This window comes from Xenia sp. Carnegie-2017, unplaced genomic scaffold (assembly GCF_021976095.1).
Source record: "Xenia sp. Carnegie-2017 unplaced genomic scaffold, XeniaSp_v1 HiC_scaffold_6, whole genome shotgun sequence".
In the NCBI taxonomy this organism is placed as follows: domain Eukaryota; kingdom Metazoa; phylum Cnidaria; class Anthozoa; order Malacalcyonacea; family Xeniidae; genus Xenia; species Xenia sp. Carnegie-2017.
In genome coordinates this window covers 20,846,596-20,990,774 of record NW_025813526.1, presented here as the reverse complement: position 1 = coordinate 20,990,774, position 144,179 = coordinate 20,846,596, and the positions used below count along the sequence as shown (strand labels likewise).

Below are 144,179 nucleotides of genomic sequence, written 5' to 3'. Positions count from 1 at the left end.
TTTTTCGAATTTCATCGCAAGTTGCGTAATCATTGGCGTCGTGTATCACTTCAAGCAACTTGCGATTTTTCGAATTTTATCGCAATTTGCTTAATCATTGGCGTCGTGTATCACTTCAAGCAACTTGCGATTTTTCGAATTTTATCGCAATTTGCTTAATCATTGGCGTCGTGTATCACTTCAAGCAACTTGCGATTTTTCGAATTTTATCGCAATTTGCTTAATCATTGGCGTCGTCACTTCAAGCAACTTGCGATTTTCGAATTTTATCGCAATTTGCTTAATCATTGGCGTCGTGTATCACTTCAAGCAACTTGCGATTTTTCGAATTTTATCGCAATTTGCTTAATCATTGGCGTCGTGTATCACTTCAAGCAACTTGCGATTTTTCGAATTTTATCGCAATTTGCTTAATCATTGGCGTCGTGTATCACTTCAAGCAACTTGCGATTTTTCGAATTTCATCGCAAGTTGCGTAATCATTGGTGTCGTGTATCACCTTCAAGCAACTTGCGATTTTTCGAATTTTATCGCAAGTTGCGTAATCATTGGCGTCGTGTATCACCTTCAAGCAACTTGCGATTTTTCGAATTTTATTGCAAGTTGCGTAATCATTGGCGTCGTGTATCACCTTCAAGCAACTTGCGATTTTTCGAATTTTATCGCAAGTTGCGTAATCATTGGCGTCGTGTATCACCTTCAAGCAACTTGCGATTTTTCGAATTTTATCACAAGTTGCGTAATCATTGGTGTCGTGTATCACCTTCAAGCAACTTGCGATTTTTCGAATTTTATCGCAAGTTGCGTAATCATTGGCGTCGTGTATCACCTTCAAGCAACTTGCGATTTTTCGAATTTTATCGCAAGTTGCGTAATCATTGGCGTCGTGTATCACCTTCAAGCAACTTGCAATTTTTGAAATTTTTTCATGTTTTTAGTCGTACGTTCCCAAAAAAAATCACATCGTGTTACAGCACCTTAATAGTACATCCAGTTTTTCGTTGCCTTTACGATGAACTTGGAGAGTACGCATGCTCAGATCAATTCTCAATTAAATTTGTGACAGAGCGAGCTCTGAATTTGATGCTTGTAGATGCGCTGAGCAAATTTTCAATCATATATTTTTGGCATAATTTTTGTTTTCTTAAAGTGTATATATTACGAATTTTAGCCCCCCTTTTTTATTAGCTAAGTTGAAAGACCTTGTTTCAGTGATTTTAAATCTGCAATTATAATTGAAATTGGATTGGTGAAAGTGATTTTACGGACGTTCAAAGTCACGATTTTCAGCATTTTTTTGCGAACTTTTTGATCGGTATGCTAATGACTTGTGACGTAGAAAGGTCAACACATATATCAACATGGCGTATTCTACTAGTAATCTTAATAAGGAACGCGGAGGAAAACGCTGTATTGCTGGCGGACGTAATCAAATTAGTTGCGCCAATGATTCAAAAATCGAAGGAATGTCGATGCATCTGTTTCCTAAAAAAGAAGCAGAGCCACAAAGACATAGAAAATGGGTAAATTTTGTGCGTAAACATAGACCGGGTTTTGAGGCTTCCTCTACCTCGTGTCTGTGTTCTGCACATTTTGAAGATTCTTGTTTTGACCTTAATTTGAGCGTGCAAGTCAAGTTCAACAAAAGGTTGAAGAAAGATGCTATCCCAACCATTGACGTGGCTGGGATTCCTGAACCATTAAGGCTGAAACACACTGGGCAGTCGCTTCAGCCGCGCGTCCAAAGCGAATTGATGCGCACGCGTCAGTCGCTTGAACGCTAGAAACACACATGCAGCGACCATCTCACTGCTTTTACCGTGGCGTCTATTGCACATGACGGTGATTTTAGTTTGTTACAGACACAGATATCACTTAAACTTTTTATTCTGGCCTTTATTATAGCTACTAATATATGAATATTTACTCAGTACAAACTACTATGAGGAGAAAAGAGAACAAGCCAGTTAAAACACGCCAATATGATCATAGTCCATACGCCATTACGCGTATATTGTGGATAATCTTATTCTGCGCACTTAGGTTGTGCATTAGGGTTCCAGTTTGTAGCTCCTATTGTCCCTATTTGATAAGTCATATAAAAACTGAAAGATTCCAGTGTGAATTCACTATATATTGCCTTCGTTTTCCAAGGTATAATCCATAAATTTCGTATGATGCTTATGACAAGAAATATGATATGCATTTAGGAAGTTAAAATGTATCTATTGGCCAATCAGTGTAAAGCGACTGAAGCGACCAAAGTCAAAAAATCAACATGTTGAACTTTCAAAGCGACTAGCTGACGCGACTACGCTACTAGCTTAGTAACCACGCAAAGCGGTAGTTTTAGACGCGCGACTAAAGCGACTGCCTAGTGTGTTTCAGCCTTTACAGGACAAAATAACCGATCGAAAGCCAAGACAAGTAAGTTTACGATTGTTTATGTTAATTTTCTTTTGTCATATGTAAAATCGATATAAGTTTTGTAGATTATTCGACATACTGTCCATAAGCCATCGCTGAAGGAAACATGTTCTCTCGATCAGGGGCGGATCTAGAGTATGTCAAATCCGTCGCGCGACTGATGTTTGAAACTCAAACATTATCTATTGATATTAGTTAAAAATTCATTAATTATTCTTATTTTATTATCACATTTACTTCGTGATAAAAATCCAGCTTTATTTATTATTGAAAACTAATGACTAATCCAATGAATATCTCCTTGGTAACCAGATCAGTTGAATTTTAATTGACCTGAAATAACCGACTGATAAGCGGGGTGGCTTGACTGGTTCAACGGATAAAGGAGTCTATGAACGCCAAAAACGCTTATTTCATTGGTCAATAGCCAGATCAGTGGACGATCTGGAATAATCTCGACCGATAAGCGGGGTGGCCGGACCTATAAGGGAGTCCACTTGCTATCGTGTAATTGGTTCGTTTAAATTTTTGTCTTACTGTGATTGGTTTGACCGATTTCGACTGATAGCCAACTGAACTAACATAGTCAAGCTCACTGTCTGAATTGAATGTTTGATCGTTTCATAATAATTTTCGAAAGCATGATAGAAACTAAACTACAATCAGATGGAATTTATAGAAATCTTTTACAAATTCATATATTGACATGAATGCTGCTTTCCAAACTGGGAATTTTTTCAAGAGGGCGAAAATTTTATGGATGAATTATAAATGCTTGGCAAAGACGATCTCGGGAGCGACATTTCAGTCATTGATGTTCAAAAGCAAGCCAACATTGTTTTGAGTTTTATCAGCAGAAATTTACATCCAAAATCGTAAGTAAAGGACAACTGAAGTGTATGCATGAATGTAATATATCAAAGTCAATTTGTGCGAGTGTGTGATGCGAGTGTGTGAATATGGCGTATGGTAAGCAGATTGATGCTTCTAAGGCTGCGTTTACACGGTACCGGATAAGTTTTAATCCGGATTAAATTTGTGACGGATTCGTTCTGTTTACACGGAACTGGTACATTTATGAGAGAAATAAAAGTTTCGAGTAACGCGCATGTGCAATGATAGCATGAAAGAAAAATGGCTACCGTTGCTAAAAGGAAAAAATCGTCCGAGTGAGAAGAAACGAATTTTACTTGGTCGGACGAGGAGATGGCTCTTCTTCTTGATGTGATTGCTGCGTATAAGGTGGATAAAGAAAATGAAGGTGTAGACTGGGAGTCTGTTAAATCGAAATACGATGAAATTCGCAAAAGATACCTCGAGCGTTATCCCATAGAAAATTCAGAAGGATTTCCACATGTGAATGATACGATATCAAGCGTTTTTACCAAAAGTCGAATAGTAGCTAAAACCAAAAGAATTAAACTTTGTTTTCGAAAAGCAGTTGATTCTGGAAGACGCAGCGGAGGCGGTAGAGTTGTAGCTGTTTTATACGATGAATGTGCTAGTATTTGGTGTGGGAGCCCAGCAGTAGAAGCAATATCGAATGCTCGAGAAAGCATACCAAGCACATCCGAAACTGTCAGTGATTCCGAAGACTCTCTTTCTGAGTATCAAATAAATCGTGTGTTCAGCTTTCTGATGCAGTGAAACACTCGACAATTCTGCTCAACAAGAGATTTTAAATACTGATGCAATAAGTAGGGTAAGTGAAGCTAGAAGGAATCTCATCTCAAAAGTACAACAAAAGAAAAATTCAAAGTTAAATAAGAAAATACCTGCTGAGAAACAGATGATAGCCATGGCGAAGGAAGATTTAAGTCTTAAGAACAGGATTGTGGAACAAATGGAAAAAGCTGAACAGAAGCACCAAGAAAACATGACTGCGTTCGCCAAAGGAATTTCATCACTTTATGATACACTAAGTCATGGGTTTGCATTGCTTGCATCACTTCAACAGCAACCAAATCAATTTAACTTTCCAAATCTTCAACAACCATGGAGATACCAACAAGCGGCTATGTCAACTAATAACAATGGCGAGTCTAGCCATAGTAATGCCAATGATAATTTTATACCGTTTTCAAAGTCATAGAACCAGGATTTCTATTCTTTTAATAGGTATACTTCAACATACATTTGTTAGTGTTTGGGTTGCCATTGTTTAATCTAGTGTAATACATTGCTTAAATATTGCACAAAAACTATTGTTATGAATATACTTTTTAGACAAAGTACTTATATAATTGTAAACAGTTTTAAATTGCCTTTTTTTGTCATGTTTTATTCCAATAATTTTATTACTTGAAATGCAACTAATGGATGTACATACAATAATCATTAAATCATCTTTGTACAAGTATATTATTATCAGTAAAGTCTGTTCAATAAGGTGTTTGTAGATATAATCTCTAATCAAAATACTGCACAAAAATGTCTCTTACTGCCTTTGCTGAAGCCTCACATCGTTGATTCCGTACACTTGAAGATGCAGGTTGAACTTCTCTGTCATAAGTTATTGCATTATCTACTCTTTCATTAGCTATTATCTCACCATTCATTTCACAATAATTGTGCAATACAAAACAGCTGTAAATAACATTTGGCAAATCAGCAAGGTTTATGTCCATTTCACGCTTCAGACACCCAAATCTACTCTTCAGGCGTCCAAAGGCACATTCAATAATCATTCTGGCTTAACAAAGTCACCACCCAAAAAATTGTTCCTGTGCAGTCTTGCCCCCACCAGGAAATTCCTTCATCAAGTAAAGGAGTAAAGGATATGCTGGATCTCCAAGAATGCAAATTCCAACAGGTTCAGTGCCTGGCAATAAGACTCTTGGCAAACTGGGAATTGAACCTTCTTTTAACATCTCATTTACTTTTGAGTTACAAAATATCCTTGAATCATGCACACTCCCCGGCCATTTGACCACAACATCTAGAAAACAATACTTGTAGTCTGCAATAGCTTGCACATTCAGTGAATATCTATGCTTCCTATTGATAAAATCACTTGCATTGTTGGCTGGTTGTTTAATGAAAATATGAGTGCCATCTACAGCACTAATACATTGTGGAAAGCCATGTTTTTCATAAAAATTTGAGACAGCTTCATATACATCATGTTCTGTTTGAGGTAATCTGATGTACTCAGGACCTAATACGGTGGAAGTTACAAAACATACTCTTCTAATAGCCAACGATACAGTTGATCTGGAAACGCCAAATGCATTCGCAACTTTTCGTAATCTTCCTTCCTCAGCAAGATAGTATAAAGTCATAGCAACTTGCTTCTCAACAGATGTAGGAACACGCATATTCGTGACTTTCTTTTGAAGTGGGATTCTGATTTTGTTGCACAGTTTCATGAAATTGTCTTGTGACATCCTAAAGTTCTCTCTCCATTCATGACCTACTACAGCACCGGATAAGAAATTTTCCCACAACAGAGATATTCTCCCAGGCCTCACCCAACATCCTTTTGCTTTTCTTTTACTTTTTATTTTCTTCCCTCTAACGATGGACGACTGTGTCAGCAATGTAGCATACCTTAAAAAGACAATTGAACGTCATTTTGAAAATAAATGAAGCAAATTTTTGAGTGAATAAGCCAGTAAGTTTTGTCATAATATGTGTGGATTACAATGCTGTGTTATTTATTTTCTGCCGTAAATCCAAAACTTATGCTGCATTTTAGATGCAAAGAACGACATATTTCCGTTTGTCATCAAGCGTTTACCTTTGTCGTTGCCTTCGATAATTTACCAAATTTACCAACGCCAGTTCATAAACAACGTTCAACGTCGCCACAGCACCAAAAATAAATGCAAAAATGCTCATAAGAATCTGTCTCATGTTGGAAAATGCAGTATTAAAAAAATATTGATTGAGCACTGACTCACTGTTTTGTCGAATACCAGTGAAAACGATTAAAAACTTACCTGGTTAAACCGTTTACACGGTAACTGATATAGAATGGAACAGTACCGGCACAGAATTGTACCTCGATTTTTCAGGTACAAAATTGTACCGCTTAGTCGACACAAAACTTGCACGGATCAGAGCGGATCCGTGTAAACGCGGAGCCTATCCGTCACAAATTTAATCCGGATTAAAACTTATCCGGTACCGTGTAAACGCAGCCTAAAATTGTTGTTGCCGAAGGACTTTTAGCTATGATTTCTTTAGTGCTTGGGGAATCGTGACCGTTATATGGCAGCGAAATCCTGCATTCCTGCAAATATATTTCAATGGACAAAAAATCTGTAGCCAAAAGGCGCCATACTATTATTTACTTTATCATAAACAAATGTTTGGGGCTTTTCAGGTTATGATCATTGATCATTCAATCATTAGATAGTTATACTACATATTGTTTAAGATTTGAGAAAACTAACATTGATTACATGAGAAGCTGTTTACTATAACCTGTGATTTTGAGTCTTCTGATCCATGAAGCCTTTTATTTTGACAATTTGACTGGAATGGTATTAAACCTTAGTATTTCACATACATGAAATGTTGTCCCATGTCACATATTGTCCCCTTCTCTAACTGAACACCTCATGTAGAGATGTAAAGGTGTGTTAATCTACGGCTCATACCAGATTGTTAGCCATAATTTCCAAAGGGCTATTAATGTATGAAAAGCATTTTTTATAAAGTAAAAATTTCTTCCTATGTATGCAGATAAACCTTGAAATTTGGCAAAACAGCAAAGTATTTTTTATGATCACTAGGTAATATTTCTGATGATCATTATAATTTCTAAACTAAATTATTTCAGATTTACATTTAAACGAGCTTTGATCATATGAAAAGATATTTATCATAACCAGTAAGCATGACACATGAACCAATTTTAACATTCATGTAATTATATAAATAAAGACATGTTGGTTACATTCTGTTTGTATTTGTTAATACAATGCTACTAGAGTAGTATAGTACTTGGGGGTTCTAGCGCACTAAAAGTGCGCTATATCCCCCCAAGTACTATACTACGTATAACCGTGGGTAAAAACTATTTTTATAACAGCGCAAAATAATACCATGTTCAAAAGGCGTCCCTCATTAAAAAGGTCATGTAAAAAAGCTGTGTAAAAAATTGTTTGTTTCAATATAGTAGTAAAAACTATCTTTATAACACCTTAAAATAAGACCATGGTTCAAAGACGTCCCTCTGGCAAAAAGGTCATGTAAAAAAGGATGCTTAAAAATAGTCATTATTTCAAAGAGGGGTAAAAATCTAGAGGTTACAATCTATCGTTTAAAAATATGGAATCTATATGTTTTGAAATATATAGCGTTTAAATTTTACAAACAGTCTTTACAAACAAATGTTAACAAGCATCGTTTCGAGAGGGCTCAGCGCAGATTTTAGCGTAGCTAAAATTGAGCAGGGAATGGAGCCCTCGAGAATTCTAAGCGATGGGGAAAATTTTCACGAAGTGAATTCGAGCGCATTCGATGAATATTCGAAGAATATTCGAGAATAACAGAGGCTTAAGATATGCTCTTTAAAAAACCGTCTTTAATAATCAAGTGTTAATAATCAAGTGTTATTAAAATATCAGTAGCAGCGCGTGTCTTATGCATGTTCTTAACAATGGTTGTTTAATGTAGATAGCACATTTCATCAGCGCATGTATAATAATACAATGTTTTACAAACTATGGAATCTATATGTTTTTTAATCTGTCTGTCAGGCGCGTGTCTTAGTGCATGTTCTTAACAATGGTTGTTTAATGTAATAGCACATTTCATCAGCGCATGTATAATAATACAATGTTTTACAAACTATGGAATCTATATGTTTTTTAATCTGTCTGTCAGGCGCGTGTCTTAGTGCATGTTCTTAACAATGGTTGTTTAATGTAGATAGCACATTTCATCAGCGCATGTATAATAATACAATGTTTTACAAACTATGGAATCTATATGTTTTTTAATCTGTCTGTCAGGCGCGTGTCTTAGTGCATGTTCTTAACAATGGTTGTTTAATGTAATAGCACATTTCATCAGCGCATGTATAATAATACAATGTTTTACAAACTATGGAATCTATATGTTTTTTAATCTGTCTGTCAGGCGCGTGTCTTAGTGCATGTTCTTAACAATGGTTGTTTAATGTAATAGCACATTTCATCAGCGCATGTATAATAATACAATGTTGTACAAAATATGGAATCTATATGTTTTTTTAATTTGTCTGTCAAGCGAGTGTTATATAATTTTTGTTAAAAGTGTTTTTACTAATTGTTTCAGGATTTTGAATCTTTTTGTATATCGCTTTTGTATTAATTACTTATTACAAACAGTTATGTGATATGTAGTCAAACATGAGGATTATTCTTCATCTTAAGTTTTAGCTTGATAGTTATTTTTAATAAATTTTTTTAATTTTTCGATTTCATCATTTACAAATTTTTAGTTGATAGAATATTATCTTCTATAGTAGCCCTAAAATTTTGTGAAAACCATTAAATGACATAGATAATGTAGATTGATGTTGTGAATAAACTTGAATTTTGGTTAATCCATTAAATGCTGCCAGCCATTTTCTTTTCCATTCGTCATAACCTAGTGAAACTGAAGATTTTGTTGGTTCAATAAATAATAAAATATTATTATCTTTATCATCAACACAGTATACGTGATATAAATCTAGTAATGCATTAACTATCTTTTTTTCATTATCATTTGTTACTTTAATGATAAATTTTTTTTTAATCTTATCTACCATCATATCTAATTTAATTGTTTTAGTGTTATCAGATGGATTTATTAATAAAAGTGTAAATTCAATAAATTTAACATTTTTAAAATAAATTCTGATAATATCTTGTCGGGTATTAAAATTTTTATAATTTAATTGATTGCTATGGTGTACTACTTTACCATTTACTCTGCTATCAATTTCATTCTTTGTATAATAGTTAGTTAAATTAGAAGTCAAAGCATTGCTTGTGTTTTAGTATAAGTTATTTAAATTAGAAGTCAAAGCATACTTACCATCAGCTTGTGTTTTAGTATAATAGTTAGTTAAATTAGAATTTAAAGCATACTTACCATCTGTTTCAGTCTTTGTATAATATTTACCATCAGCTTGTGTTTTAGTATAGTAGTCATTTAAATTAGAAGTCAAAGCATACTTACCATCAGCTTGTGTTTTAGTATAATAGTTAGTTAAATTAGAATTTAAAGCATACTTACCATCTGTTTCAGTCTTTGTATAATATTTACCATCAGCTTGTGTTTTAGTATAATAGTTAGTTAAATTAGAATTTAAAGCATACTTACCATCTGTTTCAGTCTTTGTATAATATTTACCATCAGCTTGTGTTTTAGTATAATAGTTAGTTAAATTAGAATTTAAAGCATACTTACCATCTGTTTCAGTCTTTGTATAATATTTAGATAAATTAGAACTTAAAACATACTTACCATTTGTTTCATTCTTTGTATAATAGTTGGCTAATCTTGAAACAAAAACATATTTATTATCAGCTTGTGTTTTAGTATAATATTTTAGTAAATTAGAAATTAAAGCATACTTACCATCAGCTTGTGTTTTAGTATAGTAATCATTAAATTTACCATCAGCTTGAGTTTTAGTATAGTAGTGATCTGATAGATGTGTTTTATCTACAGGTCCTTGTATATTTAAATTAATATCTGTTTTATCATACCCATAAAATAAGCTCATTTATATTATTCCTCAGATTTTATATCCGGTTTATTATTTTTATGTTTGTAAACATGATTACCTATTATTATACAGCCAGTTAGGACTCCTAGGAAAGGTAATAGGGGTGATATTTTTTCTACTAAACTGTACACATCTCGTTTTAAAAGGTCGTCTGATTTAAGCTGTTTTGTTAATTCTTTGGGATCTTCAATAACATCAAACCCTTTTAATATATCTGAAAATTTTGATATAACTAAATCAGTTAAAAACTCAGCTTTTTAATCGTTTTTCTCGTATTCAATGTATAATTTATCAATAATTTTTTGACTAGCTTTTTTAATGTAAGCAACTGACTTGTCTAAATCACCATCTTCAGCTAGTTTAAGTAGTTGATCTCTTTTATTAAAACCCTCTTGCGGTTTATCTTGTATATTATCATCACATACAGCATCTTTGATAGTATCATTTGCGGAATCAATCTCATTAATTATATCATCAATTGTTTCAGGCTCTTTACGCTTTGGCATATATATAACACATGTTTTATTGCGGAATAACAATTTTCCATTGGTATGGGTATACAAGTTGTATTTCTAAATGTGCATACTTATTATTTTTCAATTTTTTGGTTATTTCTTCTATATCATCTTTCTCAACACCATAAAGATAATCATCAAATATGGCTTTCATATCATTGCGGTTTGTATTATAAAATGTAACTAAATAACTTATATTTTCGCGATAAGGTTTGGTAATACTTGTTAATTGCTGTGTAATCACAATAGTAGAAAGCCCATAATGACGAGCACTGAATGCTAAACGAACTAATTCAGATGTCCTACTTTTAACATCTAAGCAGCTAGCGCAATCATCAAGTATAATAAGACTATTTGTACCTTTATATACATCACTAACATATTTTAAAATAATATCTACCTGATCTTGGTCACATTCTACTTTAATTAAATCAGAATCATTTATATATTTCCATTCTTGATAGGTTTTATTATATGATAGCGTTGGACATAATAAAATAATATAATCAAAATGTCTATTAAAGTTTTCTTCTAACATTCTTAAAAGAAAGAAAGTTTTACCGCAAGCAGTCATACCTAAAATAATCATATTAAAAGGTGTATTCATATATATATTACTGGTTATTCTAGTATTGAATACTTTGTAAATCATTATTAACAAATTGAACAAGAGCATCACTAATGACATAGATGTAACAGTTTAAATCTTTTGTATATGCTCTCTTTTTAATTTCGAGCAGAATGCCGTTTTGAGTATTAACAATTCGTTTTCCGTTACCAGCAATATATTTTTCTTGAAAGGTGCGTAGATCGATAACTAATGCAAATTTATCCTTATAAAATTTTTCAATTGTCATGAAGCAATCTATCGGAATAGTTCTATCAAAAAATTTTCTTGCTTCTTCATAAAATAGTCTTTTATTCATACCTTGGGCGAAAACCATATTAGGCACCCCCTCAATAGTTAATTTGACCGAATCAATCAAAGGAAATATAAATTCCTCGCTATCACTAATTGAATTGTCTGTGAATAGTAGTACAATACCTTTCATGCTTTTACGAGGCACATTGACGTTAACATTCTGTAATGTACTTGACTTATCCCATTTTTCCTTTTTTAAGAGGGTTATATGCTGATAAAATATACTTCTTCCTACAGAATATAAATTTGTCACCTCATCTGCAATTTCTTGATTCTCAATAGTTTCATATTCTAATTGGATATTTTCTAATTCATAATCACCGATACTTTGACCACTTTGAGGAATAAGTACTTGATCACTTGGTGGTAATGTTATTATGTATTGAAAGTTATTATTCATATTGAAAGGACAATAAAGACCATGATCTTTAAGAATATTATCAATATTAATTTTCTGTCTTGTACTATAAATATCATACATTAATTTGTCTGCTACTTTTTCTAAACTTCCACTTGTTACAGCACTATCATCTTTCGAAATAAGTTTTCGTAAATTTTCGCTACAAATACCGTATTCAATAAGGCCTTGTCGATCACTTTTCGGTAACCACAAGTCTTTGTATACACTTATAATATTATGTTCACTACAATCGTAAAGGGTTTCACCAGCCACTTTAATTTGAAGTCTATGTTGTAAAATCTGACTGAGATTATTTATAAAGTGACTTTTTGTATTACTTATTTTAAGATCAAACGATAGATTAAGTGAACCAGGCACTAAGCAACTATTTGCTTTCAATTTCGGAATATTAATATAAACTTGTTCATTCGGTTTAAGACTATTAGGGTTAAAGGTTATACTATAAAAAGTACGGTTACCTTTAATTTTTGTCATACTAATTCTTTTATAACCAGGTATAAGTTCTTCTTGTAACAATCTATTCATATATATATTAAAACATATTTTATTTTCTTCTTTGTTTATACTGATCGTATATTAATAAAGCAGCAGCAATAACTAAAACCCATAGATTAGAAGCGATCCATGATAAACCTTTTGCTCCCCAAGATATAGCCTGAGTGATAATATTTAATAATGGTCCTAACACTGGCAATAATTTTTTACCTATATTTGCTAAAGCCTTAGAAAATTTACTAGTAGCTTGAGCACCTTGTATGATTGCTTTTCTTGCAGCAATAATAATGGTTGTAATTATACTAGCTACAGATATAGCTAAAGCTGATAATCCTGGTATGTTTTCTTTAACCCATTCTTTAAACTGTTGTAATCTAGTAATGTCTTCTTCCTGTTTATCTCGTACATCCTCTTTTTCTAATTGATCTTCTTCTTCTTTAATTATAATTTCTAATTCAGAAGCTCTTTCATGTAAATTAGTTAATTTAACAATTTTATCAATATTGTTGTCAATACTATTTTCATTTTCTATTTCATCTATTCTAGCTATAGTTTTGTTTAGCTCTTCAGAAAAGTGATTTATTTGTGCTTTTATGAATTGTGGACGTGTTCTTTTATCAATAGTTCCAGAGGGGGTCATTACACCTATATGTTCTCTAATCTCTTGATTAGTTATTTGATTGAAATTTTCTGTATATTGATTATTTAAATCAACCATAGGCATACTCTCTTCAGTTTTTATAAATTCATTTTGCAAATCAATAATTCTATTAATTTCTTTTTTAAATTGTTCAACAGCTTCTTTAGCACTTTTTGCTTCATTGTATTTTAATATACCAGTAATATTACGTTTTAAAACAATTCTTTCAACACCTCGCTCATTATTTTTATTTAATGGTTTGTATGTAATATTATTTGTTGAATCAGTTTTACCTAAATTTAATCTAAACTTAATAGATTCATCATATGCAATACCTTTTAGTTGATTAAATCTAAACACTTTTTTATATTTTTTTCTAAATTTTTTTGTAATAAAATCTTCAACAGCAAAATAAACTTCATTTTCAGGTTTATTATTTGTATAAACAGGAGTTGAAGTAGGAACATCAGGAAGAGTATCATTTTTATTTGTCTTTTTTCTTATTGTTACACCATCATTATCGTTAGTAAATGATGTTTCATAAATAAATTTAAAATCTTGCCAATCTTCATTATCATCGTTATCATCTTCATTATCATAGTTATTATTTTCTTGCTTCTTATCTTTTAATTCAATAGAATCAAAACCTCCTTCAGCCATTATATAGATTACTCTATATTTTGTATTTCACTTTCAGGAATCCAACTGTTATGTTTATTATCATAACCTAACCATTTAACTAAAACCATCTTTTTACCTTTAACCTTCTTAAGTTTTAATGTCTTTTCAACTCTATAAACATCATCTTTCTTATTCACAATTGATAGTTCCTCTTCATAAAATTTACCTATTATAGGCTCTCCTTCTACATCTTCTATCTCATATAAATTCGGATCTCCTCTAATAACTTTAGTCACTTTAAAAAGCTCTTCTGTAAAATTTGCTTGATAGCCTTTCATAAATATAGATTTATACTTTGAAATTCTAACCATATCACCAATTTTAATCTTAGGTAATGGTAAATAAGCAACTTCATGACCGTATAATGTATTCCATACTTCATCTTCATTATTTTTATTAACATCTTTAGGTTTCATCAAGATTGTACTGTGTTTTGTATTGTTATAATTATATACTAAATCATCTAATATATCAATCCATTTATATGTTCCTTTACTGTAAAAATATTTCCACATAGATGTTTTAAGAGTTCTATTAAATCGTTCGACAATTGCAGCCTTTTTATCATTTTTAGTAGAAAAGTACTTAATTCCATGTTTCTCTAATAATGATTTGACACCTATATTATAAAATTCTTTACCATCATCAAATTGAGCTAGTAATGGGTAGTCATTAAATCTATCTTTAAATTGACTTAATAGTTTTGCAACAGCTTTTGTCATATTATTTGTGTCTTTTCTATAAACAGGGATAGCAAATGCATATCTACTTAATATTTCAATAGCTGTTAATATCCAATAATAACCATTGTTTTTATACTTATAAGAACCCATATCAACTAAATCCATTTGTATTTGTTCACCAAGATAGTGTACCCTTGTTTGTCTGAATTTATGTCTCCTAATAATAGGTTTATATCTAGTGTATGTATCTTGAGATATTAACCATTCTTTAACCTGTTTCCTACTAACATCTATACCTTCTTCTAATGCTTTCTGATACAACCGTTCTGCTGATTGATACCCTGTTTTAGGATCATAATAAATATCTCTTAAACTTTGCTCAATTTCAATGTCTTCATCCATTTAACTTACTCAAGATAACATTCCAATAGAATACTACCTACATTCAAATGGTTACCATCTTGATCTAATATATTAAATAGTAGCTCGTTAAAGGCTCCTTTTACAATTGTAACTTTAGATTCAATATCATTATATTCGTAAACAGTACCATATAACGAATCAATTGTTATTACTGGTAAAGTTAAAGCTATATTACTTTTTTTCCCTTCAGGGTTATAATTATAACTTGAATTTACAATATTAGAAGAAATTTGAATATAGTTTAATCCTCTGTTTATATCCACTTTAGAAACACCATTTTGTACGATACCTTTTTTCATAGTTTTTATGGTATCATTGAAACCTAACATTTTAATAAGAGTATCAGATAATACTAATATTTCATCATTATTATTAGTTATTTTACAAGTTCCGTTGTTTTCTACCATCTCAAGCTTTACGTTAACAGACTCAAGAAACGTTTTAAGCATTTTGAAAGTCCAGTAACCAGCATCTATATTATATTTTGTTGCGCCTATTGTAAAAGCTAAAGTATTATTTAATTTCACATTTTTATATTCCCAATACATATAAGCTTTCTTGATATATAAATATGAATAGTTAGATGTTACTATACTTTCTTGTAAGTCAATTTTTTTACTATCTCCGTCTATAAAAATAGTGAACTTCATATATAATATAGCTTATATTATATGTCAGACAAGCAAATCAAAGAAAATGCTATAAAATTAGGTGATGATTTAAAAAATGTACCAACATGGCCAAAAATATATTTAGAAACAACTAAAACGCCTTCATTTTCAAATCTCATAGCAGCTGTTAATGGTGATGAAGGTCATTCTGAGGACTATTTTGATCATATGTTGCATAGGTGGTCATCAAAGTTTATTGTAAAACCTACATTTCAAAGACCGGTAAATGTTGATATCTGTAACTTCAGATTGTATGTCACAGAGAATGATTATTTTATGAGTAATTTACCACCTATAACAGCCACGTGGTCAAGTGAAATTAAAAGTAAAAAAGAACAACCTACTGGTATAAGATACAATATTAAAAATCATTTAAATTATAAACAAGAAGCGTATTACGCTATGATTTGTGGGGCTTATGTTTCCAGTTTTTTATGTGGTATTGCGCTTAATCATTTAAATTTTGATAAAAGCAGAATTATACAAAGCCTTGTTAAATACCATTTATATTATCAGATTAAAAAATTTATGAAGCACCCATCGTTATTAGATAAATATGACTTTACGGAATTGAAAAAGCATATACCTTATAAAGGTATTTTAAAATTTGATAAAAAATGATGGTTATTATGTTAATTTTCAATATTCGACTACTGATTATCGTAGCTTCATTGCATATCATTCGAAGGTATTACATTAATCGGAAAAATTCTTTTGCAAGAGTCTATTGAAAGCTTTGTTTATACAATTCTCGGATCTCAAGCAAATACAAGATGGTCAATAGTTAATCATGGAGCTAAAAGCCTGCAAACTCAAAACGTTTTTAGAAAATTATTAAAAGATACTATAGTACAGAATGATACGACTGTATTTATATCTAACATGAGAAAGAGTATAAAAGACACGAATGTTATTTTAAATATGGCAATCAGCCCTGGTATGATTTTAATACCCAGCCGTATGATAATATTAATAAAAGATTGATGGGTATAATAATATTTTAACATTAGCTAATAAAACTATGAAATTCGGTATTAATTCTAAAATAAATTATTATGGAGTTAAAAAGGAAGAACCTAAAAAAGTACATCAAGATAATACACCATCACAACACCTAGATACTCTAGATGAAGTTCATAAAAAACCATTAGTACATAAACTTACAAAAATGATAGTAAATAATCCCCATCAAACAGATATGACTGCTTTACTCAGTATATCAACGCTATTATCATTCATATTAGTTAAATATGTTTTATAATATAATATGAAAGAAGTTCTAGATTTTAATCATATTTCGAGTGAGTTGAGTCAAGATGAATTTCAAAACCTGAAAAAGTTGTATTTGTACTACCACAAAATGTATACCTGTTATAAATGGAAGTATAATAAATTAAAGAAAATTAAACTATCATTAAACATGGGAAGTATTTTTCTAGTCTCGACTGGTGGTATTGTAGGTAGTATACCAACCCGATAGTTATAGCCACCCTGAGTGGTTTAGGTTTAATTCAAGGTTATATGGTTAAGAGTAAGATTAATAATAACTTAGAAATGTGTAAATTTGCATATACATCATATGAAAAATACTTATGATATAAGATCTTATTTAAGAGGATTACCTTATGATGAAGTGATATTTCTATCAGACGTAAAAGTTATCGATGATATTATAATTGACTTTTGTACTACTATAGATGGTATGGTGAGTAAATATAACAAAAAATATAAAGATCTGTGAGTTATCTGTAAGTTATCTATAAGATTATCTATGAGTTATCTGTGAACAAAATCTACAGTATTATATAACATGTCTGAAGAAAATCTAAAAATTACTACAGTTAAGAAAGAGAAAGACCCTATTAGAGTTGAAGCTGGTAAACGCTTAGCTGCTATATCGAAAGTTGCTAAAGAAAAAAAGATGCGAGATAGGATTGAATTAGAAAATAAAAAGAAAATTGAGGATAATAGCTGGAATATTAATTATGGATTTTTATTTGGAGCAGTTGGAGTAATAACCGCTATTGTTAGTCTCTATTATACAAGGAAAAATGATAAAAGGCAGGAAAAATTAACAAACGATAAAGCAAGAGAAGAAACAACTAGTGAAAAACATGTTTTGATACAAAAAAATAAACAATATAATTTAGACTCATTTGAATAAAATATTTCCTATTATATATGAGTAATACTATGAATAAGAAACAATTTATGAATGAAGCTTTTGATGCAGTGCTTGTGACAACAACTTCTGTAGGTATTTCTATGGCGTCTAAAAAACTTCTAGGTCAAAAATTAACAGACACAAACAGTATCAAAGATTTTGCAAAATTAGCTATTGCTATTACAACATCAACAATGCTAGTTAAATATGCTCAAAACAAAAAATGGGTCCCTGAAAATCCATTTAAATCTGCATAAATATATATGACAAGTGTTATTACTAGTGGGGTTGGAACAGCTTTTGGAGCTGTTGTTAATGGTTTAGGATTTTCATTAGCCGGATGGCTATTTCATAAACTTGATAAAAACGGTTATGTTGATGAAATGAAAAGATACCACGATTCTCTAATAAAACTACAAAAAGCTAAAGAGATTTTCTATGAAAATGAAGTCAAGCAGATGATAAAATTCAACAGCTAAGACAAGAACTTCAATATGCTGATAATGATATAGAACTTACAAACAAAGCTTTAGATGCGCTTAGAAAAGTAAAAACGATACATTACAACGGTTAACATTTCATAGAGAACCACAATTAAATGACTTTTACAAACCATCTAATAATATGAAAAATTATCAATCTGGTACAATGGTTGTGATTGGTATTATATCTGGATATTTATTATATAAAATTACTTAAAAAATAAAATATATAGTATTAGTATATGTATTGTAATAAATTGATTCATAAAGAGTTAGAAGAGTTTTTTGGTTACGTAAATTGTTGCTTTTGTAATAAAAAGATATGTGATAGTTATATTAATAGATCTGCTAAGACATACTTATGTTGTGAAAATCAAGAAATTATTTCAGATAATAAAATGAATGTTTGTATACACTGCGGTATTGTTCACATGTACATAAATCATTTTGTTAATGAATGGATACCAGAAATTTGGAAATGTCAAAAATCAGTTCATTCAAGAAAAAAATGGTTTTATAATAAAATTAGATTGTGTGTAACTTTTGAAAATGTTGAGGTTATTACAAATGATTTTATAAAGGTTATAAATACTATGTTTAAATATAAGTTGATTCATAAAAAAAATATTAGTATGTATAACTATTATATAATACGCTTAGCCAGCCGTAGGGGTATATCATTAAAACACCATATTAAAGATATGAAAAATAGTAAAACAAAAAGAGTTTTTGATAATAGATTATTTGGTGAAGTATATAAAATCCTTAAGTGGGATAAAGACATTAACTGTACTTATTATAACAACTGGGCCCAGTCAAATAAATAAAACATTTACGATTATATATGAATCTTAAAGTTATATTAAAAAAGATTAGAAATTTTATTCTATGTTGTAAAAAAACTAGTTCTAATATAGAAGGTGTTTTGAAGGATTTTGAAAAAACATTGTATAAATCAAAAGATAATTTAAACGCACCTTAAAAAATAAAATATATAGTATTAGTATATATATGTGTTCAAATAAACTAATAAGAGGAAGACCAAAAATTTATACTAAAGAACAAATCAAACAACATAGGACATTATATATGCTCTCAAAACCATGGCATTGTGATTTATGTAATAAAACATATAGTTTAGCATATAAAACTTTACATCTTAAAACTAGAAAACATTTAAGAAATTCAAAAAATTAGTGCGTTTAAAAAAAATAAAAATAAAATATATAGTATATATATGAATAGAGATTATTTAAATCGAAAGGTACTTAAAGACAAACCTATATTATATAATATGCATAAGATGAATAAAGATAAAACAAAACATAAAGTACTTAAAGACATGAGTATTTTATATAGTATGCCTAATATGAAAAAAGATGAACTTCAAAAGTTGACTAAAGACGATTTAATTAATTTAATATTAAATCAAAAGCCGTGGGTTGAAGGTAATAATACTTCAATTTCCAAACCAGTACAAAAAGTACTATCACAATCCAATATCAAACAAATGACTGTACCTCAGTTAAAAGCTATTGCTAAAGAAAAAAAGGTTAAAGGTTATTATAAACTTAGAAAAAACGAATTAATCAAAGTATTAACACCAGTCCCCAAACCAAGAAAGAGTGTTAAAGAAATGGTTAAAGAGTATGAGAATAAAAATAAGAAACCAGTACCAACACCTAGAGTTAAAATAAGAGAAACAAACAATGCGCTTAAAGGATTTACTAAATCATATGAAATAAGTATTATGAGCAATAAAGATCCATTAAAACAATTGCAGAACACTAGAAAGTATCTTACATATTATATTAAAGAAGTATTAACATCAATGGTAGGCCTTAAATATACTGAAACTCTTAAAATAACATTTGAAAAATTTGAAATAAAAGATGGTGGAACGGCTGGTTATTTAACAAAAGTTGCTTATTTCAATAGTCCAGCTTTAACAATTACAAATAATGAAAATATTACTGAATCATTACAAATTTCAGAACAAAATATATTAAATAAGATTAGTAAATTTACACAAGAAGGTTCTGGATGGGTTATTCGCTCTATAGATAATCATTATCGTAATGTTGTTAAATACAAACCATTGCAAGGGTCTTCATACATTAATTTACCTCAAGAACTTAAAAACCCTAATAAAGGTTTGATAAATATCAAAAACCATGATAATGAATGTTTTAGGTGGTGCCATATTAGACATATTAACCCACAAAATAAAGACGCACATAGAATTAAAAATCTGATAAAGAATATATTGAAAAGCTTAATTATGAAGGGTTGATTTTCCAGTGACTGTTAAACATTATAATAAAATCGAAAAGCAAAACAAAATTAACATTAATGTCTTCGGTTATGAAGATAAACAACCATATCCATTATTCGTATCAAAAGAACAATTTGAAGACCATATGGAACTACTATTGATAACAGAGAATGAAAACAAACATTATGTATTAATAAAAGATTTTAATAAATTTATGTACAATCAAACAAAGCATAAAGAAAGAAAACATTTTTGTATGCGCTGTCTTCAATGTTTTAGTTCTGAAAAATATTAAATAACCATATAGAAAACTGTATATTAATAAATGGTATACAATCAATAAAATGCCTGATAAAAATAACAACTTAAATTCAACAACTTTCATAAACAACAAGCTGTTCCGTTTGTTATATACGCTGATTTTGAAGCTATTACAGAAAAGATATCTAGTTGTCAACAAGATAATAGTAACTCATATACTGAAGCCTATCAAAAGCATAAAGACTGTAGTTATGGATACAAAGTTGTTTGTTGTTATGATGATAAATATACAAAAATTCAATATATAGAGGTGAAAAGGCTGTTTACAAATTTATGGAAGCTATGTTAGAAGAAGTTAAATATTGTAAAAATATTATGAAAACCCACTTTAATAAACCATTAAAAATGACCTCTGATAATGAAAAAGAATTTAAAAAAGCTGATGAATGTCACATATGTAACAAAAAATATACTAACAAAGATATTCGAGTTAGAGACCATTGTCATATAACTGGAAAATATAGAGGGTCAGCTCATCAAGATTGTAATTTAAAACTTAGAATAGACTCTGATAAATTAAAGATCCCAGTAATATTTCACAATCTACGTGGGTATGACAGTCACTTCATAATGCAAGAGATCGGAGCTATTGTTAATAAGCATACATACAAAAACAAAAAAGGTGATGAAAAGTATATGAATATAAATGCTATACCTAATAATATGGAAAAATATATGGCTTTCATGCTAGGTAACCATTTAACATTTCTTGATAGTTTTCAATTTATGAGTTCTAGTCTTGAAAAGCTTGTTAGTAATTTACCTAAAGATTCATTTAAATATACCTCTAAGCAGTTTGAAGGTGAAAAACTTAATTTAATGACTAAAAAAGGTATATACCCATATGATTATATGGATAGCTTTGAAAAGTTTGATGAGGGGTTGCCTTCAAAAGAAGACTTTTATAGTATTCTTACTAATGAGAATATATCAGATGATTCTTATAAGCATGCTCAAAATGTTTGGAATACATTCAATCTTAAAAACATGGGTGATTACCACGATTTGTATTTAAAATCAGACGTTTTGTTATTAGCTGATGTATTCGAAAACTTTCGAAAAACATGTCTTGAATACTATAATTTAGACCCATGTTATTATTTTTCTAGTCCTGGCCTTTCATGGGATTCTATGCTTAAAATGACAGATATTAAATTAGAATTAATGACAGATATTGATATGTTTCAATTTATTGAAAAGGGTATGAGAGGAGGTGTTTCTTATATTTCTAATCGATATGGTAAAGCTAATAACAAGTATATGGAAACATTTGATAAGAATAAACCCTCAAAATATATAATGTATTTTGACGCAAATAATTTATATGGATGGGCTATGTCACAAAATTTACCTACTGGTAATTTCAAATGGTTAACTGATAAACAGATTAACAACATAAACCTTGCTAAATATCAAGAAGATAGTAAAAAAGGTTTAATTTTAGAAGTTGATTTAGAATACCCTGAAGAACTACATAATTTACATAACGATTATCCACTAGGACCTGAAAAAATTAAGGTAACTAGCAACATGCTGTCAAAATATTGTAAGACAATTGCTTCTAATTACAATATATCAACAGGTTTAGTTTCAAAATTAATACCTACATTACAAAATAAATACAAATACGTTTTACATTATAGAAATCTTCAACTATATTTAGATCTTGGGTTAAAATTAAAAAAAGTACATAGAGTACTTGAATTCAATCAATCTCCATGGTTGAAAAAATACATAGACTTTAATACTCAAAAAAGAACTAATGCAAAAAATTCTTTTGAAAAAGACTTCTTCAAACTCATGAATAACAGTGTTTTTGGTAAGACGATGGAAAACTTACGAAAAAGAGTAGATGTTAGACTAGTAACTAATAAAAATAAATTATTAAAATTAGCTTCAAAACCTACTTATGTAAGTAGTAAAATTTTCAATGAGAACCTTGTGGCTGTGCATAAGATCAAAGAACAATTGGTGCTCAACAGACCTGCATATGTGGGTATGTGTATCTTAGATTTAAGTAAAACTTTGATGTATGATTTTCATTACAACTATATCAAAAATCGGTATGGTGATAAAGCTAAATTATTATTCACAGATACAGATAGTTTAACATATGAAATTGAAACTAAGATGTCTATCAAGATTTTGGAGTGATAAAGATAAATTTGATAACAGTGATTATGATAAACCATAAATATTATGATAATACTAATAAAAAGTTATTGGTAAAATGAAAGATGAAGCTGCTGGAAATATAATTAAAGAATTTGTTGGTTTAAGAAGCAAGATGTATAGTTATATTAAAGATAATAATAAAGGAGATAAAAAGCTAAAGGAATTAAGAAAAATATTATTAAAAACAAAATAAAACATGAAGACTATAAACAAACACTATTTGAAAATAAACAAATACATCATACAATGAAAACTATTAGAAGTGTAAACCATCAACTTAGTAGTTATGAAATTAATAAAGTATCACTTAGCTGTTTTGATGATAAACGGTACATATTAGATGATGGTATAAATACTAGAGCTTATGGTCATTATTTAAATGATAATTAAAACTTATTTTAATATACAGTTATAATGTGTAGTAAGCATGTAGCGTGGGCCTCTGTTAGAGTAAAATCATACATACCTGCTCCTCATGTTTGACTACATATCACATAACTGTTTGTAATAAGTAATTAATACAAAAGCGATATACAAAAAGATTCAAAATCCTGAAACAATTAGTAAAAACACTTTTAACAAAAATTATATAACACTCGCTTGACAGACAAATTAAAAAAACATATAGATTCCATATTTTGTACAACATTGTATTATTATACATGCGCTGATGAAATGTGCTATTACATTAAACAACCATTGTTAAGAACATGCACTAAGACACGCGCCTGACAGACAGATTAAAAAACATATAGATTCCATAGTTTGTAAAACATTGTATTATTATACATGCGCTGATGAAATGTGCTATTACATTAAACAACCATTGTTAAGAACATGCACTAAGACACGCGCCTGACAGACAGATTAAAAACATATAGATTCCATAGTTTGTAAAACATTGTATTATTATACATGCGCTGATGAAATGTGCTATCTACATTAAACAACCATTGTTAAGAACATGCACTAAGACACGCGCCTGACAGACAGATTAAAACATATAGATTCCATAGTTTGTAAAACATTGTATTATTATACATGCGCTGATGAAATGTGCTATTACATTAAACAACCATTGTTAAGAACATGCACTAAGACACGCGCCTGACAGACAGATTAAAAAACATATAGATTCCATAGTTTGTAAAACATTGTATTATTATACATGCGCTGATGAAATGTGCTATCTACATTAAACAACCATTGTTAAGAACATGCACTAAGACACGCGCGCTGCTACTGATATTTTAATAACACTTGATTATTAACACTTGATTATTAAAGACGGTTTTTTAAAGAGCATATCTTAAGCCTCTGTTATTCTCGAATATTCTTCGAATATTCATCGAATGTAAGGGGGCGCTCCGAATTTTCACTTCGTGAAAATTTTCCCCACCGTCGCTTAGAATTCTCGAGGGCTCCATTCCCCTGCTCAATTTTAGCTACGCTAAAATCTGCGCTGCCGAGCCCTCTCCGAAACGATGCTTGTTAACATTTGTTTGTAAAGACTGTTTGTAAAATTTAAACGCACCTATATATTTCAAAAACATATAGATTCCATATTTTTAAACGATAGATTGTAACCTCTAGATTTTTACCCCTCTTTGAAATAATGACTATTTTTAAGCATCCTTTTTTACATGACCTTTTTGCCAGAGGGACGTCTTTGAACCATGGTCTTATTTTAAGGTGTTATAAAGATAGTTTTTACTACTATATTGAAACAAACAATTTTTTACACAGCTTTTTTACATGACCTTTTTAATGAGGGACGCCTTTTGAACATGGTATTATTTTGCGCTGTTATAAAAATAGTTTTAATTACGAAAGTTATAGTAGTATAATTTGGGGGATATAGCGCACTTTTAGTGCGCTAGAACCCCCAAGTACTATACTACTTACTAGTGATTGCTATATAGCACACCTTGAAGAAGATAATAGTCAAGTGAAATGCCTAATAAACATTTATGGCATTAAGCTGTCCTTAACTGCAAATTTTCTCTCTGATAATTTTTGCTTAATCTTTGGCAGAAAAAAGTTTTGAGTTTTTTCTCAAAAGGTGAATTTGCTAATACTGATGTGGAGATGGGTAAAGGGTTACAATAAACTTGCATGGTTTGAAGTCTGAGCTTTTCTATATCTATGAACTGTCACTTGTAGTACCAAATTTCTAGCTTAACTCATTACATAGAGGTTTGAATGGGGGTCTCTAGGGGGGTCTATGCCTGACAACTTGGTAGAAATTTTTAAAGGCTATATCTGTTTTTGAATATAGCATTATTGTAAAATAAATTTATCGTTCCTAGACATGCTAATGAGCCATATATTTGGCATGATAATGAGCCTAAATATTTGGCAAAACATTCAAGTATTGTTCACTTCATATTTTTTTTTGAAAAAAACGTAACCAAAATGTGTTGTTTTTACGCGAAAACGATGCCCACAAAATACATTTTGTAATGCTCTAAAACGCTGAAAATGGCCTTTTTAAGTCTCTGAAATTCAAAATTTCTCAGGAGAGATAGCCTCAGACCCCCCCCCCATGTGCGGAGCGCCTCCGACGTTTTATGACTGATGTTAGGAAAATCTTAGATCCGCCCCTGCTCTCGATGAGGAAGTACCATCTACTAGTGATGGAGCTGATCATGTTGAAGTATGCACTGGGGAAGCAAATGTTTCGCCATTTGAAGAAGAACTGCATGCAGTTGGTGAAGATATTTGTAAATCCCAGTCTCCATGTAAATCGTGCCATCGTCTTTAGAAAAAACTTACATCTTTACAAAAGACTTTAAGCTGGTATAAAAAGACAAAAGCATCTTTGAAGAAAAAGGCGCAGAAGTTGCAAAATGAATATCGAAGCGAAATCAGGGAAAATCGTAATACATCCGTGGTGACCAGCATTAATATAGACGATGGAATGCAGGGGAGTGCTGTAGAGCTTTTCGAAGGAGAATCATACATGGACTACTCCTCTTTCGAAGAGTCTAGTTAGAGTGAATATTTAGATGAAGATACCACAAGTAAAACAGTCAGATATTTTATCTTTTAAAGAATTAGATCTCTGTTGTATTTCATAATAATGAATTTTCCGAGTGTTCTCCCATCCCATAGACCCACAAAACCATCGCATCAACCATCTGTATGCCACAGCTCTCAAATACCTGAAGTAAATAAAAAGGTTGGACTAATTATTGTTGATGAAACCAATGTTGATGATAATATTGTTTCCCATACAATTTACAGTCTTACATATTTAATGATTGTGATGCTTGGCGGCGATAAGCACGTCCATTCCTATCTCTCAATAGTGGCCCAACGTTTTCAAGGACAGCCTCATGAGCTAAAGGCCCAAATTTGGCATGCTGTGTTATGCAGGATATTTTCTCAATGCTACCATCGAATGTCATTTTCTGCAAAGCTGGTCCTATTTCCTAACAGCATCTGTACTCTAATGCGCCTTCTAACAAATCGGTATGACAGCATTGACAATTACACCTGAAACGTGGGAGCATTGTGGTTTATAAAGTAACTTTATGTATATTACAAACAGGAGAAAACAACAACTTACCATTCACCAAGTGGAGTTACGCCATCACTTCGTTGTTCTAATGTCGCAGGGAGAATTCCATCGGGATGATCTGGAGTATGCACTTCATCACCATCTCCTGCGAGCGGCTCATCGTCATATGCGAAGTCGTTTAAATGCTCGACATAACCCACGGATTCCGAGCTCGAATCAGATACGCATTCAGACATCGAATTCGAATTATCTGAGCACTGATTTGAGGCCATACTTTCCGGAAAACTTGTTTTTTAATATTTTATTGGAAATACTGTCATTATTTGTTTTTAAGAAAAGAAAAACGACAACAAAATCACCTCATATAATATAATATCATATTGACGGAAATAGACGTGTTCAACTATCTACGTCACAAGTATCAATATGGCGTCGTAAAAAATTCGCAAATAGTATTCGACTTTGGAGGCAAAATTAAGGAACTTATATTTGTCTGTTTAAGTCCAGCGACATGTCATAGTTCGTCAAATAATCCAAATTTTCAATTAAGCTCATAAAAAAGGGGGGCTAAAATTCGTAATATAAGCACTTTAAACAGGCATGTCACAGATATCACCATTTTAAAATGGAGTGTGTTTGGTCAGCTATTACGCTTATGAAATCAAATTGTTTCATGGCATCTATCGATCTCAAAGGTGCTTACTATTCCGTACCTATTCACCCAGCATATCAGAAATTTCTCAAATTTTGGTGGAGAGGACAACTATATAAATTTGCCTGTTTTCCTAACGGCCTAGCCATCTGCCCACGAAAATTTACGAAACTCCTCAAACCTGTTTTTTCAAGTTTACGTCAAGAAAGACATATTTCGGTTGGATTTATTAATGATACTTGGCTGACATCCGACACATATGCTTCCTGTGTTCGGAATATTGGAGATACCATCTTTTTATTTAGTGATGTGTGGTTTTACGTACATCCGAATAAGTCAGTTTTAGTTCCCTCATAAGTAATTACTTTTTTGGGTTTCCGACTCAACTCAGTTCTTATGCGAATATCTGTGACGACGGAACGATATGAGAAGATAAAACGCATGTGCCATGAGCTGCTACAAGCTTCTCACCCAAAAATAAGGGATGTTTCTCGGGTTTTGGGCACTCTAACTTCTTGTTTCCCGGGCGTAATGTACGGTCAGTTGCATTATCGCTGGCTGGAAATAAATAAAAGCAATGCCCTTAACTTAAACCGGGGTAATTTTGACAAGACATTGACCCTGTCTTCAGAGGCAATACATAATTTACGATGGTGGCAGTCATCAATATGCACGACTTACAGACAAATTACTCACCATTAACCTAGCATATGCCTAACAACAGATGCGTCGTTGTCAGGGTGTGGCTGCTCCTAAATGGTGTATGTGCTGGGGGTAACTGGACGCCCTTGGAGGCTTCAAATCACATAAATTATTTGGAAATTCTTGCGATATTGTTACCCCTTGAGTCGTTTTCTTCAGAACTAAAAGGTCAGCAGGTTAAAGTATTAATTGATAATAGTACCGCTGTAGCTTGCATTAATCAAATGGGCACATGCCACTCAAGTTCTATTCACAAGTTGACACGCAATGTCTGGTCCAAAGTAAAAAAAACAAACATTGTCACAAGAATTAAGGTTTTAGTCTCCAAGTCAAGTATGATTGAATCAAATAACAATAACTGCATGTCCATTTCAAACAACTACAATTCTTATAAATAGAAATTATATTTTGTAAATTATATGAATTAACAGAAACAAATATAGAAAAGATTGTATTCATACTTATATAGCAAAGCAAATCTTGTGGGTTTTTCAGCATTTCAAAAAGGGGTGTTAAATGATCATAGTTTGCTGTAAGATCAATATTTACTCTCATTATACAAGAAAATGACCTAACAACATTCATTTTAAAGAACTTCACTACTTCTGAAAAGCTAGATATTGCAAACTAAACTCATAAATATACTTTGATAGTTCCATACAAGTTTCTTAATAAAAACTGTTCCAGTAAGTAAATGAGATTTGAAAACATGAAAATACAAATGTTTGAATATTGTCAATAATATATTTATACCTTTTATAAATATACAACTGTTGTTGTTTGAACCGTTGTTAAAAGAAATCTACAATACAACTGTTTCTAATCAGCTTTAGTATAAAGAAGACATACCTAAAATGAAAAGAGAAATCGAATTTCTTCTTCATTGAAAATGAGCTACAAATTTATTTCCTCTTCTATCTCCTCGTACGTTTTCTCAAAAACAGGAGTATTTTAGCTTCTAGCAAATAGAAGACAAATAGAAGTCCAAATGCTTCAGTTTCAATATTTATAAATTATTTATAACCAAATGAAGGTCCAAATCCTTTCTTTCAATTTCTATCGCTCGAAACTGAAAATACAACTGTCTTTCGTCCTTTTTTTCTTCCTTTATCTCGTGAAGCGTTTCTCAAATACGGAAGACATCTAGCTGTTGGCAAATAAACGATAAATATATAGGCCGAATGCTTCACTTTAACGTTCTATCGCTCGTTATAAACTTTATTATGTTGGTTTTTCGTGTTTTCCCTATCACAGTAAATTACAGCGTGATTGCTTTCTCGTAATATTAACATGGTCAGGTCCAAATGTTTTTGTTTTAAGTTTCATCGCTCGTTCATAAAAATCTTTTGCTTTTTCGTACTCTCCCATATCTTTGTAAACCAAACCCAGATTGTTGTACGTTGTCGCAATATTAACATGGTCAGGTCCAAATGTTTTTGTTTTAACTTCTATCGCATGTTCATAAAAATCTTTTGCTTTTTCGTACTCTCCCATTTTACTGTAAACCAAACCCAGATTGTTGTACGTTGTCGCAATATTAACATGGTCAGGTCCAAATGTTTTTGTTTGAATTTTTATCGCTCGTTCATAAAAATCTTTTGCTTTTTCGTACTCTCCCATTTTACTGTAAACCGAACCCAGATTGTTGTACGTTGACGCATAATTAACATGGTCAGGTCCAAATTCTTTTGTTTCAATTTCTATCGTTAGTCCATAAAAATTTTTTGCTTTTTCGTACTCTCCCATTTTACTGTAAACCGAACCCAGATTGTTGTACGTTGTCGCAATATTAACATTGTCAGGTCCAAATGTTTTCGTTTCAATTTTTATCGCTCGTTCATAAAAATCTTTTGCTTTTTCGTACACTCCCATATTATCGTAAACCGAACCCAGATTGTTGTAGGTTGTCGCAATATTAACATGTTCAGGTCCAAATGTTTTTGTTTCAATCTTCATCGCTCGTTCATAAAAAGTTTTTGCTTTTTCGTACTGTCCCATTTTACTGTAAACCGAACCCAGATTGCTGTACGTTGCCGCAATATTAACATGGTCAGGTCCAAATGCTTTTTCTTGAATTCTCATTGCTCGCTCAAAAAACTCTTTGGCATTTTCATATTCTCCATTCTTCCAAAGCAACTCACCCAGCTCGTTGTACGAATATGAAACGTCAATATGATCAACACCTAATACTTTAGTTTGAATTTCTGCTATTTCATAAAGTACTTTAGATGCAAGTTTATAGTTGCAAAATCTTTTCAAAACATCTACAAAATATTTGGCATAGTTCCAATTTCTTTCATCAAGTTTTTGTTTTGATGATTTTACATCGATCAACTTATTTAGGAAATGTTGAAATGATGAATTTGTTATGAATTTAATTAGATGTGGAATTATTTTGATTTCATCTTTTCTCTCTTCAAAATAATTTAGTGTCCAAGCAACTTGACAGGCAAGATCAGCTGCAGACTTTTTAGAATTATTTTCGTTTTGTTTACAGCCAAAGGTCTGCGATGAATAATTTACGATGGCTTCGTGTACAACGCTGTGCAGGCGGATGTCGTTGTTTTCCGTTTGAAGGAATAAAGAACAATGCTTTAATTGAAGACAGACATCTTCTGCAGATGTTTGTGGATCAATGCTTTTAATGAATTGTATTATAACATCTTGTGGTAAGGGATCGAAAGATATTATTGAGAAAAGTTTAAAAACATGATCCAACAAGATGGATTCTTCGGCATTTTTTTGTACTGCTAACATAACAGTTTTCATTCCTAAGTAAGATGTGTTTATTTTTTGAAAATAGCCATCCATGTTCTGTCGCTCTCCTTCATTCAACTTATCAAAATATTTCTCCCACGTGAATGTCGGATTTACACTTTTTACATTACCTACGTAGGAAGCAGCATTTGACAGGAACAACGGTTGACGATCTAATTTGTCTGATACATTCTTTAAAAATTTTTCATCTTCATTATGAATATCAGAAAAGACAGATAGAAGTTCTCGACATTCTTCAATGTTCATACCATGACTAACTGAAATGTGTTTATTTAGATTTCCATTTGGTGGTATAGCATCTGTATTTTGGACAGTTACTATAATTTGTCCATTTTTCCAATTATGATCACCAACTTGAGGTAATAATGGATAAATTTCATCAAGTTGAACCGCGTTATCTACAACAATCCACCATGTTTGCCAAGTTTTCAGTTGTTGTGTCAGCAAAAATTGAAAATCTTTAATTAGGTCTTCGCTGCTTTTTGCTTCTTTGAGAATATTTTCAATGACAGTTTTATCATTGCTTAATCGTTTACAAAGTTCTTCATAAGTTTTCAAAAGAGAGTCGATATCTTTTCCTTCGAGTGTCATCACAAATGTCGTATTCTTTTCCCAGTCAAACGAGTTATACATTTCTTCACAAATTTGTCTAGCTAATTGAGATTTACCACTGCCAGGATTACCAGAAATATAGTAATATGTTAGTTCATTATTGTTAGTACTGCGCAATTTATTGAGATCTGCTGTGATTTGATTAAGTAACTCTGTACGTTTAACCACATCGTGATTTGGTTTGCAAGGAAGTACTTGAAAAGAATTAAATTTGTTTCGTTCACTTTTTATTTTGATAATTTCAGTGTATGAAAATGCTAGATCTTTAAATGACTTTTCAATATCACAAACCATTGTGTGATAATCAGTATCAGATACTTTTCCATCTTCATTATGAGCGATTTTGTTTCTTACTGTACGAATTTCATTTACAGCATCTCTAACTTTTGGATCAATTTTTGTTCCAATTGATTTGGAATACAATATCGCTGCAAATAGCGTCGTACAATCCCACTTACTAGTGTCACCATTTTGAAAATTTGACAGAATATGTTTTTCAGGAGGTCTCCTTTTTGAAGTTTCAATGTTGAACAACATCTGACCACTAAAGCTTGTATTTTCCCATTCTCCGTGAGATTCTTTGTAATGAGTGTTCCATTCTTTGATGAAAAGATCAACAAGTTTCTTTGTAACATCTGTAAGTATTTCTTGCAGGTAGAATTTATTAATTTTTTCTCTTGACTGCATCTATGTTTCATAAAATTATTAATATCAACATAAATTGGTTCTTTAGTTATAGTTTATAGACAACTAAAATATTATAGATCAAACATAGCTATGTAATATTACAGTTTTACTTGTACGTGTAAATGAATATCGAGGATGGCAGCTGAAAACAACGCAAGTGGACATTTTATTTTTCCTTCCTTTATGCATTTGGGTACATTTTGGTGGTGACGTTGCCAGGATTTTGCGAGTGGGGGGGAGCACAAAAATTGTACCACGTCCGTTGCTAGCGAAATAAATGTGGAAGAAAGGGACACAAAAGCTCACAATGCCAAGTGAAGGGGAAAAAATGGTGCTCCATTTGCAAGACCAAGACCCACGACACGAAAGTTTGCCGAAAGACGAAAGAAACGTCCAAGTTAGCTAAAGACGGGCAGCGCTTTGACAGTGAACGGCAACACTTCTTTTTATTCGTGTCAAAGGATGAAGAAGAGAACGCTGAAGCAGACGTGAAGGATAGGGATCAAGCGAATTTAACTCTAATGGTGGACACAGGAGGAGCTACAAGCCACATTATTAACGATAAATGAAAATTTATAGATTTTGATAGTAAATTTGATAGTGAAGCGCATGCTATTGAATTAGCAGATGGCAGTAAATAAAAGGAGTTGTCGGTGAAGGTACTGCTACTCAAAACCAGACTTGAGCAAAATGCACGTTTTTGGTTGTGTTTGTTATGGTTACTCAGAAAATTCCAAAATTTAGACCCTAGAAGTAAACAAGGTATTTTCGTAGGGTATGATAAAAATAGTCCAGCATATCTACTATACTACACTGACATTAACAAGGTAGAGCGTGTAAGATGCGTTAAGTTCTTCAGGGAGGGGAGCAGGGAACTTCCAGAACTAGATGATGAAGAGCTTGCACCTCAGATAGCAAAATTGCATGAAAGAAAACCCAAAACAACTAACAAAGACATTAGTACTCCAGAGACATCTAGAGAATCAAGATACCACACTAGGATAAGAAGTAAGGCTAAATATCTTGACAAGTATGTGACAGAAAAAGTTTTACGGGAGGATACTGTCTCATATACCATAGACTATTGCTATAGAGTATCCAACATCCCAACGACCTATTCCCAAGCAATAACTCCAATGAAAAAGTAAAATGGCAAAAAGCCATGAATGATGAAATGAAAGCGTTAATTGACAATGATACGTTTGAACTTGTTCCACCCCAAACAAATAGAGACATAGTGGGGGGAAGATGGGTATACACCGTAAAAGTAGGTAACATGAAGAAGAGACCCATAAAGCCCGTTATGTAGCAAAATGATACTCGCAGACTCCCGGTATTGACTACAACGAAACCTTTTCGCCAACTGCACGGATGAGTTCTGTCCGTGTATTGCTTCAACACGCTGTTCAAAACAACATGTTATTGCATCAGATGGATGTAAAAACAGCTTATGTTAACGCCCCAATAGACTGCGAAATTTATATGCATCAACCCGAAGGATATGAGGAAGTAGATAAAAATGGTGAAAAATTAGTGTACAGGTTGAAAAAGTCTTTGTATGGATTAAAACAAAGTGGTAGGAATTGGAATGACGTATTGCATGAACACTTAATCGGGAAAACTTTCAAACAATCATTAGTCGACCCGTTTACACGCGACTTGAAAGAAAAGATGTTACTATTCTAATAGTATGGGTAGATGATATTATCATAGTTGCTAACAATAACACATTAATGCATAGTGTCAAGAAAATCTTAAGCGACCGTTTTAAGATGAAAGATTTAGAAATGTTGTCCTGGTTCTTAGGTACTGAATTCAAATGCTCAGTAGGGGAAATAACAATGAGTCAAAGGCAATATATTATTAAGTTAGTAACAAACTTTGGCATGTCGGAGTGTAAACCCAAACCCACTCCATCATCTTCCGATACAAATAAAATGTCGCATGATCAATTGCCTCAGTTAGAAGATCCAAGTCTTTAAAGACAAATTGTCGGTGGTCTTATATATGTTTTGACAGGAACTAGACCTGATCTGTGCTTTATTGTGAGAAAGCTGTCTCAAAAGATGGCAAAACCGACACAAGCAAACTTAATAGAGGCAAAACATGTTCTTAGATACTTAAGGGATACAATAGATCACACAATTAGATTTAGAAAATGTAAAAGTGTTTTAAAATTGGTTGGTTTTACTGATTCTGATTGGGCTGGCGATGCGGATGACAGGGGTAGTATTTCAGGTTACGGTTTCAGGTTGTGTGAGAACGGTGGTTTGGTTTATTGGAGGAGTAAGAAGCAATCTACAGTTGCTTTGTCAACTTGTGAAGCTGAGTATATGGCATTAACTGAAGCTATTCAGAAAGCAAAATTTTTGAAACAGTTGTGTGTTGATTTGCGTATTTGTAAGGAAGGCGAGTGTGTTTTGTTGAATGTTGACAATCAGGGCGCAATTAACTTAGCAAGGAACCCCAATGTACCACGAAAGCTCTAAACACATAGATATTAGATATCATTTTATCAGAAGTGAAATAAGGGTTGGTAAAACAGAATTTATGTATGTAGCAACACATGAAAATGTGGCTGATATATTTACGAAAGCTCTAACTAAGATTAAATTAAGTAGATTCAAAACATTTATAACTGGTAAATAGGTATTAATTTGTTAATTTAGTTGATGAGCAAGTGGTGGTGTTAAGTCATGCTCATAAACCACAAAAACATGTTAAGGAAATAGTATGTGCGTAGTTTGGTTTACCAATGTATCCGTTCCCACACGGCTAACAGCCAAGGAACATTTATTGACGTTAGTTAAATTTCCTTATGTACCATATATAGCTTAAATAGAGGAACTACTACGACAAATAATAATATTTGTTATTTGTAATAAAGAGTATAAATACTGCTCTGTAAAATAATAAAAATCAGTTTGATCATTAAGTTCACTCGTGGTTGTTACTGAAGGTATAGAGTATATTACGAAAAGAGATATGGCGAGTAACTCGAACTCAACAGGTTTACACCAACAAAATAGTACCACGTGTCTGTTTCTTAAAATTATATTGGGTGTGGCATAAGCTTATTGGAGAGGATGCAAAGGACCCCCAGAAGTCTTAGTGACCGTCGGGCATTTGAGCTTAACGCCATGGGGTCGTTTGCATAGGCAATTAATTAAAAGCTAAAAAGACGTCTACTGAATTAGGTTGCATGGAAGAGATGAAGCATGAGAGAAAACACTTAAGTAAAGGGCCTTAGATCACCTGCAATTTAAGTACTACACGAACGAGGAAAAATTCTTGATAAAAGCCATGTTAGATAAAATTAAAATTATTGCACATAATGATATGCATAACTGAAATTCTGTGACTTGTCGTAATTTTGATTCATTTTGTTCATTTTCTAGCCTTGCCGTACCAATGATATTTGAAAAGACTAGTGAAATTGTTGGTAATAATGCAAGAAAGGTCAGTATTTTGAAATCATAAATTAACCAATGTGTAAATTTGGAAAATTCCACCAAAATCAACAGATGTATCAATGTAACACATATCAAGTGTGAATTCCACCACGATATTGAAAATTCAGGTTTTTTATGACAAATATAACAAAATTCTAGACATAAGAACAAACAATGACACTATGATAGGTGAACTTTAAAATCAACTTACCTTAAAAAATTCAGAAAGATTAAAGATTACGCAACCATCTACATGATGTCTTTGCTTCTGCTTGATAATAAAGAAATTGGAATGTTCACTAAATTTTAAATTTCAATCACCTGCTGTTTTTATTGCAAAAATAATGAATTCTGTTAATAACAGCGACACGATAAAAATTTGCGATTGTTTAAAAAACCCCATGAAAGTCAAGAAATGTTAGTCTTTTAAAAAATGCCTTTCAACAAAGACAAAGAAAGAACACAAAAATAGTGATCTTACAAATCTGAAGCAACTAATTGTTTCATAGATATCTAACGCAAAATTTGCGAAATGTAAATATCTAGATAATAAACTTCATACTTTCTTTCGATGTGAATATTCCGGTCTTATAATGTATAAAATGTTGTACACGTTATGATAAAAGCCATGTTAGAAAAAGTAAAATTATTGCACATCATGACATGCATATCTAACATTCTTTGACGTGTCATTATTTTGACTAAACACGTTAATTTAATAACTTTGCTGTATTAATATAATTTGAAATAAACGATTGGAGTAAATTGGTATTGATGTGAGAAAAGTCGTATTTCCACGTGTAATGTATCCAAAATTTATCTGTGTTTGAAAATCCCACCAAAATGAAGAAAACTTATCCATATAAAACAAACGTGGCACTAATTTATAAGGTATATTTAACTACAATGCTCGTGACATCAAAACAAAACAATTGATACATGGACACAAAACATTAAATCAGAAGGTTAGAATACACCATTACATAAAGGCGAGTAAACTTTAAAATCAACATACCTGCACAAATTCTGAAAGATTAAAAACGACGCACCCAACTACATGATGTGTTTGCTTCTGCTTGATAATAAAGAAATCGGAATGTTAAATAAATGCTTGATTTTAATCACCTGCTGTTTTTATTGTAAAATATTGAATTCTGGTCATACCCAATTGAATATGAAATGCAAATTTCTTATTTTAGCTACGACTGAAGTAAACACAAAGAAGCTTTATGTCAATAAGCCTTTCACAGTTTACTATTATTTGTTTCAATTATTGAACATCCTGACTTACATGCAAACTAACTGAAATGATCATAAAGGAAGACGGGGCAGCAATATTTTACAAAAAAGAAAGCTCAAAAATTAAGCTCAAAGATTTAAAATTCAAGAAGTCAATAAAATCAATAAGCCGAGCTTTTCTAAAATTGTCAGCGTTCCAACTTTGAAACGTTGTCAATGAAGTTTTGTCATTTTGTAAACTTTTGATACGGATAAACGAATAATTTGATCAGAGGCGTGAGAAGCAAGTAAAAAGTGGGGTCTCAAGATTTTAGGGGCAATCTTTATTTAAAAATTGAATTTAAGAGTAATTAATCTCGAAGTCTCTAGATTTGATTAATTTTGTCACATCTCAGTAATCAGAGGTACTTCAAAGTTGATAGCGTTTGGACTTAACAGTTCATCATGCAAAGTTTAGTCATTTTGTGAACTTTTGACGCAAACAAATATTTTAAATAGTCTATCTTACAACAAATTTAAAAATTATAGACCAGAAAAAAATCACGTGTACTATCACGTGAAGGTGTGCGCTTTTCACTCCAAGTAGGCGCAATTTCTAAAGACATACCTAGCAAAACGTTTTTATGTCATCATTTGTGTTAGGAAAACGATAAATAGATAGATGACTATATAAATGATGAAGAAATTCTTCTTGATAAAAGTCATGTTAGATAAAATTAAAATTATTGTAAGTCATTTTCCTTGTTTTCTCCTCCTGTTGACAAAACTTACTATTATTAAATCTTTTTTACTCTCTTCTTTACATCACAATACAAAATCTTCCATTTTCGACCCAATAACGTTTCAATATTATCCACCCAAAATGATTTTATCTTTTAGACCATTTTATGGTTATCATGAGAATGAAGAAGAGTTTATTAAGATGGAGTTGTACAATCCAAGAATAATTCCCAAGTAAGATATATTTTTTATGTTGTTCTAACATAAAACGACAACAAAATTTTTCATTTTTTTCAGACTTGTTGATCTTCTTGAGAATGGAGCTATATTGAACAAGTCATTTCAACCACACGAAGCTCATGTTCCTTATATTCTACAGGTAATTATAGTTTTTTATTATTAATGAGGAAAAAACACATCTTTGATTGTTATAACCCAGACTGGAGTGCTTAGTTTGTAAACTGTTCACCAGACAGGGGGCAAGGCCTGCAAAGTTTGTTGTTTATTTCTTTAGAAATAAATCTAATTCATTGTTTTTCAAAGTAATTGATCAAAGCAATATTTGTATTGTACATAGGAGTAAAAATGGGCTGACATTTCTACCGACATCAGAGATTCAACATTTGCATGTATAGGTGCCCACTTTGCTATAATTATACATCAGATCTCAGGTGCCCAATAAAAACATTCCATTATGGATTATAGCTGTAAATTTCATGTGCAAAACATTTTGTCAATAAAGTGAATGGTTTGAACACATTGTGGAAGTATAGCTGCATGTTTGTTGATGTTGATCATAAAGGATACTACAGTATTGAGAAGGACTGTTGGGGGTAGTCTTGATTGATGTTTTCACATCTAGATGAGATGATTACTGGTAACAATGTTAAAATGTCATTCAACACTAATGCCACTGACCTTCTTTATTCTTTTCCTACCTGGATGGTCAACTTCTACAGATTTTCACTAAGTTACAATGTAAGAATTATATTTAAATATTGTTTATTTTAGTTTCTAATTGATTACAATCTTTATGGTATGAACTTACTTCATGTAAGAAAAGTTCATTTTAGAGGAATTTCTTCAAAAACAGGAAAGTTTCATTATTGATTACTTCAGCATTCTATAAAAATCTAACAACACAAATGGTTATTTACCATCAAATTGAATTTTATAGATAAAAATCTTTCATATAATAATAAATCAATTCCACTTCATGGTTCATCTCCCAATTAATTTCTCAATTTTCCTTCATCTCAACACAGGAATGAAGACACCATTCCTAGGTTTGTCTGATTTATATATTTTGTACTTAAAGATTAATTGAAACCCAAAGGATTTGTGTAAATCCTTAATCCTAAATTTGACACAAGTGCTTATGATTTATCCCAAGATTTAGAGTCAATGCTCAATCCAGATTAAAAAATTTACATTTAAAAAATTAGTTTAACTTTGGAATGATTCTTTATGATAACTATCTTTACAGTTGATATTCATCATTTTAATTTATGTTATTTGTCATTATTGAGAAATTTATGCCTGGATCCTACTGTGAAAAAAGTCAGTCGTTGTGAACTTGAAGTTGATGTAATTGCTGAAGACATCTTGAATCAAATAAATGTTGAAAGTAAAATTTACTTATCTTTATGTCTTCATTTTACTGTTTATACATCTTTAATGAGTTTATTATGTTTATGAAGGTTGTATTGGTCATAATCCTGGTATAACTGCTATGTGAGAAGATGAAAGACAACGAAGACGAGATATTGGACTATCTTCACAAGTTGCTCTTCCTGTTTCACAAGGTAAGGTACCAAAAAATACTGTCACATCGTATAACTCACAATACATTTCATGTATTTTATATTGTCATGGTATTTATGATTTATGAGGCTCTGACTTATATATCCCACAATGCAGCTGTTTTCTAGTGCATAAAATTTCATGTTTTCTTAAGTTTAAACATTGTCATCGTTACATGAAGATGTGTACAACTGCTCCTTTATTAATTTTCTTTTACTTAACAGTTAACAATACGTGTGTAAAAATTTAGCTTTTTGTCGTTGGATCGTGTTGAAACACCTGTATTGAGTCTTGAGAAAGAATTTAAACAAAGAATCAAAGAAATTATCAATAAACGAAACAAAGTGATGTAAGATTTAATCTTGTGATGTTTAATAATTTAACTTTATATTTTTATAAATTTCAAATAAACTTGCAGTCAAAGCAAGTTGGAGACAATGGAAAAATCTCTTTCACCTGAAGACTTTAAAGAATTTTCTCAAAGTACTTTGTCACAAGGCAAGCAACTGCAGTGTGAAGCAACAATAAACCAAGGTTTTGATGAGTTTTGTCAACTTATTTCAAGTTATAATCATACAATAAAATATTTCTATTTTTTCTATTTTAGGGGTGGATGTGGATAGTCCAGTTGTTGATCAGTCAGTTATAGATGTACTACAAGCCAGCCAGGCTAGCAATTCATGTATTATTCACCAAAAATAATTCTTTCTCTCTCCAGGGCTCAAATTTTTGTTGATCTAAAACATTTATTTATTTGTAGAGTTGGATAAAGAATAGGTGGAGATTTTAATGAGTTTGGATAAAGATGACAATGAAACACTGCTTCATGAATGTTCTCATATTGCAGGCTCACAAAGTAAGGATGAACACTCCATTAAATGAATATTGTATTGAGATCAAAACTACCATAATTAGACATAGATATCAATGGTGATTGTGTACAGTTCTATTTGTGTTTAGTAAAATTTGTCTTATATGAAGTTTTTCAATCAATCTTTTTTATTTTATTGTTTATTGAGAAGGTAGTGATGATGAACATGATGAAGATATCGATGAAGATAAAGAATCAATATTAATGTCACAGCCATTTTGGAAAGATGATGAAGAGGAACATGATTCCCCAAGGTAAAAGTATCCATTTTTCTTTATAAAATAAAGACAGAAAAATGCGTGCGTTGATTTGTCTATAGTTGAGTTAACATTAGCTAACTTGGCATGAACGAACCTATCTGAGCTCAATCAATTAAAATCAATCAAAGAGAATTTTCAAATCAATCATGAATACATGTTACAGGAAAAATCAAACCATTTGTTTTAAATTTGTCTCTTTTGTATTATCGTTGTTTTATAGATAAAGTAAATGATGTTTTTCGTGTTTACACAGGCTTATGCAAATCTTGGAGACGTTTGTGAGAACTTTGGAGCAGGTGCAAGCCTTTGACTCTGGTCATCACTGATCAAGTTCTCCCAAAGGTCTCCTTGCTTTTCATAATCCTGTGCAAACACTGTAAACATCTTAAATGAAAAACAATCTTCTCTAAAGTTTTGAGTAGCTGTCTTCTTCACTTGCAGTTCTGAGGATGAAGAGGAAATGTTTTGGAAACCACCTTTACGTATGCCTCCAGTGGATGGTCTTGGTGGTGACGAGGACTCCGGGGACATGTGTAGCAATCAATTTTCACTCCGCGAGAGAATCTCGAAACACTTAACACGCGTGTCTGCGTGTAATCTCGCGTGTCTGGATGTAAGATTTTACTTTAATTATTTGCTTCAGGCAACGTTCCGTGTTCAATGGTAACAACATACATAATCTTAATGCAATTTTATTTTAATTCCCACGCAGGCAGAAAGTTTTCTCTAACCCTAAATGTACAGCAGCCGTTCGACTAACATCATTTAGTAAAGATGGAAGGTAACATTTCAAAAATATTTCTCAAACTCGTCCATTTTAATAGTCGAATTATTATTTGCGATTTTTTATACACGTGAGTCCAATTTTGTTTTAATCAACAAGCGGAAAGTTAAAGAAAACATTTGTTTTCTTTGAACAACTTGACCGTCGTTTGAGCGATGTTCTTGAGTTCGCAAATGTGCGGAACTCATTAGCCAAGTCAAACGAACTAAACCCTAAACTAGCCGAGTAGCCGTGAGCAGTCATAGCCGAAATGGTAAAAAATGCGCGTTGTGCAGTTGGATATTGCGATAATGATAAACGCTATCCTGATTATCAAGTTAAGAGGTCTCACGTAGAAAAGTTAGTTTTTCATTAGTGGCCCAAAGATCAAGCACTTGATGAAATTTGGCGAAAACAAATTGCAAACAGCAGAGCCGATGACTTTAACCTAAAGCCCTTTCATTTGCACGAGGTACTTTCGTTTGCTCAAATCATTTTCCCTTGGGAAGAAGAACCCCAAATAACTGCGGAACGGATTATCCTTCGGTTTTTATTACGCTATCAGAGTACGAGCAATCGAGGACTCCGCTTAAACGTAAAGGAAGAGATACATGGACGACATCAAAGCGTCCTCATCAAGCCTATGACACCGAGGATTCTGATTCAAGTTTTGATGGAAATCCAGCAAAATCTGAGGCATCTTTACTCCCTGTCCCTTAGGAATTTGAACAGTTGACGAGAGAGTATAATGTAAGGTTTCACACAGGCCTGCCATCGACTAACAGTTTTAAGTGTGTATTTGAATACTTGGCTGTTTCTTCTTCTGGCTGTTTAGTCGCCATACGTAATAATAAAAATAGCAATGTCACTTTACAAATAATTGGAAATACTAATAAGAGTTTGCTGTAGAATAGTTCTTCGTGATACTTGCTGACTGCTGTAGACATGTGCGTGTGTTGCGAACTCAAGAACACCGCTCAGACGACGGTCAAGTTGTTCAAAGAAAACAAATGTTTTTTTTAACATTCCGCTTTTTGATTGCCACAAAATTGGACTCACGTGTATAAAATAATAATAATAATTCGACTATTAAAATGGACAAGTTTGAGAAATATATTTGAAAGAAATGGTCAATATGTATAAGGGTAATTTTTGCGCATTTATTAGTAATTTATATGGACGCCATGCGTGACCGCTCGCTCGACCCAATGTTTTTGCACCCTCTGCAATATGACTGCGATAACCTTGAAAAGGTCTATTGTCAATTTTCTTAGAGCAAAGTCCACTATGACTGGACGGTAAATAATTTGCACAGCGAATATTTAACTTTTGACAACCTTATCGGTCGTCATTTGACTTTGAATTTTCTGTTGAAGTAAAGCACACGAATTTAAACATGTTAACGTTTCTTTAATTGACGTCATAACTAAAGTTATTATTAGATTGTTCTTACATGTCACCTTTCAGGTAATCGTAAATGCGCATAAGTTCGTTTCAAACATTGTGATTTTACATGCCCATGCATGTAAAACAAAAGATAATGAGATAAAATTCCTTATTATCTTTTGTCTTACATACATTAGGCGCATGTAAAATGCGATGTTTGAACCAGGCCTTAAAAACGCATTGAAGGATTACTTGTTGTCTTTGTGAAAGGTGACATGCTCCTAAGGAGCCAATAACAATAATAATTTTAGTCATGACGTCAATTAAAGAAAGGTTAACATGTTTAAATTCGTGTGTTTTACTTCAACAGAAAATTACTCACTTTAACGTTGTAGGAAGAATGGTAAATTCTGTCTTTTTACTGACGAATTCTGAAGTATGAGTTACATGGAATAATGAATTGATCTTAGTGTAGGCCTCGTAATCTGAAAGCTTTCACTGTAAAATGCTTTCATCACGATTATAAGTCTTTGATCGTGTGAAACTTGTTACATCGTTCAAACTCAACTCACTAAAGCTATTCGTGCAATGAAGGTAAATGTTCTACCGTTTAAATAGTCAAACAGAAAACATATAACAATTTGCTCATTCTCAATATATCTGATTAAGAATTTATAACGCAAACTAACGTCATATGCAGAGTTATTAATCATGAAATTTCATACAAGTGTTTCATATTTTCTTATATTTTAGATCCCACAAGAATGGAGTTGTGAAAGTCCCTTTACCACCTGCGTCATTCACTTCAATTACTCTTACTAGTTTGTCATTACTCATGTGTCATGGTGATTCATGTCCAAGAATGTTCATTTGTAGTTTGGATTCTTTGTTGATGTCAGTTGTTTGTTCATATAATGATGATGGGCCCCATTGTTATATGAACCCACCTAAAGGGGTCAGCTGATACTCACAGAAGATCAACTCTGCACTAAGCATTCTTTGAGTAATGATAAAACTGGGGTATTGAATGGCGGTCCCTTTTCCTTCGCTTGAAGTTACCATAACAGTGCATTGTGAATTGTAGTCTATGGAAATGGCGATTCATAATATCAGTGGCTTCTTTATTGGTTGATGATGCTCCTTACTTCGTGTATGGAATGGTATCAACATGTTGAATGGACATCACATAACGGCATATGTACGTATGAACATTTACATTGAAGTGATCGCACTATATAAATGGACTACATTCTACGAAGATGGAAAACAAGCGAGTTGAAACAGGATCTATATCTTGTGGTTTGTAAGTTGAGTAGATATAAGTGTTAAAATTAACTTGTATGAGTAACTGCATGAGATAGTTAAAAAGGATCCTGATGGTCTATCTTTATAATTTGAAACTTAACCATGAAAAACACCCAACTTAAAAAAAGTGTCAATAAAAGATGTCACTTGCTGTGAGAAAATAGCTGGCTTTCACTCGCTACTTTTTAGTAATTTTATTTAACGTTTATTAAGAAAATTGCAATGATGCAAGTAGGGTTCATTGAATTACTAAGATAAAAATTTTACAATTAATTTCAACGATACAACGTAAAAACTACGCTGTTAAAAACAAGGAAGAGACCGACCAAGTTGCCTTCTTTAAAGTGACTAGGACAACCCTTGGAAATCAGGTATTAAAGTTTTCTTCTTTTCAATATAATTAATTTCTGTTTTTGATCATTCATTGTGCTGACATTTATAACGTGTTTTTTATAGAGTAGCTATGTCTGTAGGCCTTCTAACTGGACAATGAATAAACGACGAAGTCGGGCAGAAACACCAAGAAACAAACGTCGTTATTATAAGATGCACACTTGCTAATTTATTTATCCATAATGTCTATCAATATAACGCATTTTCAAATTCGACCGTTAAAAATTTTCCGTATAACTAAATGTTCACAATTGTTAAATTTTCTGACAAAACACACGAGTGAAAGCCAGCTATTAATTAATGAGGCAACATAGAAAATTTCAATGGAATAAAGTCTAGCTGACATCAACAGTTGTTTTTATGCAAGTCATAACGTCTCTTTAGTCATTTCATTTTTAATTGTTATGGGCAGGTGAATGGTCAGGTACCTACGTACTGAATAATTTTTATACATGATTTATATATGGCTGATATTAGTTTTCGTTTTTCGTCTATTGATTACAATTTTTGTTAACACTCTGCACTATTTCATTTTTTGTGCTCTAAAAAAGTTTGCGTTTCTTTTGTACGAACAAAAAATATTTGCTGTGTCAATAGGGTAGTCAGCCCACATTTTTATTGCTCCGTAAATTTAAATTTTTTATACGACTGTATAAGACGCACGATCTGACTACGCTGCATGTTAAAGTAGATCATCGGGATCATTGAAAACAACAAAAATATAAAACATCATAAAACACTACAAAAATTTGAGGCAATTCTTGTAAATTTTTTAGTTTTCTTTTTATTGGAGGGTTTTTTACCGGATCCGCCAGTTTTCCCTCCCATTTCGTTTTGATTTGGAAAAAAAACAGTGTCCACATTTGGGGCCAAGTGAAGACATTTGTCATAACATTATTTATCGTAGTTATCATGAATATTCACGTTTCTTTTCATTTCTTGGCTTTTGGGTACATCTCCCAAAACACTGCGTTTATTAAATACAATGTCATACATATAAAAAAATTGGCACGCAATTCATACATGTTGGTAGCCTGCAATTATTTAGCTACTGAGTGAAGTAGATTTAATCAACATAGTCAAAATAAAATTATATATGTAATATTATTTTACGTCAAACTTTTTCAAGATTTGAAAATGCCATTTAGTTTTATGATCAAGTAATTTTCTAACCCTGGAATCCAAAGTTCTACACAGTAAAAATAGATTGGTCAAAATGACCAAAAAAATGGCCATTTGAATGCACCTGAGAAGAATAATTTTTATAGGTCAAAACAACCAATTCCTAAATTGGTCAAAAATACCAAAAACAAAAATGGTTAAATTTACCAATTTATTTGACCAATTTTATTTGGTTGTTTTTACCATTAAATAAGCATTTTTTTCAGGTGCATATCCATGACCATTTGACCAATATAAAGGATCTTTTTAACTAAGCTAAAGAAAATCAATCGCACAATTATAAATAGCACATTTTTTGCAAACACAGAATACTTAAAATCTCTACTACATGCCATTAATTAACACTACAAAAGTTTTCTACTTCATAGAAGAAATAAAATGATCGACAAAAGTTGGCAATTGAGCCTTACAATTGCCAATTGAATTTAAAAGCAAATGTTCTAAAAGAATAAATACATTTTTGCAATGTCCAATAATGCCTTTAGGATACTCAGCATTAAAAGTATAAAAAGAACTAAGTAAAATAATAACTGCATTGACAATATTTTCCGTTTTCAGCTTTGCCACAATCATCCCCTCAGCCACCAACATTATTGAATGAATGTTTCTTAATGTTCCTGTTGATAAGAGTCCTAGAGACGAATTTTTGTTAATGATCTCTTGAACTTCCCCCAAGATTTTGCCCTTCAACAGAGATAAAATTATTTATCAATTTTTTCACATAATTATGTAGAAAATATTCTTTGTGACAATATCAACTCTTACATCAACAATGTCCCAAAATAGCTTTTTGTTCATATCTCGATGGGTGCATTGGTCATCTAACACATAAGGCAAACATGCCATTATACACCGGTTCTTGACCTCTAAAATAATCAACATAGCATAGAATGAATATATTACCATTATCACTCTCTAAAGCATTAACACTTCAGTATAAATAGGGATTTTAACTTATTGATTTTTACACCAACCTTTCTCATCTTCAACTGGACAATCCTCCAGCTCTTCAAGGATACTGCTGACATTCTTTTGCTTTGTCTTTTTAATAGCAGACAGCATTTTATATTTGTGCAAATTCCCATCGTTCCTTCATAAACTTCTTGTGAAGTTTTATTAGAGGAATCGTCTGATAAATATCATGTGGTTCTAAATTGAAAAATCCTCCGCGTCGACTTGATTAGCTTTAAAAATATAAGAAGCAAAACGTCAATGAAATTACGTTATTGCTGTTGGTATTCTCTAAAAGCGCTCGACCAAATCTGTATGCTAGTAAAACGTAAACAAGGCAAGTCATCTATAAATCTAATTTTGAATTATTTTCTACACTATATTTATGCACGAGACAACAACCCTCACACATGCGACCTCAGGGATGGCATTTATTCTTTAATCATTTTTTCTTTAATCTTCTTTAATGATTAAAGAAGATTTGAATCAAAACTTAAAATTGTCTTTAATGTTCCTTATTTATGCTCTTACGTTTAAAATAGTGTTTATCCAATGTCACATTAAAATAAATAACAGCATATTTTCTCCGTGGTTCACTTGTACATTCACTATGTAATATGTGGTTGTCTTGATGAGAATACAGAGCCTGGTGACTTGTTAAAGTCTCAAGATGGCGGCACAACAAAGTGAAAAAATTTATATTTCATATTTGCATTTTAGCACTATTGAATATTTAGCTGAGGAATAAATATTTCCTTCTTGACAATTTGTATGAAATTTTGTTAAAGTTTTAATGGTTTTCTCGAAAAGTTTTCTTTAATTGTCTTTAATTGTCTTTAATTGTCTTTAATTGAATTAAAGAATAAAGAAAAAAAATTTTTCAAAAAAACCTTCTTTAATCCATCCCTGTGCGACCTACATTTCAGGATGAGACAATACCTTTAAAATCTTCGACAATTTCATCCAATTTGTTGTTTTTCAAAAAAAGAATAATGTCAGCGACAGATGATTGTTTGTGATTTCCATTTTGCACACAATAGAAGAGTTTAAACACTTAAATGCACTTCAGCAAAGCACAAGAAGTTTAGAAACACCCCACGCGACTACATACATCGGCAAGTATATAGGAGTTATTGTTCCAGTTTATATTACAGTTCAATGGTGTCCCCACAGTACCCATGAGCCCACGCGGCCAACTCAATAGAAATCCTCACTTCTTGACTTCTTCACTCGTTATTGTGTTCTTATTTCGTTGGAACTGGCAGAGTTGGCGAATATTTTCATTTTATAGTCGAAATGACCGCGTTTTTACCGTCAAATCTTTTGGCATTATTTGCTGCTAGACCTCCCATACCATATCTTCCGCCTCTGGATAAACTAGGTCATCAGAAAAAGCCTTGGCCGTACAGTGGAATTGCGAGTATCGTTGCTGACTTCGAGGTATTAAATACGTCGATGATTTAATGTTGCAATACATTTTAACACCTCTGTGGGTGTTGTTGTTGTGTTTTGAACACTAGAGGAATGAAAAATCAGATATCTCGATTTTGTTCACATGTGTTGAAGTATAGTCCATAGGATGCAAACCGCCTTATTTGACTATAAAATATTGGGTAGTTATCGCGTATTCTATACCGAAACAAACAATTCAGTAGTTTTGGCAATCGACCTGATATACAAAGATTTTGAAAAACTTTGATGTTCACAGTTCAAGGGAAATATACGTATTAAAATTTTCCCTGCCTTGTTTGTTCTTGTGAAAACCACGTGATTGAAATGAAAAATATTTAGGTTTATCAACATAATTTTTCAATAAAGTTGCATGTGAAGCTTCTCAAGAATTTGATGTACTAGAAATTAAATATGATGCAATATATTTTTCTTATTCCAAAATTTTATATCACCAAGTTGACAGCAAGTACATATCTCATATGATTGGGTTTTCTGATTTTTTAAAGTCATATAATAGCTATTGTTTATTGTACCTCATTGTTTTAAATCAGTCATAAATCCAGATGATATAAGTAGACAGCTACATTAAGTTGAACTTAACAAGTTATTCTTATTCCCTATCTGTTTGAGTACACAGAATGTGAATTTTGATTTCATTTGTAAAGTAATTGAATGGAAAGGTCTAATTTAATCAATTGATGAACTTTCTTTTTCTATTGTGTTTAATTGGATTTGCTCGCTTTTTGATTTTAATAAGATTTTTTATACAAAGAAATGCTAACATATTAATGCTTTTAATTATACATATATTATTTTTCTAATGATTTTTGGGAATTTTGGTTTTTCATAATTTCGAGAATTCAAGTAGAACTTTTACTTTATTTAGAATAAAGTCAATAACATTTTGAAATTTCAAGGTTATATGCACACACATTTCTTGCATTGAAAACTGCCCAAGCTCAGCAATTCTAGTGCTTAGCTCAAGTGATAGATATATTTAGTTAAACCTTGTAGTTTTTTCTAATTTTCAAGTGTTGAATGAATGTGCAAAACTTTTGAGCAACATTAATCCCCAACTAAGAGACATTGATTTTCATATTCCTCAGCAACTGACATGTGATTGTGTGTATAAGGTACATTGCCAATGTGGTATCTATAAAAAACTGAATCACTTCAAAAAGTTTGCAGGTGCTATCAGTAAAATTGACTCTACTTATTTTTCATAGGATCCTGAAGATACACCTCCAACTCGTGCAGAAACTAGAGGTGTAAAAATAGAAAGAAAGGTATGTTTTTGGTTTCAGGGTGGTAAATTTTAAGTTGGTACATCAAACCAGTCAAGTGAAATAGGTGAAAATTTGTGAAATTGCTAAGTTCCATATTTCAAAATCAAAGCAAACATAGATTATCACTACCTACGTTCAAAAAACATTTTCATACAAAATCTGATAATATTATGCATTACTGCAAGACTAATAGAGCAAGCATTACTTTGGTGTATTCAGCAGCGAGGTCAGTAGTTTCTGTATGAATGTATGACCTGTCGGCAATCTTCAAAGCTCGAAAATATGTTTTCAATTGGCCAGTTATTGATTTTGACCAGTCTGCAGGCAGGCAACTTTAAGTGTGCTTTGACTGATCTGTAGGTTAGCTTGCAAACTTTCCTTTAATACAATTGGTCAACAAAGAGCAAAGAAAACCGTCATTGGTCAATTTCTATTGACTGGTCTGTCAGGTCAAAAGTTGAAAATAAACACATCGCACTCAATACAAATCATTGTTCCAACTCAAAGTCTGTATTATAAGGATATTTTAGTGCACTAAATGAAAAATGGTTGTAACAGCTTGAAAACCTTATTCGGATTTCAAAATATTCCTGCTTTTGGCCTATATGTTTGAGGCACACTATCCCTAAAGAGCTGAATTCTAAATTGAGAATGTTAAAGCGGGTGCTGAGCTGATCACATTGTTGAATAGGAAATTATAAAAATGTAAATTCATTTCACTGCAATTTTAGAGCTGAAGTTTATATCCCTCTGGATTAAAACAAAGATCAAATACACAGCTTTAATAGTACTCATTACATTTTAATTTGTCATGAAAGCACAACGTTTTCTTTATAAAGTTTACTTTTCTCTGTAATATGTCTCTGCTAGTAATTAGACCTATTTGCATTTTATTTCAAGTGCTTAAAAAGTCTTGAAGATGCAAAGTTTATCTTAAAAATACATTTTCATTTTGAGTTATTTAACAATATTATGACTTATGATTTTGAGATAGGGCAAAAGTTGTATTGAGCTTTGCTTACATTTCAGAAAAATTTGAACTTTAATTAGTATTAATATATTCATGTCAGTATCAAAATGGTATGAAGGGGGTAAGATAAAAGGCTGGATCCACCACTGTTCTCATCGTACAACTTTTTAAAGAAGTTCAAGAAACTTGTGAGAGGATCAGTTGTCATTTTATAACATAATATATATATATATCTAGTATACAATACATGATGGTGGTGGCTGATGGTAAAATATTTAACTAGAGCTGCAGCTTACATGTTGTATTTTTTGAAAATAGAAATGTGAAAGAATTGACAAAAACAAAGAGGATTTGGAGAAAGCTGCAGAAGAATGTAAGTTGATCCTAAATTGTTATAAATGTTCTAAATTGTTTTATTTTATGTTGCAGGCTGTTGGTGAAGAGTAGTGATTAAATAAATCTTATGTGATGTTTACTTTGCACTAGAACTTAGCACAGAACCTTTAACATTGACAAAATGAAGTGTGTTGTGAACATACCTGTATTTTTGTACCAATATAATTTAAAAAAAAGCCTAACTATATTGCCTTTAAGTCAACTAAAACAGGAATAAGCTGTATTAATACCAAAATTTGTCAGGCAATGCAACAAAATCATTTGCCACTGACTCTTAACACTCCACGAAAGGTGGACACAGTCACTAGTGTTTTAGTGGTTTGTACTCCACTAAGAGGGGACAAAACTCAACATCATAAAAACTGTGAAATTTACGCACTGTATGATATTTATTTTAATTATTTTAGGGGATCCTCACACTGATCCAAATGCTGTCACAGAGGCATTTAAAACTTTATTTATTGCCAGACTGGTAAGCAATATTTTTTAGGAATATGAGTTGAGCATTGCTTCGGGGCTGTTCATACGAGCCCAGCTAACTGGGATTCAGTGAGGCGTTAATTGATTTTGGCAAATGGAAACAATTCTATTCTTACATATCATTAGATAAATCTTCTAGAGCAATTTCACTATATTTTGATTTAATAAGTATGCAAAACATTTAAAAATGAAACAACCAGTTTGGCCCAATTTGAGAATTTCAACAGGAATGGCTTGTGGCACTTAGCAAACAGCTGTAATCTTTAAGCTTGAAGTTTTGCCCCCTTTCAATGCCTCAAAATCAATTAACGCCTCGATGAATCCCGTGTAGCCAGGCTCATATGAACAGCCCCTTAATTAGATGAGTACATTGTTAATTGTTTTAATTATTCGTTATATGAATACCGTATGTAACCAGGTTTTTTTAGTTATTTACACCCACCATTACATGTATGTATAGTTAAGGTTATTATCGAGAGCTCACTATAACGGTCGATCAACGGCAATGACCGCCCCAAAAAGCTTGTTGACCGGTTTGTTTACGTTACCGGTCATTTTGACCTACCTTATTTTTACGTCTTTCCAAGTACTCCAGTCGTGCGATGCATGGTAACAACTTTACAGCTTTAAACATCAACAGGAGAGTTTGTTTTCTCAAAAAATTATCTTTTCACCTTCTATGGTGCAAGTTGTGCCTAAAGTGAATGTTCGAACCAGGGAGTTATTTTACAAGGATATTTATAGACTGTTGGTATTCCGATAAATTTGGCGGCGTTCTTCTTCATAGCCAAACGTTGATTACTTCTAAAAGTTACTCCTTGCTTAACTCAGGAAATGACTACTCACAGCTTGTCGGAATGTTAGCCTATTCAGACACCAACAATCGTTTTAAGGACTTTGCCAACTTGAACTTTGTCCTTCTCGTCTACAAACATGTTTACATAATTGCGTAAAAGCACCTTCGTTAATACTTGTTTAATGTAAAAGAAGAGTTTTTCCCAAATAGACATGTTTAGATATCTCATTCATTTGCGGCTGTGGACGTTTCTGTCGTTGTTTTGAGACCTGGTATGTTTATGAATGTATCTGAAAGGTTTTATCTTTTTTAGAATTACGATACATCTGAAAGGAAAATACGGAGAGAGATGGAAGTTTATGGTCCTGTAAAATCGGTCAGTGTACTTAAAGTGCCTATATCGTGTTTTTGCATTTCTGCCATTTAAATAGTTCAGAGTACTTTAAAAATTTTTGTAATATATTTTATAGTTGGAAAATATGATTTTGCTGGATATTTTCGCACTCCAAGTTGAAAAATTGACCATTTTCATTATTTGACCGCCAGAATAGAAAAACTGGCAACTAATGTTATTTTTGACGTCACATCGGGAATTCATCTGATGTGTTTTGTTTAAAATTGGATGTATTTGAACATCCACGACACAAGATGTCATACACGTAGCAAATGCAACAATATAGCTATGCTTTTGAGGAAATTATGTGTAAAATACAGTGTTTTCTTAAAACGGGTTCCCGATATGACGTCAGATCTAGACATTCGCCCTAGTTTTTTTGATGTTAAGGTCAGGCAAATCATCACCGACTTTGAGCTCTAAAAAATGCACGAAGATGAAATTTTCGATTTATAAAATATGGTCAACTTGTTTTTAGGACATGACGTTTTATAAGGAAGTATTTTTCGCTTATTGAAAGCAATAAGTTGTCTTCAAAGATAAGAACTTTGAGTGATTTTTATGATTGTCTGTATCTTCTCCGCATGTAGATTCAAATGGTGACCAATTCTACAACAGGAACACCTCGTGGTTATTGTTTTGTCGAGTTTGAACATGAAAAGGACATGCATAGTAAGTTCTACCATTACAAGCTCTACCATTTGTTTTGTAATTAACAATTTTAGTTCTTTAATGAGCGCAAAGTTTCGAAATCGTTTATTTTTCTAAATGACCGTGTTGTGGTAAGTTGTCTGTAATGGTATGTCGTTGAACACAGCCTGGTTAGTACGATGTTGTTGTTGGAACAAAATCCCATTTTTTATCACGTTTTTAATAATTTTCTCACTGCATTGCCATCGATATCTACCACCATTTTTTTCCGGTGGTGTTTCCAACACTTTCAATTCCACTGCAATCAAAGTAATATGCTGCTATTATTAAATCATTTCAGTGCAAATACTGTCGATATTGCCAAGTGAATGGCAACAGACGATTGCTCGCTCCTATGCCATGGCTAACACTACTTGATCATTTAAAATGTTTCATTTTAACTGGTGCGTATTTTGGTGGGTATAGGTTCGTATTACATTCGAATGCTTTTAAAACAAAGAAAATATTGTTTACTCAAAAAGAGGCAAATAGTTTTGCACAAATTCAAATTTCTGATCACGAAAAATACGTTTTAATAGCTCTTGCAATGCTAACTGATAAATTTCAATTCCACTCACCAAAACTGCTGTTTTACAAACCTACAATGCCCTATTTTTGGCACTGCGTACAATGTGTTTAAAATGCACAAAGTGTAGCTTCACTTGACTTAAGTCCAAATCTAAGTAATGTTAAATCTCTCGTACTATAGCACTGTGTTGCGAAATAGAAAGTGATGTGATCAATTTCGATTAAATTTTGAAAGCTAAGCTTGTCTACTACAGTATAAGATTATGAAAAATTATACATTCGAATATACATAGGCGATTCTAGCTTTGACTTCAAAACTTCCTCCAAGTATTGAAATATCCCCTTGGAAAAGTCGTCCCCATTTTCACTCAATTCGAAGTGAATAATTGTTTTGAATGAATTAATGAAAAGTTTGGACAAGTTAATAAGAACTCTGAATCATGTTTGCGTAAGTATATGTGTTTTGTAAGTATGGAGTATTTGCCATTTTAAAGTTGAGGTATTCCCCTTGTCTTCAGAAGCAATTTTTATTTTACCTATATCGGAATAATTACGACGGTGTTTTCGATAGGCGGCTCTTACATATTCTCCGTTTACCTGTGATTCGAAATAGTGTGAAATGACTTACAGGTTATGATATAAGTCAAGTAACGGCGCCATTTTATACAAATTTTATAAGCTTTGGTTTTGATCCCAAACAAATTATATTTTATACCATAAAAGTCAAACATGTCAGCAACGATCCAGCGTTCTTCAAAATAAATTGAGCCCGGTCACGTGGCATTCAAGCAAAGCTACAGTCTCGAAAAAGTTAAATAAGAAAGAGTTAAATAAATATATGGGTCGTGTAACTATAAAACATTTCCAAATCGTGAACAAGTTTTATTTAAATAGTATTAAATATGCAATCTTATTTGAACTATATTCATTAAATCTACTTCATTTACTAGCCATGCACTTGATAGGCTACCCACATGTACGCATTTTGTACCTATTTTTACCGTCCAGCCTACGTGATGCAAACCTCGACTGAAATAAATCATACAAAGCTGTTTCTCGATGTTTGCTACCAATATTTTTCGCTACAGTAAGCAAATATGGGGTAAGGTTGATTGGTCGGTTTATCTTCAAGTGTTGTCGATTTCTGATCTCGGTGTATCCACCTGCCTACCTTATAAGCTATGTACTAGGCAGTTGTTTGGTTTTTTTGGTGTTTGTTTGAGTTAGTCCTTAGTTGTTTCGTACCATTGTAGCCGCTTATAAACATGCTGACGGTAAGAAGAATAACAGTGAAGAACTGGAAACGTCGACGTTTAGGTAAATAAGATGGTGATTTTTGAAAAAAATTTATTTATCAACGAGTGGAAGGAAACTGTCACTGCGAAAAAAATGCAAAATAATTGGGGTATCAATCTAAGTTTTAGGAAATAATCAATCAATGTCAATCCTAAATTTTAGGAAGGATTTCAAGCCATAAGTAGGAACGTGTATTTTTAGTATCCTAAATTTTTATCTGTCAGCCCTGGGATCATATAAGTTCGTGAGTTCTTTTTTATGGGCTAAAAAGGGAGGACTGCTGCTACACACTTGGTATATTTCATTTTCATATTTTTTGTACTATGAGTTACGTCTTTCTGACTTTCTATCAAGGTGGAGGGCAAGGTGGCACACGAAATGGTGCTCCTGAAGCAAACATAAAGCATTCTGGCCGCGTCGAAAATTTTGACAGGTATGATGAATGTTCGTTAGCTGTAAATGATTTGCCATAATCGTAATTCAGTTACTTGTTTTAGTGCTATTTTTATTGTGGTTTGAAAATTATTGTTCAGCAAAAGATTAATCCCATAGTTAACCATGATGTAACGTGATCAAGTGATCCGTTTTTCTCCGCATTAAGGCCCGTTCACACTATCCGATTAGACGGATCACAAAAAATGGATCGTGTGAGCACATACAAAGCGAGCTTTCGACAGTCGGATCCGTCAGTCTTAAAATTCGCCGATGTTACGGATGTTCTGTTTGTTTAAATTAATGTTCCAATTGTGTCGCAGAGAGTACTTAAAAATTTCTTTTGTTCATGCGGGGCGACAAATGTAATAACTGTCATTTAGATTTAAGATCTTAACTGTCGTTTAGACCTTAATTGCAAATTGCATCAATTTTGAAGAATATTACCAAACCTTTACAATATACGAACAAGGGGGAGTTTTGTTCTGAGCCAATCATAGGTTAGTTTACGTTTTAAAAATTAGCCAATCAGAACTCGCAAAACGCGAAAATGTAAACAAAAGGATTGAGAAATTTGCACTTTGTTTGAAGCCTTTGGGAGCTACGTTTTTGAGTAAATAAATATAAAAAGCAAAGATTCATATAAAGCAACACTTTTTCTTCAAATTCCTCTTGGGCATTTTAAAATTGCGATTTAGAACGGAATTTATCGGCTGTTTAATAGCCACCATTTTACACTCGCGAAGTAGCATTGATTATCTGCTTGGTTTACAAGGGGTTCACCAGTCAGAGCGTATGTGGGACTTTTATTCTGGCGCAATTAGATTGCTCCAACTTTCCATTGCTGTATGGATTTTGCAGTCTTTACTTCAGGCTGGTTTTTAAAGTTACTGGTCGGTTAATGAGGTTTTCTAAAGGAAAGAATTTTTTTAATCGTTAAAATTTTCACTTGACCCTTTTCAATGTTTGTACTATGCAATTATTATAAAAACCACGTGTTTCATTTCATTAAAATTTTAAGTAGACAAGTTTTGACATTTGCATTTCAACATGTGCAACTTGTACGGAACCTTAGGAAAACTAAAAACTAGCAGTCCCGAATATTTTAAATTCAAGTTATATTATTGTCAAATTTCCAGGTTTTGTCTGAGCAATCACAGTTTGTAGCATTTTTATTGGTGTTGAAAAACATTTGCACGAATGCTCGGGTTGGTATAAAGCGAAGTTCATTTTAATGACAATAAACATTTCATATGTCTCAAGACTTCACTTTTTACTCTGAAGCAATCTTCTGGAATTGAAAGACCCTGCCTACTCATGCCTGCATGTTGGATGAGACAGCGCCTAAAATTGACCTGAAAATGGATTTTACTATTTTTTTTAGGGATCGCGAGCGAGATGAACGTGATCGTGGTGGTGAATATCGTGACCGTTCAAGGCGTTAACGAGACCGTGGCCGTGATAGAGATCGCGATAGACATGATCGTCGCCGAGAAAGGGATTGTGATGGTCGGGATCGCGGGGGTCGGATGACGTCGAATCTTTATTTACCAACGTGCCTTTGAACAGAGCAATAAAAATAATTTTGGAAAGAAATTTTTGAGAAAATCAAATTTTAACTAAACTTGAGAAAAGAACTCTTAAAAAAGTTATTATTGACTGTTGCATTAAAAGCGCTTTTTCTTTCGACAATGAAATTTTTTAAACAAACCGATGGGGGTTTCAATGTACTCCTCCTTAGGCCCCATACTCCCTAATATAATTCTACAACACACTGAAACACACTGTGCAGTCGCTTTGGTCGCGGGACTAAAGCGAATTGATGCTCGCGTTAGTCGCTTGAACGTCAGAAACACACATGCAAAAACGAGCATGGCGATCATACAGTGAACTCCTTATATATATATATCTGGAATGATAACGACAATACATTTTATAGATAAAAAGTTGAAGCCAAAGTCCTAGTCTCTTGCGCGGTTTGTACGTCAGTTCCAGTCCTTCAAAGTCGAATATTCACGCGGTTTGTACGTCAGTATCATTCCCCTGAGTGCCAAACATACACGGCCAACATAAATTTTGAATACAAATTGCAAAAGCATAAACATATAAACAACATCACGACAAACAACACACGAGGCCAACTCTTCGTAAAAGGTTATTTTTTACGGTTGAGACTTTACTACAGTGAGCTCGTTGTAACTTGTAACGAGGAAAAGCCAACTGAAAATTGACTAAAAAGACAATACATTGCTAAAAAGACAATACAATAGAAAATATGACGAGAAAATATTCAAGCATAAATTTTTCTTTCGTCGGAAGGTAAATTTTCAAACGGTGTCTGACAGTGTTTGTCTTTTTTTGTCATTTCAGTGGGTTTAAAGATCTTTTTTTCCGAAGAAAAAAGAAATCTTGAATATCCAGTTTCATAAAAAATATTGAGTCTATAACTCGCATTTTTACTTTTTACAGAGCGATTGTATTTTTAGTCGACTTTGATAGTGCTTGAAATACTAAATGGTTGTCATCTCGATATCAAAAATTGAATATCCTTAAAGACTTTGAATGTCATTTTTTTGACTCTGAAGATGACTACTGCTAAGGTTGTCGAAAAGTCAGTCAACAACAACAAAAAACAGTCCTTCTCAGGACTATACCAACCTGGACGATCTACATTTACAAACATGTAACGATACTCCCGGGTTCAAACCATTTACCTTAAAGACTTTGATATGTTTTAAAGGAAAACCGCAGCGTAAGAGCTGATCGATCAAGTTCACCTCATCTTGCTTCTCTATTTATCACTTTGATTCACTTTCCGTGAACCTTTTCATTCCAAAAATTTCGTTATTTTTACGCTCTGATCAAGATCCGAACTCTGCCATTACCAAGGGACAAATTATTAAAAAAAATTAAAATGAACACGCGAGAGAATAGAGCCTGACGTGTGATGGCGAATGATGACGACAAATATTTTTTTGGCTTCAATTTTTGGCTTCGGTTATCATTCCAGTTATTCAAATGTCGAGTTCACTGCGACCAAATTGCGACTATCAACATGGCGTCTAGTCATCAGGCTAAGTTACTAGCATCTGTTTGCATATTGCACGTGCTGGAAGAGGTTGAAAACGGGAAAAATAATAAAATGAAAAGATGATCGGCTCGTCAATAAACAGGCAAAGGAGCGTACAAGGAGATTTTCTGCACTTGGTTCAAGAACTAAGAACCGATGAGGAGCAGTTTAATCTGTATTTTCGCATGAGCCCTCAAATATTTGATGAGCTGCTGGCTTTGGTTGGTCCATCTCTTCGTAGGCAAGATACTCAAATGAGGCAAGCAGTTGGACATGCTGAAAGACTAGCAATCACATTAAGAAGATTGGCTACAGGTGATAGCCCACAGTCTATAGCATTTGCTTATCGTCGTGGCGCTAGCACAGTTCGTGAGTTTGTCTACAATACGTGTAATGCACTTTGGAGAGTTCTGGTCCCCACATACATGAAGGCTCCTTCGCAACCAATTGACTGGAGGAAAATATCTGAAGGGTAAAGTTAAAACATGAGTTACTTTATTGTAGACTTATGGTGCCACTGCATCATTGTTTGTTGTATGTTTTCAGATTTGCTTATACATGGAATTTTCCAAACTGCATTAGATCACTAGATGGGAAACATATCGCTGTTCAGGCTCCGAGAAACTCTGGATCTTTGTATTTCAATTATAAAAAACACTTGATGTTTGTATCAGGTATAATGGTATCCAAGTGGCGAATACTTGAAACAACCATTATAGCAGAACGAGAAAATGTGTCCAAAATTGTCAAGGCTACTTGCATTTTGCGCAATTTCCTCCGAACACGCCATGTTTCCTACAGTCCAGCTGGTTTCACTGATATTATGGATCCATCAGGAAATGTTCATGAAGGGTCTTGGACGCAAGAAACAACCCGTATGCTTGAACCATTAGCTCACAACAAACAAAGAAACTACAGTAGTGAAGCATCCAAAATCAGAGACGACTTTGCAATGTATTTTAATTCAGAAGTTGGTCAACTTTCATGGCAGCAGGAATATGTGGAAAGAACTTATTGATATAGTTTTATTTTACTTTTTTGTTGTAACATAGAGTAAAGCACAATTATTTTTCATTCCATTCAATGTCAAAAAGAACATCCTGGATTCTTTTTATAGCCAGTGCTTTAAGGTAATCAGAAGGAAGCTTTCTGATTTGTAATGCATGCTTCTGCCAAAATGGTTGGGGAAGATGCTGATTGTTGAGTAATTTTTCCAAACTGCTCAGCAACCGCAGCTGGTATTTTGTAGGACCATCATCTTGAACTCTCTTTCTCTTTTTTGTGTGATCGTGGAGGTGATGCCGATGGTGTTGCTGCTCTAGATGATGAAGCTGAGGTGGATGAAATAGGTGATGGTAATGATATGGGCTGGAATGAGATTAAGTGCGAAGTCGGATCGACTGCTTCAGAAAACTGCCTGCTCTCCAGATTATCTACTGTGAGTGTCAATGCACCAATGCTGTTTCTTTCATCTGTAACTTCATTGACTGATTCATCTTCAATCACAGTGACAGACATGTTAGTTGATGTTCTATATAAAGAATTAACACTCTTGAAACCCACGATCATTATGCTACTTTACACATTCAGCCCTATACAGTAACACAATAATAAAAGGAGACATAAATGTTAATATGTATGCCTTACCGTTGACGCTTTCTGTAATCGTCCAACCATTGTCATCAAACCCCAAAACTCCCATGATGGTGTGAATGAGGCTGGAGCTCCTGATTTTATGGCAGCATCGTTTTTCTTTTTGTATCTGACGTATACATCTCTAAGGCTTTTCATTTTGGCCTTGAGCTCCTCAACTGATAAAATTGATAAAACAATATGCTCAATATGTCAAACAATCCTAATTTCAACAGACAACATTTCTTATCACGGTATCACTGAAAATATCAAAGATAAATAAATTGCTCCTTACCTGTTCCTGTAAAGCCAAGAGCTCTCAGATCGTCTAGAATTTGATGCCACGCATTCACTCTCATCGGCTCATTTTAAAATTTTGTCTGCAAGATCAAATAATACAGGAAAAGTTGCGAAAATAATTTATTAGCGCTTCTTCTTAACCAGCCATCTTTGTTCACGTAAACTTCATAAATTGACATTTTCAGCTAGGAAACAATCAATCACATGAAAGCGACTGAGACGACCAAGGTCAAAAGTTCAACATGCTAAACTTCCAAAGCTGCTAGACTCGCGACTAAAATTACTAACTTAGTGACCGCGTAATTTTGTAGTTTTAGTCGCGCGACTAAAGCGACTGCACAGTGTTTTTCGGCCTTAACTGAATTTAAAAAATCTATCATTTCCGATTTAATTGATTCCGGCACAATAAAATAGAAGATATGTAGATGACACTCTGTTACTTTCCAACATCCCGGCTTTATTAAAACTATTTTAACAAATTTTATAAAACGTCATATTCTCTGTTGATACGGAGGGTACAGTTCATTTTCTAGACATTAAAATATCAGTTGATGGCAGAAAATTATTTATAATTGTCTTAAAAAAAATTCGTAAAGGTCTTATTAAACTAGGTCAATTTATTATTATTTTTGACAACGAAAACGTCGCTTTTTTCTCTTATAACAAAGAAAACATCTGCTCCCTCACTCGTTTCGATCTCGTATATCAAATTAATTGCCCAGGCTGTAACAAATTCTACATTCGTATAATAAAAAGTAATGCCCAACATAAAGTTTTAATTAAAGCCATAGAAATAGACCAGAAGTTGTAAAATGGAATTATTGTGACGTTTCGTCTTTACTCAAGACATCTTCAGACAAGTAATAATTAGTAGGATGTTAAGACAAGATATTATATTTACAAAAGGTGTTAAATCACTACTAAAAGAGGCGGTGTCAAATGGATTACATGATAAGGAAGTTAAAGTGCTTATCTCACAAATTTTTTTCGAATTTTCTGATTGAGGTAAAAAAATCATTGTAAAAGTTATTTTACAATTTTCTGATTGATGGCTTCGTTTATGAGATAAATGCGTTTCTTTTCTCAAATTTGGCAATAAGGGAGAAAAATTGCTGCGCGTTCAATTTGTTTGATGAGAGCCTGAATCGAGAAGTATGTGACGTAACATAAGGACAGGAAGTTTTGTGAAGTGTGATTTTTGCTATAATTTCTACTTTATCTACTTCGGCTCTGCATCAAAATGCCCGATAGATGTGCAGTTTTCGGCTGTTCAAACCGAGCAAATTCTGCGGAAAGAATTTCTCTTCACCGTATGCCATTTTACGGTGATGAGCGTCCTGAAGCGAAGCGAAGACGTAAAATCTGGGTGAATTTTGTTGCAAGAAAACGCGCTCGATGGACACCGACTAAGTATTCGGCTGTTTGTTATTGTGATGGCAAAGAAATTTGGGCAAAGTTCAAATCTTTCCTGAGTCACATAGTAGACAAGCACACCAATTTGGATGATCCACTGTTTTCAAGTTGTTTTCATGGCCCCGATATTAAACCAAGGGAATATTTAAAGAAGGAAAAATGAAGGTTTATGAAGGCATTATTTAAAGATAACTTCCTAACAGTTTATCATCATTCTTTGTTGTAATGTTTAAGGTTCAGTTGCTCATGAAAAGCTTTGTGCTAAATTGTTAAACCCACAGCTGATGAAGTCAATTCACCAGGCTTCACCAGTTGCTCAAACAATTTGTTTGGAAGGATTCCTTTCTGTCCTGAATCATTTTGCTCCAAAATGATTTATTATTCCTATGTTGGAATGTATTGCAGGTGGGGCGAAAATTTCCAATATGACAATGTTAGTTGTTTTGCAACTTCCACAAGTCTTTATTGTTTTAGACACATTTTGGCATCCATCCACTTCAACAACAACTTAAGGCGTGATGTAAAGATGAAGAATGATGGCACTTTCCAAATAAATGTGGTGTATCCAAAGTTTAAAAATGGTGAAGAAACTGTGAGGGATGTCAGAGTTAAGCCCAAATTTGGTAAGTTGTTGCTAAATGTGTTGCTTTGCATCATTTCATAGTATTGAATACGACAATAATTTCTTTTTAGAGTATGTGGATGAATTATTTGAGAGTGTGATGATGTCAATAAAAGACAAAGACGCATTATCAAATTCACAAAATCTTTTGAAAGAAATGTCCCCACCACCAATGAATGTCATGCTGCAAAAGCAACCCAGATCTAAGGTATTAAAACAGGTCCGTCGAAAATGCATTGTGGTCAATGATGTCCCCCTCAATTCCAGCCAAAATGTTTGACATGCAAGAAGCCAATGAAAGGTTACAAACATGGGGCAGATTGCCCAAAAAATAGGAAAACTTAATTTTCACATCACTCATTTATTTCATTTTCTTCGTACCCTCTAAATTCCAACTTTTTATCATTAAATTTTGATCTTATTGCATGGTATGCACATGCTGGTAATGGTTTCTTTCTTCTCCTAAGCATCCATAAATCATAGATGTGAATTCTCTGTATGCAACACATCGTAAAAACCTGAATATAAAGCCAAATCATTACTAATGTGTCATAACACTAAAATATACTTAAATACTGGGAAATAACATTATATGCTATCATACATGTTTTCAGATCCTGTTTTTCTGTATCGTCTTTGTTCTCTGGTTTTGTATTTCTAGCATCCATTTTTAGCGACCACTTTTCCAAACAAACTGGTCTGAAACCTGGGTGTAGAGTGACACAACATGGAATAGTTCACAGATCTGCCAGAACCGACTGGTGTGTTAAGCTTTCAGCTACAGACTTAAGTTTTTGGCAGCACCAGGCCTCTAGAGGATTCTGAAGAAGTGTAACTTGACAAAAACCACACTTGCACCTGATCAATAAAGAAAATCCCATTAAAAAATTGTAATCAGGCATCTTTTAACAATTTTTACCCAAAAGTAAATAAAAAGCGATGTTAATCTTGAATAGAAAATTGCACGTTTATGTCTATATTTCATAACTTGAAACCTGAATTGAAATACATTTCATAAGTTGAATTGTAATTAGAAATTTTATTACTCACCAAGAACTCAACTCAACTGTGTGATCAAGTCTTTTTTGTAGCATTTCAAGTTGCTTTTTATGTTCATTTGACTTTTCCACGTAGTCTTCATACCATGCTTGTTCGGCCATTGGTTCATCAGCGTATAGATAGGACTCGGACTCGCCGTGATTTTCATCTATTATATTATATTCCTGGTCATTAATGTTCCTTGTTTCATCTTCGATGACATAACCGGGAATATAATCATACTCCGAATCACATTGCGAACTATGAGAGCTTACCGAATCAGAATTCAACTCCGCCATCTAATCGTTGATAACAAGCGCTTGACTTGTTCCTTAAGTTACGTCACAGAGACTTGATCCAGGCCCTATGCCAATTATCAACTTTTACTGTCAAATTTCATATTTGATCAATAATAATTCGAAAACAATGCAGCGCATGAAAAATTGTAATATAAGTTTTAGATTACTTTAGAAGAAGCAATACGAAAATTCGAAAAAAAATTGTGAGATAAGCACTTTAATGGTGCTGTTACACGATGCGATTTTATTAAGCAACTTGAGATTTTTTGCATTTTATCACAAGTTGTTTAATCATTGGTGTCGTGTATCACCTTCAAGCAACTTGCGATTTTGAAATTTTTCATTTTTTAGTCGTAAATTGCTTAAAAAAATCGCATCGTGTAACAGCTCCTTAATAGTACATCCAGTTGTTCGTTGCCATGACCATGAACTTGGAGAGTACGCATGCTCAGATTAATTCTCAATTAAATTTGTGACAGAGCGAGCTCTGAATTTGGTGCTTGTAAATGCGCTAAGCAAATTTTAAATCATATATTTTTGACATACTTTTTGTCCTCTTAAGCTTGTTTTAACAAATGCATATCAAACTCATCAGCACTTTGTTATGGCACTCGTAATATCCGCGACAACGTTAGGAAGATTTTCATTTTTCTCTATAATTTTGTATCTGCATATTGCATGTCATATCCAAGCTTTCCTTTGATTAGACGGAAAATAGTTTTTATTCACTCTTACACCTTTTGCCTTTATAGTTAGTCGTTCTGTTTTTTTTGAAATAAGATTTACAAATGCCCCAACAGCATCTCCTAACCATTTTATTACCACTATTCTACATAAACAGTACTGCTGTCCGAATTGATTGTCCAAATTTTGTAGTTTGATCTCTTCTTTTTTTGACTTGTGTGTTTACGGTCGGAAAGATGGATTGTATTCAAGACAAAATCGTCGGTAAAATGATATTAAGACAAGAGTAACAATAAAACTACAGGAGCTGTCAGTGTCGGCCAAAAAATACCAAAACAGTTGTATATTTTAGTTTTGTTCATGTGGAAGTTAACATGCATGACAGTATAAGTCTGACGATAAGTTTCATATTCTTACCAACACAGTTGTATATTTTAGTTTTGTTCATGTGGAAGTTAACATGCATGACAGTATAGGTCTGACGATAAGTTTCATATTCTTCACAAAACTTTTTAACAAATTGCTGAATCTGAAATTTATAATTATCTTAAAAAAATGTTTGATGTGAGATGAAAACAATCAAAACATGTAATGATGATGAAACAATGACGTAAGCTTTGTGAGCACGTGCTTAACACTTACTCTTATAAGAGGGTCAAAAGTGCGTCATTTATATTCGCTGAATTTCAAAATCTTGCAAGATCATCCATGAGTAAAATCATGGCAAAAGCTTAAAATAATGTTGTAAGATCTTGACAAGATCTTGCTAAAAATCTTGCTTGATCTTGCAGGAGTAAAATCTTGTCAAGAGCATGAAAAGATCTTATAAATAGCGTTTAAGGATTACATTTGGTGTTATTAGTGCAAGTGTTTTTGGCTATTTAGTTCTTCGAATATCTGCGTTCATTATATGCTGTGGTGAGAATTCAGTAGAAAGAAGGTTCGATGTGGAGGCTGTCGAAAAATGGCAAAATCGTGAATGGAATGAGACAAGAAGATGAAGAAAGTTACCAACAAAGTGAAAGTTGTGTTGAAAAAACAAATAAAGTAAAGTGGATTCAGAAGATTTTCTCTTTAAAGTTAAACAAATAAAACTTTGAGAAGGAAAGACAAGGATTGTATAAACATACCTTGATTCTAGTACAGGGGTCTCCAAACTTTATAGCTAGAGGGCCACATGAACTTTCATCCAGCATGTTGAGGGCCGAAGAATATAAAAAATTTACACGTTATCCTTCAGCTTTTTAAATTTTGCAGTGTGCTTGAAACGGAAGTAGGAAGTTGGGAGAAAAATTGACGTAAGCCACTCTTGCTAGTTGGCTTGCGACATAACGTGAACTTTCTGCACGAAATTTATTTTGTTTAATAATATTATTATTTTTGCTGAAGTGCCTCTGCGGGCCGGATTGAGAAGCCCAACGGGCCGCATCTGGCCCGCGGGCCGTAGTTTGGAGACCCCTGTTCTAGTAGATTGATTGTTCACTAAAATTTTTTTGTTGAAATACAAAATCTAGCTATTCCAACAGTAACAGGAAGTTTTATAAAGTACCTTTCCACGTACTAAACTGACCCTAGCCTATTTCGTAATCATAACCTGGCCTGAATGTAGTTGCCAGTCTTTGTAGCAGTGTATTCTATGATTGTGCTAATGTCAGCGCTGTTTAATCTAGTCCATGCAATATTTTTACTAAAGATTTATATCAGAATCATTTTTTGGTGTATTACTTTATAAGATCATTGTCTCCACATAAATATTCATGAAAATTCAAATTTAAAGTTGTGTTTTGACTCATGCAACGGTGTAGTATAAAATGATTGAAATCCATTTGTGGTCCATGATTATTCTCATCAGGTAAGATGACAATTTGTGCTCGAGAATGTCGCGGTGAAAATTGATTAAAATTATACTCATCTACTGATGTATATGATGGATTCTCATACACATCAGGCATATTGGATAAGTTTGTTGATCCATGACTATCCCAATATGATGTAGAATATCCATCATTCATCTCTTCATTATCATCGTTTTTTATTAAAAAACAAAAAATTCTGACACCATCTGTCACCTACACCAGCAGAAGAAATCCAGCAGCAAATGCAACGATAGTGATTGGCTTTTCATACCAAATAGTTTCATGTAAGCAATACAATTATTTTAAAGTAAATAGTTTAAACCCGGGAGTATCGTTACATGTTTGTAAATGTAGATTGTCCAGGTTTGTATAGTCCTGAGAAGGACTGTTTTTGTTGTTGTTGAATGACGTTTCGACAACCTTAGCGGTAGTCTTTTGACTCTGAATTTTCTGTCGATGTAAAACACACGAATTTAAACATGTTAACGTTTCTTTAATTGACGTCATAACTAAAATTATTATTGTGATTGGCTCAATAGGAGCATGTCACCTTTCACAAAGACAACAAGTAATCCTTCAATGCGTATTTAAGGTCTGTTTCAAACATTGCATTTTACCTGTGCCCAATGCATTTAAGACAAAAGATAATAAGGAATTTTATCTCATTATCTTTTGTCTTAAATACATTCGGACAATGTAAAATGCAATGTTTGAAACAGGCCTTAAAAACGCATTGAAGGATTACTTGTTGTCTGTGAAACGTGGCATGTTCCTTAGGAGCCAATCACAATAATAGTTTTAGTTATGACGTCAATTAAAGAAACTTCAACATGCCTAAATTCGTGTGTTTTACTTCTAAAGAAAGGTAAATTCTGTCTTTTTACTGACGAATACTGAAGTATGAGTTACATGGAATAACCAACTGGTCTTTGTGTAGGCCTCGTAATCTGAAAGCTTTCACTTTAAAATGCTTTCATCATGATTATAAGTCTTTGATCCTAAGAAACTTGTTACAGCGTTCAAACTCAACTCACTAAAGCTATTCATGCAATGAAGGTGAATGTTCTACCGTTTGAATTGTCAACAGTTTGTTCGATCTCAATATAACAGTTTAAGAATTTTAAAACTCAAACTAACGTCATATGCAGAGTTATTCATCATAAAATCTCATAAATGTGTTTCATATTTTCTTATATTATAGATCCCACAATGGTGGAGTTTTGAAAGTTCCTTTACCACCTGTGTCATTCACTTAATTACTCTTACTAGTTCGTCATTACTCATGTGTCATGGTGATTCATGGCCAAGAATTTCATTTGTAGTTTGGATTCTATGCTAATGTCAGCTGTTTGTTCATATAATGATGATGGGCCCCATTGTTGTATGAACCCACCTAAAGGTGGTCAACTGATACTCACAGAAGATCAACTCTGCACTAAGCATTCTTTGAGTAATTATAAAACTAGGGTATTGAAGGGCGGTCCCTTTTCCTTCGCTTGAAGTTACCACAACAGTGCATTGTGATTAGTTGTCTATCGAAATGGCGATTCATCATATCAGTAGTTTCTTTATTGGTTGATGATGCTCCTTAGTTCGTGTATGGAATGGTATCGATATATTGAATGAACATCGCATAACGGCATATGTACGTATGAACATTTACATTGAAGTGATTGCACTATAAAAAATGGACTACATTCTACGAAGATGAAAAACAAGCGAGTGGAAAAACACGATCTATATCTTGTGGTTTGTAAGTTGAGTAGATATAAGTGTTAAAATTAACTTGTATGAGTAACTGCATGAGATAGTTAAAAAGGATCCTGATGGTCTATCTTTATAATTTGAAACTTAATCATGAAAAACACCCAACTTAAAAAAGTGTCACTAAAATTTGTCACTTTATGAGAGAAAATAGCTGGCTTTCACTCGCCCTTTTTAGTAATTTTATTGAACGTTTATTAAGAAAATTGCAATGATGAAAGTAGGGTTCATTGAATTACTAAAATAAAAATTTTACGATTAATTTCAACGATACAACGTAAAAACTTCGTGGTGAAAAAAAAGGAAGAGACTGACCAAGTCGCCTGGATCAGACTGACCAGGACAACCCTTGGAAATCAGGTATTAAAGCTTTGTTCTTTTCAATATAATTAATTTCTGTTTTTGTTCCTTTATTGTGCTGACATTTATAACGTGTTTTTTATAGAGTAGCTATGTCTGTAGGCCTTCTAACTGGACAATGAATGAACGACGAAGTCAGGCAGAAACACCAAGAAACAAGCGTCGTTATTATAAGATGCACACTTGCTAATTTATTCATCCATAATGTCTATCAGTATAATGCATTTTCAAATTCGACCGTTAAAAATTTCCGCATAACTAAATGTTCACAATTGTTAAATTTCTGACAAAACACACGAGTGAAAGCCAGCTATTAATTAATGAGGCAACATAGAAAATTTCAATGGAATAAAGTCTAGCAGACATCAAAATTGTTTTTATGCAAGTCAAAACATCTCTTTAGTCATTTCATTTTCAATTGTTATGGGCAGGTGAATGGTCATGTCCCTACGTACTGAATAATTTTAATACATGATTTATATATGGCTGATATTAGTTTTCGTTTTTCGTCTATGGATTACATTTTTTTGTTAAAACTCTGCGCTATTTCATTTTTTGTGCTCTACAGAAGTTTGCGCCTCTTATGTGCGAACAAAAAATATTTGCTGTGTCAATAGGGTAGTCAGCCCATATTTTTATTGCTCCGTAAATTTAAATTTTTTATACGTCTGTATAAGACGCACGATCTGACTACGCTGCATGTTAAAGTAGATCATCGGGATAATTGAAAACAACAAAAATATAAAACATCATAAAACACTACAAAAATTTGAGGTAATTCTTCTAAATTTTTATTTTTTCTTTTATTGGAGGGTTTTTTACCGGATCCGTCGGTTTTCCCTCCCATTTCGTTTTGGTTTGGAAAAAAAAACAGTGTCCACATTTGGGCCAAGTGAAGCCATTTGTCATAACAATATTTATCGTAGTTATCATAAATATTCACATTTCTTTTCATTTCTTGGCTTTTGGGTACATCTCCCAAAACACTGGGTTTATTAAATACAATGGCATACATTTAAAAAAATTGGCACGTAATTCATACATGTTGGTAGCCTGCAATTATTTAGCTACTGAATGAAATAGATTTAATCAACATAGTCAAAATATAATTATATATTTAGTATTATTTTACGTCAAACTTTTTCAAGATTTGAAAATGCCATTTAGTTTTATGATCAAGTAATTTTCTAACCCTGGAATCCAATGTTCTATAACAGGGGTCTCCAAACTACGGCCCGCGGGCCAGATGCGGCCCGTTGGGCCTCTCAATCCGGCCCGCAGAGACACTTAAGAAAAATTATAATATTATTAAACAAAACAAACTTTGTGTAGAAAGTTCACGTTATGACGCAAGCCAACTAGCAAGAGTGGCTTACGTCAATTTTTGTCCCAACTTCCTACTGAGACAGAGTCTGTTGACATGCCATATTACACTGCAGTAAGATGGCTAAGTTGTGGAAAAGTGCTTTCAAGGGTTTTTGAGCTAAGGAAGGAGCTATTTTCTTAACTAATGAAGCTTGTGTTATGTACTTCGTTTTATTAAATATTCGCTCTTTGACCAGCGGTATACGGTTCGCCGGCCCTCAACATGCTGGATGAAAGTTCATGTGGTCCTATGGCTGTAAAGTTTGGAGACCCCTGTTCTATATTGTAAAAATAGATTGGTCAAAATGACCAAAAAAAAATTGGTCATTTGAATGCACCTATGAAGAACAATTTTTATAGGTCAAAACAACCAATTCCTAAATTGGTCAAAAATACCATAAAAAAATTGGTTAAATTTACCAATTTATTTGACCAATTTTATTTGGTTGTTTTTACCATTAAATAAGCATTTTTTTCAGGTGCATATCCATGACCATTTGAGCAATATAGAGGATCTTTTTAACTAAGCTAAAGAAAATCAATCACACAATTATAACTAGCACATTTTTTTGCAAACACAGAATACTTAAAATCTCTACTACATGCCATTAATTAACACTACAAAAGTTTTCTACTTCATAGAAGAAATAAAATGATCGACAAAAGTTGGCAATTGAGCCTTACAATTGCATTTTGAATTAAAAGCAAATGTTCTAAAAGAATAAATACATTTTTGCAATGTCCATTAACGTCTTTAGGATACTCAGCATTAAAAGTATAAAAAGAACTAAGTAAAATAATAACTGCATTGACAATATTTTTCGTTTTCAGCTTTGCCACAATCATCCCCTCAGCCACCAACATTAACATTATTGAATGAATGTTTCTTAATGTTCCTGTTGATAGGAGTCTAGGAGACGAACTTTTGCTAATGATCTCTTGAACTTCCCCCAAGCTTTTACCCTTCAACAGAGATAAAATTATTTATCAATTTTTTCACACATTTATGCAGAAAATATTATTTGTGACAATATCAACTCTTACATCAACAATATCCCAAAATAGCTTTTTGTTCATATCTCGATGGGTGCATTGGTCATCTAACACATAATGCAAACATGCCATTATACACCAGTTCTTGGCCTCTAAATTAATCAACATAGCATAGAATGAATATATTACCATTATGACTCTCTAAAGCATTAACACTTCAGTATAAATAGGGATTTTAACTTATTGATTTTTACACCAACCTTTATTTATAGGTAGACACTTTAAAACAACGTTTTTGGGAAGTGCTGAATGTGAGAAATCATATCTGACAATTTTTTTTTTGATCACTCATTAATTATGCTAATTATCAAAGATGGCGACTAATTAATTAGCATAAAATGAGCCTCTTTTCAGACACGATTGCATCAAAACTACTAATCAGAAACTTATATATAATACATATTTACGAAGCTTATATCAAGAGCTAGTGCATGACACTTTTTGATTTTGTTAAAAAGCTATTTCAAAAGAAATAAGTGAGGAAAACTAGGTATTCAGGAAAATTTCATTCTTTGTTAGAGGCATGAACCTTAATTTTTCATTATTATTAAACATTATCAAATTTTTAAAAGTGTCATGCATTAGATTCAGTTATTAGCTATTACCACAAAAAATTCGAGCTTTCTACAACAAATATTGAAAAGTAATCGTGTCACAAAAATTTCCTTCTAAGAGGAAATAAGGAAAAGGAGAAATTAGCATTTAAAGTTTGATAATGATCTTACTGAGACTAGAAGGCACCAGCTTCATAAGTTTTTCCTTCATTCTGTTCACAACTATCTACAAAGTTCTTTCTCGTATGCCTGAGTGTTTTTCTTCTTTTTTTACCTTCTCTGTGCTCTTCTTGGAAGATAATTTGATACGATCGGTATCACAATGCAATGCACCATTTGTAGTAAACAAGCCAGGTATTATGTCTAAGTCACTAAATAATTTGAGGAATAATATATCTCCTTCATTGAATTTAAGCACTGCCAAGTAGCTTGAAAGTGCTACAGTTTCCTGTTCCACATATGTGGACTTTGGGCATCTTTCCCATATTAGCCCGTTCAGACACTCATTCACATTCTGTGTCAAACCATGTGTACACTTTTCCAACAAGCTTTTGTCACTTAAACTTTCATAAATGGGTTCAATGAGCTCAACAATACTTTTGGTATACCATTCTTATGATGGTATGTTGTAGGGTCTTTCTTGTATCCGCACAAACTGTCTTCAGTGTCGGGGCAAAGTTCATGTTGAGGGTTATCATCGCTTGATGCCACATGATAAAGGAATGCCTTGATTGCTTTTGCCATTTTATCTATGTCATGCAGGTTCTCTCTCACTGCCAATCCATAGTAATTTTGCAGAAGGTCAATTTTTGCATCAGTCAATCTGCCCTTTCCACTCACACCTTTACCATCCGCCAGTTTCGCTCCTCTATGTGAACTCTTCAACCTCTGAAGGCGACTCCCCACTCTCTTTTGCACATGTCCAATGCATTCCAGTTTTTTTGGAATGCAATCTTTTCCATATGGTTCTCTTTCAACTATAGCACTATGTTGATGAGTCACCATCGCCCAACATATTCTTATATCTCAACCCTCTGGTAGCCATGGACGGCTCAAAAATTCTGATAGCTCCACAAGTCTCCATGCTATTAGAACTTCCTTTATGGTTTATTTTGCAGATGTGGGAAGCCTTCCATTCATCGTATCTCACATCATGCACTTTCTTTTGCCACTTTAAGCACTGCTGGCATTTGTCTGAAAGAAGTTCTATATCCAGACATTTCTTTGTGTCCAGTGATATAGCAGTGACAACATCATTATGGGAGGTATGCCCTCTCTTTTGCCATGTCCCATCTAGTGAGATGCCACATTCTCCATTCTCATTGTCAAGTCGTTCTTTTATTTTCATTGCACAAGACAACATACTGTCATTGGCCAACTGTTTCACAACAGGCAATAGTTTCTTATTTTGAATATTGGTGAAGTTTTGGCGACTTAGAGGAGCTGGCATGTTCATCACCTTGTTGAATGTAAGCATGGCGGAATGTCCATGACCAATTTCACGAAATACCAACACTGCTCTTACATTTATTTCATGGGAGTGACCTTGCTTCTTCGATGTATCAAAGCAATATTTCCACTCACATTCATCACTAAGACATTCAAGGATTATGTAATGGGAATAGCCATTTTTCTTCCTCATGTCAAGATGAGAGTGTATATTACCACCACACTCGGGACAATAAAGCATCATAAACACTTCAAAAAGCACAGACAAGTCAATGAAAATTGTACCTTTATTGACGTTTTTCATTGGAGGTGGACATTGTCAAATTTTCTTCGTACTGCTGCCGATTTTCATCCCGGAAGGGCCAGGATTTTCATCACAGTATCGGCCATGTTTGGCCATCTTCTTGATTTTTGATGCCGGAGTTCTAACCGCTTTTCTCTTTTTATTCCGTATATTTCCCATAATTTTTAAAAGTAAGAATTACAAAAAAATACGAAAAATCAAACAAAACAAATATTTCAGGCGTAACTAAGTAAAACAAAGACTATTCTGACGATTCCAAGAGAGCACTTTCGAACTGCACGAGGCGAGCAAAGCGGTATGATTAGAAGTCTTCAAGTCGTTGCTATGCCGACTAAATCCTACCAATTACAATGAATCTTTCCATAAGAGCTGTGAATAACAGACACCAAAAGTACAGCTCAAAAACAGGTCTTTTTTGCTTTTTTCGGGGGTGAAATATGGTTAAAAGCACGTTGCTATGGCGTTGCTAAGGTTGAAAATTTAGCACATGGTCTCTTTGGTGGCTTTTTTTTGAAATTTTGCATTATTATATCGCAAAATAGACCCTATGTTCATCAAGTACATTAATCAAAGTAACATAAACTGCAAAAAAAAATTTTTCAAAAAATTTGAAAAAAAACGTGTTTGAAAGGGAGATGACCACCACAACCTCTGAATAACTAGATATTGCAAACTAAACTCATTAATATACTTTGATAGTTCCATACAAGTTTATTAATAAAAACTGTTCCAGTAAATAAATGACAGTCGAAAACTTGAAAATACAAATGTTTGAATATTGTCAATAATATATTTATACCTTTTATAAATATACAACTGCTGCTATTTGAACTTTGTTGAAAGAAATCTACAATACAACTGTTTCTAATTAGCGTTAGTATAAAGAAGACATACCTAAAATGAAAAGAGAAATTGATTTTCTACTTCATTGAAAATGAGCTACAAATTCCTTTCCTCTTCTTCTATCTCCTTGTACGTTTTCTCAAAGACAGAAATATTTTAGCTTTTACCAAATAAAAGATAAATAGAAGTCCAAATGCTTCAGTTTCAATATCTATAGTTTGTTTATAACCAAATGAAGATTAAGATTGTTGTCTATTATTGCAGTACATGTTCAGGTCCAACTGTTTTCGTTTCAATTTCTATCGCTTTATACTGAAAAACAACTGTCTTTTGTCCTTTTTTTCTTCCTTTATCTCGTTAAACGTTTCTCAAATACGGAAGAATTTTAGCTGTTGGCAAATAAAAGATAAATATAGGTCAAATTCTTCACTTTCAAGTTCTATCGTTATAAACTTTATTGTGTTGGTTTTTTGTGTTTTTCCTATCACAGAAAATTACAACGTGATTACTTTCACGTAATATTAAAATGGTCAGGTCCAAATGCTTTTGTTTGAATTTTCTTCGCTCGTCCAAAAAAATATTTTGCTTTTTGGTACTCTCCCATTTTAATGTAAACCAAACTCAGATTGCTGTACGTTATCGAAATTTTAACATGGTCAGGTCCAAATGTTTTTGTTTGAATTCTCATCGCACGTAGATGAAAATCTATTGCTTGTTCGTACTCTCCCATATCACTGTAAACCAAACCCAGATTGTTGTACGTTGTCGCAATATTAACATGGTCAGGTCCAAATGCTTTTGTTTTAATTTCCATCGCTCGTTCAAAAAAATCTTTTGCTTTTTCGTACTCTCCCATATTACTGTAAACCGAACCCAGATTGCTGTACGTTGTCACAATATTAACATGGTCAGGTCCAAATGTTTTTGTTTCAATTTCTTTCGCTCGTTCATAAAAATCTTTTGCTTTTTCGTACTCTTCCATATCTTTGTAAACCGAACCCAGATTGTTGTACGTTTTCGCAATATTAATATGGTCAGGCAATGTTTTCGTGTCAATTTCTATCGCTCGTTCAAAAAAATCTTTTGCTTTTTCGTACTCTCCCATATGAGAGTAAACCGAACCCAGATTGTTGTACGTTGTCGTAATATTAACATGGTCAGGTCCAAATGTTTTTGTTTCAATTTTCATCGCTCGTTCATAAAAATCTTTTGCTTTTTCGTACTCTCCCATATGATAGTAAATCGAACCCAGATTGTTGTACGTTGTCGTAATATTAACATGGTCATGTCCAAATGTTTCTGTTTGAATTTTCATCGCTCGTTCACAAAAATCTTTTGCTTTTCGTAGTCTCCCATATTATAGTAAACAAAACCCAGGATGTTATAACTTATTGCAATATTAACATGGTCAGGTGCAAATGCTTTTGTTTTAATTTCTATCACTCGTTCATAAAAATCTTTTGCTTTTTCGTACTCTCCCATATTACTGTAAACCGAACCTAGACTGACGTACGTTGACGCCATATTAACATGGTCAGGTCCAAATGTTTTGTTTCAATTTCTTTCGCTCGTTCATAAAAATCTTTTGCTTTTTCGTACTCTCCCATATTTTTGTAAACCGAACCCAGATTGTTGTACGTTTTCGCAATATTAACATGGTCAGGCCAAATGTTTTCGTGTCAATTTCTATCGCTCGTTCAAAAAAATCTTTTGCTTTTTCGTACTCTCCCATATTTTTGTAAACCAAACCCAGATTGTTGTACGTTGTCGTAATATTAACGTGGTCAGGTCCAAATGTTTCTGTTTGAATTTTCATCGCTTGTTCATGAAAATCTTTTGCTTTTTCGTACTCTCCCATATTATAGTAAACAAAACCCAGATTGTTATACCTTATCGCAATATTAACATGGTAAGGTCCAAATGCTTTCGTTTCAATTTCTATCACTCGTTCATAAAAATCTTTTGCTTTTTCGTACTCTCCCATATCTTTGTAAACTGAACCGAGATTGTTGTACGTTTTTGCAATTTTAACATGGTCAGGCCCAAATGCTTTCGTTTCAATTTCTATCGCTCGTTCATAAAAATCTTTTGCTTTTTCGTACTCTCCCATATTTTTGTAAACCAAACCCAGATTGTTGTACGTTGTCGCAATATTAACATTGTCAGGTCCAAATGTTTCTGTTTGAATTTTCATTGCTCGTTCATGAAAATCTTTTGCTTTTTCGTACTCTCCCATATCATTGTAAACCAAACCCAGATCGTTGTACGTTGCCGCAATTTTAACATGGTCAGGTCCAAATGCTTTTGTTTTAATTTCCATCGCTCGTTCAAAAAAATCTTTTGCTTTTTCGTACTCTCCCATATTACTGTAAACCAAACCCAGATTGCTGTACGTTGTCACAATATTAACATGGTCAGGTCCAAATGTTTTTGTTTCAATTTTCATCGCTCGTTCATAAAAATCTTTTGCTTTTTCGTACTCTCCCATCATACTGTAAACCGAACCCAGATTGTTGTACGTTGACGCTATATTAACATGGTCATGTCCAAATGTTTTTGTTTCAAGTTTCATCGCTCGTTCATAAAAATCTTTTGCATTTTCGTACTCTCCCATTTTACTGTAAACCGAACCCATAGTGTTGTACGTTTTCGCAATAATAACATGGTCAGGTCCAAATGTTTTTGTTTTAATTTCTATCGCTCTTTCACAAAAACTTTGTGCTTTTTCGTACTCCCCCATATCATTGTAAACCGAACCGAGACTTCTGTACATTGGCGCAATATTAACATGGTCAGGTCCAAATGTTTTCATTTGCATTTTCATCGCTTGTTCATAAAAATCTTTTGCTTTCTCGAACTCTCCCATATTATTGTAAACTGAACCCAGATTGTTGTACAATGGCGCAATATCAACATGGTCAGGTCCAAATGCTTTTGTTTGAATTTCTATCGCTCGCTCATAAAAATCTTTTGCTTTTTCGTACTCTCCCATATCATCGTAAACTGAACCCAGATTGTTGTACGTTTGCCTAAAATTAACATGGTCTGGTCCAAATGCTTTTGTTTGAATTTCTTTCGCTCGTTCATAAAAATCTTTTGGTTTTTCGTACTCTCCTATATTATTGTAAACCGAACCCAGATTGTTGTACGTTGTCGCAATATTAACATGGTCAGGTCCAAATGCTTTTGTTAGAATTTCTATCGCTCGTTCATAAAAATCTTTTGCTTTTTCGTACTCTCCTATATTATTGTAAACCAAACCCAGATTGTTGTACGTTCTCGCAATATTAACATAGTCAGGTCCAAATGCTTTCGTTTGAATTTCTATCACTCGTTCATAACAATCTTTTGCTTTTTCGTACTCTCCCATATTATTGTAAACCGAACCCAAATTGTCGTACGTTGTCGCTGTATTAACATGGTCAGGTCCAAATGCTTTCGTTTGAATTTTCATCGCTCGTTCATTAAAATCTTTTGCTTTCGTACTCTCCCATATCTCTGCAAACAAAACCCAGATTGTTGTACGTTGTCGCAATATTAACATGGTCAGGTCCAAATGTTTTGTTTGAATTTTCATCGCTCGTTCATAAAATCTTTTGCTTTTTCGTACTCTCCCATATTATTGTAAACTGAACCTAGATTGTTGTACGTTGACGCAATATTAACATGGTCAGGTCCAAATGTTTTGTTCCAATTTCTTTCGTTCGTTCATAAAATCTTTTGCTTTTTCGTACTTTCCCATATCTTTGTAAACCGTACCCAGATTGTTGTACGTTTCGCAATATTAACATGGTCAGGCCCAAATGTTTTCGTGTCAATTTCTATCGCTCGTTCAAAAAAATCTTTTGCTTTTTCGTACTCTCCCATATGATAGTAAACCGAACCCAGATTGCTGTACGTTGTCGTAATATTAACATGGTCAGGTCCAAATGTTTCTGTTTGAATTTTCATCGCTTGTTCATGAAAATCTTTTGCTTTTTCGTACTCTCCCATCATACTGTAAACCGAACCCAGATTGTTATACCTTATCGCAATATTGACATGGTCAGGTCCAAATGCTTTCGTTTCAATTTCTATCGCTCGTTCATAAAAATCTTTTGCTTTTTCGTAATCTCCCATTTCACTGAAAACCAAACCCAGATTGTTGTACGTTGTCGCAATATCAACATGTTCAGGCCCAAATAATCTTGCTTGAATTCCCATTGCTCGCTGGAGAATATCTTTAGCATTTTCATATTCTCCATTCTTCCAAAGCAATACACCCAGCTTGTTGTACGAATATGAAACATCAATATGATCAACACCTAACACTTTAGTTTGAATTTCTGTTATTTCATAAAGTACTTTAGTTGCAAGTTTATAGTTGCAAAATCTTTCCAAAACATCTGCAAAATATTTGGCAAATTTCCAATTTATTTGATTAAGTTTTTTTTCTCTAATGAAAAAAAAGAATGATTTCACATCGATCAACTTATTTAGGAAATGTTGAAATGATGAATTTGTTATGAATTTAATTAGATGTGGCATTATTTTGATTTCATCTTGTCTGTCTTTAAAATGATTTAGTGCCCAAGCAACTAGACAGGCAAGATTAGCTGCAGACTTTTTAGAATTATTTTCGTTTTGTTTACAGCTAAAGGTCTGCGATGAATAATTTATGATGGCTTCGTGTACAACGCTGTGCAGGCGGATGTCGTTGCTTTCCGTTTGAAGAAATAAAGAACAATGCTTTAATTGAAGACAGACATCTTCTGCAGATATTTTTGGATCAATGCTTTTAATAAATGGTATTATAACATCTTGTGGTAAAGGATCGAAAGATATTATCGAGAAAAATTGAAAAACATGTTTCAACAAGATGGATTCTTCAGCATTTTTTTCTACTGCTAACTTAACAGTTTTCATTCCTAAGTAAGCTGAGTTTATTCTTTGAAAATTGCCATCCATGTTCTCTCGCTCTCCTTCATTCAACTTATCAAAATATTTCTCCCACGTGAATGTGGGATTTACGCTTTTTACTCTACCTACGTAGAAAGCAGCATTTGACAGGAACAACGGTTGACGATCTAATTTGTCTGATAAATCCTTTAAAAATTTTTCATCTTTATTATGAATATCAGAAAAGACAGATAGAAGTTCTCGACATTCTTCATTGTTCATACCATGACTAACTGAAATGTGTTTATTTAGGTTTCCATCTGGTGGTATAGCATCTGTATTTTGGACAGTTACTATAATTTGTCCATTTTTCCAATTATGATCACCAACTTGAGGTAATAATGGATAAATTTTATGAAGTTCAACCACGTTATCTACGACAATCCACCATGTTTGCCATGATTTCAGTTGTTGTGTCAGCAATAATTGAAAATCTTTAATTTTGTCTTCGCTGCTTTTTGCTTCTTTTGAGATATTTTCAATGACAGTTTTATTATTGTTTAATCGTTTAGAAAAGTCTACATAAGTTTTGAAAAGGGAGTCGCTATCTTTTCCTTCTAGTGTCATTACAAATGTTGTATTTTTTTTCCAGTCAACCGACATCAACATTTCTTCACAAACTTGTCTAGCCAATTCAGATTTACCACTACCAGGATTACCAGAAATATAGTAATATGTTAGTTCATTATTGTTAGTACTGCGCAAGTTGTTGAGATCTGCTGTGATTTGATTAAGTAACTCTGTACGTTTAACCACATCGTGATTTGCTTTGCAAGGAAGTACTTGAAAAGAATTAAATTTGTTTCGTTCACTTTTTATTTCATTAAGTTCAGTGAATGAAAATGCTAGATCTTTAAATGACTTTTCAATATCACTAAGCATTGTTTGAAATACGTCATTAGCAACGTTTCCTTTATTTTCATGGATGAAGTTGTTTCTGATAACACGAAGTTTATCCACAGCAGCCTTAGATTTTGGGTCAAGTTTTGTTCCAACTGAGTTGGAAAACAATATTGCTGCAAACAGTGTTGTACAATCCCACTTACTGGTGTCGCCATCTTGAAATTTTGACAGAATATGTTTGTCAGGAGGTTTCTTTTTTGTTTTTTCAATATTGAACAACTTCATACCACTGACGTTTGTATTTTCCCATTCTCCGAGAGATTCTTTGTAATGATGGTTCCATTCTTGGATAAAAAAATCAACAAGCTTCTTTTCAACATCTGTAAGTATTTCTTGCAGGTAGGAGTTATTAATTTTTTCTCTTGACTGCATCTAAGGGTCATAAAATTATTAATATCAAAATAAATTGGTTCTTTAATTAGAGTTTATAGACAACTAAAGTTGTTGAAGATCAAACATAGCTACGTAATGTTACAGTTTTATTTGTATGTAAATGAATATCGAGGATGGCAGCTGACAACAACACAATTAAACATTTTAGTTTTCCTGCATTTAGGCATTTGGCTACATTTTGGTAGTGGCGTCGCCAGGATTTTGTGAGTGGGGAGGAGGGTAGAAAATTTGTACCACGTCAGTCCGTTGTTAGTAAAATCGCCCTAAACATTGCTTCTACACTTGAAATTTTTGAAATATTTATCACAACATGAATAGTTTCAATTTTTTAACTTCTCAGTTAAACCTTGGCGGGTTTGTACATTCTTCGTGTTATGACGTTATGTAGATTGATTATTGATTTTAATGAAATGTTTTCATATTATAATACTTCCAGAATTGCAATATTTTCATGAACCTTACTCTTAGTCATTGCTATATTTGTATTTTTGTGCTTCAAAACTGGCTGACGCTTTTGCAGAGTTGGTCCAATGTCTGGACAACAGAAGTTTGTCTCTTGTCATTCGGGAGGCGAAAGACAATGAACGGAGAGCTTTAGAAATTTTCAGACATCACTATGAAGGCAGAGGAAAACCTCGCGTTATCACTCTTTCCATGGAGCTCACTTCGCTGTACAAAAGTGACGACGAGACTGTCACAGATTATATATTAAAAGCGGAATGATCGGCAACAGCTTTAAGAGAAGCCAAGGAGATAATAGGTGATGCACTACTCATTGCAATGGTTTTAAAGGGTCTGCCAAGCACATACGATGCCTTTGCTACCGTAACAGTTCAAAGGGAAAGACAAATGACATTTACGGAATTTAAAAACTCGTTACGAAGTCATGAAGAAAATGTCAAACCGTTAGGTGATAACGTTATGTACGTGAAACCAAAATTTGACGGAAATTATTTCAAATGTGCATGGAAGAAAGGGACACAAAAGCTCACAATGACGAGTGAAAGGGAACAAATGGTGCTCCATATGCAAGACCAAGACCCACGACACGAAAGATTGCCGAAAGACGAAAGAAACGTCCAAGTCAGCTAAAAGGGCAGCGCTGTGACAGTGAACGGCAACACTTCTTTTTATTCGTGTCAAAGGATGGAGAAGAGAACGCTTAAACGGACGTGAAGGATAAAGATCAAGCGAATTTAACACGACTGGTGGACACAGGAGCTGCAAGTCACATTATTAATGATAAGTGAAAATTTATAGATTTTGATAGTAAATTTGATAGTAAAGCGCATGTTATTGAATTAGCAGATGGCAGTAAGGCCAACGTAGTAGTCGGTAAAGGTACAGCTAAAGTCAAATTAGTTGACTTGCATGGAAATGCGCAGGATGTCTTATTAAGTAATGCCTTTTATGTCCCATCTTACGATCAAAATATATTCTCGGTAAATGCTGCTGTATAAAAGGAGGCAAAAGTCAAATTAGATAAACACAATATGCATGTACAGTGCCCTGATGGCTCAATGTTTGGAATAAGACAAAAAGGCAAACTTTACTAAAGAAATAGCATATTATCTTGGAATAAAAATGCATGTTCCCTTTACGAGTGGCACAATGTTCTAGGTCACTGCAACTACAAGGATGTTAGGAAACTAGAAAAGGTGGTTAAGGGGATGAAAATCACAGACTTGAGGGAAGTTGAGTGTGAGGTTTGTACGCAATGTAAAATGTGTCAAACGAAAAGTAAGCTGGAAGATAAAAAGGCGAGGGTCCTCTTGAGTTTATTCACACCGATCTTGCAGGTCCCATTGATCCGGAAGGAAGAGAAGGGTTTAGATATGCATTGTCGTTTGTGGATGATTTTTCAGGATTGAATATGGTCTATTTTCTGAAGCATAAAAGCGATATACCACAAGCATTAAAACAGTTTTTAGCAGATGTTGCACCTTACGGAAATGTGAAGCGCATAAGAATTGATAACGACACTTAATTTAAAACAAGAAATTCAAATCGATTCTTAGGGAAAACAAAACTAGGCATGATAGATGATGAAAAACTTGCACCTCAGATAGCAAAATTGCATGAAAGAATCCCCAAAACAACTAAAGAAGACATTAGTGCTCCAGAGACATCTAGAGAATCAAGATACCCCACTAGGATAAGAAGTAAGCCTAAATATCTTGACAAGTATGTGACAGAAGAAGTTTCAGGGGAGGTTACTGTCTCATATACCGTAGATTATTGCTATAGAGTATCCAACGTCCCAACGATCTATTCCCAAGCAATAAGCTCCAATGAAAGAGTAAAATGGCAAAAGCCATGAATGACGAAATGAAAGCGTTAATTGAACATGATACGTTTGAACTTGTTCCACCCCAACCAAACAGAGACATAGTGGATGAAAATGGGTATACACCGTAAAAGTAGGGCAGCATTTCGTAAAATAGTAGCGAGAGACTTGCCGAGCGGAAATCGAATTTTCCATAATTTCGTAAAAGCACTATTGCCAATACACATTTAATATAAAAGCCAATTTTTGAAATTAGACATGTTTCGACATCTTATGATGCCATCTTCAGTATGAGTAAAATAATAAGTGATACAAGGTTTATGTAAAAGTAATATGATACATAAATTACAACAATAAAAGGAAATAAGATAAATTAATGGGGAGCGTACGAACGTATTATAAACTAAATAATGTATTGAATTTAAAAACTTGAACATTGAGGTCAGGGTTAGTTTTGTTAAAGTGGAGTGCTTCTTTGAGTTTAAGGGTGAATGAGGTGTCGGCAGTCTCGACGATTTTCAAGCAAGAGGGTGAATAGTGGTTTCACACCCCTTTCATACAAAACCGGACTTATACGCACACTAATCGACAGAGCATACAAACTTAACAGTACAAACAATGGTTTTCAACGAGACATAAAAACATCACATCCACTCTTTTACCAAACTCTTTCCCACTTCACTTTATTAACAGAACCGTAAAACGATATCTCGACAACAAACAAAGCAACGTATAATATAAAACAAATTCCGAAGAAACAAGACATCTTGAGATTGCAAAATATGAATCAAAACAAGACGAGAAGTAAACTGTAAATTTTCGACTTTATTTCAAAGTCATCCTCAGACAGAATGATATTTAAAACCAAACATACACATATATATTTAGAACGCATGAAATAAGTAAACGGAAATAATCAATAGAAATTAAATAGTGTGATATTTACAATGAGTTGGAAGAGGTGTAGTATTACAAAAGATGAATTGAAACTGCTGACCCGACTGGTAGAATGAGTGTGTTATAAATTAAGAAAAGAGTTGTAATTCTTTACTAGCCTTAAGTCCCGTTTTTAGAAAAGGTTTGTTATGTTTAATGAGTAGTGCTTCAAGAAAAGCAAGAATGTGGTAGTTGTTAGATTTGGTTGAGTGAAGTATTTTATAGTTGTTGAATACAAGGTTTTCTATAGGAGAGGGTTCTGGGAGGGAGGGAGATCATTGAGTTGTGAGAACTGGTTTTGTAGAGTCGCCAGGAATTGAGCGTTTTCGCACTCAGAGAAATGCTGGCCAACTGCACTAGAAGAGAGTCTGGTTGCATGTTCTCTGAGCCGTACAGACAGGCATCTTTGTGTCATGCTGATGTACGTTTTACCACAGCCAGAGCAAGTTATTTCATATATAAGATTACTGAGAGAAAGTGAAGGAAGTTTGTCCTTGTTAGAGACAAAATAGGACAGTTTTAGTGTCATAAATAGTAATAAATTTCACCGGTTGAGAAAGAAAGCAAGAAACAAAAGCAACAACCTCAAACTAAACACCAAAACTACTGACACGACGATCACAACCAACACAAATGAAAATTCCAAAATAACAACTCTATACTTCAAACTACCACACATCGGACATTACTCGACACACACAGCGCAGACTTACAAACATTATGAAACGCTTCTGTACAGATATTGACATTCGACTGATTTTCATATCATTCAAAATCAAAAACCTTTTCTCATTAAAAGACCCAATCCCTGATTCAATTAAATCTATGGTGGTATATGACTTCAATTGCGCGGGATGTAATTCCCGATAAATTGGCGAAACTTCACGCCATTTACCCACCAGAATCAGGAACATGCCACAACAGACAAAACTCTCATATCTACCGACACCTTCTTAAATCTCACTCATGTAAAACCAATTATTCACCCTCTTGCTTCAAAATCATCGACACTGCCGACACCTCATTCACCCTTAAAATCAAAGAAGCACTCCACATTAACAAACTCCACAAAAATAACCCTTTAATGTTCAAGTTTTAAATTCAATATAATATTTATTTTATAATACGTTCGGACGCTCCCCATTAATTTATCTTATTTCCTTTTATTGTTGTAATTTATGTATCATATTACTTTTATATAAACCCTGTATCACTTATTATTTAACTCATACTGAAGATGGCATCATGAGATGTTGAAACATGTCTATTTTCAAAAAAGTTGTCGTTTATATTAAGGCCCTGTCTACACGTATCCGGATAAATTTGAAAACGCAAAACTTTTTTTATGGATGTACGTTCCGTCCACACGTATCCGGATAAAACGCCCACACAAACCGTATACTTTTGAAAACGCTATCCAGAGTGGAATTTTTGGAAAACGGAAAAAAATTAGTCTCGTGTGGACGGGTGAAACCGTAAAAATACAGAAGCGATGACGTATAACTATTATTTGGTCAAACATGGCGGAAACACGAAAGGTTGTTGCGATATTGATTTGCCTTATTTCAAGCATAATATCATGCGTCCAGCTTTATAATGCGGTGTTGAATTCTCACGGAGAATATATTCGAAATCGTATGAATATTATTCGTGAGCTTTCGTTGCTTGGGTACCGGAAGGGGGATTGTCAAGCGGTTAGGCAAGAAGCGTCAAAGGAAAAAACGAAGATTTTGGATTCGACCTGGAAGAACAAATGCTTGGTGGAACGGTTTTATACGTGAACTAGTAGTCCCAGAAGAATGGCGAGAAAATTTTAGAATGTCTTGAGTTTCCATTGACAGACTAGCCGAAGAATTAAGACCCTACATCCAAGGGGAAAAAACTATCATGAGATCTCCTGTTGATGTGTTGACCCAAGTTGCTATCACACTGTATTATCTCAGTGATGAAGGTCGTATGAGAAAGACTGCAAATGCGTTTGGAATTTCTCGACAGACCGTTTCCAAAATTGTGAGAAAGGTATGCAAGGCAATAACAATACACCTTGGACCAAAGTATGTAACATTGCCATTTACTGAAGAGAATGTGCAAGAAAAAGTGAACAATTTTTACAGAGCACATGGTTTTCCACAGTGCTTGGGTGCAATTGATGGAACACACATTCCAATAAAGCAGCCACGACAAAATCCTACTGACTATATTAACCGAAAAGGTACTTACAGTTTGAATGTGCAAGCTATATGTGACCATAAATACTGTTTTATGGATGTGGATGTGAAATGGCCTGGAAGTGTGCATGATGCAAGTGTTTTTTCAAATTCCAGCCTAAACCAATTGTTGAAGAATGGCAAGATACCACCATGTCAACGCAAGATTTTAACTGATGAAGATCCAGTTCCTATTTTTATATTAGGCGACCCTGCATATCCATTAATGGTGGGTCTAATCAGCAGGAACAGTATTTCGGTATGACTTTGTGCCAATCAAGGATGGTCATTGAATGTGCTTTTGGTAGACTCAAAGCTCGATTTGCAGCTTTAAAGCGTCCAATGGATATTAATTTTGATGAGCTACCTTTTGTGGTGTATGCATGCTTTGTACTACATAATTTTTGTGAAATTAGTGGTGAAAGAATTGCAGAAGAAAAGGTCACTGCTTCTGTCGAGTATGACAAACAATTTCAGCCAGTTATTGCCAACAATAAATTCAGAACTGACTGTAATGAAGCTGAAGGTAAAAAAATCAGAAGGATATTGACAAGGTACTTTGATCCATAGACAAACCAAAACTTCAATAAACAATGATTTAACAAAACCTATTTTTTATTTTAACCCAAACTATTTTCATCTCACTATGCAATATTTGTTACTAAGTAACTACAACCTTATAAAATATACATATCACTCTATGTTCATTTCAGTAATGAATATTATATTAAAAAATTTTCATTTGTAAACTGACTAAAGTGCAATGTGCTATTTTCTACATTCATGGGTTGTGCAGCCTGTGGTCTGTCCCATTTGCTGTTGTAACCAGTAAGCGAAGTTGCAAATGGGGAGGTAATGGTTGAGGATGCAGCATTACTTGGCGAAGCATAGAAAAACCTTCCACAATACACCCAGTAAGTTGTTCCATATTTTGCGAGAATTTCTTCATTTGGGTAGCCTGCTGCTTATCCACTTCGTCAATCTTTTCAAGAAGACGTTTTTTTATTTCAAGATCTTCTTGCATGGCATTCAGGAGTTGTTCGTCTGTTGATAACTTTCTCTTTAATCTGTTTTGTCTATAATTCTTCAATTTAGAATTTAAAAATTCTCTTTGTTCAGAAACACAGTTTCGTTCATTTTCTTCATCGTCAAGAGTAGGTATTTCGGTATGAGGGCTGCTGGATGTTGAGGAAGCTATGGGTGTACCAATAGAGTTGGCGGGACTGGGACATATTAAACTTGAGTCAAACTCTTGTTGAATTTCTTGCGTCTCTATTCCAGATGCCATTGTAGTCGTAGCTGGTGAGCCTCTCCATATTTCCTGACATTTCTCGAAATAAATCAGCACAACTCTTCCATGCCCACTTTTCTTACCACAATCAACAGCAGCGCGGAATTTGAGTCTGATAGCTTTTAGTTTTGAAGTAATAATTGAGTTATTGACTTCATTATTCTGTTGGGGAAACTCTTTTTCAATTTGGGCTGCATCATGTTCAGATGGATATTGAGCGAGGAGTAAATTCAAAATATCAGAATATTTAGATTGGCATGTCTCCCAGTCAACATTCTCCGCAGTTCTTGCAGTTTTGTACTCTAGAACAACGTTTAAAAGGAGCTCCACTTCATCGCCCGTCCACACAAAGTTTTCGGTTTTGCTCTTCTTGGATTTGGACGAATTTTCTAATTCGTTTGACATAATTTTTGAATTGTATTTAATAACAATGCGCAGAAGAATGTCAAGTGTCAAGAAAGAACATATACGTACACGTTATTTGCAGGCTCATCTTGTCTGAAGCGCATGCTCAAATGGAATTTTATCAGTGTTGTCAAATTTATCCGGATACGTGTGGACGGGCGAAAACGATCCGAAAACGATTACGTGTGGACGCGGAAGTTTTTAATACCGTAAAAAAAGTTTTGCGTTTTCAAATTTATCCGGATACGTGTAGACAGGGCATAAATGTGTATTGGAAATTCGTGTAATAAAAATTAATGCCCAACATAAAGTTCTGATTAGAGCCATAGAAATAGACCAAAAAAATTGTAAAATTGAATTTATCGTAACGTTTCGTCTTTACTCAAGACATCTTCAGACAAATAATAAATAGGATGTTAAGACAAGATATTATATTTACATAAAGGTGTTAAATTACTTCTGAAGAAGGCGGTGTCAAATGGATCATATGATAAAGAAGTTAGGAAGTAAAATAAAGAGGAATTAAAAAAGGTTAAGTTGAATGAAGGTTCCTTGCACGTTAAGTAAAGGCTTGTATTTATTAGTTAGAAGGCTTTCATGAATGGGGAGAGCTCATAAGAATCGTTAGAAGAGGCGATTATTTTAAAGTCGTCTAAGTTGGGGGTGTTTCTAGTTGCGTTAATGTGATCAAAGATGCTTGATAACGCAGGGTGAGAAACTTGGTTGCCTGTAAGGGGGGATATTCCAAAGTGCTTCTAAAATCTGGTGTGTAGATGACGTGTGGTTTGACCCACATACGAGGCGTTGCAGCTTCGACAGTTGAATAAATAGACTACACCAGATCTGAGAGGTTTGGGAATTTTGTCCTCAAGGGGAAGAAAGAAGAGATACGTTGGGAAGGGCGGAAAACAAATTTAATAGATATATGTAGGAAGGCTGCAGCACAAAGGCTATTGATTTGTGTACGAATTTGAAGGGAGTGTATGCCAGTGAAAGGAAGACAAAAATAGCTGGGCATTTTGTGAGCAGTCAAGACAGGTGTTTTGGGGGCAAAGGTGTTGTTAAGGAAGCCACGTGTGATTTGGTCAATTATACGTGAAGGAAAACCGTTTTTGGTGAGTGACTTTCTTGTAAATTCAAGTTGTGAATGAAAATTTTCGTAAATAGAACAAAGGTTGAAGATGCGGTGACCACACATGCGGTGACCACACATGCGGTGACCACACGTCATCTACACACCAGATTTTCGGAGCACTTTGGAATATCCCCCCTAACAGGCAACCAAGTTTCCCACCCTGCGTTATCAAGCATCTCTGCTCAAATTAACGCAACTGGAAACACCCCCCAAAACACGACTTTAAAATAATCTCCTCTTCTAACGATTCTTATGAACTCTCCATTCATGAGAGCCTTCTAATCAATAAATACAAGCCTTCACTTACCGCACAAGGAAACTCCATTCGACTTAACCTCTTTTAATTTTTCTTTAACTTCCTAACTTCCTTATCATATAATCCATTTGACACCGCCTCCTTTACTAGTAATTTAACACCTTTTTGTAAATATAATATCTTGTCTTAACATCCTATTTATTATTTGTCTGAAGATGTCTTGGGTAAAGACGAAACGTTACAATAAATTCAATTTTACAATATTTTTTGGTCTATTTCTATGGCTCTAATCAAAACTTTATTTTGGGCATTAATTTTTATTACACAATTTCGTAAAAGCACTATTACTAATGCGCATTTAATATACACGACAAGTTTTTTAAAATAGACATATTTCGACATCTCATTATGCCATCTTCTGTATAAGTGAAATAATAAGTGATTGGGTTTATGTAAGAGTAATATGATACATTAATTTATCTTATTTTCTTTTTATTGTTGTAATTTATATATCATATTACTTTTATATAAACCCTGTATCACTTATTATTTCACTCAAACTGAAGATGGATTCATGAGATGTCGAAACATGTCTATTTTTAAATAACTTGTCGTGTATATTAAATGCGCATTAGCAATAGTGCTTTTACGAAATTATCCATGAATATCTTATTTCCTTTACTACCTCGTGACCATGCACATGATGTGTATCGATGTAGAACATTACTATTGTAGCGACGAATCAAGCTTAGTCATAGTTGTTGTGCGTCAACGGATATACGATGTGAGTAAGCACAACGCGCTACTAAGCCAACACAAGCCCAACCAAAAGCATGAAAGCACTATAACGCGCTTAGAAGGAACTAAGTCATCCCACTATTACGTGCAGGATATGACGGGGAACACTCCCTTTAGTTATTATATAAAGACAAGACCAGAGATGAATAGAGGATAGCAGAATTCAATGTAACTCGTATAATTAAATATAATATAATAATAATAACGATACGTGGCAAGTGTATGTTTTCCTGGCGCAAGTGCATATACCGAGGGACATGAGGATCCAAATCTGACCGTTCTACGGCCCAACGTTACACTATTATATAGTAGAAATTTATTTCTTTTTATTATTATATAAAGATATATGAAAGTTAACAAGTTAAATTTCCAAACTTGATTCGAGCTAGTTCCAAAATCTCACCAAAATCAACAAATATATCTTTATAAAACATTTACATACGTACATAACGCGGAAGTAGAATTTTTTTACAGGAAAACAAAATAATCGATAAATGGACATGAAACATTAAATCACAAAATCAAAATACAATATAACAACGAAAGATAAAGTTTAAAGTCAACATACCTTTACAAATTCAAAAAGATTTCAAGACACAACCAACTACATGATTTCTCAGCTGCGGCGTTCTCGTCGATTCTGTGGAATAATTTAAATGATTTACGTTTCCGGTCACGTGAGTATGTCACCCTACCCCTAGGAAAAAGGCTCCTTTATACCTAGGAAAAAGGCTCCTTTATACCGGAACAAAAACGCCTTTCATCTTACCAACCAAACAAATAACCATTGAGTTCTATAATAACTGGAGGGGAAACGTCAACCAAATTACTATAAATCATTAGCGCGCGGCCGCGTGGTCAAAAACATGGCGGATTTTGGTTGTCAAAGTCAGCGGAAAGACGCGGGCTCATAAAATGAAATTTTTTTCGCCCACCCGGATTTGACAACCACAATTGCGATTATATAAAATATCAATGCCAAGCACAAAAACTTTTAGAAATTTTATCTTTAAAACATGCTGCAAACTTGTTTGGTATACGGATGCTGAAGTAATGCCAGAAAAGGAAACATTTCATGATACCGGTAAGCAACGTAAGATTGTTTACCATTTAAAGTGTTCAGTGTTTTGTTTTAAGTCAATACTTGAAGTGTGATGGTATATATTTTGTGAGTGTTTTTACTCCTAAGTTATAATTTAAGTTATGTTTATCCAGTCTTATTTGTTCTTTACTTAATCGATTGCTAGACGAGGCAAAGCAACCAGTTCTTATCGAGATATGCATATCTTAAAACTCCTTGTTTCAACTGAGTTGAAATGGAGGATTTTTTCATGATATTTTTCTGAAAATATGAAGCAAATATTAAGGACAGAGCTGTATTGAAATCAAATGCAGTGCAAGATTAATTAATGAGCTCTTTGGTACATGTCGTACAATAAAAAATATCTGTATTAAACAGCTAGCCTGGACAATTTGACAGATTATGTACAATCATGATGATGGTGTGTAAAGGTTTGCTTTATGCTAAAAGTTTTATAAATGCCATCTGGTGTTTCTCTAAATGAACTGTTTGTTGTAGTAAACAGGTTAGTACATGAAAATCAAGATAAAAATCAAAATAATGTGCCGAATTATGCTCCTACCTTGAAATATTTGCTCAAGAAAAGCTTATCATGACATGCATGAAACATTAAATACAGTACTGCATCATCTGACAAAATCCATACGTTTTTCAATTCCAGGTGATTAAAAATTCACATAAGATGCATTGGTTGCAATGAAGTTGAATGTGGAAGAAGCAAAATTGATGGCAAAGAACTTTTATGTCTTTTGAAGAATTACGATATCATTTAAAAGAATAAGAGTAGCAATCTAGTAAAAGAAGCCACATCTGCCTTCAACATGAGACTTTTCCAATTATGTATAGTTACTTTGTACAAAATATTATTTTAGATAAACTTGATTTTAAGTCATTCACTGATATTTTTACCAAAAGACAAAAAGAAAAATTCAAAGGCATAATGTAAAATTCAAAAATTGTCAAGTTGTTTGAACCTAGAAAAAATTAGTATAGTAACTGTAATTTGTAAGGAAACAAAGAAAAGTAGTGCAAGAAGGTTAGCATTTTTGAGAATTAATAAGTTCTTGACATACATTACACAAGGCCATAATATTATAAATAATGTCTGTATAATAACAATTATACAACATGCTAAATATCTTCACCTACATTATAATTATTTAAACAGGTTTGCCTTCATGCAGCAATAAGAAAAGTGTTATGTCAGAGAAACAATGCACTTTGATTTAAGAAATAGTATTTTAAATGGGAAATTAATGTAGTTCTGTTCAGTAGTAGATCCATGGTTGTCAATAACAATCCAGTTTCTAATATCTTGGCTCAAAACAGAACCAGCAACATGATTATAGAATTTCTGAATTTCGTTCTTTTGCTCTTCTAGTTCAAGATATTTTCCTCATAAGTTCTCAGTAGATTTATCAGAATATCATAATACTTTATAAGACACCCAGAATCAATCCTACCAAAAAACTCAAAAATTACATACCTACTTATAATATATTTCCAGTCGACTTAAGTCGTAGGGGTAAGCTAACTTTTTCTAACTCCTTTTTGGACATTTTAACTAAGATTTACCCATCTATTCAAGAAAGACAGTTCCACCAAGCTGTTTACAAATAGTCAAAAACACAAGTATTGCGCATGGGATTATGCATTAAAGCTTAACGACACATTGACAGTGTAAAGAATGCCGTTTGATATTTATTTCTAATATAGCTAAAGCATTACTTGAAAACATATACGCTATTTTACAGTAGATTTACCTCTTTTAAATGTGTGTGTCTATTTCACAAAAACCTGAAGCATTATTTTCAATATTTGATGCTTACGATATCGTGGTTGTTTTCGCTGGTTGTCATTAATACACACAGGAATAGACATCCGGATTCGGGAGGGAGCGAATGTTAAAAATTTTTCTCAAAGTGGAAGTTTTGACAACCAAAATCCGCCATTACCGCCATGTTTTTGACCACGAGGCCCAGGCCCCTTTGCCCCTCCAGGTCTTATAGAGCTCAATGCAAATAACCCAACTCGTCTTATGAGACGTGGCTAAAAGCCGGTAAAGTACGGGTACAAAACGTCGGCAGGTAGTCGTGGGAGATACATACGTTGTACTTTGGTCGTTTAACTTATGTTATTGTGTCATTGGTAATATCGATAATATTTTCTGATTTGTGATTTTCTTGCTGGTAATTTTAAAAGATGCCAAGGTACAGCAAATAACGGCCTTATAGCTGTTAGACTTTTCAACATTTATTTTCATTTTATAGATTTTTATGATAATTTTTGTAGGAGCAATAAAAGGTTTAAAGCAACTGTAGCTGTCACATATCATGATGTGGATGGCCATGTTGAGAGAGAGGAGGTGGATTTGTCAGAATTTGCAGCGATTGTGGTCCAATGGCAAAGTATTGTGAGAACTGTATGTTAAAGATGCACACAACCGTAAATATTTGTCATCATGTTGAAATATTTAAGGTAACATTTATGAGCTAGATATTATAAAAGTGTTTACAGTTAACTCTCTCAGCACTTGCAACAAAAAATGCAAAAATAAAATGAAGCTTTACATTTTGAAACATGCTACGAAGCAGTAACCTAATATTTTTTATGAGTGCAAGAAAGGGGATTGATTACAACTAATTTCTACGAGGTTATTCATTGCTTTGTAGGATGGCATGTTTTGGCAATATAAACTCATGAAAATGCTGGTGTATGATTGTTCATGCCAAACAGCTCGTCACAAAAGAAGTGTTTCTGTTGTTGATGTTAAAGGTATGTTATATGTAAAATGTGCTGCAAAAGTTTTTTCATTTTAGCAGGGATGGTCCAACACAATTATAATTTTGGATCTTTTTCAATTTTTAGGCACCTTTTCTACTGTTGAGGTACAGTTTTGCTCATGCTCTCTAGAGTTTGTTCAACTTCTGCAATTTGGCCTTTGGGGTGGAACACCTACAAAAAACCAAGAATTGCATTTGCAATTGAGTTTTTTTGAATTGATTCATTCTGTGCATATGGAATGCCAGGAATCAATAAAAAGCATTTGTCAGTCATTTGAAGAGTTTAATCATAACCACATATTCTCTTCTTATGCAACACCAAAAATGTATCCTGTCATTATAGATGCTTTTGAAGAATATAGGTAACTGCATGTAGGTCACTGATTTATTGCACTGCTGTACTACGTATGAATTGCTGGGAAAGTTGCAGTCAATTTTATAGCCTAAGGATCTCATCTTAAGAGATGTATTTAATTGGAGGGAATCAAAATGATAAAGTTTGTGATGGGAAAGGATTTTTCCTCAAGTATTACTGTCTTGCACTGTATTTTGTTTATGTCATTTGTTTAAGAGTGCATAATTGCTTTCTTTGTGTCATTGTTTTTTTCAGAATTTACAGACATAAACTAAACATGTTGAGCTGTGTTATTCCTGAGCTTGATGAAGGAAATATCTGTCCTGCTTGTCCCAAAGTGAGTATATTCGTATTACTTGTTTAACAATGACAATTTAGTAAAAAGAACATTAGCAATGCTATCTCAAACACCTTTTTGACTGCATCATTTGCATCATTGAATTCAAATACATTGCATTATTTTATCCTTCATCATTTTATTGAAGACTGATTGTGTGACTTTGAGTCTCTTGATGCTCTATTTATTGGAAATTTTACAAGTTGTTGCTGTGTTTTCATTTTCTGGTAAAATCCCTTTTTGTAGTGTATTCCAAAACTGTGGTAATACATATGCCAGGTTAACAACATTATCTGAGATCCAACATCCAAGTACAATCCATAAGTACAACAAAACAAACAAACAACATTTATATACCGGCCAGTATTAATCCCCGCCAGGGGGGTTGACTGGTCCATGAATTTCCACACATCTCTATCTCTATCTCTCGTTATACCCATCGCCTTCATATCACTGTTCACAGCATCCATCCATCTCTTTCTCGGTCTACCTCGTTTGCGGACTCCATCAACATTCATATGCAACGTTCTACGAATTTCAGCACTTTCTTCCCTCCCCCAAACCACCTCAAACGCTGGCGTCTTACCCAATTCTCGATACACTCAACACCAACTCTTTCTAATCTCTTCACTTCGAATCCTATCCATCAACGTTACACCACACATCATCCTAAGCATTCTCCTTTCCGTCGACGCCAATCTTCTCAGGTCCTCTGCTTTCGGAACACTCTGCTCCATATCCCAAAACACTTCTAACACATTATACAATTCTCCCTTCTGCTTCGAAGTCGACTTTCCGCACAAGTATGCTGCTGTAATGTGTGGGATTGCTTAGGTATATTGATGGAATATTCTTTGTGGTTGGCTTAGAAAATGATAGCATGCTCTTGAAAAAGGCTTTGTTATAGCTTGATAGAGCCATCATAATCATTACAACCACGCCACAAACATTTCTACATGTTTGGAATGGATACACTTTAACAATTGTGCACTTGTGTCCTCCTCTAACCTGGCATCTGGTATCAGGATCATGTCATTGTTACTGAGTAGTTGGCTATGCTGTCGCAAATATTATGTGCCTTGATGAATTTATCTAAAATGTGTAGAAGAGTGTTAGGAAATTGCCAGCCTAATGAATCCCATATGTAATGTTTTGTCATTAGTGTCTACATAGCAAAGTACCTAATGGTTTCCGGGGTGCAAATCATCTCCAAGGAATGTGTTGCCATTGCTTTTTTTTACCAACATTTATGGCAAAACAGAAATTTGAAATGAATTCATATTTAGCATGGTGTTGGGCTGTTGTGGGTGGTTTTGTTCCATTGAGGTACACATAATATGTATCTGTTTTCCTTTGGTTTAGGTTTGTTGTCAACCAGCATATATGGTCACTTGACACCCATCTGTCAACACATAACCTGGACATCTCATTGGATGACAATCCTCGTTCTTTCATAATCTCACTGTATGGGGTTCTGTACAAAAGCTTCTGAAAGGCTGTAATTGAAGCAGCTGATGGATGTTCCACCACCGTGTCTGGTTTGTTCAATGGTCGTGAAAACCAGGCAATTTCCTCTTCGACTTCTACTTGTATGCTTTTAAGGTGTGAAATTTTGCAGATTGGTGATGCAATTGATATCTAACCTTCCTTGTGATGTGTTGATACATGCTCCTTTGCTTGTACTTGATGCCTCAACTATTTTTCTCCATTGTTGCAACTGGTCCATACTTGGCATAGATGTTACATGGCAAGGATCAACAACTGAATCATCATCTGTACTGCAATTTACACCTTTGGTAAACCATTTCTCAATCTTTGGCAACAAAGACTCAAAAGCCTGACCTCTAGTTAGCTTGCTCAGTACGGGCTCTATCTTTTTTGAAGCTTTTTTGAGAGACAAAACCTCCAAATAAATTATGTACATATAATTAACAAAACTAATTTCCATTTCTATATTATGAATTTTAATGCAGACTTTAATCCTATGTCATGTCAGGGCCTATATTCATGTTGCCTTGCACCCTCATTGCACTGCAAAGGTCTGAACTAAATAACCTAAATAACTGCATAAAATTTGCAAGTAGTGCAATGCAGTGGAAGTTCCGGGTAAGTCAGAATATGTTTATGTTTAGTAGCTTATTATAAATTTAAAATACTATAATAACAACACTGCTGATATTGTTATAATTATTACCAATTATTTCCAAAATATTGCCAATACGGCAGTTGTCAAGAGTTTCATGTATTCTGACTTACTCTGCAGCGAAAGTAGTGTTTGCAATTCAGTTAATGTATGTGCATATGCTTAGTGTGATGAAGCAATTAAACTTGCAATACCTTCGTATTGTTATTCCACATACCGCTTTTCACGAATAATAAAGAACTTAAAACGTTAAGATATTTAGCTTTATTATAGAGCAATACAATGGAAGGAGAACAAGAAAGTTGACAATGCGCATACGATGATGTTTTTACAAAAAAGATAAAGTGGGTAAAATCGTATTTCGCGGCAAGACGATAAAACAATTCGCGCGTAACGATGGTGACATTTAATATTTATCTTTCAGTTTACGTTTCACGTGACAAATTTCAATATGGCGTCTGTGCTCCGATCTCTCGATTTAGCTGCAAGTGCCAAATCATTGGTGTCTTATCAAAGTGATTATTCTGATGAAGAGAGAAGTAATAATGATAAATCTAAAGAAGATGAAAAGTCAATCGAGAGAACTGTCAATATGGATGGTCTAAAATCTAAGTTTCTTTTAAACAGTGCGCCAATTGTTGATGCTAAGGTAAAGTGTAATAGTTTTTATCCAAAGTCCTAACTAGGCAACTACCAACACCAAAGCAAAATCTATGATACGATTTGCTATGCTTTAAAGAAGGAATTGATTGGAAAAGACACATCGATCCTTCAATGAAAGAAGTTACATTTAAGGCAAAGTATGACGAACTCTTTTCTGCTTCGGTACGTTAATAATTTAATCATTGTCACCATTTACATGCACATGGACAAAATCATGATTTTGAAGAAGTCTACTATTTTAGGTTGGACCTCAAAATCCATTTAAAGCGAAGCAGCAAAGAGCACATAAAAATATGTTGTCTGGCTATGTTAAGCCAGCTCATATCAGTAAATTTCAATTTGATAATCAACAAAAACATTTTCAAGTTACGGTTAGAGGAAAAGCAAGCATAGTTTGAGAAAAAATGTATTTGTTAATGAGTTATGTGTGATCTTTTTGTTTTTAATAAATCACAGGTTATGCATTAGATCCAAGTGATGACACAGCTCACATTGAAGAGAAGTTAGTTGCAATATATGTATATAATATTGTTACAATGTGCTTATAGCATAACTATGATATAGCATACATCTTCAAAGATAGTCATGTTAGTGCAGGAACGCACATCTCTCCAAAATTTTATGTGTTTTACATTGAAGGGATGATTTATTGTAGTGTAGATTGATACTAAAACCCAATGCAAACCAACTTTTTCATCCTTTATTAGTTTTTGGACTAACTTTTTACACATAATTCACAATATGTAGAGGGTATTAAACATTCCTACATCAAATATGCTCCTCAGTGAATGCATCAAGTCTGGAATAGGATAATGCTGAAGTATTATATCACTCAAGTACTTTGAAATGATTCAAGCTGATGAATGTTTATTTGAGTGGAATATGATGAATGTGCTTTGTCATGAAATTACCTTAAAACATAATGTAGTACATGGCTCTTAATTATTAGTAAATAGACTTGGTAATGTTTTATGTTTATATCAATTGTTATCCATTAAGATTTGTTGGGGTGTTGAGAAAGCAAAGGATAGCAAGGGATTGACTGTGTTTGAAGCTACAAAACAGCAGGTGGGAGATAAGAGGAAGAGAGAGATAGGGAGATCCTGGTGTGATTGATGGATACAAGGGTGCGATTACTACAATAATCATAACTTTTGAAAGGTTGTCCTACTATCTCTTATTCTCTGTTATCCTATAGGACCATGGAGTAAGTTTGTTGATGAAGAAACTATTGCTAAACCATCTGAGGTATTTCAATTACCCAAATAAAGAGTTTTATAAAGATATTTTTCAAATCAAACAATTATTTTTCTGGCATTTTACCTTGGTAAATACAGGAAGAGTCAACAATACTTGAGGAGTATGAATTATCGAAGAAAAACAAATCAAAGAAAGATGATATGAAACCTTCAGAAGAGAAATCCACATTACACAGTAAGTTAAAATTTTCATACTTTCTTGTAGTTTCCTAAACTTTACCAAATGTAATTATTTTTCAGTTAAAGATGCATATGACTATCAAGGAAGATCATATCTTCACATTCCACAAGATCTTGGCATTAATCTCAAGTCAGATACTCCTCCAGAACGATGCTTTCTACCAAAACAACATATTCATACGTGGTATGTAAACAATTCTCCATTTAGTTCATTTATTCAAAATCAAAAAATGGAAGTTAAAATACCAGAAATGACGTTAAACACGCTATTGAATTTTAGTTGTTCTTGTATTTGTTTGTTTTCTGTTACTTTACTGTAAAACAAAAACGGAAGAAATATGAAAGTTTACTTACTAAAATGTAATTAGAAACGCCATGGAACGTCTGACTTCGAGTCATCAATATGCTTTAAATTTTGTAGATTTTAAGGAAAACACGCAATAATTGAATTAAGTTTAAAGACAGTTTATGATATAATTCTTGATGGTATTGAGGAAGTTCAATTATACATTACAGTATTCATTAGAGAAAGCGTCTCATCCAAATATAAACTTAAAATATGAGCGTTTTTAATACGATGCTTCTGTTTGAGTCAAGACGTTTAGGTGATCATTTGATATGTTTATAAAATCATATTTATCAGTGTATTATTTATTATAAAGTAATGATTTGTTCTAGTACTACGTACGTATGTTTGTAGATATTGTATTGGACTTCCTTAGCACTTGTTTTAAGAAACACGGCTAACCTGACATTTACTTATCATTTGACTCTGAAGATGACTACTGCTAAGGTTGTCGAAACGTCAGTCAACATCAACACCAACAGTCCTTCACAGGACTCTACTAACCTCGACAAAACGTAACGATACTTCCTGATGCAAATATTCACTTTATACAGCACTTTTTAATAACATTTAAGTATTTGTTTTCCTGTAGTTCATCCTTCTACCGTCGTGATAAAAGAAAGCAATGGAGATATTCTTACTTATGTATTATTGTATTATTTTATCTTTCTCTTAGGTCTGGTCACACTAAAGGTGTTTCTGCAATAAGATTCTTTCCGAAATCTGCTCATCTTCTTCTGTCGTGTAGCATGGATTGTAAAATTAAGGTAAAAGTCATTTTCTCTGTCTTACATGTCGTTGTTCATTTTGAGTTTGGTTGTACATCGTTGAATGTTCCTCCAACATTACTGGAGGTGAGAATTTTAATAAATTACCATCACGACAAACAATACATTTGAAACAATACATTTCCTTTCAGAAACTGCAAGATGATATTCATGTAAGCGCCAACGGCTCTGTTTTTGTAAAATGTAACATAAGACGAGGAATTTTGCCCAGGTAATGTGGGATATTTCACATTCATTTGGTTACTGGTCACATTTTTATTGATTCAAAAGATTGTTGAAAAAATAACATATGCATTTTGTTGTATATTTTGCAAATTTTTTTTGTCATTCGATGTACATAGCGCTCCTTCTTTGTCATTCGATGTACATAGCGTTCCTTCTTTGTCATTCGATGTACATAGCGCTCCTTCTTTGTCATTCATTGTACATAGTGTTCCTTCTTTGTCATTCGATGTACATAGCGTTCCTTCTTAAGTCTTTACTGTCTTAAATGGGTGTTCATATCTTTGGCTATTATATGTTCAATAAGTTTGATTTATTTTAGAATGTTAGAGGAGATATTATACACACGTATTATGGTGAAGAAAGCCACGAAAAAGTGTCAAGATGATAAAGTAAGTTGGTTTTATTAAACCTTTGTTTTTGAAGCGATCTTTGATGTTTTATAAGATCCAGTAGTTAAAACGTCATGGAGTTTTCATCATGTTCAAAAAAGATGCCTTTACACTCTTCGTTTGTTTTCTTTAATCATTCAATATCATAAATAATTCACATTTTAGACTCTTCTTCAACTTCTTGATGCTCGACAACTTGCTTTAAAGTTGATTACAAATGTCACTTATAGTTACACATCCCCAAACTTCTCAGGGCGAATGCCTTGTGTTGAGGTAACTTATGGTTACACATCAGCAAACTTCTCAGGACGAATGCCGTGTGTTGAGGTAACTTTGATCGTGTCATGATAGAAATTTAAACAAACGATAGCTCTCCCCATTCCTTCTAAACAGACCTTGCGCCGTAAACTTTGTATTCATGATATAAATTTAAACAAACGATAACTCTCCCCATTCCATCTAAACAGACCTTGTGCCGTAAACTTTGTATTCATGATAGAAATTTAAACAAACGATAGCTCTCCCCATTCCATCTAAACAGACCGTGTGCCGTAAACTTTGTATTCATGATAGAAATTTAAACAAACGATAACTCTCCCCATTCCATCTAAACAGACCTTGCGCCTTAAACTTTGTATTAATGATAGAAATTTAAACAAACGATAGCTCTCCCATTCCATCTAAACAGACCTTGTGCCGTAAACTTTGTATTCATGATAGAAATTTAAACAAACGATAGCTCTCCCATTCCATCTAAACAGACCGTGCGCCGTAAACTTTGTATTCATGATAGAAATTTAAACAAACGATAACTCTCCCATTCCATCTAAACAGACCTTGTGCCGTAAACTTTGTATTCATGATAGAAATTTAAACAAACGATAACTCTCCCCATTCCATCTAAACAGACCTTGCGCCGTAAACTTTGTATTCATGATAGAAATTTAAACAAACGATAGCTCTCCCCATTCCATCTAAACAGACCGTGCGCCGTAAACTTTGTATTAATTGATTGTATATATACTATATATCTACCAATACACATATATATTTTAGATACAATAAATATATAATATATTTACTACAGCTAATTGGTAAATATACAATATATATACATGTTGATTATTATGATTGTCGTGAGCCTAGACTTAGTCACATGCTCAGATTGAAAATCTATCAAGTTCTTATTGTCATACTGGATTCATTTTACTCTTAAAACCATCTGAATATTCTTTTCTGTTTTTCATCAGATTGCTGACGCCATTGTTCGTAAAGCACGCGAGACCCTGGAACGAGCTATCAATCTCGTGAACACAAGGGATGAGTGGGGTGGTCGTGTGGTAATATAGGACACCGATAGACTTTTCGTATTAGTAAAAGGTGCCAGTAAAGAGGAAGCGTTTAAGATTGGAAAAGAAATTGTTGATGCTGTTACTGCAGAGAATCCTAAACCTGTGAAACTAAAGTTTGAAAGGTTTTTATCTACTGTAAAATTGTATGTATTTGAGAGATTTGGACTTTAAGACACATTTATGTATAACTACCCCGCTATATCCCTCGACATCGTGTTATTGCAAGTAAACAAAAAGTTAGTTGTCGTAAGTACATTCATGAATTGATGTAAAAGCTAAATTAATTTATTTGAACAAATTTTAGCGTTCGATTTCTCGGTTTTTTACAACTCTACACTGTCCTGTATGTGAACAATTAACACAGCACGGTTTGTGTCAAAAGAATATTTGTTCTATTATTCGACAAATATTCTTTTGTTTTTGGACCACTAACATTGTTTCATTGTAGCTCATTATTTTCGATATCAACAGACACATAAAGGCAAGCAAAAGATTAACTAAGCATAGACGAACAAACAACGAAACATGCAACATAGATATCAAAATAAGCCAAATAACAAATAGTGACTTTTAAACAACTTTCATGTTATTAAAATTTTTATTTCTTCAATTCATTTACCGTTTCATCAGGTTGGTTGCTGACGCATTCGACAATTGTTTGTTTAATGTTCTTATAACGTTTTAAAGTTTCCTTTTAATAATTATACAGGATGTATCATTGAAACATTCTTTATACAATGATAATTTCTAAAAAATAGGCACTCGATGAGTACGTAAGGATTTGCTTTTTTATGATTGACAATTACAAAATACCAGTATGATTGATATAATCTGACAAAAATGGGTGGGAACTCAAAATGTTATTTATCAAAACACAACACCATAACAAGGTTTTGCCAACACAACCACTAGAACTTTGTTGTTTACATTTTCTATGTTATGTATCTGCATAATGTCAAAAGCATCTCGCTATTGCCTGCGTTTCACTAGTCTATCGAACATTGGTGTCTACTATCAAATCTCTAAACAAACAAACGTTTAAATTAATAAAAATTTGGGAATGGTATATAAAAAAGTGGAAATATAAATTACACTATATCTTAGTAATGAGATGCCCCGATCCTCGTCGAAGACATTTCTCAATACTACCTTTGAAAACGTTTTAACCTATGAATTAAAAAGAAATTAATGTTTCCTTACCATTATGTTATTTGCTTATATATTTTCAAAATTAGCCCTGTTCCTCATCAGAAAATTTTAAATAATGACAAACATTAATGTCGAAATGTACGTTCAGGCAGTTAACGAATATTCGAGTTCTCGAAAAATACCGCCAATTTTTAAGTGCTTTTTATGTCAATGAGTTTACATTTAAAACAAAAGATATCGAGGATTTTTTTCTCATTTTCTTTTGTTTTTAATGCATTTGTTTCATGTAAAATGCGACGTTTGAAAATAACCTTACCCTTACAACGACATAAAGAATTTTCTTCTCAAGCCTGGTTCACATATGACTGAGACATTACTGAGGCATTATTAAGGGCAAGCCTGAGATGCTTTCTGATCTTGTGGCTGAGGTAGGCTGAGGCATGTCTGCGATGCTTTTCCATGACATAATTCAAATCGTCGATAGACCACAAAAATTTAGCGGCAGTTTGAATTTGACAAAATCGTACTTCGTAATTTGACAATAGCGTTACTATTTGCAAATTGTGCGGCCCTTTTAACAGTCATTTCAAAATACATCAAAGATGGGATAGCCGGTTTGAAAAAAAGAGAATAATGTGTATTGTTCCATTGAGTCTTTTTTTGCTTCCATGTCCTGTGTTGAAAATCCATCCGCCATCTTTTTACCCAAATGCATGATGGGAAATATTGCCGCCGGTCAATCTGAGAAGCGTTCACATTTAACATAAATAACCAAAATATGTTCCGTACACCGCCGTTTAGCCGTCGACATGCCTGGAAACTTGAACTCAACTCAACTCTAACGGCATTTCGGCGGTATACTGCAGGTAACTCCTGCGACTGTCTGAAACAACATTAGTGTGTCAGCGATGAGTTTTTACATTTGCCTTAAGAACAACGCAGACATCGTTACAGGTATGTATCAGTCATGTGTTAATCACATGTGAACCAGGCTTTACGCAAGAAGCAAACCTTAAAAATTAAAGCGTTCGCTCATAAAAAACAAAAAGAAATGAGATGAAATTAGCAAGTCATTTTTACTTGTGTACCATGTAGAATTAAGTACACGCCTAAGAACTGACCAATGAGAAAACACACGCTTTCCGTAATTTGGGGCATATTTTAAGATCAACTCAAACTTTCAATGCGTTATTTAAATCTTTATCTTCCTACATACACGAAGAATATTTGCCGAAAGCGAAATATATCTTTGACTTTTTCTATAACATGTTCAGGTAAATGCGATTTTTGATATTCTTGTTAGGAGAGAACTCTCTCTTTGATTGAAGTGTGAAATGTAAACGCCATTAATATGTTTATACAAAATATGTGACCTAAATATACGTCTTCTTATAAAGTTTTCGTTTTTGTTAATGTTAATTCTTTGCCTCATTTTAGACGTGAACATTTTTCTGTTAATACGATCGAGAAACATAGAACAAATGTTGGTGGTTTTAATTCACCATGATGGAGGACTTATATAAATAAAGAAATTGATTATTGACCACGATGAAAACGTATTTGGCTTTTGTTTACCATTCCCTTGAGGCTGAGCTATGTACGAATTGTTATTCTACTTCGTCTGAACTGCTTTATAACTGAAGAAATATTAAGATGGTAAGTATCTTTTTCCTCCTTCATCGTTTTTGACAGTAATTTTACAAGACGTATATATATTGTGAGTCCACCAGGCCGTTTACATGGCAAGCTATGAATGGGAAATCAAAAGATTTTGTTCTTTAGGGACGTTTCAATCTCCAGTGTCTCCAAGTCAAATGCAGTTTATTGGCCTTTGGCTGTTTTAAAACGTTTTCCTGAGCATTTTTCTTTCTTAGATCACGATTCTTGTCTCGACAATTGATCGAAAGACAAGTCACTTTTAACCAACGATTTATGATGGTAAGATTTTACAGCAACAAAATAAACTCATGAGAAAGTTATGTTTATCTCAGGTGTTTAAATTAACTATTGTAACTTTACACAATTTCATTTTCTTTACAAATGAATAAAATTACGCCATTATCAAACGCCCAAATTTCGACATTTTTTAATGTGAAAATCTTGTGGGATAAAAACATTGAATTTATCTTTATCAAAAAAACAAATTATAAAAATCCTAATTTTCTTACTGCAGTCAATATTTTCAATTTCATGCCGTGTGCGACATGCACAGTTGTAAGAAATAGCCAATCTTGTTTCTGTGCTTGCCGTCGTCGACATGAAACTGGTGATGTTTGTCAAATAGCCTGAAAATTAGCTAGATACGATGGTTAATATCGTCCATTCTTTTTCTTCCGAAACAAGTTTAACTGTTTTCAGTTTGTTTGTCCAAATGTCTAAAATCAAATAAGAAAATAGTAATGTATCTTTTTGTGAAAAGACAATCCTTGCACATTATAATGTTTTTCTCTGACTTTAGTCTTTACGTCTACTTTTGTGTCTACTTTTTTGTTTCCATTAGTCTTCGTTTTTTTGTCAATCTTTTGTTTATCTTTGTGTATATCTTTTTGCCTTTATTTTTGTCTACCTTTTTGTCTATGTTTTTGTCTACCTTTGGGTCTACCTCAGTTTCTATACCTTTGCGTCTCTCTTTTGTTATATATTCGCTTTATAATATGAAGAGTTATATCACAGGAAGAAGAAAGTCTCACAGGAAACCCACAGGTTTCTATTCTGGGTCCTTTATTATTCCTAATGTATTTCAACGACTTGGCTAATGTGATACAATCCCTTAGTTAGGTGATGAGGACTTACAATATAAAGGAAGTTTATAAATACCTTGGCATAGAAACAGACAGTCTTAATCTGAATCCATTTTAATAAATGCTGCGTCGTTTATGTTCAAAATAGTGCGCAAAAATGATAAAAAATGAATGAATCAAAATACCATACATACTTAAAAAGTAGCATCAAATTCCTTTGGCACAAAAGTTGTACTTTTTCTAACTTCATCTTGTTTTTTATGTCAAAGGTAATATTCAAAGCCATTCATAAAATTAATGCATGTACGGAATTCTTTTAATATTTAATAAACCAAGAGGTAAGAGTCTAACCTTTTCCTATGCTAAGAGATGAATTCAATTATGTCTTCATTGTGATGTTGTTATCTTTACAATAGTTCAGAAATATTTTATGATTAGGATAGAGATGTCACAAAAAACCAATAAAATCACACTTCAAGTCAACTATTGTTTTGATCGACGAAAATTGAAGTCAATTACAAAAGGTAAAACAAATCAATGTTTAAAATAATTATTAAAGCGTATTATATTTGAGATATAGAAACAAATTTAATGCTAATTAAGGGTTTCAAAATCTAGTACAACTTGATTAACAGCGGGTAAAACAGTGCTCTATGCTTTTATTTCTTCCAAATTCTTCACAGTGTAGTTAAACAACTCGATCGATTTCAGCGTAGTGAGCGTACACTTGATGATCTTTGCAAATTTTTTGTAATGAAAATATCTTTCAATATGTCTTAAAAGAACTGGTCATCTTTGAAATCAGCCGATAGTTTGAAATTTGCATGATTCAGCGGCAATGATTGATCTCCACGCTAGGAGGTATAAATGTAATAAGTTTCTTGACTGGGATTTTTAAAGCACTGTAGCTTCTATATTATACATATGTAGTTATTAATTTATTATGTATTTAACTATGAGACATGAAAATGAGACATCACCATGAAATATGTGATAGTCAGTCAACAAACCAGTAAAATCAAAGTGAAGCACCTTTCATGTTGGTGGAAAAATGCTCAAAGGTGAAAGAATGCGACTTTCACCAAAATTTTTCAACGCGCTTGCATTTCACTCATTTTCCTTCCAAATCACAACAAACAATATAGCATTCCATAGCTAGAACCTAATTGTCTTTTTTTAAATATTTAAAACTACAGTTATTTATTCAGTAATTTACACACATCAGCACGTAAAAGTTGGATTAACTTTTTTTGAAACACCCTGTATCAAGAACTTAGATCCCCAGATCGTGGGGTTCCCCTTTGGATAATCAACTTAAATGTATATTTTATTAAATACGTGTATAATTTACGGAAAATAAAAAAATAAGAATCAAAGGAAGATATCAGAATTCAGCCCTTTAATAACACCATGACAACTCGTAGTGTATAGCAAGTCTACCAGTGCTATGAAAATAAATATTTTGTTGTTCAATTACTTTTTCGTTACTCAGTACACTACATATGAGATAACAACAGTAAATATGGGCCAGACACACATAATTAGAGTAAAAGCCCCATTTTTCTTGGCTACATCACTACCTAAAACATACATTAAGATGAATTACATTGTCAGGTGGTCACCAATGCCAGGTCTATCAAAACGCTTGTCAGCAAAGAATTTTTATTGTGTTTAGTCTTTAAAGAAAGGAATGGATTTGTGGCTCCATTTCAAGGAAGAAGATGCTTTGTTAGCCCTGGCTTTTGGGTATGTTTTCTTTCTCCTTTAGCTGACCAGCAACAATTGTATTTTCAATTTCTGTAGGCAAAGGTTTAAATGGAGTGTTTGTTTGGTTCTTTTTGTTGTTTAATAAGAAAAATCATAACTTGTACATTATCTACCACTGGCTTTGCTGTTTAAATATACAAATTTCTGTTCATTGTGATAAATGGTGAAATTTAATTTGTATTTAAAAGAATTGTGTGTGGAGAGAAGGTCAATAGTTTGGTTACTTGATTCAACATTTCTTTCTATTTGCGGTTGGGGATTTACACCTTAATTGTTGTGACAATGTTCTTTTTTCGCTTACATTTTAATGTAGTAAATGTCATTTTTAATTTATATTTGATTTTCTTGGGATCAGAGATAACCAAAACAATTTGTATTGTGATTTTGTGGTAAAATCATTTATGTAGCTGTGAGAATCTGTTTCAAAGCAATGTAAAGTATAAACTATAGCAAAAGAAAGACATGAATGTCATAGCAATGAAAATGACTCATTACTGTCCATATCAGTAGTAAAGACACCAATAGAAATGACTCATTTATTGTTCTTATCAGTTGTAAAGACATTAGCAAAACATGTCTGTTCATGTCATTCACTCCTAAACATGGATACATACTTTAAAGGAGGGTGTTGCCCTAGAAATATATTCCTAATATAAACTTTTTATATTTTGTACACAATTTCTCTAATGTTCAAATAATGTTTTGGAAAAAAAATAAGAAGTTCCTTGCAAAATGAAATACAAACCGTTACACACAATGCCAGAGCTCTTCAAGATGCCTGAGGAATAAATGGCATAGCAGACTCTTTATTTTGGGTAGGAGGCACATATTCATATATTCAAGTTCTGCCATATTAAGTTCCTTTTTAATCCATTTTTCTCAACGGATTAAGACATGCATATATGAATTTGTGCCCCCCCCAAATTAACAAGTATCCTGCGCCACTGCTGGGATTTTTTATATATTAGTAAATCTGGTAGTCGGACAGTTAAATGCGTCATTTTCACTTCTGTTATTGCTATGGCAATGATATCCTGCTTTTTCTTCTTCAGGTTAATTATAACTTTTACTTTACCTTGCCTTGTTTGAACTATAAAAAAGTATTATTGAATCAATCATTAAATGAATAAATCAATTATTAACTAAATATTTCCTCCATAGTAAAAAAAACAAACAATGTCATAACAATTAAGGTGTTTGTCTCCAAATCAAGTATGATTGAATCAAATAACAATAACTGCATGTGCATTTTAAACAACCACAATTCTCATAAATAGAAATTATATTTTCTAAATTATATGAATGAATAGAAATAAATATTGAAAAGACTGTATTCATACTTATATAGCAAAGCAAATCTTGTGGGCTTTTCAGCATTTCAAAAAGGGATGTTACATGATCATGGTTGCTGTAAGATCAGTATTTACTCTCATTATACAAGAAAATGACCCAACAACATTCATTTTAAGAAACTTCACAACTTCTGAATAGTTAGACATTGCAAACTAAACTCATAAATATACTTTGATAGTTCCATACAAGTTTCTTAATAAAAACTGTTCCAGTAAATAAATGACAGTTGAAAACTTGAAAATACAAATGTTTGAATATTGTCAATAATATATTTATACCTTTTATAAATATACAACTGTTGTTATTTGAACTTTTGTTAAAAGAAATCTACAATACAACTGTTTGTAATCAGCTTTAGTAAAAAGAAGACATACCTAAAATGAAAAGGGAAATTGATTTTCTTCTTAATTGAAAATGAGCTACAAATTCATTTCCTCTTCTTCTATCTCCTTATGCGCTTTCACAAAGACAGGAGTATTGTAGCTTCTACCAAATAAAAGATAAATGGAAGTCCAAATGCTTCAGTTTCAACATCTATAGTTTGTTTATAACCAAATGAAGATTGTATATTATTGCAGTACAAGTTCAGGTCCAAATGCTTTCGTTTGAATTTCTATCGCTCGTTTATAAAAATCTTTTGCTTTTTCGTACTCTTCCATAGTATGGTTAACCGAACCCAGACTGTTGTACGTTTTCGCAATATTAACATGGTCAAGTCCAAATGTTTTTGCATGAATTTTTATCGCTCGTTCATAAAAATCTATTGCTTTTTCGTACTCTCCCATATTACTGTAAACCAAACCCATATTGTTGTACGTTGTCGCAATATTAACATGGTCAGGTCCAAATGTTTTCGTTATAATTTCTATCACTCGTTCATGAAAATCTTTTGCTTTTTCGTACTCTCCCATATCATTGTAAACCAAACCCAGATTGTCGTATATTTCCACAATATTAACATGGTCAGGTCCAAATGTTTTCGTTTCAATTTCCATCGCTCGTTCATAAAAATCTTTTGCTTTTTCGTACTCTCCCATATCTTTGTAAACCAAACCCAGATTGTTGTACGTTGACGCAATAATAACATGATCAGGTCCAAATGTTTTTGCTTGAATTTCTGTCGCTCGTTCATAAAAATCTTTTGCTTTTTCGTACTCTCCCATATCTCTGTAAACCAAACCCAGATTGCTGTACGTTGTCGCAACATTAACATGGTCAGGTCCAAATGTTTTCGTTTCAATTTCCATCGTTTGTTCATAAAAATCTTTTGCTTTTTCGTACTCTCCCATATCTCTGTAAACCAAACCCAGATCGCTGTACGTTGTCGCAATGTTAACATGGTCAGGTCCAAATGTTTTTGTTTGAATTCGCATCGCTCGTTTGAGAAAATCTTTAGCATTTTCATATTCTCCATTCTCACAAAGCAATACACCCAGCTCGTTGTACGAAAATGAAACATTAATATGATCAACACCTAACACTTTAGTTTGAATTTCTATTATTTCATAAAGTACTTTAGTTGCAAGTTTATAGTTGCAAATACTTTCCAAAACATCTACAAAATATTTGGCAACTTTCCAATTTCTTTCATCAAGTTTTTGTTTTGATGATTTTACATCGATCAACTTATTTAGGAAATGTTGTAATGATGAATTTGTTATGAATTTAATTAGATGTGGAATTATTTTGATTTCATCTTCTCTGTCTTTGAAATGATTTAGTGTCCAAGCAACTTCGTTTTGTTTACAGCCAAAGGTTTGCGATGAATAATTTATGATGGCTTCGTGTACAACGCTGTGCAGGCGGATGTCGTTGTTTTCCGTTTGAAGGAATAAAGAACAATGCTTTAATTGAAGACAGACATCTTCTGCAGATTTTTGTGGATCAATGCTTTTAATAAATGATATTATAACGTCTTGTGGTAAGCTATCGGAAGATATTATTGAGAAAAGTTTAAAAACATGTTTCAACAAGATTGATTCTTCAGCATTTTTTTGAACTGCTATCATAACAGTTTTCATTCCTAAGTAAGATGTGTTGATTTTATGAAAATTGGCATCCATGTTCTGTCGCTCTCCTTCATTCAACTTATCAAAATATTTCTCCCACGTGAATGTCGGATTTACACTTTTTACACAACCTACGTAGGAAGCAGCATTTGCCAGGAACAACGGTTGACGATCTAATTTGTCTGATAAATCCTTTAAAAATTTTTCATCTTTATTATTAATATCAGAAAAGACAAATAGAAGTTGTCGACATTCTTCATCATTGATACCATGACTGACTGAAATGTGTTTATTTAGATTTCCATTTGGTGGTATAGCATCTGTATTTTGGACAGTTACTATAATTTGTCCATTTTTCCAACTATGATCACCAACTTGAGGTAATAATGGATAAATTTTATGAAGTTCAACCACGTTATCTACAACAATCCACCATGTTTGCCAAGATTTCAGTTGTTGTTTCAGCAATAATTGAAAATCTTTAATTGTGTCTTTGCTGCTTTTTGCTTCTTTTGAAATATTTTCAATGACAGTTTTATCATTGTTTAATTGTTTACAAAGGTCTTCATAAGTTTTCAAAAGAGAGTCGATATCTTTTCCTTCGAGTGTCATTACAAATGTCGTATTCTTTTTCCAGTCAAACGAGTTATACATTTCTTCGCAAATTTGTCTAGCTAATTCAGATTTACCACTTCCAGGATTACCAGAAATATAGTAATATGTTAGTTCATTATTGTTAGTACTGCGCAAGTTATTGAGATCTGCTGTGATTTGATTAAGTAACTCTGTACGTTTAACCACATCGTGATTTGGTTTGCAAGGAAGTTCTTGAAAAGAATTAAATGTGTTTCGTTGACATTTAGTTTCATTAATTTCAGTGAATGGAAATGCTAGATCTTTAAATGACTTTTCAATATCACAAAGCATTTTGTCAAATTCAGTATCAGATTTTCTTCCTGGATTAACATGGGTAAAATCGTTTCTTACATCACGAAGTTTTTCCACAGCAGCTTTAACTTTCGGGTGAATTTTTGTTCCAATTGAGTGGGTAAACAATATTGCTTAACATATTGTCGTGCAATCCCACTTACTTGTGTCACCATCTTTAAGTTTTGACAAAATTTTTTCATCACGAAATATTTTTTTTGATCTTTCAATGTTGAACAATTTTTGACCACTAACGTTTGTATTATCCCATTCTCCGTTGGATTTTTTGCAATTAATGTCCCACTCTTGGATAAATAAATCAACAAGTTTCTTCGTAACAACATCTGAAAGTATTTTCTGAATGTAGTAGTTATTCCTTTCTTCTATCGACTCCATCTAAGGATTATAAAAGAATTAAGATGAACATGGATATAGTTTATTAACCATAATTTATGGACAGCTGAAATTTGTTAAATATTATCATTTCGTAAATTTTCAGTTGTATATGAAAGTAGTTAAAGGAGGTGGTAGCTAAAAACAACCCTGTGAATATTTGTGTTTAAATTTGTCCTGCATTTAGGCATTTCTCTGGAAGTTAGACAAGTTTCTAAAAACGTTCATAAATAATAATACCGTGTATGTCTCCATTTTCATTCTACCGTGTCGTGAAGAAAAGTGAAGCAAGTTTAGTTTATAAGCTTTAGTTTATATAAGTTTAAAACTTATGTAACGACTGCGTAAAGAAAAATAGACCAGGCGGAGAAAGGTTATCGTCCCCCAACGTGGGAGTTTACTTGAGTAGACGTTTTGCTCAATATTGGGGCGTTGATTTCAAAAAACGATGTCATACGGGCAATTTTTGGGGCTTGAAGCCTTCTTTTCATAAAAATTGTTATTTTAGCTTTATTTCCCATAGACGTACACTTTGACATCGTAAGACTTTTAAATATATCAAAAGAACAAACAAATAGTAAAGAAGGCCCAGAAGAAAAATAGAAAAACTTTTTACCTTGAGATTTGCCTAAATGTTTAATGCTTTTTGGTGAACGTCATTTCCAGGCGTACCTCTGCAAAGGAGTTTTTTGGAAACGAACTTTACCAGAGGCACCAGGGCCACGGGAGCAGATGGTTGCCCCTTTTCACATTTTGAACAAATAAGAGACGTATATCTTATTCCCGATATGCAAATTCCCCACTTACAGATTCTTCGATTTTTAACTGATTCAAAGTCTTGTTAGCTAGTGTGTCTTTAATTCAGCTGTAATTTAGCGCGTTTTTCATAAAACATTTTGATTAATTTCTAAGGACGAAATAAACATTAATTTTGAAGGCAGAGAATGTAATGTGTAAGTACTGTTTACTTTGAAAAATTTACATGTTAAATTAGTAACGTTTTTGTTATGAGGAACATAAAACTTAGCGTTTGTGGGAACAGCAACTACACAGTGGAATTTTGCTGGCAGAATTTTTCATCGCTTGTGTTGAGTCATGTTCATAAAGAACAAAAATACGTTTAAGGAAATATAATGTACATAGTTGTGTTTACCAATGTATACGTTCCCATACGGTTAACACTCAAGAAACACTTATTGACGTCATATATGACGTCTTTATGTACTATATATAGATTAGATATTAGATAGAACAACTATTTGACCAATGATAATATTTGTTATTTGTAATGAATACTATATAAATATTGCTCTTTAAAACAATAAAATCAGTTCGTTCAATAAGTAGAAATTTGGAGCAATGCCACGTGATTTACGAGCAAAGAAAGATGCAAATAAAAAGAACAAGACAATTACTGATACGAGTGGTCAAACCAATTAGCATCAATTTTCCATTCTTAAGAAATTGGTGGACAATTGACACACGATAACGAAATATTAGAAAGGGAAGATGCCACCCCATCGTCTAGCAGTACTGACTGTGACCTGGGTCGTGAAACATCAACGGCGAATGTTGATCCATGGATCAAAGTTATGAGCGACTTCAACGATGGCAAAAAGCTTCAAAGTAAAAATAAAAGACGATTTTTCCAGTCCAAATGGCTCAAAAAATACGAATGGCTTTCATATCACTGCGAGAAGAGGGCAGCATTTTGCAAAACGTGTACAGAATACAGACAAGCATACAATATTCACTATTCATCTTCACTCCATCTGCCACTGGTTTCTGTAACTGGAAGAAAACCGTAAAACGTCTAACAGATCAAGACCTAAGCGCAAACCACAAAAATGCCACTAAAAAGAAAAGAAATACCCAACCTACATTTGATTTGCAGATAAGTAAGCCATGTAAAAGAGCACAACGTCTGAGGCGACAAGGCTTGGTAGCCCATTTTAATACATCAAAAACACTTCTTACACAAGGTGTGGCAAGGTGGAGTCATACAGACGAGGATTCGAAAATCATTCAATTAAAGAAAGACAAAGCCATCGATCAAGAACAATAAAATCTTCTTTTAAAAGAAATTCAATACATGTCTCACAATATTTTAGTTGAACAAGAAGAAAGATTGGTGCTGAGTGCTAGAAAAAGTCTTTTTAATGAAGTAGTAAATTTTATGCCATAATTTCCCATGAATCAAGTGACATTTCAAAAACTGAACAATTATCTATTTCTGTTCGCCATTGAATGTAAACTAAAACGTTTTAGAAGATTGTATTAGCGTCATGCCATGTGACGAGGGTTTATCATCTGAAGATCTTTTAAAGTATGTTAAAGATATATTGGTGCATTGCAATTTGCATCCTCAAAGAATGGCTGCTATGGCATTTGATGGAGCTTTACAGTTGGTGGTGCTAATAAAAGATGAAGTTTGCAAACATGCGCTTTATATTCACTGCTTTGCCCACTGCAACGAGCTGGTATTCAAAGATGTTTTGTCGCTTTCGAAAATGCTTGCTGACGCCCAAGACTTATGCAAAAACTTGTATGTCCTTGCTGGTGTAAGCCCAAAAATAGGGTTTTACTTTTTCAAAACACCCAGAAGGAACTGTCATAAGTTTATATTTGACAATGTTAGAATTATGATAGTTTGCGAGAAGAGATATTCAATAGTTAAAAGATATGTATATAGTTCAGTTTATTACGTCATTCATTAATGTAAATTAATACATATTTTAGAGAGCACATGATCTTGTAGACAGTGGGAGTGCAAGTTGTTAGTTTTAATTATACTCTTTTATAATTCTACCAGCAATCGTCGACGTGTTATTTAAACAGGTTATGGAGCCAGGACGTGGAGGTAATTTAATGATATAGAAGATAAAAATTTTGTCCTGTTAACATTACGAGAAATTTTGTTGTCTCATATAACAAAGCGATCATGGCGGAAATAACAAGGATTGATAAATTGTCAGGAAAGATTTACCAATCTTGGAAATACAATGTTAAGTTAGTTCTGATGGAAAGAGGATTAGACAAGAAGGAAAAGAAATTCCTCCTCCTGTTACGGCGACGATTGCGACGAATGCATTTCAATTGAGGTCGGATAAGGCCTACTCTCTTATAGCTCTAAATGTAGAAAAACATTTACAAATACATATTTCTGGAACCACAGATCCGCTCATTTCATGAAAAAGCTTAAAAGCTCAATTTGAATTTGTTTCGGTCGTACAAATAGTAAGACTGAATCGGAAATTTTATGCTACGAGCATGGAAGAAGGGGAGATTTGCTGAAGCATATCACATATATGACCACATTAGTAGAACAACTGCGTGAAATGAATGTGGAAATTCCGTCAAAGAAATTCGCAAGGGTGCTATTAGGTAGACTACCAGAGTCGTACGAGAATTTAATCACGAGTTTAAACGCCAAAAAAGTTGAAGATATGGATTGGGATAATATAAAAGGATCGTTGATTGAGGAACATCTTAAACGTAAAGAGAAGAAAGAAAATAAAAAAGAAGACAATGCATTATACATGAGAAAAAAGGAAAACTACAATCGAGGAAAAAGGCATGACTTTGGAAAAGTCAATGAAAGGCCTAGACGAGAAATTTCACAACACAGCAAATCAAGATGGAACATGGGAAGAGATGAAAAAAAGGTGTGATTCCAATAAGGGAAGAAATGTTACCTGTTTCAGATGTAATCAGGTGCTACCCATAGCAAGAAATTGTCCGTTGAATACAACCAATAAGAAAGAAGGAAGTTCATGTGTTATTGAAGGCAGTGATGTTGCTCTTATTCATAACATTAAACCCTCTGAAGAATGATTCATCGATTCCGCTGCAACAAAGCATATGACTCACAACAAGGATTTGTTTGTGGACTATGTTGAATATCAAACACCAACCAAAATATATTGGGGAGACAACACTGTGATACATGCTTTTGGTGAAGGTCTGGTAAAATTATTATACAATGTTGAGTTGCACAAAGTGTTGTATGTGCCAAAGCTTGCAAAAAATCTACTCTCCGTACCAGCAATGATTGCCATGGAAACCAAAGTCCAATTTGATGAAAATAAATGTATAGTATCAAAGAATAATAAAGATTATGTTATTGGCGAGTTAACAGATGGTATGTTACGTACTGTGAAGGATCCTGAATATTCTCAATCGTCAATTGATACATCTCCTCAAATATGGCATCAAAGGTTAGGCCATCTCAATCATGATTACATAAAGAAAATGATGAAGAAAAATATGGTGAAAGATAATGGATAATGGAAGAAACGAGAAAGCTGCAAACAATTGTGAAGGATGCATTGGCGGAAAGATGCACAGGAATCCTTCTCCTAAAGCAAGTCAACACAGAGCTACTAAAGCATATGAAGTTGTCCACAGTGATGTATGTGGCCTCATGCAAGTTGAATCGAAGGGAAGCAGTCGACATATGGTAACATTTATTGACGACTATTCACGGTTTGCAGTTGCATATTTCATCAAGCGCAAGAGTGAAGTACTCGCAAAGTTTAAAAATTTGTTAATAATATGAAAAACCAGAGTTCAAACAAACAACATGTGAAGATCTTAAGGAGTGACAATGGTGGGGAATACACATCAAACGATTTCATAAATTATTGCGCTAACGAAGGAATAAATGAAGAATTCACAAGTCCATATTACCCAGAACAGAACGGAGTGGCAGAGCGTCTCAACCGTACAACGCTGGAATTTGCCAGGTCAATGATATACACTGCTGCATTGCCATTGAACTTTTGGGCCGAAGCTTGTAATACCTCCATTTATCTTCATAATCGAAGTGCACAGCTACATTAATGAACAAAACACAATTTGAATGCTTATTTGGAGAGAACCTGATCTTTCAAACATAAAGGTGTTTGGATGCAAATGTTTTGTACACGTCCCAAGCTGTAATCGTCAGAAGCACAGCTACATTAATGAACAAAACACCATTTGAATGCTTATTTGGAGAGAAGCCTGATCTTTCAAACCTAAAGGTGTTTGAATGCAAATGTTTTGTACACGTCCCAAGCTGTAATCGTCAGAAGCTTGATCAAAAATTAAACGAAGCAATCTTTTTCGGATATCCCTTGGGCACTAAAGGATACAAGGTATTCGACTTAAACCGAAACCGTTTTACAATCAGTAGAGACGTAGTATTTCTTGAGTACAAATTTCCTTTACTTAACAATCACAGCAGAGGAATGTCGATATGTTAAGCGATACCGTCGTTCATATGGACGAAGAAGATGTAACCTCAGAAGAAAAACAGGATGAAGGAACCAACGAAAATGCTGATACAACTGATCCAGTAGAGCAAGCGACACAGTTTCAACAAAGGATGACTATAAATGATGATCAATGCTCAAGCAGAGAAGATGCTGAGCAAGTGGGAAAACATGTAGACATACGAAGACATACGAAGATTCATTTATGGAAGATGTAAGGAATTTAGGACAAACAAGAGAAAGAAAAATCCCTCGTCGATTTCGTGAAGACGCATATCAAGTTGCTGAATCACTGATTTCAGACATAGATAATCTTAAAAGCGTTAATGAAGCACTGAATGGGAAGCATGCAAAATTATGGAAGAATGCCATGACAGAAGAATACTCATCTCTTATGGAGAATAACACTTGGGAATTGGTTACACCATCGAAAGAGAAGATCATCATTGGTTCTAAATGTGTTTTTAAGGTAAAGAGGAATGAAAATGGATCCGTTGACAGATGCAAAGCCACACTGGTTGCACAAGGGTACTCACAATCGAAAGGAATAAATAACGAAGAAGTATTTTCTCCTGTGGCCAAATACACGTCTACGACAAATGCTTAGAATCTTGAAATCCACCAGATGGATGTCAAAACAGCGTTTCTAAACGGCAATATAGATTACGAAATTTATATGTCTCAACCAGATGAATTCGTTGATCCACGGAAACCTAATCACGTATAAAGATTAAATAAAAGCTTTTATTGCCTCAAGCAATCGACTCGATGCTGGTATGATACGCTTGATAAATATCTATTAATAATTGGTTATCGAAAGAGTGATGCAGCCGGATGTATATATGTTAAATCAGTAAAGAAGGACAATGGGCACATTAAGCATTATGCCAAAAATTCAGGATGGATGATCGTGGAGAAGTTTATTTCTCATTGGGCATGCTGATCAATCGTGATCGCAAGGCAAAGACAATAACAATAAGTCAACGAAATTATATGAAAAAGATATTGACAAGATTTGGTATGGAATCGTGCAAACCGATGTCCACACCGATTGAAAATGGCAAGAAATCTCATGAAGTGCAAGAAAACGAGGTTTGTTGATGTGCAGACATATCAACAAAATATAGGATGCTTAACATATTCATCAGTAATTACCCGTCCCGATATCGGAGCAGTTGTAAATGTCCTATCTAAATACATGGCAAAACCAAGCAATGATCATTGGATCGGGGTGAAGCGTGTTCTTTGTTATCTAAAAGGAACGTTAAATTATGGACAGAAGGATATCACTGACGATGACCCCAAATTAGTTGGTTTTTCAGATTCCGAATAGGCGGGAGATATAAATTCGAGAAGATCTACATCAGATCACGTTTTTAAACTTTGAGGAAACACAATGAGTTGGTCAAGTAAGAAGCAAGCTACTGTTGCCAAATCTTCTACTGAGGCGGACTATGTCGCATTGTCTATAGCAACGCAAGAAGTGATTTGGTTGAGAATGTTATTGAGCGATTTGGGATTAACCACGAAGACGCCCATCATTATTTTTGAAGATAACCAAGTGCGCTAGAGTTGGCCAAAAACCCAAGCCACCCCAGCAGTACTAGACACATAGATGTATGTCATCATTTTATTCGTGAAAGGATTTCCTCAAAGGAAATTAAAGTGGAATATTGTCCAACCGAAAGGATGATCGCTGACATAATGACAAAAGCATTGCCCAAGGCAACATTTGAAAAGTTTAGAAATCTATTAAATGTTTATTTAGTTTAAAGACGAAATTTCTCGCACAACCATCAAGTGGGAGTGTTGATAGTTTGCGAGAAGAGATATTCAATAGTTAAAAGATATGTATATAGTTCAGTATATTACATGGTCATGTTGACACACTGGGAGGGCAAGTTGCTAGTTTTAATTATACTGTTTTATAATTTTGCCAGCAAGCGTCGACGTGCTATTTAAACAGATAAGAACGATAGTTATTATTCAATTTGAATAACTGTATAATTTGTTTCCGAAAAATACAGCAGAGTGATTAACTATAGTATTTGAATGAAAGTCATCTTCGGTTGAATTGAAATTTCTATGCTCAGTGCACATAAATTTATCATGAAAATCTTTAACAATTGATCATTTCATAGTTATATGAATCAAAAATACAATGATAACATTTGCACTAAACACTAATGTTGCAAATATATCTTGTTTAATTAGTATAAATGTGGGAAAAGTCGGTATTTTCACAGTGTAAATTAATCAAAATTTATCTGTGTTTGAAAATCCCACAAAACTTAAGAATTGTTATCCATATAAAACAAACGTGGCGTGGAAGTAATTTATAAGTTATATTTAACTACAATATCCGTGACATCAAAACAAAAGAAATTGATACATGTACAGAAAACATTAAATCAGAAGGTTAAAATACACCATTACATAAAGGGAGAAAAGCTTAAAATCAACATACCTTCACAAATTCAGAAAGATTAAAAACGACGCAACCAACTACATGATGTGTTTGCTTTTGCTTGATAATAAAGAAATTGAAATGTTAAATGAATGCTTGATTTTAATCACCTGATGTTTTTATTGTGAAATATTGAATTCTGGTCATACCCAATTAAATATGAATTGCAAATTTTTTATTTTAGCTATTACTGAAGTAAACACAAAGATGTTTTAACTTGGAAGCTTTATGCCAATAAACCTTTCATAGTTTACTATTATTTATTTCAATTATTGAACATCCTGACTTACATGCAAAATAACTGAAATAATCATAAAGGAAGACGGGCAGCCAGCCTTTTACAAGTAAGATAGCTAAAAAATTAAAGATTTATAATTTAGAAAGTTAAGAAAATCGATAAACAGAGCTTCTCTGAATTTGTCAGCGTTCCAACTTTGAAACGAGGTTAATGAAGTTTTATCATTTTGTAAGCTTTTGATACGGATAAACATATAATTTGATAAGGGCGTGAGAAGCAAGTAAAAGTTGGGGGGGCTCAAGATTTTAGGGGCAGTCTTTGTTTAAGAAGGGAATATCAGAGTAATTAATCTCGAAGTCTCTAATTTAGAATAATTTTGTCACATCTCAGTAATCATAGATACTACAAAACTGATAGCGTTTGGACTTGACACTTCATCATGCAAAGTTTTGTCCTTTTGTGAACTTTTGACGCAAACAAATATTTTAAATAGTCTATCTTACAACAAGTTGAACAAATATAGACCAGAAAAAAATCACGTGTACTATCACGTGAAGAAGTTATCTTTTCACTCCAATTAAGCGCAATTTCTAAAGACATACCTAGCAAAACGTTTTTATGTCATCATCTGTGGTACAAATAAGATAAAGAGATAGATGACTGTATAAAAGAGGAAAAAATGTCTTCTTGATAAAAGCATTGTTAGATAAAATTAAAATAATTCCGCATTTATGAGATGCATAACTGAAATTCTGTGACGTGTCATAATTTTGATTCATCTTGTTGATATTTTAGCCCTGCCGTACCAATGTTGTTTGAAAAGACTAGCGAAATTAATTACTGGTGATAATGCAAGAAAGGTAAGTATTTTGAAATGATAAATTATCCAATGTGTTATTGGGAAAATCCCACCAAACTCAACAGACGTATCAATATAAAACATATTAAGCGCGAATTCCACCACGAAAATGACAATCAGGTTTTTTATGACAAATATAACAAAATTCTAGGCATAAGAACAAACAATTACACTCTGATAGGTAAACTTTATAATCAACATACCTTAACAAATTTAGAACGATTAAATAAGACGCAACCAGCTACATGATGTCTTTGCTTCTGTTTGATAATAAAGAAATTGGAATGTTCAATAAATATTCAATTTTAATCACCTGCTGTTTTTATTGTAAAATGATGAATTCTGTTCATACCCAATAAAATATGAAATGCAAATTTTTTCTTTTAGCTATTACTGAAGTAAACACAAAGAAGTTTTGACTTGGAAGCTTTATGCCAATAAACCTTTCACAGTTTACTGTTATTTCAATTATTGAACATCCGGACTTACATGCAAACTAACTGAAATAATCATAAAGGAAGACGAGGCAGCCAGCCTTTTAAAAGTAAGATAGCTCAAAAATTAAAGATTTATATTTTAGGAAGTTAAGAAAATTGATAAACAGAGCTTATCTGAAATTCTCCGCGTTCCAACTTTGAAACGTTGTCAATGAAATTTTATCATTTTGTAAATTTTTGATACGGATAAACATATAATTTGATCCGGGCGTGAGAAGCAAGTAAAAGTTGGGGGGCTCAAGATTTTATGGGCAATCTTTATTTAAGAAGGGAATATCAGAGTAATTAAAGTGCACATACAGCTATTTTCAGTTTTTTATTCTCAAATAGATATTGGATAAATAATACAAATGCCGTTTGCAGAATTTGAATAACTTTTTTCGTTTTTGAGTTATCTTTCGGCAAAGATGCGAATAAAACCTGAATTTCAACGTTTTGTAAAAAATGTCGAGAGCTCTAATCCGTGGCATGGGACTAGCTTGTGACGTCATTTAAGGAACACAGACTGACTGCCAAAACAACTTACACTGTTTATGCATGTAAACAAACACAAAAATGCTAGATCGATGTGTAGTTTTTGGTTGTTCTAACGTAGCCAGTTCGGAGAAAGGCATTTCACTTCATCGTATACCATTTTTTAATGACGAAAGAAGCGAAGCTAAGCGTAGAAGAAAGCGATGGCTCAACTTTGTGAAAGGTACTCTCGATAAGTGGGTCCCCACAAAGAATTCCGCAGTTTGCTCGGGAACACTTCACGAAAGATTCGTTTTCTCTGCAATTCGGCTCACTTTCTGAATCAGAAAGTAATTTTGCACCTCGACTCATTCAATTCGGAATCGTTGCTTACCCGAGCATTTATCCTCGAAACGATGACAATGAACTTACAACAAGAGATCGCGGAATGGTGAGTACGTTAAAAATTATACATATGCATATCTACATTTTACCTGGAATCTGTGAGAGAGTATATTTCAAAAATATATGCCATTTTAGATGTCTGATTATAAAAGAGAGGTTGAATCAGAAAATATTCCCAGTACAAGTAGCGAACCTCAAGAGCAAATAGAAGAAACAACTTGTGATGAGCCTGTATTATCAGAATGATAAGCTACTCTTTTCCTGGAATGTTCTGCAGGTATTCTATGAAACATGTGTGATGAAACAACTATGTGTCATTACAGTTTTTATTCCCTTGTGCCAATTTAAACTCTTTCAAGAAATTGAATGCAGTTTTATTTTTCATGAAGGCATATCCTTGTTGTAACTCACTTCGAAAGCAATTTGGACAGGGATAATCAAGAGGTTAATGGAGTTCCCCAGGTTAAAGTGCATTATCCAAAATTTATAAATGGTGAAGCTGTTGTAAGAAATGTAAAAGTTGCTCAGGATTTTGGTAAGGTTATTTAATATATTTCTCCTACTGCCTGATTTCATGTGTTAAATGCCATAACAATCAAAATCTTAATAAGAAATGATTACTATAAAATAAAATTTTTAATAATTTGCACATTGCTCCTCCAGGGTATGTTGAAGATATATAGCAAGTGTTGTGCTCTCCACTCATTGATGAGGAAACATTGAGAAAAGCCAAAGGTGATCTTTTACGAATGACTCCATTGCCAATGAATTCCATGTTGGACAAGCAATCAAAAAGTGAAGCTATCTCAAAAAAAGCATGCCAGCTGTACATTTCACCCCCAACTAAGCCAGGTTTAACAAAAAGACATTACTTGCTTTGAGTGAATTTGAATCTTATTTTTGGAACTGGCTCACTTTATTGTTTGATATACCTGAAGTATCGCCTGCCCAAGAAAAAATCACTGAACATGGAAATGAGAGGGCAGCACCTCGATGCACTGTGTGCAAGAATTGGATGAAAGGTCATAAAAATATAATTAACTGTCCAAAAAACCAAATGTATCCACTTTTTAGGAGCTGGTGGTATGAGCCCAGTTAGTTGGGATTCAGTGAAGTGTGAAATGACTGCATGGAAAGAATGAAAAGAAAAGGAATTGTAATTTTGTACGTTTTGTATAACAAGAATAAGTGTGAATCGAATATGCAATACACCAAGAGTGGCTAATATCATTCCACACTTCACTGGATCCCTACTAGCTGGGCTCATGCACACAACACCTAAAATAATATATAATGCTATGTTATTTTACAAATTGTCCTCTTCATACCCTGCAAAGTGTTCATTGTTTTTTAATTAAAAGTTGTTCAAATGACATGGTAAGCACAAGCTGGAAGTGGAATTCTTTTGTCTCGAAGAATGCCATGTACCATTCTTGTAAATTGCCTATATGCAACAACTCGAAAAAACCTGAAAAGGCATAATACACAAGGTCCATTAAAAGACGTAGGAGTCCATAAAATACAAATTTTGCAAGTGTGCTTTCATAGATAACCCAGACAGAAGCATTTAACTATTAATTGTAACAAACCTTTGCTCCAAGAATCCTTTACAATATCTAACTCCATCTCGTCTTTGGTAAAGATTGGCAGCTGAATTTAATGCCCATCGATTGAGGCAAATGGCATCAAATCCTGGATGCTCTGTTATGCATTTTGGCTGCCTTACTAATTCGGATACCACCATATGATCTTGCATTTCAATCATGCAATTGATAATTTCGTGGCAACATCTACATTCTTTTAGATTAACCAAGAGAGGAACACGGCACTTACCACAATTGCACCTAAGAAAGTTCTCTGTCAAAAGCTTCGGCAACAATAAATAAACAAATTTTCCAACTTTTCTTACCAAGAATCAAGAGGAACTTCATTTTGCATTCTGCGTTCGAGCTCTTCTGTTTGGCGTCTTTGTTCTTCTGTCTCTTTATTATAGTTTCTAACCACTCATCATCAGCAAGTGGTTCGTTTTCATACGCTGCAGCTTGGCCGTACTCAAAATCGCCATCGGTGTTTCGGAGCGCATTTAATGACGATTGATCTTCGTCTTCGAAATCGAATTCCCGACTGTTCAATTAAATATTTTCCGCTGTTGTTGCTGTACTCGACTCAGAATCGGATGTCGACATGTTTCGTACAATTTTTATATTAATTTCAAAGCAATATATAAAGAACTGTTATTTCACACTGCGTTGTTTTGTATGCAGCGCATTCATACGTTCCTTAAATGACGTCACAAACCTCTCGTCTTTAGTCCCCTCAAAGGCACGGAAATTTTTCAAAAGCAAGCTAATTCAAACCGCCAAAAAAACTTTGTTTTTATTTTTTTTACGAAATTTTCTTCGAAATCATATTTTCTACAGTCTAAACTTTAAAAGTTCAACGAATTTTGGAAGGCTGTATGTGCACTTTAAGCCCGAGACACACTGTCGCTGTCGCTTGGTCGTTACGGTGAAACGACAGAGCGACGAAGCGACACGAAAAATAATAAAAGACACACTGTCGCTAGCGCAACAGGCAAAGCGACTTGATTTTAAGCACGTACCAGTCCCCCTAGAGAGAATTTTAGCGGGAAATACGAATTTGGCGGGTCATTTCAATATGGCGTCGAACCAGAACTTACGAGATATATTAATAGCAATTGTTTTAAACGAGTTGGACGAGGAAGAAAACAAACAAAACCGACGGGTAGTTCGTAAGAGGCGCTGCTGGGTGAGAGATATCAACCGACGACAACGTGAACAAGGTGACTTTGGAAACTTGGTTCAAGAATTGAGGAATGACGAAGAACAATTCTTTATTTACTTCAGAATGAATCAAATGACCTTTGATTTCCTTTTGAGCTTAGTTGGTCCTTCATTAAGAAGGCAAAATACTCATTTGCGGCAGTCAGTTTCACCAGGAGAAAGGCTAGCCATCACTTTGCGTAGACTGGCAACAGGAGATTCGCCTCAGTCAGTGGCCTTTGCATATCGTCGTGGTTTAAGTACAGTTCGCAGCATGATATACGACACATGTGAGGTTTTGTGGTCTGTACTTATGCCAATGTTTTTAAAAGCACCATCGAGTGTATTTGAATGGCAGGGTATTGAGCAAGGGTGAGTTTCAATCTCATTATCATGTTGATTTATTGCACGGAGTGAGTTCCTGAGCTTGAAAAAAAGTTTCTTTACTGTTTGTGACCTAGTTTTTCAATTGAAATAGGTTCTCTACTGTCTGGAATTTTCCAAATTGTATTGGTGCTTTGGATGGGAAACATATTACAATTCAGGCTCCTAGAAACTCTGGCTCAGCCTTCTTCAATTACAAAAAGTTTCATTCCATTGTGCTGATGGCAATGTGTGATGCCCATTATCAGTTTGTGTATGTTGATGTTGGAGAATCTGGCCGGTAGAGTGAGAGATTTAGGGATGTGAGCCACATGTGAGAGATTTAGGGATGTGAGCCACATGTGAGAGATTTAGGGATGAGTGGGGACCAGTGATGCCTGTCCACGCTACCAGGTAGAGTGCAACAGCAGACACCAAAGGTACTACCCCTCCTAAGAGCCCCTATACCCCTCTTCAACATACCCTGGGTATAAATGGCATCGCAGACTCTTTATTTTGGGTAGGAGGCACATATTCATATATTCATGTACTGCAACATTAAGCTCCTTTGTAATCCATTGTTTTCAACAGATTAAGACATGCATATATGAATTTGTGCCCCCCCCCCCAATTAACAAGTATCCTGCACCAAACATTTATTTTAAGGAACTTCACAACTTCTGAATAGCTAGATATTGCAAACTAAACTCATAAATATACTTTGATAGTTCCATACAAGTTTCTTAATAAAAACTGTTCTAGTAAAAATTGACAGTTGAAAACTTGAAAATACAAATGTTTGAATATTGTCAATAATATACTTATACCTTTTATAAATATACAACCGTTGTTATTTGAACCTTTGTGAAAAGAAATCTACAATACAACTGTTTCTAATCAGCTTTAGTATAAAGAAGACATACCTAAAATGAAAAGAGAAATTGATTTTCTTCTCCATTGAAAATGACCTACAAATTCATTTCCTCTTCTTCTATCTCCTTGTACGTTTTCTCAAAGACAGGAGTATTTTAGCTTCTAGCAAATAAAAGATAAATAGAAGTCTAAATGCTTCAATTTCAATATCTATAGTTTGTTTATAACCAAATGAAGATTGTTGTATGTTATTGTAGTACATGTTCAGGTGCAAATGCTTTTCTTTCAATTTCTATCGCTCTAAACTGAAAAAACAACTGTCTTTTGTCCTTTTTTCTTCCTTTATCTCGTGAAACGCTTCTCAAATACGAAAGACTTTTAGCTGTTGGCAAATAAAAGATAAATATAGAGGTCAAGTGCTTCACTTTCAATTTGTATCGCTCGTTGTAAACTTTTTTATGTTGGTTTTTCGTGTTTTTCCCATCACAGTAAATTACAACGTGATTGCTTTCTCGTAATATTAACATGCTCAGGTCCAAATGATTCGTTTTAATTTTCATCGCTCGTTCATTTAAATCTTTTGCTTTCTCGTGCTCTTCCATATTACTGTAAACCAATCCTACATTGTTGTACGTTGACGCAATATTAACATGCTCAGGTCCAAATGATTCGTTTTAATTTTCATCGCTCGTTCATAAAAATCTTTTGCTTTCTCGTGCTCTCCCATTTTTCTGTAAACCAATCCTACATTGTTGTACGTTGACGCAATATTAACATGGTCAGGTCCAAATGTTTTTGCTTGAATTTCTATCGCTCTTTCATAAAAATCTTTTGCTTTTTCGTACTCTCCCATATCTTTGTAAACTGAACCGAGATTGTTGTACGTTATCGCAAAAATAACATGATCAAGTTCAAATGTTTTTGTTTCAATTTCTATCGCTCGTACATAAAAATCTTTTGCTTTTTCGTACTCTCCCATTTTTCTGTAAAGTGAACCCAGATTGTTGTACGTTGTCGCAATATTAACATGGTCAGGTCCAAATGTTTTTGCTTGAATTTCTATCGCTCTTTCATAAAAATCTTTTGCTTTTTCGTACTCTCCCATTTTTCTGTAAAGTGAACCCAGATTGTTGTACGTTATCGCAAAAATAACATGATCAAGTTCAAATGTTTTTGTTTCAATTTCTATCGCTCGTTCATAAAAATCTTTTGCTTTTTCGTACTCTCCCATTTTTCTGTAAAGTGAACCCAGATTGTTGTACGTTGTCGCAATATTAACATGGTCAGGTCCAAATGTTTTTGCTTGAATTTCTATCGCTCTTTCATAAAAATCTTTTGCTTTTCGTACTCTCCCATTTTTGTAAAGTGAACCCAGATTGTTGTACGTTATCGCAAAATAACATGATCAAGTTCAAATGTTTTGTTTCAATTTCTATCGCTCGTTCATAAAAATCTTTTGCTTTTTCGTACTCTCCCATTTTTCTGTAAAGTGAACCCAGATTGTTGTACGTTGTCGCAATATTAACATGGTCAGGTCCAAATGTTTTCGTTTCAATTTCTATCGCTCGTTCATAAAAATCTTTTGCTTTTTCGTACTCTCCCATTTTTCTGTAAAGTGAACCCAGATTGTTGTACGTTGTCGCAATATTAACATGGTCAGGTCCAAATGTTTTCGTTTCAATTTCTATCGCTCGTTCATAAAAATCTTTTGCTTTTCGTACTCTCCCATTTTTCTGTAAAGTGAACCCAGATTGTTGTACGTTGTCGCAATATTAACATGGTCAGGTCCAAATGTTTTCGTTTCAATTTCTATCGCTCGTTCATAAAAATCTTTTGCTTTTTCGTACTCTCCCATTTTTCTGTAAAGTGAACCCAGATTGTTGTACGTTGTAGCAATATTAACATGGTCAGGTCCAAATGTTTTCGTTTCAATTTCTATCGCTCGTTCATAAAAATCTTTTGCTTTTTCGTACTCTCCCATTTTTCTGTAAAGTGAACCCAGATTGTTGTACGTTGTCGCAATATTAACATGGTCAGGTCTAAATGTTTTTGTTTGAATTTTTATCGCTCGTTCATAAAAATCTTTTGCTTTTTCGTACTCTCCCATATCTTTGTAAACCAAACCCAGATTGTTGTACGTTGTCGCAGTATTAACATGGTCAGGTCCTAATGTTTTTGTTTCATTTTCTATCGCTCGTTCATAAAAATCTTTTGCTTTTTCGTACTCTCCCATTTTTCTGTAAAGTGAACCCAGATTGTTGTACGTTATCGCAATATCAACATGGTCAGGTGAAATGTTTTCGTTTGAATTTCTATCGTTCGTTCATAAAATTTTTTTGCTTTTTCGTACTCTCCCATATCACTGTAAACTATACCCAGATTGCCGTACGTTGCCGCAATATTAGGGAGTTTTAGCAAGAGTACGAGTACGAGTACGAGTACGAAATTTGACCGTGTAAGGGAATGGCACGAGGAAGTTTGTTGTCGTTGTCGCTTCGTCAAAATTTTGCTTTAGTTGTAAACAACAGAACGAGCCTTTTTATTGTGTAAAACACCGACGTTTGCGAAGCAGCTACGGCTCTATTTGACAATAATGATATCAAAGAATCGATAATACTGGTTTTGCGAGAATATAGGACTCTTTAGACTGAAAAATCTTCACTATTTTAAGTTTTATGTACGATATATTTGCACTATTTTATTGTTTGTTTACCTTTCACTTTGCGTACGAAATACATGAAAGTTTTGCAGGTCATATTTTCCTTTTTAATATACATCTGCGCTCAAAAAGAGTTCTAAATTAAAGCCTGGATGCTCAAAAATAGTACTGTAAACTAATTTCTTACAGAATGAAGAAATATACCTCACTTTCTTTGCTTAAAAAGACATCGTAGTCGCGACTACGAATTTTTTACAAAATATCGTACTCAGATTGATGACGGCTACTTGTTTTTGTTGACGCAACAATGTTTTCGCGCCAAAATGACGTAAATCGTACTCGTAGTCGTACTCGTAGGCTCTGCTAAAACTCCCTATTAACATGGTCAGGTCCAAATGTTTTTGCTTGAATAAACATTGCTCGCTCGATAAAATCTTTAGCTTTTTATATTCTCCATTCCTCCAAAGCAATAAACCCAGGTCGTTGTACGAATATGAAACATCAATATGATCAACACCTAACACTTTAGTTTGAATTTCTGTTATTTCATAAAGTACTTTAGTTGCAAGTTTATAGTTGCAAAATCTTTCCAAAACATGCACAAAATATTTGGCAAGTTTCCAATTTCTTTTATCAAGTTTTTGTTTTGATGATTTTACATCGATCAACTTATTTAGGAAATGTTGAAATGATGAATTTGTTATGAATTTCATTAGATGTGGAATTATTTTGATGTCATCTTCTCCGTCTTCGAAATGATTAGGTGCCCAAGCAACTTGACAGGCAAAATCAGCTGCAGACTCTTTAGAATTATTTTTGTTTTGTTTACAGCCAAAGGTCTGCGATGAATAATTTATGATGGCTTCGTGTACAACGCTGTGCAGGCGGATGTCGTTGTTTTCCGTTTGAAGGAATAAAGAACAATGCTTTAATTGAAGACAGACTTCTTCTGCAGATATTTTTGGATCAATGCTTCTAATAAATTGTATTATAACATCTTGTGGTAAGGGATCGGAAGATATTATTGAGAAAAGTTTAAAAACATGTTTCAACAAGATGGATTCTTCGGCATTTTGTGTACTGCTAACATAACAGTTTTCATTCCCAAGTAAGATGTGTTTATTTTTTGAAAATTGCCATCCATGTTCTGTCGCTCTCCTTCATTCAACTTATCAAAATATTGCTCCCACGTGAATGTCGGATTTACACTTTTTACACTACCTACGTAGGAAGCAGCATTTGCCAGGAACAACGGTTGACGATCTAATTTGTCAGATAAATCCTTTAAATATTTTTCATCGTGATTTGAAATATCATAAAAGACATATAGAAGTTGTCGACATTCTTCATTGTTCATACCATGACTGACTGAAATGTGTTTATTTAGGTTTCCATCTGGTGGTATAGCATCTGTATTTTGAACAGTTACTATAATTTGACCATTTTTCCAGCTATGATCACCAACTTGAGGTAATAATGGATAAATTTTATCAAGTTCAACCACGTTATCTACAACAATCCACCATGTTTGCCAAGATTTCAGTTGTTGCGTCAGCAATAATTGAAAATCTTTAATTTTGCCTTCGCTGCTTTTTGCTTCTTTCAGAATATTTTTAATGACAGTTTTATCATTGTTAAAGCGTTGACAAAGTTCATCATAAGTTTTTAAAAGTGAGTCAGCATCATTTCCTTCTAGTGTCATCACAAATGTTGTTTTATGTTCCCAGTCTACTGACTTAAACATATCTTCGCAAATTTGTCTAGCTAATTGAGATTTACCACTGCCAGGATTACCAGAAATATAGTAATATGTTAGTTCATTATTGTTAGTACTGCGCAAGTTATTGAGATCTGCTGTGATTTGATTAAGTAATTCTTTACGTATAACAATGCCATGATTTGGTTTGCAAGGAAGTACTTGAAAAGAAATAAATTTGTTTCGTTAACATTTTATTTTATTAATTTTATTGAATAAAAATGCTAGATCTTTAAATGACTTTTCGATATCACAAAGCATTTTGTCAAATTCGGTATCAGATACTCTTCCTTGATTATCATGGGTAAATTTGTTTCTTACAATACGAAGTGCATTAAAGGTAGATCTAACTTTTGGGTCAGTTTTTGTTCCAATTGAGTTGGAAAACAGTATTGCTGCGAATAGTGTTGTACAATCCCAATGACTGGTGTCACCCTCTTGAAACTTTGACAGAATATGTTTGTCATGAGGTTTCTTTTTTGTTTTTTCAATATTGAACAACTTCTGACCACTAACATTTGTATTATCCCATATTCCGTAATTAATGTTCCACTCTTGCATAAATAACTCAGCAAGTTTCTTCGTAACAACATCTGTAAGTATTTTTTGCATGTAGAAGTTATTAAGTTTTTCTCTTGACTGCATCTAAGGGTCGTAAAATTATTAATGTCAACATAAATTGGTACTTTAAATAGAGTTTATAGACAACTAAAATTGTGGAAGATCAAACATAGCTACGTAATGTTACAGTTTTACTTGTACCTGTAAATAAATATCAAGGATGGCAGCTGAAAACTACGCAATTGGACATTTTAGTTTTCCTGCAATTTGGCATTTGGCTACATTTTGGTAGTGGCGTCGCCAGGATTTTGCGAGTGTGTGTGTGTGTGTTAGGGGGCACAAAATTTGTACCACGTCATTCGCTAGAGAAATGACCCTAAAAATTTCTTCTGCACTGAAAATTTTGGAAATATTTATCACAACATGAATAATTTTTAATTTCTTAACTTCCCAGTTTAACCTTGGCGGATTTGTACATTCTTCGTGTTATAACGTTACGTAGATTAATTATTGATTTTAATGAAATGTTTTCATATTATAATACTTCCAGAATTGCAATATTTTCATGAGCCTTACTCTTAGTCATTGCTATATTTTGTATTTTTGTGTCTACAAGTTTGTGTCTACGAGTATACTTGTCCACGATTTTATACAACTTCTGTGATATGGTGTAATGTGGTTTATGACAAGCATCACAATATTACTTGTTCTTCCTTGCCTACTAAAGACTTGAATTATTCTAGAATTAAGGTTTTTTTCCTTTTTATGAAATTAAAATCTTCACCACTCGGCCAGCAACCCAGAAAGGGTAAATGCAACGCAAACTAGTCTACACAGCTAAGAGAATGCTTCCCTTTACAGTAAAAATGTGCGAATTCCGTAAGAGCTATATTAATGCCATGTGCTCCTTTTTCAATTTAAAATGATGCATATGAACACTCTTATATAAAATTCTAATGGTGAGCACTTGGGGGGCACAGCCAATTTTTAGGGGGGCACGTGCCCCCTTTCCAGCAACCCTTTAGCGACGCCACTGCATGTTATAATGAAAATGGAGGTACTGAGTTATATTATCACTTAGGAAGGTGTTTAAAAATTTGTCTAACTGACACACATAGTTTGTGCAGGCAGTCTACTTGAATACAATGACTATTTAGTCAGCTGTACAATAAAAATATATATGAAGCAGAGTGTTCTGTAATTTAGCCTTTGCATTTAAAAAAGATTCTTATTTCTTATAAAACATCTGATTGCCTTCTAGAAATAATTGTAAAGACAGCCATGAGAAATTTTTCAGGTATTCCTCTTTTTCAATAAAAAAAGTCATGTAAGATATAGGACATGTCATGTAAGTCATGTTTTATAGAAAAAAAAAACACAAAAAAATCATTCTAGTTGTGTAGAATGGAGATTAAGACTGTGTCCAGGCGAACATTTAAAAAACAAATTAATTACACACTGTAAAATATTGTGGTGTATTCTGGCATTACCATTTTATAGTATACTGTATGTAATCGACATGCAAATTTCATGTAAATGCCATAAAATGTACAATTTACTTTTTGTGTTTCTTTGCATGCTTTTAAACTTTCTTAAAACTTGCCTAACACTTGAAATGTTTTGAAAATCTAGAAAATGACAAAAAAGCTCAAAAAATTTGTCTTACATTTTGTTTAGTCATGCTCATAAACCACAGAAACATGTTAAGGAAATAGTTTGTGTGTAGTTTGGTTTACCATTGTATCCGTTCCCACACGGCTAACAGCCAAGAAACATTTATTGACGTTAGTTAAATTTCCTTATGTACCATATATAGCTCAAATAGAGGAACTATCCTGACCAATAATAATATTTTTTAATTGTAATAAAGACTATAAATACTGCTCTGTAAAATAATAAAAATCAGTTGGATCATTAAGTTCACTGGTGGTTGTTACTGAAGTTGTAGAGTTTATTACGAAAAGAGATATGGCGAGTAAATCGAACTCAACAGGTTATGGGCCCAGGAGAGGTTTGCTTTTCGATGGAAGCGAAAGCAAATACGAGTTATGGGATGTAAAATTCTTGTGCTATATGCGTCTTTAAAAACTGTACGACGCATTTAACGATTCAGCAAGTGAGAGAGAAGAATCAGCAGCTTCATAACTGGCTGACACTTTTGCAGAGTTGGTCCAATGTCTGGACGACAGAAGTTTGTCTCTTGTGATTCGGGAGGCGAAAGACAATGGACGGAGAGCTTTAGAAATCCTCAGACATCACTATCAAGGCAGAGAAAAACCTTGCATTATCGCTCTTTACACGGAACTCACTTCGCTGAAGAAAAGTGACGACGACACTGTCACAGATTATATATTGCGAGCGGAACGATCGGCAACAGCCTTAAGAGAAGCCAAGGAGATAATAAGTGATGCACTACTCAATGCAATGGTTTTAAAGGGTCTGCCAAACACGTACGACGTCTTTGCTACCGTAACAGTTCAAAGGGAAAGACAAATGATATTTACGGAATTTAAAAACTTGTTACGAAGTCATGAAGAAAATATCAAACCATTGTCAAAAAAAACTGAGGTAGGTGACAACGTTATTTATGTGAAACCAAAATATGACTGAAATTGCTTCAAATGTGGAAGAAAGGGACACAAAAGCTCACAATGCCGAGTGAAGGGGAACAAATGGTGCTCGTTATGCCAGATCAAGACCCACGACACGAAAGATTGCCGAAAGACGAAAGAAACGTCCAAGTCAGCTAAAGACGGATAGCGCTGTGCCAGTGAATGGGAACACTTCTTTTTATTCGAGTCAAAGGATGAAGAAGAGAACAATGAAGCAGACGTGAACGATAAGGATCAAGCGAACTCAACTCTACTGGTGAACACAGGAGCTACAAGCTACATTATTAGCTTGGAACATCCCCCCTTACAGGCAACTAAGTTTCCCACACTGCGTTATCATTTATCTTTGCTCACATTAACGCTACTGGAAACACCCCCAACTTAGACGACTTTAAAATAATCTCCTCTTCTAACGATTCCTATGAACTCTCCATTCATGAGAGCCTTCTAATCAATAAATACAAGCCTTTACTTAACGTGCAAGGAAACTCCATTCAACTTAACCTCTTTTAATTCCTCTTTATTTTACTTCCTAACTTCCCTATCATATAATCAATTTGACACCGCCTCGTTTAGTAGTAACTTAACACCTTTTTGTAAATATAATACCTTGTCTTAACATCTTATTTATTAGTTGTCTGAAGATGTCTTAAGTAAAGACGAAACGTTACAATAAATTCAATTTTACAATATTTTTGGTGTGATTCTATGGCTCTAATCAAAACTTTATGTTGGGAATTAATTTTTGTTACACGATTTCGTAAAAGCACTATTGCTAATGCGCATTTAATATACACGACAAGTTTTTTTAAAATAGACATGTTTCGACATCTCATGATGCCATCTTCAGTATGAGTGAAATAATAAGTGATACAGGGTTTATGTAAAAGTAGTATGATCATTTTATATGATCATAGTGGGGAGCGTCCCAACGTATTATAAATTCAATACAATATTTAGTTTATAATACGCTCGGACGCTCCCCATTAATTTATCTTATTTCCTTTTATTGTTGTAATTTATGTATCATATTACATTTATATAAACCTTTTATCACTTATTATTTCACTCATACTGAAGATGGCATCATGAGATGTCGAAACATGTCTATTTTAAAAAAATTTGTCGTGTATATTAATGCGCATTAAGCAATAGCGCTTTTACGAAATTATCCATGAATATCTTATTCCTCTACTACCTCGTGACCATGCACATGATGTGTATCGATGTAGAACATTACTATTATATAGTAGAAATTTATTTCTTTTTATTATTATATAAAGATATATGAAAGTTAACAAGTTAATTTTCCAAACTTGATTCGAGCTAGTTCCAAATCTCACCAAAATCAACAAATGTATCTTTATAAAACATTTACATACGTACATAACGCGGAAGTACAATATTTTACAGAAAAACAAAATAATCGATAAATGGACATAAAACATTAAATCACAAAATCAAAATACAATATAACAACGAAAGGTAAAGTTTAAAATCAACATACCTTCACAAGTTCAGAAAGATTACAAGACACAACCAACTACATGATATCTCAGGTGCGGCGTTCTAGTAGATTCTGTGGATAATTTAAATGATTTACGCTTCCGGTCACGTGAGATATGTTACCCTAAACCTAGGAAAAAGGCTTCTACAATATACCGAAAGAAAACCCCTTTCGTTTTACCAACCAAACAAATCACCCAATTCGTCTTATGAGACGTGGCTAAAAGCCTTTAAAGTACGGGTACAAAACGTCGGCTGGTAGTCGTGGGAGATACATACGTTGTACTTTGGTCCTTTAACTTATGTTATTGTGTCATTGGTAATATCGATAATATTTTCTGATTTGTGATTTTTTTGCTGGTAATTTTAAAAGATGCCAAGGTTCGCCAAATAACGGCCTTATAGCTGTTAGAATTTTCAACATTTATTTTCATTTTATAGATTTTTATGATAATTTTTGTAGGAGCAATAAAAGGTTTAAAGCAACTGTAGCTGTCACATATCATGATGTGGATGGCCATGTTGAGAGAGAGGAGGTGGATTTGTCAGAATTGGTTACTGAGGATCATAGAGGAAGCTGTTCTTTTGACAGTCCTGATAATTATGGTGCATTGGAAGGCCACGAACTGGGAATGGAACAATATAACAGTGATCTTGAAAGTGATGTTCACCATGATTGTGAAGAATCATCTTCTTATCACCAGAAAGTTGTAAGAAAGCAGAAAGCATGCAAAAAGGTGCGACATTCAATTATAAAGAATACATTTCAGTTTGCAGGCAAAAATTGGAGCAATCTGAAGTGTATTCATTGTGATATAACAAATTTTAAGTGCAGCGATTGTGGTCCAAGGGTAAAGTATTGTGAGAACTGTATGTTAAAGATGCACACAACCGTAAATATTTGTCATCATGTTGAAATATTTAAGGTAACCTTTATGAGCTAGATATTAAAAAAGTGTTTACAGTTAACTCTCTCAACACTTGCAACAAAAAAATGCAAAAATAAAATGAGAGTTTACATTGTGAAACATGCCAAGAAGCACTAATCTAATATTTTTTATGAATGCAAGAAAAGAGAATGATTACAAATAATTTCTACGAGGTTATTCATTGCTTTGTAGGATGGCATGTTTTGGCCATATAAACTCATGAACATGCTGGTGTATGATTGTTCATGCTATAGTCTTTGGCACGAAAATTTATGAAATTTCAAAGACTATAAACTTTGACATTTAAATATGTGAAAATGCAAAGACTAAAGTCTTTAACATCAAAGGGTGTGAAAATATAAAGACTATAGTCTTTGGCCAGAAATTTTGTGAAATTTGAAAGAATGTAATTTTGGCATGTAAATGTGTGAAAAGGCAAAGACTATAGTATTTGGCATGAAAATTTGTGAAATTTTAAAGACTGTAAGTTTGGTATGTAAATGTGTGAAAAGGCAAAGACTATAGTCTTTGGCATGAAAATTTATGAAATTTTAAAGACTATAAACTTTGACATGTAAATATGTGAAAATGCAAAGACTGTAGTCTTTGACATTAAAATAAGTGAAAATGCAAATACTATAGCCTTTGGCATGAAAATTTGTGAAATTTTAAAGACTATAAATTTGGCATGTAAATGTGTGAAAAGGCAAAGACTATATACTTTGGCATGAAAATTTATGAAATTTTAAAGACTTTAAACTTTGACATGTAAATAAGTGAAAATGCAAAGACTATAGTTTTTGGCATGAAAAGTTGTAAAATTTTAAAGACTGTAATTTTGGCATGTAAATTTGTGAAATTTTAAAGACTATGGTCTTTCGCCTGACAGTGTTTGAAAATGCAAAGACATAGTCTTTGGCATGAAAATTTATGAAATTTTAAAGACTATAAACTTTGACATGTAAATATGTGAAAATGCAAACACTGTAGTCTTTGCAATCCAAGGGTGTGAAAATACAAATACTATAGTCTTTGGCATGAAATGAGTGAAAATACAAAGACTATAGTCATTGGCCTCAAATTTTGTAAAAAATCAAAGACTATAGTCTTCCAGCTGAAATGTATAAAAATGCGATAATTATAGTCTTTGGCATGAAAATTTTAAAATTTAAAAGAATGCAATATTGGCATGTAAATAAGTGAAAATGCAAAGACTATAGTCTTTGGCATGAAAATTTGTGAAGTTTTGAAGACTGTTATTTTGGCAAGTAAATGTGTGAAAACACAAAGACTATAGTCTTTGGCATGAAAATTATGAAAAATTAAAGACTATAAACTTTGACATGTAAATTGTCAAAATGCAAAGACTATAATTTTGACATCAAATGTGAAAATGGAAAGACTATAGTCTTTGGCATGAAATTTGTGAAATTTTAAAGACTATAATTTTGGCATGTAAATGTGTGAAAATGCAAAGACTATAGTCTTTGGCATGAAAATTTGTAAAATTCAAAACTATAATTTTGGCATGTAAATATGTGAAAATGCAAAGACTGTAGTCTTTGACATCAAAGGTTGTAAAATTTTAAAGAGTATAATTTTGGCATAAAAATAAGTGAAACAAAGACTATAATTTTGGCATGTAAATGTGTGAAAAGACTATAGTCTTTGGCATGAAAATATGTTTGCAAAGACTATAGTCTTTGGCATGAAAATTGTAAAATTTTAAAGACTGTAATTTTGGCATGTAAATATAAGAAATTTTAAAGACTATAATCTTTGCCATGACAGTGTTTGAAAATGCAAAGACATAGTCTTTGGCATGAAATGATGAAATTTTAAAGACTATAAGTCTTTGGCATCAAATTGTGAAAATGCAAAGACTATAGTCTTTGCAATCAAATGGTGTGAAAATACAAATACTATAGTCTTTGGCATGAAATGAGTGAAAATACAAAGACTATAGTCATTGGCCTCAAATTTTGTAAAAATCAAAGACTATAGTCTTCCAGCTGAAATGTATAAAATGCAATAATTATAGTCTTTGGCATGAAAATTTTAAAATTTAAAAGAATGCAATATTGGCATGTAAATAAGTGAAAATGCAAAGACTATAGTCTTTGGCATGAAAATTTGTGAAGTTTTGAAGACTGTTATTTTGGCAAGTAAATGTGTGAAAACACAAAGACTATAGTCTTTGGCATGAAAATTATGAAATTTTAAAGACTATAAACTTTGACATGTAAATATGTCAAAATGCAAAGACTATAGCCTTTGACATCAAAGGGTGTGAAAATACAAGACTATAGTCTTTGGCATGAATTTTGTGAAATTTGAAAAACTATAATTTTGGCATGTAAATGTGTGAAAATGCAAAGACTATAGTCTTTGGCATGAAAATTTGTGAAATTTGAAAAACTGTAATTTTGGCATGTAAATATGTGAAAATGCAAAGACTGTAGTCTTTGACATCAAAGGGTGTGAAAATACAAAGAGTATAGTCTTTGGCATAAAAATTTGTGAAACTTTAAAGACTGTAATTTTGGTATGTAAATGTGTGAAAAGGCAAAGACTATAGTCTTTGGCATGAAAATATAGTCTTTGGCAAAGACTATAGTCTTTGGCATGAAAATTTGTAAAATTTTAAAGACTGTAATTTTGGCAAGTAAATATAAGAAAATGCAAAGACTATAATCTTTGCCATCAAAGGGTGAAAATACAAAGAATATAGTCTTTGGCATGAAATGAGTGAAAATACAAAGCCTATAGTCTTTGGCCTCAAATTTTGTAAAATATCAAAGACTATAGTCTTCCACCTGAAATGTATAAAATTGCGATGATTATAGTCTTTGGCATGAAAATTTTCAAATTTTAAATAATGTTAATTTTGGCATGTAAATAAGTGAAAATCTATAATCTTTGGCATGTAAATGTGTGAAAATGCAAAGACTATAGTCTTTGGCATCCAAATGTCTGAAAATGCAAAGAGTATAGCCTTTGGCATCAAATTGTGTAAAAATTCAAAGACTATAGTTTTTGGCATGAAAATTTGTGAAATTTTAAAGTCTGTAATTTTGGCATGTAAATGTGTGAAAATGGAAAGACTATAGTCTTTGGCATGACAATTTATGAAATTTTAAAGACTATAAACTTTGACATGTAAATTTGTGAAAATGCAAAGACTATAGTCTTTGGCTTTAAAATGTCTGAAAATACAAAGACTACAGTCTTTGGTATCAATTTGTGTAAAAATTCAAAGACTATAGTCTTCGACCTAAAATGTAAAAAATGCAAAGACTATAGTCTTTGGCATGAAAATTTATGAAATTTTAAAGACTATGAACTTTGACGTGTAAATATGTGAAAATGCAAAGACTGTAGTCTTTGACATGAAAGGGTGTGAAAATACAAAGAGTATAGTCTTTGGCATAAAAATTTGTGAAACTTTAAAGACTGTAATTTTGCTATGTAAATGTGTGAAAAGGCAAAGACTATAGTCTTTGGCATGAAAATATAGTCTTTGGCATGAAAATTTGTAAAATTTTAAAGACTGTAATTTTGGCAAGTAAATATAGGAAAATGCAAAGACTATAATCTTTGCCATCAAAGGTGTGAAAATACAAAGAATATAGTCTTTGGCATGAAATGAGTGAAAATACAAAGCCTATAGTCTTTGGCCTCAAATTTTGTAAAATATCAAAGACTATAGTCTTCCACCTGAAATGTATAAAATTGCGATGATTATAGTCTTTGGCATGAAAATTTTCAAATTTTAAATAATGTTAATTTTGGCATGTAAATAAGTGAAAATCTATAATCTTTGGCATGTAAATGTGTGAAAATGCAAAGACTATAGTCTTTGGCATCCAAATGTCTGAAAATGCAAAGAGTATAGCCTTTGGCATCAAATTGTGTAAAAATTCAAAGGCTATAGTTTTTGGCATGAAAATTTGTGAAATTTTAATGTCTGTAATTTTGGCATGTAAATGTGTGAAAATGGAAAGACTATAGTCTTTGGCATGAAAATTTATGAAATTTTAAAGACTATAAACTTTGACATGTAAATTTGTGAAAATGCAAAGACTATAGTCTTTGGCCTCAAATTTTGTAAAAAATCAAATATTATATTCTACCACCTGAAATGTGTAAAAATGCGAAGATTATACTCTTTGACATAAAACCTTGTAAAATTTTAAAGTATGTTAATTTTGGCATGTAAATAAGTGACAATCTATAATCTTTGGCATGTAAATGTGTGAAAAGACTATATCTTTGGCATGTAAATGTGTGAAAATGCAAAGACTATAGTTTTTGGCATGAAAAGTTGTAAAATTTTAAAGACTGTAATTTTGGCATGTAAATTTGTGAAATTTTAAAGACTATGGTCTTTCCCCTGACAGTGTTTGAAAATGCAAAGACATAGTCTTTGGCATGAAAATTTATGAAATTTTAAAGACTATAAGCTTTGACATGTAAATATGTGAAAATGCAAACACTGTAGTCTTTGCAATCAAATGGTGTGAAAATACAAATACTATAGTCTTTGGCATGAAATGAGTGAAAATACAAAGACTATAGTCATTGGCCTCAAATTTTGTAAAAAATCAAAGACTATAGTCTTCCAGCTGAAATGTATAAAAATGCAATAATTATAGTCTTTGGCATGAAAATTTTAAAATTTAAAAGAATGCAATATTGGCATGTAAATAAGTGAAAATGCAAAGACTATAGTCTTTGACATGAAAATTTGTAAAGTTTTGAAGACTGTTATTTTGGCAAGTAAATGTGTGAAAACACAAAGACTATAGTCTTTGGCATGAAAATAATGAAATTTTAAAGACTATAAACTTTGACATGTAAATATGTCAAAATGCAAAGACTATAGCCTTTGACATCAAAGGGTGTGAAAATACAAGACTATAGTCTTTGGCGTGAAATTTTGTGAAATTTGAAAAACTGTAATTTTGGCATGTAAATGTGTGAAAAGGCAAAGACTATAGACTTTGGCATGAAAATTTGTGAAATTTGAAAAACTGTAATTTTGGCATGTAAATATGTGAAAATGCAAAGACTGTAGTCTTTGACATCAAAGGGTGTGAAAATACAAAGAGTATAGTCTTTGGCATAAAAATTTGTGAAACTTTAAAGACTGTAATTTTGGTATGTAAATGTGTGAAAAGGCAAAGACTATAGTCTTTGGCATGAAAATATAGTCTTTGGCAAAGACTATAGTCTTTGGCATGAAAATTTGTAAAATTTTAAAGACTGTAATTTTGGCAAGTAAATATAAGAAAATGCAAAGACTATAATCTTTGCCATCAAAGGGTGAAAATACAAAGAATATAGTCTTTGGCATGAAATGAGTGAAAATACAAAGCCTATAGTCTTTGGCCTCAAATTTTGTAAAATATCAAAGACTATAGTCTTCCACCTGAAATGTATAAAATTGCGATGATTATAGTCTTTGGCATGAAAATTTTCAAATTTTAAATAATGTTAATTTTGGCATGTAAATAAGTGAAAATCTATAATCTTTGGCATGTAAATGTGTGAAAATGCAAAGACTATAGTCTTTGGCATCCAAATGTCTGAAAATGCAAAGAGTATAGCCTTTGGCATCAAATTGTGTAAAAATTCAAAGACTATAGTTTTTGGCATGAAAATTTGTGAAATTTTAAAGTCTGTAATTTTGGCATGTAAATGTGTGAAAATGGAAAGACTATAGTCTTTGGCATGACAATTTATGAAATTTTAAAGACTATAAACTTTGACATGTAAATTTGTGAAAATGCAAAGACTATAGTCTTTGGCTTTAAAATGTCTGAAAATACAAAGACTACAGTCTTTGGTATCAATTGTGTAAAAATTCAAAGACTATAGTCTTCGACCTAAAATGTAAAAAATGCAAAGACTATAGTCTTTGGCATGAAAATTTATGAAATTTTAAAGACTATGAACTTTGACGTGTAAATATGTGAAAATGCAAAGACTGTAGTCTTTGACATGAAAGGGTGTGAAAATACAAAGAGTATAGTCTTTGGCATAAAAATTTGTGAAACTTTAAAGACTGTAATTTTGCTATGTAAATGTGTGAAAAGGCAAAGACTATAGTCTTTGGCATGAAAATATAGTCTTTGGCATGAAAATTTGTAAAATTTTAAAGACTGTAATTTTGGCAAGTAAATATAGGAAAATGCAAAGACTATAATCTTTGCCATCAAAGGGTGTGAAAATACAAAGAATATAGTCTTTGGCATGAAATGAGTGAAAATACAAAGCCTATAGTCTTTGGCCTCAAATTTTGTAAAATATCAAAGACTATAGTCTTCCACCTGAAATGTATAAAATTGCGATGATTATAGTCTTTGGCATGAAAATTTTCAAATTTTAAATAATGTTAATTTTGGCATGTAAATAAGTGAAAATCTATAATCTTTGGCATGTAAATGTGTGAAAATGCAAAGACTATAGTCTTTGGCATCCAAATGTCTCAAAATGCAAAGAGTATAGCCTTTGGCATCAAATTGTGTAAAAATTCAAAGGCTATAGTTTTTGGCATGAAAATTTGTGAAATTTTAATGTCTGTAATTTTGGCATGTAAATGTGTGAAAATGGAAAGACTATAGTCTTTGGCATGAAAATTTATGAAATTTTAAAGACTATAAACTTTGACATGTAAATTTGTGAAAATGCAAAGACTATAGTCTTTGGCCTCAAATTTTGTAAAAAATCAAATATTATATTCTACCACCTGAAATGTGTAAAAATGCGAAGATTATACTCTTTGACATAAAACCTTGTAAAATTTTAAAGTATGTTAATTTTGGCATGTAAATAAGTGACAATCTATAATCTTTGGCATGTAAATGTGTGAAAAGACTATATCTTTGGCATGTAAATGTGTGAAAATGCAAAGACTATAGTTTTTGGCATGAAAAGTTGTAAAATTTTAAAGACTGTAATTTTGGCATGTAAATTTGTGAAATTTTAAAGACTATGGTCTTTCCCCTGACAGTGTTTGAAAATGCAAAGACATAGTCTTTGGCATGAAAATTTATGAAATTTTAAAGACTATAAGCTTTGACATGTAAATATGTGAAAATGCAAACACTGTAGTCTTTGCAATCAAATGGTGTGAAAATACAAATACTATAGTCTTTGGCATGAAATGAGTGAAAATACAAAGACTATAGTCATTGGCCTCAAATTTTGTAAAAAATCAAAGACTATAGTCTTCCAGCTGAAATGTATAAAAATGCAATAATTATAGTCTTTGGCATGAAAATTTTAAAATTTAAAAGAATGCAATATTGGCATGTAAATAAGTGAAAATGCAAAGACTATAGTCTTTGACATGAAAATTTGTAAAGTTTTGAAGACTGTTATTTTGGCAAGTAAATGTGTGAAAACACAAAGACTATAGTCTTTGGCATGAAAATAATGAAATTTTAAAGACTATAAACTTTGACATGTAAATATGTCAAAATGCAAAGACTATAGCCTTTGACATCAAAGGGTGTGAAAATACAAGACTATAGTCTTTGGCGTGAAATTTTGTGAAATTTGAAAAACTGTAATTTTGGCATGTAAATGTGTGAAAAGGCAAAGACCATAGTCTTTGGCATGAAAATTTGTAAAATTTTAAAGACTGTAATTTTGGCAAGTAAATATAAGAAAATGCAAAGACTATAATCTTTGCCATCAAAGGGTGTGAAAATACAAAGAATATAGTCTTTGGCATGAAATGAGTGAAAATACAAAGCCTATAGTCTTTGGCCTCAAATTTTGTAATATATCAAAGACTATAGTCTTCCACCTGAAATGTATAAAATTGCGATGATTATAGTCTTTGGCATGAAAATTTTCAAATTTTAAATAATGTTAATTTTGGCATGTAAATAAGTGAAAATCTATAATCTTTGGCATGTAAATGTGTGAAAATGCAAAGACTATAGTCTTTGGCATCCAAATGTCTGAAAATGCAAAGAGTATAGCCTTTGGCATCAAATTGTGTAAAAATTCAAAGACTATAGTTTTTGGCATGAAAATTTGTGAAATTTTAAAGTCTGTAATTTTGGCATGTAAATGTGTGAAAATGGAAAGACTATAGTCTTTGGCATGACAATTTATGAAATTTTAAAGACTATAAACTTTGACATGTAAATTTGTGAAAATGCAAAGACTATAGTCTTTGGCTTTAAAATCTGAAAATACAAAGACTACAGTCTTTGGTATCAATTGTGTAAAAATTCAAAGACTATAGTCTTCGACCTAAAATGTAAAAAATGCAAAGACTATAGTCTTTGGCATGAAAATTTATGAAATTTTAAAGACTATGAACTTTGACGTGTAAATATGTGAAAATGCAAAGACTGTAGTCTTTGACATCAAAGGTGTGAAAATACAAAGAGTATAGTCTTTGGCATAAAAATTTGTGAAACTTTAAAGACTGTAATTTTGCTATGTAAATGTGTGAAAAGGCAAAGACTATAGTCTTTGGCATGAAAATATAGTCTTTGGCATGAAAATTTGTAAAATTTTAAAGACTGTAATTTTGGCAAGT

The 144,179-nt window shown here is 33.2% G+C and overlaps 8 protein-coding genes and 4 long non-coding RNA genes across 28 annotated transcripts; 6 read left to right on the top strand and 6 right to left on the bottom strand.

The window, feature by feature from the left end:
* Positions 1 to 37,559: 37,559 nt before the first annotated feature.
* Positions 37,560 to 40,234, top strand: LOC124457860. 4 transcript variants are annotated; one of them, XR_006952844.1, is made up of 6 exons: positions 37,591 to 37,605; positions 37,669 to 37,750; positions 38,549 to 38,657; positions 38,901 to 38,998; positions 39,072 to 39,176; positions 40,197 to 40,234. It is a non-coding gene; the product is annotated as an uncharacterized LOC124457860 (long non-coding RNA). The 4 variants fall into 4 exon arrangements; XR_006952843.1 differs by lacking the exon at positions 38,549 to 38,657 and having other exon boundaries at positions 37,560 to 37,605; positions 37,688 to 37,750; XR_006952842.1 differs by lacking the exon at positions 38,549 to 38,657.
* Positions 40,235 to 47,422: 7,188 nt separating this feature from the next.
* LOC124457771 (U1 small nuclear ribonucleoprotein 70 kDa-like) lies at positions 47,423 to 56,715 on the top strand. Of its 2 annotated transcripts, XR_006952787.1 has the most exons (10): positions 47,423 to 47,725; positions 48,964 to 49,023; positions 50,312 to 50,366; positions 50,797 to 50,861; positions 51,979 to 52,041; positions 52,650 to 52,731; positions 53,051 to 53,153; positions 54,531 to 54,594; positions 54,928 to 55,006; positions 56,390 to 56,715. XR_006952787.1 is itself a non-coding variant. In XM_047007944.1 (7 exons), the coding sequence occupies exons 1-7, from the start codon at positions 47,582 to 47,584 to the stop codon at positions 53,125 to 53,127; spliced, it is 546 nt and encodes a 181-aa protein (XP_046863900.1). In that variant the 5' UTR covers positions 47,423 to 47,581; the 3' UTR covers positions 53,128 to 53,275. The 2 variants fall into 2 exon arrangements, 1 of the variants encoding a protein (XP_046863900.1); XM_047007944.1 differs by lacking the exons at positions 54,531 to 54,594; positions 54,928 to 55,006; positions 56,390 to 56,715 and having other exon boundaries at positions 53,051 to 53,275.
* A 4,930-nt stretch (positions 56,716 to 61,645) lies between these two features.
* Positions 61,646 to 62,322, top strand: LOC124457313. Its single transcript, XM_047007589.1, has 3 exons — positions 61,646 to 61,825; positions 61,895 to 62,043; positions 62,114 to 62,322. The coding sequence occupies exons 1-3, from the start codon at positions 61,791 to 61,793 to the stop codon at positions 62,320 to 62,322; spliced, it is 393 nt and encodes a 130-aa protein (XP_046863545.1). The 5' UTR covers positions 61,646 to 61,790.
* A 399-nt stretch (positions 62,323 to 62,721) lies between these two features.
* LOC124457645 lies at positions 62,722 to 63,514 on the bottom strand. The gene is made up of 2 exons (XM_047007864.1): positions 63,093 to 63,514; positions 62,722 to 62,900 (listed from the first exon to the last, which is right to left on the bottom strand). The coding sequence occupies exons 1-2, from the start codon at positions 63,377 to 63,379 to the stop codon at positions 62,780 to 62,782; spliced, it is 408 nt and encodes a 135-aa protein (XP_046863820.1). The 5' UTR covers positions 63,380 to 63,514; the 3' UTR covers positions 62,722 to 62,779.
* Positions 63,515 to 69,958: 6,444 nt separating this feature from the next.
* Positions 69,959 to 70,530, bottom strand: LOC124457965. Its single transcript, XR_006952917.1, has 2 exons — positions 70,453 to 70,530; positions 69,959 to 70,371 (listed from the first exon to the last, which is right to left on the bottom strand). It is a non-coding gene; the product is annotated as an uncharacterized LOC124457965 (long non-coding RNA).
* A 2,926-nt stretch (positions 70,531 to 73,456) lies between these two features.
* On the bottom strand, positions 73,457 to 75,175 carry LOC124458288 (kinesin light chain-like). The gene is made up of 2 exons (XM_047008333.1): positions 74,963 to 75,175; positions 73,457 to 74,588 (listed from the first exon to the last, which is right to left on the bottom strand). The coding sequence occupies exons 1-2, from the start codon at positions 75,133 to 75,135 to the stop codon at positions 74,123 to 74,125; spliced, it is 639 nt and encodes a 212-aa protein (XP_046864289.1). The 5' UTR covers positions 75,136 to 75,175; the 3' UTR covers positions 73,457 to 74,122.
* A 10,004-nt stretch (positions 75,176 to 85,179) lies between these two features.
* LOC124458439 lies at positions 85,180 to 95,308 on the top strand. Its single transcript, XM_047008465.1, has 7 exons — positions 85,180 to 85,190; positions 92,329 to 92,451; positions 92,534 to 92,719; positions 92,914 to 93,016; positions 93,110 to 93,386; positions 93,635 to 93,716; positions 95,079 to 95,308. The coding sequence occupies exons 3-7, from the start codon at positions 92,642 to 92,644 to the stop codon at positions 95,109 to 95,111; spliced, it is 573 nt and encodes a 190-aa protein (XP_046864421.1). The 5' UTR covers positions 85,180 to 85,190; positions 92,329 to 92,451; positions 92,534 to 92,641; the 3' UTR covers positions 95,112 to 95,308.
* A 978-nt stretch (positions 95,309 to 96,286) lies between these two features.
* On the top strand, positions 96,287 to 103,765 carry LOC124458436 (pre-mRNA-processing factor 17-like). 13 transcript variants are annotated; one of them, XR_006953177.1, is made up of 10 exons: positions 96,287 to 97,024; positions 97,721 to 97,770; positions 97,860 to 97,956; positions 98,022 to 98,145; positions 98,984 to 99,074; positions 99,227 to 99,306; positions 99,640 to 99,709; positions 99,875 to 100,036; positions 100,960 to 101,183; positions 103,648 to 103,765. XR_006953177.1 is itself a non-coding variant. In XM_047008458.1 (10 exons), exons 2-10 carry the CDS (start codon positions 97,000 to 97,002, stop codon positions 101,056 to 101,058), a joined length of 798 nt encoding a protein of 265 aa, XP_046864414.1. In that variant the 5' UTR covers positions 96,287 to 96,508; positions 96,979 to 96,999; the 3' UTR covers positions 101,059 to 101,359. The 13 variants fall into 13 exon arrangements, 10 of the variants coding, with proteins under 10 accessions (XP_046864414.1, XP_046864411.1, XP_046864408.1 ...); XR_006953178.1 differs by lacking the exon at positions 103,648 to 103,765 and adding an exon at positions 101,366 to 101,902; XM_047008458.1 differs by lacking the exon at positions 103,648 to 103,765 and having other exon boundaries at positions 96,287 to 96,508; positions 96,979 to 97,024; positions 100,960 to 101,359.
* A 920-nt stretch (positions 103,766 to 104,685) lies between these two features.
* LOC124458450 lies at positions 104,686 to 105,313 on the top strand. The gene is made up of 2 exons (XR_006953192.1): positions 104,686 to 104,913; positions 105,221 to 105,313. It is a non-coding gene; the product is annotated as an uncharacterized LOC124458450 (long non-coding RNA).
* A 2,471-nt stretch (positions 105,314 to 107,784) lies between these two features.
* On the bottom strand, positions 107,785 to 119,161 carry LOC124457312. Its single transcript, XM_047007588.1, has 3 exons — positions 119,123 to 119,161; positions 110,072 to 111,403; positions 107,785 to 107,808 (listed from the first exon to the last, which is right to left on the bottom strand). Exons 2-3 carry the CDS (start codon positions 111,005 to 111,007, stop codon positions 107,785 to 107,787), a joined length of 960 nt encoding a protein of 319 aa, XP_046863544.1. The 5' UTR covers positions 111,008 to 111,403; positions 119,123 to 119,161.
* A 3,778-nt stretch (positions 119,162 to 122,939) lies between these two features.
* On the bottom strand, positions 122,940 to 123,872 carry LOC124457311. Its single transcript, XM_047007587.1, has 3 exons — positions 123,484 to 123,872; positions 123,164 to 123,418; positions 122,940 to 123,042 (listed from the first exon to the last, which is right to left on the bottom strand). The coding sequence occupies exons 1-3, from the start codon at positions 123,510 to 123,512 to the stop codon at positions 122,940 to 122,942; spliced, it is 387 nt and encodes a 128-aa protein (XP_046863543.1). The 5' UTR covers positions 123,513 to 123,872.
* A 1,646-nt stretch (positions 123,873 to 125,518) lies between these two features.
* On the bottom strand, positions 125,519 to 126,660 carry LOC124458445. Its single transcript, XR_006953186.1, has 2 exons — positions 126,590 to 126,660; positions 125,519 to 126,212 (listed from the first exon to the last, which is right to left on the bottom strand). It is a non-coding gene; the product is annotated as an uncharacterized LOC124458445 (long non-coding RNA).
* Positions 126,661 to 144,179: the final 17,519 nt, after the last annotated feature.

Excerpts from the sequence above, each read along its gene's own strand:
- LOC124457771 (XM_047007944.1), top strand. The coding sequence starts at position 47,582 with ATGACCGCGTTTTTACCGTCAAATCTTTTGGCATTATTTGCTGCTAGA. Across the intron at positions 49,024-50,311 it reads GTGTAAAAATAGAAAGAAAG|AAATGTGAAAGAATTGACAA; the intron begins GTATGTTTTTGG and ends TTTTGAAAATAG. Across the intron at positions 50,367-50,796 it reads GGAGAAAGCTGCAGAAGAAT|GGGATCCTCACACTGATCCA; the intron begins GTAAGTTGATCC and ends TAATTATTTTAG.
- LOC124457313 (XM_047007589.1), top strand. The coding sequence starts at position 61,791 with ATGATTTATTATTCCTATGTTGGAATGTATTGCAG. Across the intron at positions 61,826-61,894 it reads TATGTTGGAATGTATTGCAG|ACACATTTTGGCATCCATCC; the intron begins GTGGGGCGAAAA and ends TTATTGTTTTAG. Across the intron at positions 62,044-62,113 it reads CAGAGTTAAGCCCAAATTTG|AGTATGTGGATGAATTATTT; the intron begins GTAAGTTGTTGC and ends ATTTCTTTTTAG.
- LOC124457645 (XM_047007864.1), bottom strand. The coding sequence starts at position 63,379 with ATGGCGGAGTTGAATTCTGATTCGGTAAGCTCTCATAGTTCGCAATGT. Across the intron at positions 62,901-63,092 it reads ACAGTTGAGTTGAGTTCTTG|GTGCAAGTGTGGTTTTTGTC; the intron begins GTGAGTAATAAA and ends TTTATTGATCAG.
- LOC124458288 (XM_047008333.1), bottom strand. The coding sequence starts at position 75,135 with ATGGCGTCAACGTACGTCAGTCTAGGTTCGGTTTACAGTAATATGGGA. Across the intron at positions 74,589-74,962 it reads TTTGTTTACTATAATATGGG|AGAGTACGAAAAAGCAAAAG; the intron begins AGACTACGAAAA and ends CAAAGATATGGA.
- LOC124458439 (XM_047008465.1), top strand. The coding sequence starts at position 92,642 with ATGGCAAAGTATTGTGAGAACTGTATGTTAAAGATGCACACAACCGTA. Across the intron at positions 93,387-93,634 it reads GATGCTTTTGAAGAATATAG|AATTTACAGACATAAACTAA; the intron begins GTAACTGCATGT and ends TGTTTTTTTCAG. Across the intron at positions 93,717-95,078 it reads TCTGTCCTGCTTGTCCCAAA|GTTTGTTGTCAACCAGCATA; the intron begins GTGAGTATATTC and ends CCTTTGGTTTAG.
- LOC124458436 (XM_047008458.1), top strand. The coding sequence starts at position 97,000 with ATGACACAGCTCACATTGAAGAGAA. Across the intron at positions 99,075-99,226 it reads GCATGGATTGTAAAATTAAG|AAACTGCAAGATGATATTCA; the intron begins GTAAAAGTCATT and ends ATTTCCTTTCAG. Across the intron at positions 99,307-99,639 it reads AGACGAGGAATTTTGCCCAG|AATGTTAGAGGAGATATTAT; the intron begins GTAATGTGGGAT and ends GATTTATTTTAG.
- LOC124457312 (XM_047007588.1), bottom strand. The coding sequence starts at position 111,007 with ATGCTTTGTGATATTGAAAAGTCATTTAAAGATCTAGCATTTCCATTC. Across the intron at positions 107,809-110,071 it reads TGAAAACTGTTATGATAGCA|TTCAAACAAGGCAAGGTAAA; the intron begins GTTCAAAAAAAT and ends ACTTTTTTATAG.
- LOC124457311 (XM_047007587.1), bottom strand. The coding sequence starts at position 123,512 with ATGCAAAATGAAGTTCCTCTTGATTCTTG. Across the intron at positions 123,419-123,483 it reads GAAGTTCCTCTTGATTCTTG|GTGCAATTGTGGTAAGTGCC; the intron begins GTAAGAAAAGTT and ends GAACTTTCTTAG. Across the intron at positions 123,043-123,163 it reads AAAGGATTCTTGGAGCAAAG|GTTTTTTCGAGTTGTTGCAT; the intron begins GTTTGTTACAAT and ends ATGCCTTTTCAG.